The 112594-nt window shown below is 44.8% G+C and overlaps 2 protein-coding genes across 14 annotated transcripts; one reads left to right on the top strand and one right to left on the bottom strand.

Annotated features, from left to right (window-relative positions):
* Window positions 1–358: 358 nt before the first annotated feature.
* SUN1 (Sad1 and UNC84 domain containing 1) lies at window positions 359–80407 on the bottom strand. Of its 12 annotated transcripts, XM_073543104.1 has the most exons (24): window positions 57548–57719; window positions 50503–50599; window positions 44913–45110; window positions 41467–41654; window positions 36670–36693; window positions 36351–36560; window positions 35390–35512; window positions 34092–34175; window positions 32574–32681; window positions 30906–31004; window positions 30438–30531; window positions 29519–29577; window positions 29009–29154; window positions 28558–28791; window positions 20878–20952; window positions 20748–20788; window positions 20315–20447; window positions 19965–20210; window positions 19053–19137; window positions 7419–7534; window positions 4863–5030; window positions 4688–4780; window positions 2527–2651; window positions 359–2297 (listed from the first exon to the last, which is right to left on the bottom strand). In XM_073543104.1, the coding sequence occupies exons 2-23, from the start codon at window positions 50577–50579 to the stop codon at window positions 2541–2543; spliced, it is 2712 nt and encodes a 903-aa protein (XP_073399205.1). In that variant the 5' UTR covers window positions 50580–50599; window positions 57548–57719; the 3' UTR covers window positions 359–2297; window positions 2527–2540. The 12 variants fall into 12 exon arrangements, with proteins under 12 accessions (XP_073399205.1, XP_073399204.1, XP_073399208.1 ...); XM_073543103.1 differs by having other exon boundaries at window positions 359–2651; XM_073543107.1 differs by lacking the exons at window positions 50503–50599; window positions 57548–57719 and adding an exon at window positions 80256–80407 and having other exon boundaries at window positions 359–2651.
* Window positions 57818–100586, top strand: LOC141047800 (uncharacterized). 2 transcript variants are annotated; one of them, XM_073543116.1, is made up of 6 exons: window positions 57818–57959; window positions 81218–81361; window positions 91097–91132; window positions 91226–91366; window positions 95113–95231; window positions 100028–100586. In XM_073543116.1, the coding sequence occupies exons 1-6, from the start codon at window positions 57914–57916 to the stop codon at window positions 100157–100159; spliced, it is 618 nt and encodes a 205-aa protein (XP_073399217.1). In that variant the 5' UTR covers window positions 57818–57913; the 3' UTR covers window positions 100160–100586. The 2 variants fall into 2 exon arrangements, with proteins under 2 accessions (XP_073399217.1, XP_073399218.1); XM_073543117.1 differs by lacking the exon at window positions 81218–81361.
* The last annotated feature ends 12008 nt before the right edge of the window (window positions 100587–112594 follow it).

The following is a 112594-nucleotide window of genomic DNA, read 5'->3' as shown; positions in this document are numbered from 1 at the left end:
ACGAGCGGCACGGGTTAACGTCGTTTGATCAAGCTCAAATTTTGGCTATCTCAATATCTGGAAAGGGGAATCGTTTTGTGGTGTCCAGACAGACAAGATTCCGACATTTTTTCCCCCCCATATGAGATCCGGTCACCCTAGTGCACATAGAAGAAACAATTTCAGAGGTGCTGCATCAACATGTCCATTCCTCAGGTTTTGCAAGGGGGAGAAGCATCTGGAAGCTGCTTCCCCCCCCCCCACGATAAAAGTAAACATGCAAGCACCGCAGATCTGGGCACACGTTTATGAAGGTAGGTGGAACGGATTAATCATGCAGTCCGTCCACCAAGTCGGTGACTGAATAATAGGCTGCAGGTTACAGAAAAGTAGTACACTGTTTATTTACCTTTCCAAATATTACATGCACTCAAAAAGTAAACTCTTTATTTAAAACATTTCAATATTTTATCATCAATATATATAGCAAAGCAAAAACACTGAAAAACAAAAGCGCTCAAAAAGCCTTTACAAAAATACATTGCACAGTCCTATGCGGTATCTTTAAAAATAAATTATTTCTTTTTTTTATTATTTTCTTTTGAAATGTTTTTTTTTTTTTTTTTTTTTTTTTTTTTAAGAAGTCCCTTTAACCCGTCCACCCCAGCAGTAAGGAGCCCAGTAGTGTTATTTCTGTACATCTCATGAGTAGCCTCGTTGCCTGCATTTCTGGATTGTTGTGAGATATATATATATATATATATATATATATATATATATATATATATATATATATATATATATATATATATATATCTCACAACAATCCAGAAATGCAGGCAACGAGGCTATATATAGATAGATATATATATATATATATATATATATATATATATATATATATATATATATATATATATATATATATATATATAAACTCTATTCGAAAAGCCAGTCAGCGTTTTCAAGTTCTTCATCGAGAAGCAAGAACCTCAGCGACAAATATCTGATGTACCTCCAGAGGCGTTCGGATCTTGTATTATAAAAATATATATATATATATATATATATATATATATATATATATATATATATATATATATATATATATATATATACACATATACATATACACATATATATATATAGGCTTCTAGAAACACATAAGTAAAAAAAAAAAAAATAATGACTTTTTGGACATTTTTTTCTCAAAATAATTTAAAAATACACAAATAAAACGATACTGAATATGGAGAAGGAAGATGCCAAAAGAGCAAAAATTGCACATATCTCACGGGGTAGAGGGGTTAAAAGGCTTGTCCAGAAAACCCTATTCCAGCAGCGTCCAAATACTATAAGCAAAAGGATTATGGAGATGGGTCTACCTAAACGGGTTACAACAAATTTACCGATACCTGGCGGGACATGTGGGCTATTGGCAAGTCTTGTCAGTGCATGTGTCACCACCAGCTCCGACAGCCTCCTGATACAAAAGTGGAATTGGACAAATGGATGGCACCGGTCAGTCCCGGCAGGTATCAGACATGACATAACTCACTCATATCGGGTAGGTGGAGGTGGCAGAAGCCTGTAAGGTAAGCCATAAAAATCACACCTCCACAAAAAAAAAAAAATGTTCCCTTTAGTAGAAATTGTAGAATTGTTTTTCAGGCTAGTGTCAGGAGACTGAGAGAAAGCTGCATTTTAAAATCAGTTTTATATCCACAACCCTGCTGGGATCTTATAACCACTCCAGGACTTCACAGATGTGCAACGTACGTCCAGACATTGAAATAGTGGCATCTGCAACCGGCATTAGTGGGGTTTTCAGAGAAGACTATTCCCATTTCTGAGAGAGGTTGTCGATATGTAGTTTTTATCAAGGACAACACAATGAAAGAGGCTAGATGTTTTTTAGCGGGATAGGTTAGTAAAGGAAAATTAAACATACAGGCTCCCCCCGAATTGAAGATCCTAAAGCAAAAATTACAAATTTCAACTAATGGATCATCGAAACGAGCTTTGGTAACTTCCGTTCTTAGTGTCTTCACTTATTGCTCATCTACCAAGGTCTTCAGTAGCCGTTTCATACATGAGGGACGACCGAAGGATTGTCCGTACGTCTTGGGCTGATCCAGGTTACGGTGCGAGAACCTGCCGGCTCTGCTAGAAGTACATGATGCAGGGTGGTCCAGACCGGGGGAGGATCTTCTAGATACCCTCCCACCATTGAGATTCCATAGGAGGATGATAGTTTCCTGCTAACTGGCCTTTCAATCCTGAGTGGTCGGCATGCAGCATTTTTTTTTGCTTTTATCCTCGAGAGAAAAAAAAATAAATTTGAAAAAAAAAACCTCATTCTGGCAACTCCTAAGTGCATCTCACATGGCCCTGGTCGGCCAGACTATAAATGCTCTTGTAGACATGTTCTTTTTGGCCTTGTTGTGGATCCTCGATGGAACGTCTCGCCTACCCTTATGTTTGATATATTCCAGTGTTCCAGGTTTTCAGTATTTACAACATTAAAAGGGTTTGTTTTGTGAATACCTTTATTGGGGGTTTTACTTTGCCGGCGTTCCGTGTGCTCTGAAACGATAGAGACATGTGTAACTGGAGTGACCCCAATTGGAGAGGATCCGAAGCTCCACGATCTGGAAAGAAGCTCTGTTTTCCTGCAAGAAATGAAGGAAAAAAATAAATTCTAGATGGAAAGCAAATACAAAAGTCATCTGCTTTTTTTTATTTATTTATTTATTTTTTTTTAGAAATAGGTTGTGTGTGATATTGCAACTTGGCCCCATCCACGTCAAAGTAGCAGAGTTGCAACACCAGGCATAACCCACTGATAGATTGTGGTGCTATTTCCTGCAGATGTGATTCAAGTTCAGCCATTTTACTATGAAGAAGGCAATGTATGGCAAAGGAGTGTACACAAGAGGCTTACATAACAGACAGGTAGACTAGGCGATTGTTATGTGGCCCCTTGGCGAGAAAAGCGCCCAGCCCTAGATGTCAGTGAACCTGTGCCATACCTCCCCTTCTCCAGGAGGAATTATCATGTTAGAAATAAGCGGCGGTGGGGAATTATTCGAAGGGATATGGGAGAAAACTCCTGTTAAAATTTAGGAGAACCTGGCACCATAATAGGGACCTGTCAGAGATCACAGCCGGGGGAGGGAGGGTGGAGATGTCACACTGAACAACCCCAATGCTACCTATTGGTCACAAACAGCCCCCTACTTCCCCCCCCTATCGTCAGGACAATAACACAACTGACTGATGATTAACGGACGAGGCTACAGGCTTTTTCAACTACTGGGCCGAACTAAAAGCTGCCACCACAAATCGTTTATACAGACCAACTGGACGCCCATTACAGGTAGCATATGGCTTCAGTGATGCGGTTTACAGAACAAGAGGCACAGAGCTATAAAATGTTATATTGAATCCAGATAGATAGGCGGTGTGTATTAAAAAAAATATTCAAGATGATACAAACTGGGGACAAAACAATACTATATATACACAATGACATTAAATAGAGAGTTTTACTAAATAAATTACAGTACTAAATCTGGTCACAGAAATGGCTCAGAGCTTAGCGAAGCACTGCGATTTGACACATGGACAGAACCCACAGCAGAAGTAAGACTTCCACAGACTGACGAGGTCCCAAATTTGGCATTGGCTTTTTATTAACACAAATTACCTCACCTTTAGTTACTCGTAACAGGGTGGGTCATAGGATGTGGCTTCAGTTTCAGAAAATTATGAGATTCCCAATAATTACAATATATTTGCTCCTGAAGATTACCAGCGTGTAGACGGATGTAGACGTCATATTTATCGTGATTTTACCTTTATATAGGGACCAAAGATGACCCAGGTTTGCACAATCTATGAGGCGGTTACTCATTTGGAGGAATTCTAGTGGCCCATTAGCGATGAGTGACAGTGTTATGTCCATCCCTTTATTACAACGTCGGAAATCCGACATTTATGGGTTATAGATTGATACAATCCCAGATATTCCTATCTGGACATCGGAGCCGGACTGGCTACCGTCTGTGCTGTGTGAATGGTCATTGCCTGGGAAAGCACACATCTCCTTTTGATATCCGTTTTCCCAGAAAGACCTTTCCTGTTTAATTGCCTGTACTCCCCAGGGAGTGCTCTGCTTCAAAGGGGGCTTGAATGATTAGCGCTTCCTATCTTCCCTGGAGAGGTCTTATGGATTTTAAATTTTCCTCTATGACAGGACCCATTAAGATCTTATCCAAGTGGGCAATGGAATAGCTGGCAAAAGGAGAAACCCACATTCTGAAACAGGCCATCTCTGATGAGTTGACCCCTTTAATGAGGGTTGTGACCTTTCGTTCTGAGTAGGGGCCCCAGGAACAGCACTCCCACCCATCACCTGCCTCTTTGTCATCTCCTACTAATATTGCAGCTTTGTAAAGTTGTAGGAGTCATGAGCTATAACCCACTGATTAATTAAATGAGTGAAGGAGGAGTCTGAAACGCATCTGCCTTTATGTGATGGATGGTGTTTTAATGGACATGCAATAAACTAATCATTTTTAAGGCTCTTCGTTGCTGGATTTGCTTCTTTATCTACAGATTTATTTCACCCCATATCTACTGTAATACGTACATATCGCTTCTGAACTTGTTGATTGCTAAGCAGGAGAATGAAAAACCATCTTACCGTGACTTGGAATACTTGCAGAGGCTCTCCCTCTTCGTCGTACACAGCCTGCACTAATAGGGCGCCACCTTCTTGATACTCGTTTTCCAAGCCCTTATAGGCAGAGAAACGCATCAGTTTCATCAGAGCGAATACGTGATGTAGTCGTCCGAAACAAGCATCCGCCTTTACTTACATACACAGCAAAGTCTTTCGGAGCACTTGTGATGTTCCCAGTCGGGGACATAGACTTTGGAATATGCTCCAGTGAGAAGGCCGTCGGAAAAATCTCCATTGAAAGTCGCACCACCAAATATCCTTGGGCCCCTTTAAAGGCCCAGCAGTTACCAGGGTACATGTCAGGCTGGAACAGGAAGGCAGAAATCACCATTAGCCAGCTGGCCGCTTTCCTCTAGGCACTTACAGCATATCTACTGCAGCCTATATACCCGTACTGACAAGCAAATCAATGGCTGATACCAGAACGTTATACATGAACAGATTCAATTTTTGGTAAATATTTTACATGATACAAGGCAGTATTATTTTCAGAGATGTCACATGCCGACTAGACGGGCGCGACCTCTCTCAATGTAAGTGTATTGAGTAAGGCCGGACACGACTAGTCGGAATGTGTCCGGGAGTATGCAAAGCGCATCCCAGCACCTGAGTATCCTCACAGCTCATGCAATGTGACTGCAGACTTATACCCTAGAGCCCGACAAACCCTTTAGAAAGGCTCCGACAGTTTTGGTTTCTCCTTTTTTTCATCCATTTTTCAAAAGCCATAACTTTAAATTTCTCCATCGGTAGACATACCATTGCTTGATTTTTGTGTGATAAATTGAAGTTATGAAAGTTTTATCATACAGTGTACGCGAACAATTGGAAGAAAATTTCAAAGCATGATGAGAACGCAAAAAAAAAAAAAATAACTAATTCTGCCATTGTTTATAGGTTTTCACCTTTACAGCGTTCATGTTACTGTAAAAATCATCTGGCAACATGATTCTTTAGATCAGAAAAAAAAAAGTGGCCTGAGTCACTATTTTTCATATAATTTGGGGAGGGTATATAACATCTTGTGATCGTTTTTTATTGGCATTCCTTTTTGGGGAGGTGCAGCAGAAAAAAAAAAAAAAAAAATTTTCCCTATTCGAAAACTTGTACAAAACTCCACGTTACAAGTTTAACTTCCTCTGATCTGGAGAATCATTCTTGCCAAGTCACGTTTACAGCACAACGAATGACATACAGACACATTTCATTCAATATGGGAGTTTTTCTTCCAGGCTTTCAGGTACATTAAAAGGTCAAGTGATTAGTGTTGTTCAAAACTACAGCTGGTCCCACAGAAAACAAGCCCTCAAACCGCTGTATAGAAGAAACCTAAAAATGTCCAGCTCCTTAACGTGATCAGAAAATTACCTATTTAAATCAGGTTTTTGTGTTACATGTATTTAAAAAAAAAAAATGTGGCTTTTTTAGATCCATGTCTCCTGTCCTTTCAGGAAGTTTTCAGCAGGCTCGTTACCATCAGAGGCAGGATTACAGTGACTGATAACACCGCTATACACAGTGGATAACGCAAGATCCCCCAATAACTACAGGTGATGTCACAGCTCCCCTGCTCCCCCTACCTTAATAATAATTATTTCTATAGCGCCGACATATTCCGCAGCACTTTACATTTTAGAGGGGATTTGTACAGACAATAGACATTACAGCATAACAATCACATAGATCATAACAGATACCAAGAGGAATGAGGGCCCTGCTCACAAGCTTACAGTCTATGAGGAAAAAGGGGAGACACGAAAGGTGGGTGGTAACAGTTGCCCTGATTGTATGGACCAGCTATAATGTTAAGTAACAGTACAGACACAGAGGGCTAATAGATGCATAGAGCATGTGGGAACATGATGCGGGGAACCTGGTTATGGTAAAACTTTTGGCTGTGCCACACAGGGATAGATTAGGTTAATGTGTTGAGGCGGTAGGCCAGTCTGAATAAATGCGTTTTCAGGGCACGCTTAAAATTGTGGGGATTGGGGACTAATCGTATTGACCTGGGAAGTGCATTCCAAAGAATTGGCGCAGCACGTGTATAGTCTTGGAGACGGGAGTGGGAGGTTCTGATTATTGAGGATGCTAACCTCAGGTCATCAGCAGAACGGAGGGGCAGGGGTAGGGTGGTATACTGAAACAAGGGAGGAGATGTAGGGTGGTGCTGAGCCATGGAGGGCTTTGTGGGTGAGGATAATAAGTTTGTACTGGATTCTGGAGTGGATGGGTAACCAGTGTAATGACTGGCACAAGGTAGAGGCATCGGTGTAACGATTGGTGAGGAATATGATCCTGGCTGCAGCATTCAAGACAGATTGGAGAGGGGAGAGTTTGGTAAGAGGGAGACCGATTAGAAGAGAGTTACAATAGTCGAGACGAGAATGAATAAGAGAAACAGCCTTCACAACAGCCTTTGCATATGCTCATTAGATGCTTTAATACAAAAGATACGGTCGGGATCTGACCTTTGTGGCTATGTATACAAGTCATTTCCTGAATTGGACAGGAAAAAAAGTCTAAAAACAGTTCCAGTGTCCAGGGTGAAATTTATAAGTTTTACTTTTAATACAAATGTGATATTACTGTAAAAAAATGAGAAAAAAAAAAAAAACAGGTCATTCTGATGATCGCTTCGTCAAAAACAGAGAAGCCATGAAGATGGTAGCAGCCAGAAATGCAGACTCACCTGAATCACCACCCTGGGGGACTGAGACAGGTACCACAATGGGATCCCGAACAAGCTCACAAGCGCCGTCTTGGTCTCATAGGTTTCGGAGCATCTTGTGCCCAGGATACTGCCCCCTAGAGAGCATGGACACACATTAGCTTTATGTTAGATGATACAATGGCCTTACAAGTGATATACACAACTCACAAGGTTTTTTGTTTGCTTTTTACAAAACTCATTTTCTCACACAGACGAAATTCACTAATCAGCAGAAAAATTATCTTTAAAGCCCTGGAATGGTTGTACAGGATTACAAAAATGTGGCTTACTGCATTTAGACACAGCACCACCCCTGTCCACAGGCTGTATGTGGTATTGCAGCTCAGCTTCAATGATGTCAATGGGGGGGATGAGCTGCATCATCACACAACTGGGCAAATATGAAGCGGTTTTTATGTTGTTGTTCATCTTCCAAATCTGAATTGACAGGTCTGTGAAATATGCTCAGACTGCATACACGGGACGGAGCGGTTAGTCTGGCCGGAGCTGTCACATTGAATGTCTAAGAGGCAGTTAGGACCCGTCTGTTGGGCCATGTATTGTGATCAGAGCATGGTTGTACGTCACAAATATGTAAGCGCGACCGAAGTCCTCATTCAGACGACCAATTACTGTGGTCCGTGTGTCGTCAGCTTTTCTCGTAATAAAAATTTCCTCCACCTTCTCACAGTCCGTGGAATCCGAGCGCGGCGTGATCTCTTCATGGATCCATAGACTCGCATTGCCAATACTGATCTGACCCTTGTATCAAAATTGGGTAATTCTCCAAGATTTTCACAGACACGATAACAGTCCCATAGACGATCACAGGTCCGAGTGCGATCCGTGATAAATGCACAAAAAGGATGTCTGAATGAGGCCTTACACAGATTTTGGCTTGCTGCCAATGAATTGAAACATTCAAATAGCAAAGAATTGAGACTTTAAACTTTGCATTCAGAAGCCAAAACCTCATCTAGTGTTCACTAGTGATGAGCGAGCGTGCTGGGATAAGGTGTTACCTGAGCATGCTCAGGTGCTAACAGTGTCTTCGCCGTGCTCGAATACTATGTTCCAGTCCCCGCGGCTGCAGGTCTCTAGGATGCTCAACAGCAACACCACATGCAGGGGTTGTCTTAACATACAGGTAATCCCTGCATGTGCTGTGGCTGTTGAGCAGCCTAGAGACATGCAGCCGCGGGGACTGGAACATAGTATTCAAGCACGTCGAAGATACTCGGTTAGCACACGGGCTAAAAAAAATTGCGTCATTTTCTGAGACCTTTAGCATCTCCATTTTTCGTGATCTGGGGCTGGGTGAGGGTTAATTTTTTAAGTGCCGAGCTGACGTTTATATGGATACCATTTTGGTGCAGATACGATCTTTTGATCGCCCATTAATGCATTTTAATGCAATGCTGCAGAGACCAAAAAAATAATCAGATCGCCTGTGTGTAGCAGAAATAATATTCTGCAGACCCTGGGTTGTCATGCCAACACATCGGCGACCTGCAGTCATGTGACACGGATGCCAATGGGCGGAGTTTGTGATGTGCTTCCAGCGCAAGTATGGTAAATGCCGCTGTCAGACTGACAACGGCATTTACCATGTTAACAGCCGTGGGTGGATCACGATTCCGCCCGCGGCTGTTAGGGGGACATGTCAGCTGCTGAAATCAGCCGATATGTGTTGGGAAAGATGCAGGCTCAGCACCGGAGCCCACATCAAAGGAATAGACCTGTTATGTGCCATACATGTACGGCGCATGTCATGACAGGGTTAAAGAAGGAAGCTATGAGACTCAAGAGACCTGGTCTCAGTCTCTCCAGAAATCTGTATCTTCTGCATTATCTAGGAATGCTGAGCAGAGCATAATTATTTTTTTTTAATTTTCAAATTTAAGATTAAGATTATGCTTTTGTAAGAAACTATTAAACAGTCCAGCAAACTTTAAAATAAGAAAGATGGAAAAAGAACGACCTAATCAAATCAAATAAAAAAAACTAAAAAAAAATGCACATGTCCAGCAGAGCTTACAGCCATCACATTTTTCAGAGAGATGGAAAAACCTAAACAATTGAATCCAAAAAAAAAAAAAAAAAAAAAAATCAAGTACGGTATGTCCTTTCATGGAATGGAAGCCTTTCCCTGAAGTAGTAGATCGTTTTGTTTAGCCATGAGGATGGGGTTTGTAAACGTCCTGATTTGACTGAGAACTAAAAATGCAAAAAAGGCTAACATATGAATACACAAACTTAAAAGGGAACTTGGTAGGGAAGATATCCAGCAACTGATCTGGAGAAGTGTTAAAAACGATTATTTCAAAAAATGATAAATGTTTTGTTTTTTTCTCAAAAAAATTTTTGTATCATATTAGTAAAAATGGCAAATACCTGGGAATGACTGACGCGTTTCGAACTACTTCTTCATAACACGTCAGTCTGGAGCATTCCCAGGGATATGCAATTTTTACTAACATGATACAAAAAAATGAATGAGAGAAAAAAAAAAAAAATTTTTTGAAATAGTTGTTTTTAAACACTTCCTCTCTGGATCTGTTGCTGGACATCTTCCCTACCAAGCTGTCTTCATTTCCTGCTGCCGACACAGGCCTTCATGTCCTTGCACTACCGGAAGACTTCAGTTTATGGGTGAGCTGGATAGACATTTTATCTACATGAATACAAACTTAAAGGGGTATTCCCATCTCCAAGATTCTATCCCAATATGTAGATGTAGTAATAATAATAATAATAACAATAATAATAACAACAACAACAATAAATACCGCCAATTATAAATGTAGTAGTTCTTTTGATTAGCTATGTGGCTTACCCCATATGCAGGGTATTGCAGTAGCTTAGGTATCCATGGTTACGACCACTGTCGTTATAAGAGTGGTCGTAACCATATACAGTCATGGCCAAAAGTTTAGAGAATGACACAAATATTAATTTTTACAAAGTCTACTGCTTCATTTTTTCTAATAGCAATTTGCATATACTCCAGAATGTTATAAAGAGTGATCAGCTTAACAGCAATTACTTGCAAAGTCAATATTTGCCTAGAAAATTAACTTTATCCCCCAAAACACATTTCAACATCATTGCAGCCCTGCCTTAAAAGGACCAGCTAACATCGTTTCAGTGATTGCTCCATTAACACAGGTGTGGGTGTTGATGAGGACAGGGCTGGAGATCAATCTGTCATGATTTTTTGAATCAGATCTTTTTTATTAAACATTCAGGAATCAATACAGAAAGAATATGACATCTTATATAGCTAGTAAAATTTACATTGAGAGCAAATATTATTTAAAGGGTAAAACTCTTCCTGTGTAAGAATAAATAAAAAGAAGAAATCTCAAAACACAGATATTTGCATAAAATTGAGCCTATAAACAACATGGCTCCACAAATAAACAAAAATCAAAATTATACATCAGTGCCTCATTTCAGCGGGAAAACCATCCCCGCCAGCCGCGCCACTCCGCATCATATTTCGCCCCCCCCCCCCCCGCCCCCCACGGATATCAGGTCCAATCCACCCCAGCTCCCTCCCACCGCGCCACTCAAAATCTACTTCGCCACAAAGGGCACTAGACTTTATTTTCACCCCCCAAGCATCCCCTCATCGCAAGCACAACAGCAACTGGTCCAACATCGCATCCCGTACCAGTGCGCCCGAGGGGAGACCCGGTGACTCCATCCATGGCTGCCAAATTTTGTAAAACTTTCTTAATGCATTTCTTTTTAAATAAGCCCCCCTTTCCAATCTGATGACATTATTTAGTTTATTTTTAAGCTCTGACAATGTTGGTGGCATAGGATCCAACCAATGATATGCAAGTATCTTTCTTGCCTGATACAGGATGCGTGCTATTCCCAGGGCCACTGCAGAGTCCGGGTCAACCCCCTCCTCCCACAAATTCAACAAACATAGACGAGGTGACGGTCGTATTGTGATATGGTATACTTGGGCTATGAGTCCCAGGGTCTGCCTCCAGAAATCCCCAATGTGCCCGCACTCCCACATAACATGCATCAAGTGGGCATCATCCTGCCCACACCTAACACATTGTGTATTGGGCCTAAGTCCCATTTTAAATAATAAGCTGGGTGTTTTATATACCCTGTGAATGAGATATATTTGCGAAAGCCGCTGGCACTCAGAAACCGCCATTTTAGGGACCTGTTCTAGAATATCGGACCACTGGTCCTCCGTCAGGGGGCCAACGTCCCGTTCCCACTTATTCTTAGCAGCAGTCAGTGGATATGTCTCCAGATGGGCAGGCAATAATCTTTTATATAATTCAGAGATAAGTCCCCTAGAAGACTCAGATGTAAGTAGCATATGTAGTGTTTGATTATGTGTCACTATCACCGGATTTGTCCTTCTCTGTTTTTCCAATGCATGTCTTAGCTGTAAGTACTGATAAAAGAAGACGTGCGGGAGGTGAAATTCTGTTCTCAATTGTTCAAAACTCTTAAGAGTATTATTTTGCAAAATTTGTGACACCAGATAAATCCCTTTATCTTCCCATCTTCCGAACCCCACCAGCTTTTTGATCTCTTGCAAATCCGGATTTCGCCACAATGGCCACAATTCCGTAGGCCCATTTATCTTCAAAAGAGACTTACCCCTATCCCACACCTTGAAAATCATAGCCAACGTGGGGTATCGTGCCCCATTTATCTGCCGTCTTCCCACCTCCAACCGGCACCCTGGATATTTCCATACCGATCCTTCCCTCACAATATCACCACCATTGTCACACGCCCCGTCTCTACCCCAACCCTTAAGATGTTGCATCTGGGAGGCTATAAAGTATATGAATGGGTTTGGCACCGCCAATCCTCCCTCCTCCTTCCCTCGCTGCAGTATCTCCAAGCGAATCCTAGCCTGTTTTTTCTTCCAAATTAATTCCCGGAATAATGTATTTATTTTTGCAAAAAAGTCCCTACAGATCCACACCGGAGAATTATGTATCAAATATAATAATTGTGGCATCATTACCATTTTGATTAAGTTAGATCTACCAATATTCGACAACGGCAGGCGACACCAAGTATGTACTTTTGCTCTAAATCGCTGCAACAGGGGCTCCAGATTCAGAGCCCGAAAATCCTTCGGGGCAGGACTAACAATTATACCCAGATACTTAAACCTCCGAACTACAGGGACCGGTATCTGCAAATCTGAGAAATCCGCCGGGAGAGGGTCTATCGGCATTAAAGCTGATTTGGACCAATTAATCCGAAGACCAGACCTCAGCCCAAATTCTCGAATGACCTCCATTGCCGGCAAAATCGAGGAATGTACCTTATCTAAATATAGAAGTAAATCATCCGCGTACAATGATATCCTCAACTCCACAGTTCCACATCTGAATCCCATTATTTCTCTGGACTTCCGAATTGCAACTGCCAATGGCTCCACCGCAGTAGCAAATAGCAAGGGCGAGAGCGGGCACCCCTGTCTAGTACCTCTCCCAAGAGGAAAAGACTCAGAGACCCTGCCATTAGCCCCAACCTTCGCCACCGGCGAGCCATACAACAGCCTCACCCAATTTATAAATCTGTGTCCAAAGCCCATTTTCCGAAGTACCGCCCACAAAAAACCCCACTCCAAACTATCGAACGCCTTAGCGGCGTCTAAGGACAAAATTGCTCTTCCCCCCAACTCCCCAGAACTATGTTGAATCCCCAAGTATAGTTTCCTAAGGTTCATAGATGTGGCTCTGCCTGGGATAAATCCCGTCTGATCCTTCTGTATAACAGATGAGATAACTCGGGACATCCTATTGGCGAGTACCTTGGCCAATAATTTAACATCTGTTGATAATAGGGAAATCGGGCGATATGAATCCGGAACCTCTGGATCCTTTCCGGGCTTTAATATTAAAACTATCAAAGCTTCCCTCATAGATGGCGGGAGGACCCTCTGCCTTTCAGCCTCTTCAAATACCTTAAGTAGCTTAGGTAGCAGTAAGGGTGCATAGGTTTTGTAAAACTCGCCAGGCAGGCCATCCATTCCTGGAGCCTTTTCATTTTGCATCTGACCAAGCGCCTCCTCCAACTCCTCCAACAGGATGTCCCGATCCAATGAATCCCTATCGCTATCAGCCAATGCAGGGAGAGAGAGCATCCAGGTACCGCTCAATCTCAGTCTCCGTGAGACTGCAATCTGATGTGTATAGTCGCATATAATACCTCCTTATCTCACTCACTATGTCCGCACTGTCTGTCACAGGACCACCCGAGTCCGTTTTTAGCCTATTGATATATGAAAATCCGTCCTGTGCTCTAATGACCGTGGCCAATAAATGTCCTACTCCCTCCCCCTCTATAAAATATTTTTGTTTGAGGAAATAACGTTTATTTGCTGCCGCCGACATGAGGTTTTCCCTGAGCGACCCCTGTGCCTTCTCCAAAGCTTTTTTAGTTTCCTCTGTCGGGTTGAGTATCACCGCAGCCTCCGCAACAGACACCTCCTGGATCAGACTCTGGGTGTAGCGTCTATTTTGGCTTTTCCGTGTGCATATTTCTCTAATATATAAGCCCCTGACATAGGCTTTCATGGAATCCCAGACTATGTGTGATGATGCAGAGTACTCATTAAGTTGAAAATATTCTAGAATGGCATCATGCAAAGATCCCCCTATAAGCTGGATCCAGAAGGGATTAAGCTTCCAGATAGGTCTAGATAGGGTGAGGGGGTGTCCCCATGAAAGTGTGACATGTAGCGGCGAGTGATCAGATACACTTCTAGGCAGGTAGGCCACCCCTCGTACATATGGGGTCATGAGTGTATTCCCAATGGCCAGGTCTATCCGTGACATAGCGTGGTGGGAGCTAGAGTAGCAGGAAAACTGTCTGGCTGTGGGGTTTTGGACACGCCAAAGATCTACCATACCCAGCTCCACTAACGTTCTAGCAAATGAGGTTGAGGCTGCATCCTCTGATATGTTTCCCGAATGCAACTTATCCAAATAGGGATGCAAATATGTATTAAAATCTCCTATTAGAAGAGTCGGTGCAGGGGGAAAGGAACCCAAAATAGACAAGATTCTTTTTACTGGTTCGACTGAATAGGGCGGGGGGATGTATATGGCAACCAAAATAAATTGTATACCGTATAACGTGCAAAGCAAACATACAAATCTGCCCCCAGGGTCAACCACTGATTTAGTACATGAGAAGGGGATGGACCTGTGCACCAGCACACTGACACCCCGCGCATGGGTCGAGTACGTGGAATGATATTCATGTGAAACCCATCCCTTTCTTAGCCAATGAATATTATCTTTCACCATGTGGGTCTCAGACATACACAGGATAGCCGGGAGAAATTTCTGCATATTAGTAAATATAGCACATCTCTTATTTGCATCCCCGAGCCCCCTAACATTCCACGCTACAATATTAAGTGATATCGCCATAAGAGCAGACTAAAAAATGAGAAATCGGAACATACTCCACTCCCGAGGGAGAGAGGCAATCTCCACCATCCCTCAGTACAATGAATTGGGCGACACGGCTGACGCACATCACATCCCACAGAACAATTAGGGAATACAACAACAAACGAAAAAAACAAAGGAGGGAGAGGGAGCACTGCACACCAGTGCACAGCGCCCCTACCCCCAAACACAAGTGTAACTTGCACATTTCTCTCAAATAGAGAGAATCAGGGCTAGAAAACTCGCCCAGAGTCCATGCAGGGAGAAGGGTCCACAGCTTGTCACTGTAACGAGTGTCCACAGCAATCCGGTCAGCTCCCGCCCTGAATCCGAAATGGAATGAACAGTAGTAATTATACCAGCATAGCGTCCTAGACAAAAAGGAGTAACAACACCTGGTGGCGAAAAAAGGGAGAACTTCAAGTATTCTTCCTCCTCATGGACCTCTCATTAATATCCAGCCAGGACAGCGCCATTCCCGCCGTATCAAAAAAGTGCATTTCTCCATTCACATCAATCCGCAGTCTAGCAGGGTACATCATGGAATATGTCACCTGTAAGTCACGTAGGCGTTTTTTAATCTCAATAAATTGCGCCCTTTTACGCTGCACCTCCAGGGAAAAATCAGGGAAAATGGAGACTTTCCTCCCATTAATAGCAAGTTCCTTAATGTCTCTGGATCTGCGCAGGATAGCATCTCTATCTTTAAAGTGTAGGAGCTTAAGCAAGATGGGACGCGGGGGTGCTCCCGGCGGGGGGGCACGCGTAGGGACCCTGTGTGCTCTCTCAGTAGTAAAGAATGGGGACAAAACATCTTTACCAAAGGTGTCCATTAGCCATTTTTCAAAAAAGCCAAGTGAGTCAGTCCCCTCCGTCCTCTCCGGAACCCCCACCAGTCGCAGATTACTTCTACGGGAGCGGTTCTCTAAATCATCCACCTTGTTCAGCAGTATTGTAATATTTTGCGTGGCTTTTCCCAGCTCCCGTGTTATTGGTGGCAATTTATCCTCCGTCGCACCAACACGCTCCTCCAGTTCCCCCACCCTGGCAGTCACCCCTCGCAGCTCTTGTTTAATACAGGCCATGTCCTTGGTGACAATCTCCATTTGATTACTTAGAGTGGCCAGTGTGGTATTGCAGGAGTTAATTGCTGCGAGGATTTCTCCCAGTGTGGGCTCAGCAGTCACAGACTCCGGCTGCTCCCCATCCCCCACTCCTTCCTCCTCCAGCACAGGCCCCTGTGTCTGCACATGTTGGGCTGAAGGGGGGCCCAGTTTACTCACTGTTCCCTCCCTGGAGAGATGATCCTCCAGCTCCATGCTGCATCCAGCGTCTGCCTCAGTCTGTGCACTGGGCGATCGAGCAGCAGCAGGAGGCACCCTTGCATATCGTTCCAGCCTGCCAGCAGCTCCCATCGCTCCACTACCAGCCGACTTGTTGTTTGCTGGTGCCATCCTGGATGTAGCAGAGGCGCGCCCCGGCGTCTCCTTATCTTTTTTACTGCTGCGGTTCGACATGGCCCAAGGATCCTCCGCTGTCTAAACGCCCAGGGAGATATTGCAGCCCTCCAGGTCAGTGGGACTCGTCAGCAGTGCCGGTAATCAGGATTTATTGTCGGATCCGGGCAGGAGCTCTCTCACTCCACGTCCTCCCTACATGAGGTCCAGGCCACGCCCCAATCTGTCATGATTAAGTAAGAATGACACCACTGGACACTTTAAAAGGAGGCTGGTGCTTGGCATCATTGTTTCTCTTCTGTTAACCATGGTTATCTCTAAAGAAACACTTGCAATCATCATTGCACTGCACAAAAATGGCCTAACAGGGAAGAGTATCGCAGCTAGAAAGATTGCACCTCAGTCAACAATCTATTGCATCATCAAGAACTTCAAGGAGAGAGGTTCCCTTGTTGCCAAAAAGGCTCCAGGGCACCCAAGAAAGACCAGCAAGCGCCAGGACCGTCTCTTAAGTGTTTCAGCTGCGGGATCGGGCTACCAGCAGTGCAGAGCTTGCTCAGGAATGGCAGCAGGCAGGTGTGAGTGCATCTGCACGCACTGTGAGGCGGAGACTCTTGGAGCAAGGCCTGGTCTCAAGGAGGGCAGCAAAGAAGCCACTTCTCTCCAGAAAAAACATCATGGACAGACTGATATTCTGCAAGAGGTACAGGGAGTGGACTGCTGAGGACTGGGGTAAAGTCATTTTCACTGATGAATCCCCTTTTCGATTGTTTGGGACATCTGGCAAACGGCTTATTCGGAGAAGACCAGGTGAGCGCTACCACCAGTCTTGTCTCATGCCAACTGTCAAGCATCCTGAAACCATTCATGTGTGGGGTTGCTTCTCAGCCAAGGGAATGGGCTCTCTCTCAGTCTTGCCTAAAAACACAGCCATGAATAAAGAATGGTACCAGAATGTCCTCCAAGACCAACTTCTCCCAACCGTCCAAGAGCAGTTTGGCGATCAACAATGCCTTTTTCACCATGATGGAGCACCTTGCCATAAAGCAAAGGTGATAATTAAATGGCTCAGGGAACAAAACAGAGATTTTGGGACCATGGCCTGGAAACTCCCCAGATCTTAATCCCATTGAGAACTTGTGGTCAATCATCAAGAGACGGGTGGACAAACAAAAACCTTCAAATTCAGACAAAATAAAAGCATTGATTTTGCAAGAATGGACTGCTATCAGTCAGAATTTGATCCAGAAGTTGATTGAGAGCATGCCAGGGAGAATTGCTGAGGTCCTGAAGAAGAAGGGTCAACACTGCAAATATTGACTTGCGCTTTAACTCATTCTAACTGTCAATATAACCTTTTGTTACTCATAATATGATTGCAATTATATTTCTGTATGTGATAAAACATCTGACAAACACATAAAAACCAGAGGGCAGCAGATCATGTGAAAATATAATATCTGTGTCATTCTCTAAACTTTTGGCCATGACTGTACGAGTGGTAAAAAATACAAACTGCTGGTACTTTAAAAGAGAATATAATCAGAAAATTACCTATTATTTAAATGTGTTCGTGTTACCGTATTTTTCGGACTATAAGACGCACTTTTTTCCCCAAAACAATTTGGGGGAAACCGGGGTTGCGCCTTATAATCGGAATATACCATTACTTACAACTGCGAGGTGGCAGCAGGAGTCGGGCGATTCTTTCTGTGGTCCGATGCCGCAGGGCGATGATCTCACTTCCCATCCCGATGCAGCAGGCTCAGGGGTGGGGGGCTCCGGCGACCTTTTGTAAAAGCCTGGAGCCCACGCACTTCCATTGCCTCGATGCTGTGGCCTCTGGGAGAATGGCCGCTGGAGGCGGCACATGCGCAGATTGAGATCTCAGCAATAACCAAGATCTCAATCTGCCTATGCGGCAGCCATCCTCCCAGAGGCAACAGCATCGAGGCAAAGGAAGTGTTGCGGGCTTCCAGGCTTTCAAAAAAGGTCGCCGGTGCCCCGCACCGTCGAACCTACAGCAGCAGCAGCCACCTTGGGATGGGATTTCCCAGAGACCATCGCATCGCAGCAATGGATGTGTGCAGTTGCTCCGGGCTTTTACAAAAGGTCGCCAGAGCCCCCCGCACCGCTGAACCTGCCACACCAGTCTGGGTCATATCGCCGGACCACCAAACACCCCTTGTGACTCCACTCCACCAGCGCTGCTGATCCCCCCCCAGGGTAAGCAGAATTCAGGACTGTAAGACGGACCCCCATTCGATGCATTCGCTCCCCCCCCCCCCCCCATTTTCCTTCTGAAAATTTGGAGTGCGTCTTATGGTCCGATGCGTCTTATAGTCCGAAAAATATGGTAAATATATTTAACGCTTTTTTTAAAACAATCTTTCATAAAAAAATTATTTTGAAACTTGCAATTTTCATCCTGGCCACTAGGGTATTTTTAGACTAAAGTCCTGTGCCAGAAAGTGCACATGTAGATTAGCCGCAATGGACGGACTCAGACATCATCTTTCCTACTGAAGCATCGAAATGCTGTGTGCAAAGTAATTGTGACGAGACAGGATCAGTTTTGTTTTGTTTTTTTTAACTGATGTTAACACAAAAACTTGATTTAAATCAATAGGCCATTTTCTGCCAACACATTCCCTTTAAAAGCATAAAAAAAAAAAAAAACACAGTAAATATACCTCCAGATTCCAGCGCAAAGTCCACCATGCCGGTGCGGTCTTGTGCGTAAAGCTTCAGAGCATTATTCACAATAACACGCGCTTCCTGTAAACAGAAATCGAGCTGATGTCTAATCTCCACGTTAGAGGAAAGATATCTGTAAGGTGTTATTAACGTGTCCAGATGTCATGCGCTGCCCCCACCACTAGATCTGGAGTAAGGGGCACAAGTAAATGGAGCCTGGAGAACACGAGTACAGTAGGACCTCACACACTTTCTCATGGCGCCGTAGGATGGCTTTTTAACAACTTCGCTTTGCATGTCTGACAACCAGGGGAGAAAAGGGAGAAGCTCGAAATGCTGGTTATCAGTGAGGTCCCATCTATCCAATGGTTAGTAGATGAGCTGAGGCTGGACTAGCCCTTAAAGGGAATCTGTCACCAGGCTTTTGCCACCTAATCTCAGAGCAACATGATGTAGGGACAGAGACCCAGATTCCAGCAATGTATCGATCACTGGGCTGCTTTCTGTAGTTTTGATAAAATCACTTACTAGATGACTAGTAACCAGATGCCGTGTAGCCCAACCACGCCCCCACCATCGATTGCCTATGCACATAGAAAGCTGCCAGAGATCTGCCAATCAGTGGTGTGGGCAGGGTTATGCAGAGCTCAGCAGTCACAGAACTGGTAGATCTGCAGCATAGAAAATGGGGATTTTATCAAAACTGCAGAAAGCAGCCTAGTGATACATCGCTGGAATAAGGGTCTATGCCCCTACATCATGCTGCAGAAAAATAACCTGGTGACAGATTCCCTTTAAATCAAGTGAAAGTTATGGAAATCTACAAGTGCTCCCTATGATTGCGAGTCCTAGCCGCTGGACATAGCCTATGATATATGACTAATCAGCATCTAGTTATGGCCCCATACCTTCTCAGTGATGCCAGCTATCCCTCCTTTCACCGTCTCTTCCACCATTTGTGACGTTGGCACCTTCCCAGTAAGAGAAACATAATTTGTGATGTTCCTCAGAAGACGGAGCTCCAATTCTTGTAGTCTTTTGCTGAAGTCTTCGTTGCTCACGTAATTGGCAGAAAGCCACTGTAATAAGGCCTCTGGCAAGTTTGCTTGGCTACCAAACATCACTTGGACATATTCTCTCACCCTGGCGTCCACCTAACAAGCAATTAAAACTCCAATTACAGGTAAAACCTACACAGGGCCCCCCATATATATGTACAGCATTTGGCCAACACACATACACCAGCAGTGGCCATTACCTTCTGGAGTACGCAGTCTGGCAAGTCACAGCTGGGCCTCTGGTCTTTGAGAAATTCTGCTTTGTATGCCTCAAAATTTTGTTCCAAACTCTCGATCCTGCTTCGTAAGAGATTCAGATCTTGGATTCCTTCACTGCGCGTAAAAAGAACAAAGTCATATGATTCCATCTATGGCCGACACCAGCATCAAAAACAAAAAAACTATCAGACTAGGGCCATATTTTGGAGGTAGTTACACGAAAACTCAACATCTGACCCTACCAGGGGTCAGACATTGACTTTATGGATTAGTGAGGCAGCCCTCTACCCAGAAAAAAAAAAAAACTATTTGCAGTTTTTTATTCCCATGCACACAACCAGTCTCTTTAATGAGAGCCAGTCCTTCAAGCTCCATCTTGGAGCCACCAGGCTAGATATTACCCTAAATGTTTACCTTGCATTTGACTGTGCTTGCTTCCGGTCTTCTGCAACGGCCTGAAAGGTTTAAGAAAAAGCATGAACATAAGTGACAGCCCAAGAAGGGCCATTATTGAGGATGTAGGGTAAGGTCAAGTGTAAAATACCTCTGATAGTTTGGTCAGCAGCGCTTCTAAGTGTAATATTCGGGCTTCATGATTCCTACTGATAGTGTGGTCTTCCTAAGATGAGAAAACTATTGGATTAGTCAAAGAAAGAAATACAATCGGCTGCTGCAAAATAAAATATAAAAACATTAAAGAGAAAAAACAACAGAATAATCTAGTAGGTCACATATGGGGTAATAAAAAGGCACAATCCTTACTTGGCTGCAACAATTACATCCGACACAGGGGCCAAAAAGGCCAGGTAAGGAGAGCAAAATCTCTGACACGGGAGTGGAGGGAGGTTAGAAAGGAGACCCTCTACTGCTCTCACCAATGGATAAGAAACACCAAGGTTACTTACCGGTAGCCGGTTTTTCTGGAGCCCATGACGGCACACATGAGAGAGGGGATCCGCCCAGTCAGGACAGGAACCCTACTGAAGATAAGAGGGCGGTACCTCTCCCTCGCTTCAGTTGGTTTACAGAGCATGAGAGGCCCCCCGGGTTAGTGCACATGGTAAAACTATCACCACATTATATCTAACTAAAAAAACACCCAAACTATAGTGCACACCAAAGGAGTGAAAAGGGGGGGGAATATACAGGTGCCGTCATGGGCTCCGGAAAAACCGGCTACCGGTAAGTAACCTTGGTGTTTTCCCGTCTCCCATGAGAGACTTTTGTAGAATAAGACACCTTAGGGAGGGACCACGGCTTGCAGCACCCTTCTACCAAAGGTTAGGTCAGTAGAGGAAGACAGATCAAGTCGGTAGTGCTTAAAAAAGGTCGAAGGTGAGGACCAAGTAGCGGCTTTACAAATTTGTTCAATTGATACCTCAGCCTTCTCTGCCCGGGAGGTAGCCACGGCTCTGGTGGAGTGAGCCTTGATGCCTTCTGGAACCGGAGCGCCACTTGCGGAGTAGGATAACAATGGCCTCCCTGATCCATCTGGCAATGGTACTCTTAGCTACCCCGTGCCCTTTTCTACTACCCTGAAAGGCTACAAAAAGGGACTGATCGTTCCTCCACTGACTAGTTACTGACATATATTGTAATATGGCTCTTCTTACATCTAATGTATGGAACTTTTGCTCCCCAGGGTTTCTAGGATTGTTACAGAACGATGGCAAGGAGATCTCCTGAGTCCTATGAAACTTTTGGACTACCTTGGGGAGATAGGCCGGGTCTGGTCTTAGAACCACTCGGTCCTCCAATATCTGTGTATATGGAGAACATATAGACAGAGCTTGAAGGTCGCTGACTCTTCGGGCTGATGTTAAGGCTACCAGTATGACAGTTTTAAGTGTAAGTAGCTTTGGTGACAGCTCTAGTAGTGGTTCAAAGGGGTCTTTGGTTAAGGCCTCTAAGACTAGGTTGAGGTCCCAGGGTGGTATCTTTGGGATAATGACCGGCCTTGACCTGCCACAGGACTTTATGAATCGGGACACCCACCTATTGGCTGCTAAGTTGTAGTTATATAGGGCCCCCAAAGCTGAGACTTGAACTTTGAGTGTATTAGTGGCTAACCCCAGTTGTAGCCCCGACTGTAAGAACTCTAGGATAGGTCCCACTGGCGCTACATCTCCCAAGGGTTCCCCCAGGAAGTCTAGGAACTTTTTCCACGTTCTACCGTAGATTTGGGATGTTATAGGTTTCCTACTTTTCAACAGGGTGGAGACTAACCCTGGAGAGAATCCCTGGCGATTCAGTAGCGCCCTCTCAAATTCCAGGCTGCTAGATGGAAGCTCTTCACCTGAGAGTGGACCACTGGTCCCTGGGAAAGCAGGTCTGGAATCTCCGGTAGTATCTATGGATCTGTCACTGACATGAGCCTCAGAAGGGAGAACCAAGGCCTTCTCGGCCAAAACGGAGCTATAAGAATTATTCTCGCTCCTCCCTGATTTTCCTGACCACTACTGGGATCATTGTTATCGGGGGAAATGCATAGGCCAGGATGAACTTCCAGGGTATTTGTAGGGCATCTACTGCGAAGGGGTTTTCCCTTGGGTTTAGTGAGCAGAACTTCCTTCCAGACCTTCCCGTTCTGTGCGGTAGCGAACAGGTCTATTTCTGGTTTGCCCCAGGCCTGAACTATTTGTTGGAAGACTTGGGGGTTTAGGGACCATTCCCCTTGTTTTAGGTGCCTGCGACTCAGGAAGTCTGCCTGTATATTTTCTTCCCCCTTTATGTGCAGTGCTGTGATGGATAACATGTTGTTCTGCTAGCTGGAAGACTAGATCTGATATTTGCATGAGGCCCCGAGATCTCGTTCCCCCCTGGTGATTGATGTAGGCTACTACGGCTTGATTGTCCGTCATGACCCGGGTGTGGCGTCCCCGAAGTAAGGGAAGGAAATGTTTCACAGCTTTTTCCACTGCCCATAGTTCTTTAACATTTGAACCGTGATCCCTTTCTAACGAGGACCAGGTCCCCTGTATTGAGTGGGATCTCAGGTGTGCGCTCCATCCTGTGGCACTCGCGTCTGTTGTAATGATGTCCTCGACTGGTTTTTGCCACGGGACACCGGCTGTTAGATTCTTTTCTATAGTCCACCAGAGCAGAGAATCTCTTACAGCCACTGAGAGACAGTTTGCCTTCTAAATGCCCTTTTAATTGTTTCTGTGCTGACAAAACTTCCCACTGTAGTTGCCTTACGTGGTACTGCGCCCATTGCTACTGCGGGTATGCATGATGTCAGTGAGTCTAAAAGGGACATTGCGTTCCTCAGTGTCATATTTGGTCTTTGTATTGCTGTGCGAGCTAGGCCTCTTATCTTGGTCACTTTGCTCTCTGGTAGGAGGCAGATTGCCCGGAGTCCAATATCAACCCTAGGAAGGATTGCTCTTTTGCTGGGGTTATCCTTGATTTGGGGATGTTTACTATCCATCCTAGTCCTACTAGAATTCCTATCACTTCCTTCACTTGATGTGTGCAGTGGGAATCCGACCTCCCTATTACCAGAAAGTCGTCTAGGTATGGGACGATCACTATGTCCCTGGAACGCAGAAAAGACATTACTTCGGCCATCACTTTGGCCTGTCTACAGCCCCCAGAGTATTCACCAAACGGAAGGGCTGCGTATTGGTAGTGTTTCACCTGCCCCTGGACATGGAGCGCTACTCTCAAATATTTTTGATATTCCCGATGAATTGGGATATGATAGTAGGCATCTTTTAAGTCTACCACTGCCATGAGGCAATGCTGGAACAGGATCTTTGTGGCAGTGTTGATTGACTCCATTTTGAAGGAGCAATTGTCTACCCACTGATTGAGTCTCCTCAGGTTGACAATGGTTCTCCAAGAGCCGTCTGGTTTTTGTATTAAGAAGAGGGGGGAGTAGAACCCCCTTCTTTCTTCTTGCACTGGGACTTCCTGTAGGACTTGTTTTTTCACTAGTCCCAAGACTTCCGTCTCCAGGGCCAGTTGTTGCTCTTGGGCTTTCCTTCTGGGTGTTATTATGAAGGTATGCCTGGGCGGACAGATGAATTTTATTTTTAAGCCGTCCTTGATTATATTTAGGACCCATGTACTGGGGGAGATATTTGCCCAGGCAGAAAGGAAGAGAGAAAGCCTTCCCCCTACCTCCGGCCCAACGTCATTGGGGAGATTTTTTGGAGGAAGTGGAGGGCCCTTTAAACATATAGCCCGATGCTCTTCTTTCTTTAAAGTCCCAGCTTTTTCTATCTCCCGGGGGACGACCCCTGTTAAATCTCCTCCTCCGAAAGGGCTGCTTTTTGGATTCTCCCGGAAATCGGGGAAAGCTCTTCTTCCTATCCCCCGCATGTTCCAAAATCTCTTCTAGTTTTTTCCCAAAGAGGAATTGGCCATCGCATGGAATGGACATAACCTATGCTTCGATGGTAAATCTCCGGGACACCCTTTAAGCCACAGGGCTCGTCTTGCCGCATTTGACAGACTTGCTGCTCTAGCTGTCAACCTTGCAGAGTCTGCAGAGGAATCCGCTAGGAAAGCCGCTGCTCCGTGCACTAGTGTCAAATTAGACACAATTTCGTCCCTAGGAACTCTATCCTTGATCTGGTCCTCTATTTGTTGCAGCCAGACCATGAGGGCACGAGCGGTACAGGTACCAGCTATCGCTGGCTTCAATCCACCTGCTGAAGCTTCCCAGATGTGTTTTAGGAAACCGTCTGCTTTTTTATCAAGCGGGTCTTTCAACACGCCGGAATCCTCTAATGGTAGGGATACCTTTTTTTGAGGATCTGGCTACGGCCCCATCAATTTTAGGGACTTTCTCCCAGGTCTCTGAATCCTTCTGCTCAAAAGGGTACCTCCTTTTTGATGTGGAAGGTAAGCCCCCTGACCTCTCCGTTTTTTTCCATTCCATGTCAATTAGTGCTTTTATTTCATCATTTACAGAGAAGGTACGTTTTCGTTTTTCCTCCAGTCCTCCAAACATTACATCCTCTAATGATTTGGGAGCTTTTTCCTCTTTAAGGCCCATTGTAGCCCTAATAGCTTTGACCAGCTTTTTCATGTCCTCCGCTGGAAAACATGGACGGCCGCCTATATCGCTGTTCGAGGAGGATTCTGAGGACTGGGTAGAGGAAGAGGAGGTGGAGGGGGACAAGGGTCTATCCCGCCCCTTCTGCCTTGGCGAGGTTTCTGAATCGGAGCTCCTTCTACGGTTTCTTTTCTCTTTCTTTTTAAGGGCTGCCTTTAAGGAGCCTTTCACCTCCTGTTGTATTAACTCTTTAAGGCTAGCCACCAAATCAGGGGTCTCCTCCTGTATTGTTTTGTTTATACAGTCAGCGCAGGGGTCTTTCTGCCACTGATCTGCCAGCGGGTTTTTACATAGGGCGCATTCTCTATTTTTGGTTTTGCTGCTGGCCTTCCTCGACCCCTAGTGATCAAACAGAGAAAAAGGAACCCTGTTACCATAAGGGTGACATTCACGAAGATCACTCACCACCGCTGTCAATCAGGGGTACCGATCTCGGAGGCTCCTCAGATGCACTTGTGACGTTCCCCCTGGACGTCTCAGAGTCATGCCGGTCGCGTTTACGACTGCCGCTCCAACCACTCGAGCGACTGCTCCTGGTATGCTGGCGGCTCGGCCTGGCATCTGGCGAGAGCTCTTGCTGCTGCTGATGCTGTTGTCGCTGCTGCTTACGCTGCTGCTCGTCTTGCCCCACTTCCATCCTGAAGCCTTGGGCATGAGTGCGTCTTCTGTGGTCATCCCCCTTATGTAAGGGGGATCCACTGCACTCTCCGCCTCCTCCGGTTACCCCACAGCCCCTCCCCCCCCCCGCCATGCCGCCGGGATCTCCTTTCGCCAGCCGGCGTTGTTCTCTATGGGTGCCGCCATCTTGGATCGTCGGCGCCGTCTCCCGACGTCACGCGAGCACGCCCCTTCCCAGCGTGCCCTGCGCGTGACGTCAGAGGGGCACGACCCGGAAGCGGCCGCCTCCTGACGCTCCTGCGCCGCTTCTGGACCTGGCAGAGGGGGAGAGGGCGGCGCGGCAGCCACGGCAGAGCCCCAGGACCCCAGCCGTGCTGCTTCTGCGCCCGCTCGGACGCTGAGCCCCCTGGGGACCCGCGGACGGCGCTTCCCCCTCCCGACGCGCAGCGCTCAGGAAACCAGCCTGATCTTCAACGCCGGCACGGGAGAGGGGCAGGTACGTGTGACCGCTGTCTTCAGCACAAGGGTCCCTGTCAGGACAGGAAACCCAACTGAAGCGAGGGATAGGTACCGCCCTTTTATCTTCAGTAGGGTTCCTGTCCTGACTGGGCGGATCCCCTCTCTCATGTGTGCCGTCATGGGAGACGGGAAAAAGGGGTTGTCCAAATTTGTCATGAAAGTTTGCTGTCACTATGTAACCACAAACTTCTGAATCCTCACAGTGCACGCAGAATTCTCCGATGCAGGTAACAGCAAATATGCAGCGGCATACTTCCGGCCACATTCCAACTAGACTTGACAAAATGTGGCCGGAAGTATGCTAATCGCATACTTGCAGTCACATGAATGCCCGCCACTAGAGAATCCTGACAGCACATGCTGCGAAGACTCAAGTCTGCAGTCACACAAAGTGACTGCAAACTTTCATGACAAACCTCAGCCCGACACAAATGTAAAATATCAGGAGAAAGTTCCCTTGTGTTCTTTATAAAGCTGACAGATCGCCTTACACCAGTTTTGATAAGTCCAACATATGGTGTTCACACCAGCCAGAGGTCTCCTATCGTGAAACCAACAGCCACATGGGCATATACGAGGCAGATGAGTTCAGGTCAGGTCACCCGAGGACAGTCTGGGCATCACAGTTCATAGTCGGAACGTGAATTGTCAGACATGTTATATTCGACTTAGATGGCTATTGGCTGATTGTTGTTTTGTTTTTTTGTTTTTTTAAGGTTAAATTGAAGGATTCCACAATATAGTATATCAAAGATAGAACATTACAATATAAAGTCAGATTTATTAATCGTGAGATAACCATGATATCACATTTCCAGTAATAAGAAACAAACAAAACATAACATTCTACACAATACATTATACCATTCGTTGCATCTTCTAGTTTACAGTGTCAATTTAAGGATCCGTGAGCTCGTATCAGGTCAGAGTATAAAAGATACACATTCCAAAACTCACACAGATCAAATCTTGCAAGGTCCAGAAGTGATATACATCAGGGATTAGATCTCGAAATCGAAGAAACCATAGCATTAGGAGCCAAGTGTGTCAAAGGGGAATCACACCACCTTTCCCAAATCTTATGAAACGTCTGGGGACATTTTCTGTTTTTATACAGTATGTTCTCGTAAGGTATTATATCATTTACCAATTTCTTCCACTGATTAATTCAAGGGGATTTCCCTCCCATCCATCTCACACCACTGCCTTCCCAGCCATAAATAAAACCTCTCGAAGAAATATTCTATCATAATGAACCCACATCTCTGGCTATTGGCTGATCTTAATTGTCTCCCTTCCGACTCCCACCTTACACTGGTATGTGTGTCCTGAATTGGGAAAGGTACATAAGCTGCTGCCAGCCACCTCTTGTGGGTTATCTCCGGAGTGTGCAAAAAACAAAATGAGCATTTAGAAATAGACAGCCCAAACTTTCTTTGGGGCAAGTCAGGACACCCCTATACACTGCTAGTCTAGAGGGGATCTTCTAACATTATGTGAACTTGTACTGACGAAAAATGAAGACTGACATGAGCATGGCACCCATGAAGGTTGACGTATATACAGTGGTGATCTTTAACTCTTCAGCTTGGTGACCACTGTTTTTTGATTTTTGACTAGAACACTGCAATGGCAGGAGTTTAAAGGGGTTATCCTATTACATTTCTATAGGTGGGATCCTCATTGACCGATCATGAGAACGGGGGTCCCAAGTTTCCCGTGTGAATTGAGAACATGCATCACCACTGCTTCTTTCACTTTCTGCCTCTCCCATACACAGAAGTGAATAGAGCCATCACCCATGTGCACCATCACTCCCTCTATTCACATGGGTGGCACAGTTCCCCCATTCTGGTGATTCAGGGTCCTACTACTGCATCCTCACATTCACATGTATACCAACTCTCTTATGGATGGAAGCTAAATGTTGTTCGTGGGATAATCCCTTAGAACTAAAGTTCTTTTCAAATATGGCTAGACTACGAAGCAAGCTGAAAGGACACAATCCAGGAGAGCACTTACCGTGGTGGGATCCTGTACGTTTGTCTTTATTTTCCCAAGATGCTCATTGACGAGGCCGGCAATCAAAGCAGACATACGACCCTGGTCGTTAATCTGACCCATCTGTTTCTGTATATCCTCTACCAGAAGCTTCAGTTTGTTGTAATCCTCCATCTGATGATTCTGATTGGTAGCCACCGAACCAAATTTCTTCTCCAGCTCTCTCATCCAGATGTCAAACTCACGTCTAGATTCCTGAAACAAATTCAAGTTATTAAAGGGACGTTGTATATTTCACAAAATTTAATTCCCCTTCATAAAGGAGATCTAAGAATTCATGGCGATGCATGCCAGCTTCATGTATTGGGCTAACATTAATGCAGAAAACAGTCTCAGTGTTAGGAGGTGCAAGGAGGAGACTGCTGAGATGGAAGAGCTTCGCATATCCTCGTCATTGGAGATGAAACATTACCTTCCCGTCCGTGCTGGGTGTGTGAATATCCTCCGCTGGCTTCAGGATGGGAATAGAGTCCTCGATGCTTTGTGTTGTGTAGGTACTAGATCTGCTGACTAATGGTAGCATGGCGAGTAACATATCAAATCCCCAGAGCCAGAGACCTAAAGACAGACCAATGATCACATTATCTGAGAAAAACAGGGATGAATCCCAGATAGACAATAGCGCATTGAAGCTAAAAATATAACAAGTGGAACCATGAATTGCTTTAAAAAAGGGAGTCAGTTGCCACAAAAATCAAGTGGAGGCACTCGATGCACCTTCTCGCCTACTTGATTTCCCACCCATCTCTGCCCTTCTCTGACTCCTGTGAAGCCAGAACTGTTGATGAAGGAGAAAGCAGGCCAGAGATGGATGAAAATGAAGTTGATGGGAAGGTGCTCTGAATGTACTTTATGATGGAGCCATTACGTCATGTATCTTATGTGGATCCTAGTGGTCACATTGAAAAACGACTGCACTTACCCAGGAGCAGCAGCAGTGGGATCAGCAGGAGCAGCCCTCTGGAAGCTTTAGGAAGGCATCTAAAATTAAATTCAGTGAATTAAAGAAAAGGACTCCTGGAAAACTGAAAAGGATACTAAAAACAAAAAAAAATAACACTCAAATGTTTATACATTAGAAAGGATTTTTTTTTCTAATTACTGCACAAGCCGATATCAAGTTAGGCGTAATTACACTTTTGTGCTGGGCTATCCCAGTGCCGGTCATTACACTTTTGTGCTATGCTATCCCAGTGCAGGTCATTACACCTTTGTGCTTTGCTATCCTAGTGCCAGTCATTACACTTTTGTGCTATGCTATCCCAGTGCAGGTCATTACACTTTTGTGCTATGCTATCCCAGTGCAGGTCATTACACTTTTGTGCTAGGCTATCCCAATGCAAGTTTATCGGTGTGAAGGTAAACTTTGCTACATCTTTATTCTTCGGACCAATGACTAGATAAACCGCAAAACAGGCAAATGGATTTGTTCACCCAGAACTTGGAAAGATGTCAGTACAAGACTCCTTTTACCACTCAGATGCTATACAGAATCATTCCTCCCACCCGTCACAGCTGGTTTCTGTCCAGATTTCACCCTTCACAGATGAAAATCATCAGATCTTGCGCTCACTCTGGTACAATGAAAAGTAAAACCTGCGTCCCTATAATACCCCCAAAATGAGTTGAAAGGGACACCCCGAGTAAAAATCAAGGAGGCAGTACACCTGTACGTGTGCTGGGGCAAGGACGTACCCTGGAGCCAATAGAGGCAGAAAAAGGTGGTCAGAAGGACCATTTTGAGAAGACGCAACAGCTCGGTGACAATTTATATGAGTAGCGCCCCACATTTAAGCCGTCTTTTCACACCCACGCACATAACAATTTCATAACATACTGACCTAGTTAGCAAAAATACGTTTAGCAAGGAAACCAGGGTGGTGAGTTGGTACCAGCCTGTGCCCAGCCACCAGAACATTCCCGACGCGGCCATGCCTGCAAGGCAGAGATGAAGGATTAGACCCAAACAGCTCGCTATGTAAACAGGAGTTAAAGCCAAGCGCTCGTACAGATGAATACGCTGTGATAAGTTTTACACCTAAGCATGCAATAAAACCTGGAATGAAAAAAATGTGCAGTCCCAATACCAGGTACAGAATAGACAGCTGGCATGCTCTTCTACGCCATGTTACTATATACTATTAGAAGCGATCGATGTGAGGGCGCCATACGAGATGAACACTATTAGACTGAGGACTATGACAATTTATATGTGTAGATTAATCAAATAAAGACAGTATGACCAGAAAACAAAAAAAATAATGAATAAATGCAGAGACCCTCCCAATGCGCAAAATCAAAATAATAACCTGGTGATACAATGGCCAACCAAAGAAACGACAACACCTTCCTGGATACAAACCATCCAGCCGCTGCAGCACTGCGAACCGCTTGCATTAAAAGGTTACCTAAAAGAAAAAAAAAAAAAAAAAAAAAATTATATATATATATATATATATATATATATATATATATATATATATATATATATATATATATAATATACACAGTGCCTACAAGTAGTATTCAACCCCCTGCAGATATATTATACACAGTATATATATATTATATTAAACAGAGGAGACGGGTCAGCATTAAGCTTCCATTGATGGGCGAGCATGCTTTGTACAGGGCTATGAAATAGGTTAGTGCTATAAAAGTGTTATTTAAGGTGTACAAGGAGGAAAAGAAACACGATCTACAAAGGAGGTAAAGAATTAATCGAAATTGAAGACAATTTTGCCAACCTCAACACTTTGTACCAATCCTGTTTGTTAGACAATCCCTCCAGGTGTTGGGGCTCAAGAAGAGCCATGAGACATGCAGCCGCGGGGACTCGACCATATTATTTGAGCACGCCGAAGACACTCGATTACCACCCGAGCATGCTCCGATAACAACTTATCCCAGCACGCTCGCTCATCACTAGTATATCCCTTATATACATTCAGGTCCAACTGTGGAAAAGGGGTCCCCGTACTCGGCTGGTACTCTGACTCCCGTAGAAGTGGATGGAGAGAGCCATGGACAACTTTATTCATTTTCCATCTCACCAGGCTAAGGGTCCGACAGACCATCCTTATTGAGAGGATAGATCCGCATCCCACCAGTATCCACACCTACGGGATATTGACATAAATGTCGGAGATGGAAACCCCACTTTAAGGGCGAAGTCAGGCAGCCATAGAAATCAGATGACCATACTCAGACTGGCTGGCGGCTCTCCCAACCAGAGCGTGACTGCTGTATACAAATACATGAAGTGGTCATGCTGCGGTCAGGAGAGCTGCCGGCCAGTCTGTGCACTGCAGTCCGATTTATATGGCCGTCTGTGTCCTACATCAGATGCCCTCTAGTACTGGAGTACGTCTAAAGCTATTCCATACCAATAGGAAACTTACAAAAGCTGCTGAAATATATTCCAAATGTAGTTTGTCCCGTTACCGTGAGCATTACAGCCTACGGTAAGTGATATGTACGTACATGCAACTACCTAATCAGCTGCTGCTGAGGAACAGAAAAAAGTGCATTTTTCTTAGAAAACCTTCTGTTCATTTTCTGAATATCAGTGCTGCATAATGGGGCACCGCATGATGATGGCGCACCATGTTGGGGCAGGTCTGCTGGCTGGAGGACGGGATGCCTACTCCAATACATTCCTGGCATCACACACACATAACATGTGCCAGCACGCAGAGGACTAGAGATCACGCACCGTAAGGTCATCTCATACACAACACAATGATGAATCTTGCAGAGCCCACTGACGCCCCAGACTCTGCTGGAGCATTATAGAAGAAGGAATACAAGATGCCTTTCCAGGTTGACTTTTTTTTTTTTTTTAGCTAGGTGACAACTAGGACAGCACAGGGCGCAAAGGAACAGAGTTAACAAAAGAAATGTATAGTCCGGATCAGCATGCAGACGAGGACAGTAGATGTTAGTAATGAGGAAATATAACAATGTGCAAAATGGACCTGTGTAAGAAAAGACGTGCCACAAGGACCCCATCACCCTCTTAGCCTGTGAGGACTGCGTGTGGACAGTGGTGCGTGTTTCATATTTCATCCTTTTACAGTCATCACCTGTTGATTATTATAAAAATCAGTTAATTCTGAAAACTCTCAACCCCCTGGAAAGTCAATGAGGTATAGTAATAAATGACATTCCCTTTATTAGGTAATGGTACATCCGAGCAATATACCATCACTTATAGGATGGCTGGGGGAGAGACCTCCGTTCCCCAGCACGGCATGCCCTTTACAGTCTTCTTCGCAGTTTTAATCCTCCACGGGGGCATTTTTGGCCACCCGATGTGTCATGGCTCCTTTCAATTGAATGAGGCGAGCTGCAGTTTCCTCCATAGTCGAGTGCCCAGGACCAGGGTAGCAGCTGTACAGGAACAGCTTTATTCAATTTAAAGGAGCTGTTCCTCATCAGGTCGCCTAGAACGCCGCTGCGCAAAGTTAAAACTGAAGTGGAGCCACTCTACAGCCCCTTCAAGCTTCAGATCGGTGGTGGTCAGTCCCAAAGGTCCGACTCCGAGCGATATGCCATCATGTTCTGAGATAGGAATAACCCTTTAAAATCTAACTCTAAGGTCAAGTGCAACTTCATTTTAAAAGTGGTTTCCAAATGATGGCCTATGCTTAGTATGGGGAGATTAACTCCCGAAGAACATATGATTTAAGGAGCTGCCAAGCTCCAACGTCAGGCACCTTTATTCTCATATTTTTTTAGTAGTGGCTGGGTCTATTATTGTAGCTCAATCCCAAAAATAAAAAAAGATATCTCAATATTTTAAGCCACCTCCATGAAAGTTTAGGAACCCAAGATGCGTCCCTTCCCGATGAGCCCCCGTGTACTCTTTCCATGTCATCTGTAACCAGAGGCAGCAGTCCAACGTGAGAAACTCTACAGACTGCTGCCTATAGCTCGGCTCTTGTACCACCGGGGGTAAGGCACTGGAGGTAAACTGTACTCACACCTGACTTTTGAGGTTGTGTGAGTGGCACAAGAGGAGAGCAACATGCACATGATTTTGAAGGACCATCTGCATAAGCTGTGGAGTTAACCAAAATGGCTAGTAAGTAGTGATGAGAGAACGTCCGTGGATAAGGCGTTATCCATACATGCTCGAGGACTAAGTTTCTTTGGCGGGCTTGAAAAATATGTTCTAGTCCCCGTGGCTGTTCGAAAGCCGCAAAACATGCAGAGATTGCCTATCAAATAGCCGCAAGACATGCAGGTGCAGAGACTCAAATATATATTTTTTGAGAATACCGAAGGCATTGCTAGTCCTCGCGAATGCTCTGATAACACTTTATCCGAGTACGTTCACTCATTGCTACTAGTAAGGAATCCTCTACAGAACAGCGGAATGCTGTCAACCATCTCACGATCACGCACATGCCAAGCCCACCATCGCGTGGATGCCTCCTCTACGGGTCATGTACGTCTTCTGCGCAGCGAGTGGCATGCAGTAGGATACTTACAGAGAGTTTCTCCATTCACATGGAGATGTCCAGCCTCCGACTGATGGCCTTTCACATTCATACTTCCACAGAAATTCGAATGAGCTGGAAAACACACACACACACACGGGGCAACATGAAATATTAAAAAAAAAGTGTCGGCCTCTGGATTTGCATGACACCAAGGAGACGGCAATCTTGGCAATGTTATAAATAATTTGCTTGCTGCTTGCACAGTGGCACTTCGCCGTTTGCTTAATGCCCTCTGCGTAACATGCACTTTGTGATGTGTAGATCCTCGAAAAAAGGAATTTTCCAGGAGTCAAACATTATAGGACGGTCCTTAAAATAATTGACATATCGGCATAAAGGCCACTATAGTGTGTACGGACCTGTGGTGCTCTGGCCATCAATATTATATACATGGACTATCCCTTTAAACAAACAGAACAAAAAGATGGAGATTTGTGTTGATGTTTTTTAGCCCACAGGTTTTCCCCCAAAAAATGTGGCAATTGTAGTAAACTTAGCCGACAGCTTTATCAGCATCACCTAAGAACGTCTTCAGCAAGCAGAAGGTAAACATGTGGAGCTAAAGGGTTATTTCCAAAATCAGAAGATCTCCCCTATCCATAGAGTAATTTACAGATGACTGATCACTGGGGTCTGACTGCTGCCTCCCCCCCCCCCCCCCTAGCAATCCTGGGAACCTGCCTCTGCAGAGTCAAGCCTTGAATGGTGCTCGACGTCTATTCATTGTATATGGGACAGCCGGAGAAAACAGAAGACAACGCTCCACTATTATAGAAGGTCCCACCCACCACGAATGGAGCAGAGTTTGCACCTCTGCTCCATTACACATGAGACTCAGCCGTACCGTTCCCAAGATCCTGCACCCTGTTCTCTGAAAGATCCCATGGATAGGCAAAAACCTCCGATTTTGGGACTAATCCTTCAAAATACACAAGCGCATGAGAAAGTCGCAGAAGTTTCCATTAAAATAAGATTTTGCAGTATCTACATAAACCATACAACAGATCATTAGAGAAGGATCACACCAGAGCGGAGAAGGAAAGTGAACGCAAGATATCCAAGTCTAAGAAGAAACTACAGAAAATGATAGGTAGGGATCACAGCCCAACCTGTGAGATGCGGAGGTGCACAAGCTACAAGGACAGGATCCAGCGATAGTTACCAAGAGCCGGCTAACCTGCAAAGAGGAGAAAGCCACCGCTATCCAAACACCCAAGCCAAGAGTTTGTGAAGCCATATTGTGCAAAAGGAAGGTGGCGGGGGCTTAATCACCATTTTTTTTGTACCTTTTGTCTCAAAACCAAGCTTCATTGTAATCACGTGAAACAGGTTCACGAGCAGTGCCGTCAGGGACGACATGGCCCTTCTGACCAGCACCACTGCCTTGTGCACGTACTGAGATCGTTCTCCTAACAAGAGAAAACAAGTCATTGCCATCAACAGGGGGCCACTATGACCGAACAACTAGCCCAAGGGCTAAAAATAGGGCTCATGCTAGCAGTAAGGCTTCACTTCTAGTACAGCCATCGGATAGCGACAGCTACTCGAATCTTCTAATAAGGCCATGTTCACACGTTCTGTACCTGGTCAGTAATTTACATTCAGCATTTATAAGCCAAAACCAGGAGTGGGTGATAAATACAGAAGTGGTGACGTGTTTCTATATTACTTTCCCTTATTGTTCCCCTCCTGGTTTTGGCTTACAAATACTGAGGTAAAATACTTAATGTGTGATTGTGGCCTAAAGGTGATTTACATACCTACAAGTGCTGAAGAATTAACTTGCATCCTGCAGCACCACATAGGCTATGAGGCAAGATTAGGCCAGTGGGGTCTCACTTCTCCTGCACTAGTCTTGCCTTGGATTTTCTCGCCTCCTCGGGCAGGATTGATAAGCCTGGTTAAGAGGCCCCATACACATCAGCCTCTAGTCAGCTGAGCCCGCCGATATTGACTGGTTCAGCCAACGGTCTAATGTGTATGGAGGAGTTGACCGAATGATGGTCAGGAGTAATGTTGATAACGCATGCCCAAATTAGCATATATTTTATTTTTTATATTTAGCTCTTCATGAAACACAATAGAAGTGCACAGAAAGTGCTCCCACTCTGCAGATATCTGACATGCTTTGCATGTGGCTTCTGTCATGAACAGGCGACCGGATGAGGCAGAGAAAAACAACAAATGATCGCTAAACCGGTGAAAGGAGGACAAACAGAAGTGATGGCCGAAGATGGGAAATCTTACTTGACTTGTGGCTCCGGTCCCGGCTGTACACTTCTGTAGATATTGCGTAGGAGGACGTGGCGGCGGCTGGTACAGGAGAGAACGTGATGAGGACATTACCCCTTTCGGAGAGAATGCTACAGTCAGCGCAGGTGTAGCCATTTAATAGGGTTGTCTGAGTTTCGGCTGTGAGGACGTCTCCATTTGCCTGAGTCACTGTAGTCTCCCCGGCTTAAAAAGGTATAAAAATAAAAAAAAAAAAATAGTAAACAATTTTTTTTGTTTCCATAAACAGATGAATGACAAAGGCTGAGGACATCCAACCTACTGTACTTCTTACCGTTCGGGTCATCGTCATCAAGGCCTATAGGAGAGAAGAGAAAAATTACAAAATTAGAAGCTTTAAAATTATCTTCCCGTCATGTACATTCAGCCAGGTGCTCGGAGACGGGGCGACGGGATATAAACGGTGTATAAAAGGGAACAAAAATTATATTGCAAAGAAGTACCAGATGCATGCTGAACGAGTTGCTAAGCAACCGCGATTAACAGAAAGGGAGCTGTGAAAATCACAGCGGCAGCAGCGCGGTGCCCGCTAACACCGATGCTGCCCTTGTCCTCAGCGTTACGTCTATTCTCTATAGAGGAACAGACACTTTCAGTTACAACATTGTTCTCCTGCGGGAATCATTTACTTTCCTGTAAATCAGTCGTCTGACCTCGATGGGACCCAACAGCCCCAACCCTAGGAAAAATATGAAATCTGACTGGAAAACAAGGTTTCTACATTGGTCATACTGAAGACACGATGCGTTCTGTATGAAGAGGCGAGTAAGCCACTGCCAAACCGGACCAGACACCTCTGGCAGCGGCTCAGCTCTACTCTTAACAGTCCTTATCTGTCGACATCTGCAGCCTCGGTGTCAAGAATCCTCCATACACAGATGGTTGGGAGGTCCAGCACATATCTAATATGTATGTATAGGATGTGTTCACATTACATTTTGGGATGCCAGAGGCTTGGTCGTAGTTTATGTCCAAATCCCTGGAATACGAGAATTGGACGTTAGCAGGTAATTGACTAATGTCACACACTCCCCTTGAGAAAGTGTAACAGCGAAACGCGCGTCGGGGCACTGATGGTTATATGTCGGGTCTCCTCACCTCAATATGGGTAAGCTCTATACTACCTTTATATTAGATATGGACTGATTAAGCTTTTTTTTACCCTGTTTGTATATGTCAGTAGAACTCACCAGTTATTGATCTTTTTATGATGGGAAAATCCCAATAACCATGCTTATATGTCTTTTGGATATTTTTATGGTCATAATTGACTAATGTTGTATATGGAGTCACTAAGTGCTCTGCAAGACATTTTCGTCCGTACCCGCCTATCATCAAAACGCAGTACGCCACGTTTTGGTGCCAGCTTGATATAAGCAGATACGGCCAAAAATAGTGTAAAACCAGTAGCTGCAGGGAACATAACTCATTGCCGTCCATTACTAGTGCAAAATACATTACAAGTGGAAGAAATACAGGCCACTGGAGCTTCTTATAAAATCAGTTATTCTTATTTTGGGATACAAAAGCATTGGGAACGAAACTCCTCCAACTCCGGTACGTGCTGATCATAAGGAGGGAAGCAAAGCTGTCTCTAGAAATGGTGAACGTAACAGAACAACAACATGGGTTACTATATAACCAAGGAAGTTGTAAAGAAGTACTGACCTCTGCCCAATAACACCTCTCATAGTGATCCACAGGAGAGACAGCTAGTGAAAGCAAACAACGTAAATAATTTGGTTGACCGTTGTCTCCCGAGTCCATTCTGGATGGTAAATGCCCGTAAACGATCTTTAATGTATGGCGTCAGATTTTTGGTGAACCAAAATGGAACACACTCTGATTGGGTCACAGTTAACAGTGGGGGTACCACAGGGGTCAGTATTGGGTCCTCTTCTTTTTACCATATCTATTAATGACCTTGTAGGGGGCATACAGAGGAATTACAATACTTGCAGATGATACTACACTCTGCAGGGTAATCAACACAGAGGAGGATAATTTCATATTACAGAAGGATTTCTATAAGCTGGAGGCTTGGGCTGAGAAATGGCAATTGAAAATTCATGTAGATAAGTGCAAGGTCAGGCACTTAGGCAGAGGAAATAAAACACTGAGTAAAAAAAAAGTCACTGAAAAAGACCTGGCTGTATGGGTGGATGACAAACTCCACTTGAGTGATCAGTGCCAGGCAGCTGCTGCCAAGTCAGATAAAATAATGGGATGCATTAAAAGAGGCATAGATGTTTATGATGAGAACATAGTTTTGCCTCTATATAAGTCACCAGTACGACCACATTAGAATACGATTTACAATTTTGGAATACGTAGTATAAGGACATAGCTGACCTGGAGCGGGTGCAGTGAGCGACCAAGGTTATTGAGGGAATGGGAATACCAAGACAGGTTATCAAACTTGGGTTCGGTTTGGAAAAACTAAGGTTTAGGGGTGATCTTATTACAATGTTAAAGTATATGAGGGGACAGTACAGAGATCTTCCTAATGATCTTTTTACATGTAGGCCTGCAACTGGAACAAGGTGGCATCCTCTGCATCTACAGGAAAGAAGGTTTAATCAATCACAAATGCATATTCTTTACTGCAAGGGCAGGGAGACTATGGATACTTTACTGCAAGAGCAGCGAGGCTATGAATTCTTTACTGCAAGAGCAGCGAGGCTATGAATTCTTTACTGCAAGAGCAGCGAGGCTATGAATTCTTTACTGCAAGAGCAGCGAGGCTATGAATTCTTTACTGCAAGAGCAGCGAGGCTATGAATTCTTTACTGCAAGAGCAGCGAGGCTATGAATTCTTTACTGCAAGAGCAGCGAGGCTATGAATTCTTTACTGCAAGAGCAGCGAGGCTATGAATTCTTTACTGCAAGAGCAGCGAGGCTATGAATTCTTTACTGCAAGAGCAGCGAGGCTATGAATTCTTTACTGCAAGAGCAGCGAGGCTATGAATTCTTTACTGCAAGAGCAGCGAGGCTATGAATTCTTTACTGCAAGGGCAGCGAGGCTATGAATTCTTTACTGCAAGGGCAGCGAGGCTATGGATTCTTTACTGCAAGGGCAGCGAGGCTAGGAATTCTTTAATGCAAGAGCAGCGAGGCTATGAATTCTTTACTGCAAGAGCAGCGAGGCTATGAATTCTTTACTGCAAGGGCAGGGAGGCTATGGATTCTTTACTGCAAGAGCAGCGAGGCTATGGATTCTTTACTGCAAGGGCCGCGAAGCTATGGATTCTTTACTGCAAGAGCAGCGAGGCTATGAATTCTTTACTGCAAGGGCAGCGAGGCTATGAATTCTTTACTGCAAGGGCAGCGAGGCTATGAATTCTTTACTGCAAGGGCAGCGAGGCTATGAATTCTTTACTGCAAGGGCAGCGAGGCTATGAATTCTTTACTGCAAGGGCAGCGAGGCTATGAATTCTTTACTGCAAGGGCAGCGAGGCTATGAATTCTTTACTGCAAGGGCAGCGAGGCTATGAATTCTTTACTGCAAGGGCAGCGAGGCTATGAATTCTTTACTGCAAGGGCAGCGAGGCTATGAATTCTTTACTGCAAGGGCAGCGAGGCTATGAATTCTTTACTGCAAGGGCAGCGAGGCTATGAATTCTTTACTGCATGGGCAGCGAGGCTATGAATTCTTTACTGCAAGGGCAGCGAGGCTATGAATTCTTTACTGCAAGGGCAGCGAGGCTATGAATTCTTTACTGCAAGGGCAGGGAGGCTATGAATTCTTTACTGCAAGGGCAGCGAGGTTATGAATTCTTTACTGCAAGGGCAGCGAGGTTATGAATTCTTTACTGTAAGAGTTCCACAGTTTCACTGCTCTGCTACATGATGTTGTAATGGTCGATTCACTACTAAAACGCAAGCAGTGCCTGGATGCCTTTCTTGATATAATATTACAGGTTATGGGCACTAGATTCTGTGATGGGGCGATAATCTAGGGAACTAGTCCTATTGCCCTATGGAGTTGGGAAGTAATTTTCTGATTTACTATGGTCTCCTTCCTCATTTGCAGGTATTGCAGGACCCTAAGCATCCATGGTTACAATCACTAGCAACTAGCAGACTGCCAATATATCAGTGGTCGTAACATGGATAGCTAAGGTCTTGCAATGCCTGAACAGGAGGAAAGAGACATAGCGAAGAGAAACTATACATTTCTAATTGGAGGTATTTGTTAATATTACACCTACAACATATTAGGACAGGATATTGGCGATGGGAATACCCCTTTAAGACCACCTTCAAACTTTAAACTATGAAACCCTACTGTCCAAGGACAAGAATGCCATGTATTTGGTCATGTTTAGGGTTAGCCTCACAAAGATCACCTCTGGCTCCATGGGGATCATGTTTTTTTTGCAAGACGATGTAATATCTCACCATTTCCCTGCAGCGCCCTCTGCAGGAGTTTGTAGCATTACATAGCTACCATTAAAATTCATTTCTGCCCCTCACTTACACTAGGGCTTCAATTAATAATCTTTTTTCGACATTCCTTAGGAAACAAGTGCTCAGGACAAGAAACATCGGAGCGTCTGCAGTCACGGAAATGGCATTTGTCAATCCTATTTTGCTTTAGCTAAATATTTCATACCACCTAATAAGATCATCCGCTTCAGGTTGGAACAAGACTTTGCTTTAGGTCTGTTCTTCAATTTTGTTGCCCTAGGACAGCAAGCCATCTTGGCAAAATTGCAAGCTGCTGAGGGATTCACTTGGGTATACCTTGTGTTTGCCAAGGACTCTTGTAGTGATCAACTTATAAGGATGCAAGAATGGTACCTGGGATTAGAGACGCATATTACCTAATATTAAGAAGAAAATAAATGCTGTCGATCTGGCAGACTCCGCGTGCCCAGGCAAACCTTCAATAGTGTGAACAGGTGCCATATATATCCTGCAGTGGGCACGGATTGGGATATAGGCTTAGACACAGATTTCTCCTCCAAAAAGAACTACTTACGGTATCAAGTTTACTGCAACTGCAAATGTGCAACTTTATTACCCAGGTCAGGACAATTAAAATCCTTTCAGAACAAGATCCACTCACCCCATAGGTGGTCCACTTCAGTCCGCTCCCGAATGGACGACTCGTCTAACACTGTTGACAATGTGGAGGTATCGTGGACGGGCATGCTAAAGCTGCTCTGGAAAGAGGAGTCGGCGACCCCTCTCCTGGATGAGCGACGGCTGCTGGATGAAGACTGCATGCTGCTGTTCTGCTGTCGCCTCACAGACCTAAGGAAGAAAGCACATTGTAACTGCAGAACGTACGGTATGTGTCAGCCATTACATGGCAGGGAAGCTCTGGTTTGGGGGCCACTTTATTTACCATAAGATGTTCTCACAAACAGGGGAACTGATTTCCTAAACTATAGTGCCGGAATTCCAAGCCCACAGTTGAACTGTTTTTTGCACCACATTTATGATTTGCTTTACACCAAAAAATAAAGTCCTCCAACAGTTGAAATGTTTACACCATCTAAGAGACTGAAAAAACTGGAGAAAATAGAGTCTAAGCTAATTTACAAAAATACCAAACTTTATTAATCATAAAAATAATGACACAAATCTCATTAGAGCAACAGAGCAACATATATAATACATTTGTGAGCAGACAAAATATAGAGAGGGTACATGTAATTTAAAGTGACCTAAATACCCTAAAAGGTAGCATACACTGCCATCTCAATTGGCACATGCGGGACAAAAATAATATTTATATACTGCCACTAACAAAACAGTCTCAATAAACTGTATAATCCACAAACGTAGTAGGCGTCACACGCCTACTACGTTTGTGGATTATACAGTTTATTGAGACTGTTTTGTTAGTGGCAGTATATAAATATTATTTTTGTCCCGCATGTGCCAATTGAGATGGCAGTGTATGCTACCTTTTAGGGTATTTAGGTCACTTTAAATTACATGTACCCTCTCTATATTTTGTCTGCTCACAAATGTATTATATATGTTGCTCTGTTGCTCTAATGACAATTGTGTCATTATTTTTATGATTAATAAAGTTTGGTATTTTTGTAAATTAGCTTAGACTCTATTTTCTCCAGTTTTTTCATGATTTATTTATGAGTCGCTGCTGTTATGCAATCTTATTCCCTTTTGTGGATTTGTGGTAATTTTGCCACCATAGTAAATTAATTATGATTTGGAGACTTGTAATATTAACCATCTAAGAGACTGCTGATTGACTACAAGTCAGTCGGTGGTCGTAGTCGACCATAACTAAAAGACTATACGATAAACCTGTGTGCAAAGAATATATCTTTTACTGGCAGCACATCTCCTGTTTACACAAAACAATGTGCTGCTGAGAAGTATGATTTTAGCAAGCTTTAAACGCATATAACCCAACGAAAAAGTCCATTCAGACAGTTAGCTTTTCAAGGAGGGCTTGCTAGCAAAAATCATCTAGTGGAAGCGAACCCTTAGGGTTCGCCTTTAAAATGTCCATGCTCCCGCTAAGGTATTTCTCGGCGAAGCTACTTTATGAAAAAGAAGTCTTTTTGCTAGAGAGCCTTGGCCGTTGTTTTGAGGCTGCATCGCTGCTGGAGTCACTTTTGTATAATTTAGACCGAGTGGAAAGCGGAAACCACCTGAAAAAAGTGTCATGTGCACATACCCCTATGACTAAACACTACAGTAGAGATTTAACCCCCCCAAAAAATAAAAAACACTATAAAATCAAGCATAATGTATAGTCGCACTCTGGGCATTTAATTTGCTATTTACAAGCCAATTGCAAAGTCAGCATAACATAGGTGCATCTTATACTGCCTGAGAGAACAATAATTCCTAGAAACGCTCAGTCCTGATTATCGAACAGTCTAAAGAGACTGCCAATCAATCAACGAACGAGCAAAATTACTGCAGAGAGTGAGGATATTCTATTTGCATAGTGAAATCCTTTTAAAATGATCGCAATAAAAGAGCGGTGAGCCCGTTCAACCCTGGGTTCTTTCCTGCTTGTAAGGGTATGTGCACACACTGAGTATTTTGAGTGCAGAAATTTCTACATCTTTTCTTTAGCAAGAAAATGAAGCCTTCGAAAAAGGTGCGTTTTTATAGTGAATTTAATGGGTGAAAAACGCTGGCAAAAAAAACCCACAGAATTCACATGCTGCAGATTATTTTCTGCACCAAACAAGCAAGTCAAAAATACTCAACGTGTCCATGATGCTTGTGGTTTCTCACTTTGCTGGCGGCAATAAAAGCATTAAATCTGCAACGTGTATAGGGGAACTATTTACAGTACGACGTCCAATTATTACATATGAAGTGGCTGTAATCCCTCTCATCACTCAGCGCATCTTATCAAGGTTATATCTTAGTACTTGGCAGCTATAAATATGTAATCCATCTGGAGCAACGCTGGCACGCACCGCTCAAAGCATCACTCCTGGTGCAACACACACACCAACGCCCCTAAAAACGATGGATTGGTGTATGGCTACCACCCCCAACTCTCCCATACATTGTGTTCTCCATGAGAACTGCTGCCAGACATCTCTGGTGGGGACTTATTTTTTGGAGAAAAAAAAGAAAGGATTGGAGTCAGATATACCGAATCCTGCTGTCCCTCTCGACATCCTCTGATGGGGGCATATACATCATACTGTCAAAATCGGAGGGTTAGGCAGACAGTCTACTGCATTCGAGGGGAAACGTCAGGCCTGCGGACCAATAACGGCCCTTAATCGCCTGTTATCCGGCCCACGGGCCGGTTCCCAGATTGTTTGGGCAGGCAGCTGTATTTTGTCAGTCACCGGCCTTTTAATTTCTTCTTGCTCTGTGAGCATTGAGCACGCCGTGTTCCCTACTGGACGCTGAGGCGCGTGCAATGATAGATTATGTACTGACACCAGTGGCGGCATCAAGATGTACTTTGTGGGTGGAGTTAGTGAGCGATTTGAACGGCCCCCGAAGGACCGCTTAAATATCCAAATGGCCCTTGGCGGAAAAATAGATTCCCCATGCCGGATCTACCGTGTATTGTGAAATATCACATAGCTGGATGAATCTGGCAACTAACACCCTACTCAATCATAGAGATGCATGCTATGCCAATCAGAATGACAAAGGGAGATAAGCGGCTGCCAGCGGTGTTTACTCTCTGGCACGACAGATCGGGCATGTTGAAATCCAAACCACATCAGAGCAAGCTGAGCTGTCCCCGTTTCATTGATCGTTGACGTTTGCTGCCAATATACTTGGCTCATGAGGATTTTCTAGACCCGATCCAACTGTAAAACTGTGAGCGGAGAGATCTGCAATCTATTTGGGCTCATGCCTCCGTATATATGTACACATTCCAGTCCCTGTTCACTGTCAGCAAGCAGAGACCATAACCAAGGTGTAAAGCAAAGTAGGGATCTCTACTGAACTTTTATAGGGTTAAAGCAAAATTCTACAAAAATAAAATAAATTCTAACCCCAAATCTTGGATTTTCCCGTAAGATTTCGGGTCTCACGACTTGCCTGTTAATGGTCCGGTCATTAGAAGCACTTCCAGAATAGGAGACATTGGAGTTGATGCTGCTGTTGAGGAGGTCCTCAGAGAAGCCCGTGGTGGGGTTCGCGAGACGCAGGCTACGCCGCGACATTCTGGGAGAATCAAAAACTGGATCCAATTTATGCAAGTTCTCAAAATCCAGAGCGGCTGAGGAATAGCTGGAGCTAGAAGAGTGAAGCACACGTTACTCCTTATACATGACCGGATGCTTTGCCTACATATACATAGCACTATCATATTCCACAGCACTTTACAGACATTATCATCCCTGTCCCCATTGGGGCTCACAATCTACATTCCATATTAACATTTCTTTGGAGTGTGGGAGGAACCCGGAGGAAACCCAAGCAAACACGGGGAGAACATACAAACTCCTTGCAGATGTTGTCTTTGGTGGGATTTGCTGCCCACTGACCACGTGACTGGACACGTAAAATCTAGATAATGCAACAAGGATTGTAAGAAAAATCGAGCGCTCTGAATTAGAATCTTATGAGGACAAACCACAATACTGGACGACCATGACTTTATATTAGAAAAACATATCAAGATGAGAGATAACATTGCGCCGAGTTTCCAGGAAACAAGACTCCAGCCCGGTTCTCCGAGGCTGTTACCAAATGATAAAATATATGACGATGTCCTACAGAATTCTGTACTAGCAGCGGCTGTGTGCCAGGAGAGAAACATGGCTGCCTTTTCTATTAGACAGCACCACTTTTCCACGGGCCATTTTTGGTGTTGTAGCAGCGCAGACCTATTGATTAGAGGGGGCTGAGCCGATACCCGATAGCACTCATTTCCAGGGGGCTGCCATTACTACAGCCATGTTTTATACAATGAATACAGCCCCTCTAGGAGTTTATGACCATTGTGCACAGGTTGCTGATGGTCAGCAGATGGTAATGAAGTAGGGTGGTGGTCTAATCAGTAATCTGGAGTGTCCATTAGGGTCTTTATGCAATAATAGGCATTTTTCTCATTATTCAGACACCACCAGGAGAATATTCCAAGCACTAACCCGAGCTTGGAGAAGTGCTCCACAGACTAAAAGGAGCTCTGATCTGGCCCAGATCCAGCTGAATGCGTCCATGTCAGTCAACTGTCTCAAAAACCAGAACCTGGTTAGGGAGTAGGTGATCAAATACTTATTTCATGCAATAAAATGCAAATTAATTATTTAAAAATCATACAACGTGATTTTCTGATTTTTATAGTTCGATTCCGTCTCTAAGGGTGTGTGCACACGCTGCGGATTCTGCGCTTTGTCTAAATCCGCAGGTAAATCTGCGGATTTGCCTGCGGTTTGACACCTGTCATGGAGCAGGTGCCAAACCGCTGCGGAATCCGCACAAAGAAGTGACATGCTGCGGATTTAAAACCGCAGCAAATCCGCGCAGAAAATTCTGCACCGTGGGCACTGCGGTTTTTAATTTACATAGACTAAAAGGGTACTGTACACCGCAGCAGAATCCGCAATGTGTGCTCACACCTTCACAGTTAAAGAGTACCTACGATAAAAATTACAGACCTCTCCATTCTTTGTCGGTGGGAAAACTTGCGAAGTCGGCAGTGTGCTAAATATTTATTTTCCCCACTGTATTTGTGCGAATGTAGAGAAATAAAGAGCATTTCGTCCTTTATGGTCACCATAAAAAATCATGACCCAAATTTATACACTATCTCCTAGAAGGAGGTCTAAAACGAATTTGGGTCAGAAAATGTATACTGAAATTACAATGGTGAGATTATCTCTCTATGATATCTATGCAGGGTTGGACTGGCCCACCAGAGGACCGGAGAATCCTCCGGTGGACCCTGGCTTCTCCTTCAGGAGTGTTCATAGTGCAAACCTTGCAGTTGCTATGGGGCTCTTCAGTGGGGGAAAAAAATTTGCCCCTCAGAATCAAATCCTCCGGTGGGGGCCCAATGTTCTTCAGTCTGACACGGTGTGTGTGTGTGTGTGTGTGTGTGTGTGTGTGTGTGTGTGTGTGTATGTATGTATGTGTTTATTCTGGGTTTATTCTGCAACAAATTCACTTATTGAACAGGAGTTACAATAGTTTTCTCTTTTTTCCTATAGCTGTGACCCACAGAACAGAAAATGTAAGCTTGCAGCCATTGCCCAATTGTTTGCTCGTGTCTACAGTTCTGGATCTGCAGCAACACGATAAAATATTTGCAAGCCGAGTCCAAGTGTAGCAGAGCTATCCGAGATCCTGAGAGGCGTCCAGATCTGCTACTGCGCCACTTATAACACTCGAGACTCAGCTGAGACATCTCCAAGAAGAGGCAAGGTGAAAAGACCTCTGTCTGCCTCAGTAAACTGATTATACACATCCTCTTGACAAAACAAGAGTCTTTCACATTTGCCATCGGGCATGTGTCTTCTAGCAACATGTGGCAAATCCAGAGCCCACGCCAGCTGCCAAACAGTGCTGAAGTGTAACAAGCCGGTAGTGTGAAGACGAGCGCGGCCGCCCCCTCCACACGCGTCTGCAGGATTATCACTCAATGGCTGGTGAAGAGTGTCCTCTGAGAACAAATACCCCACATCTGCCATCACTCCAGGGGCTAACACACGCCGGACTGTAGATAGGTAAAAGCGACATCAGCAGTCTACCACAACACTGGATGGGGAAGACCCTTACCCAACTATTCTACGCTATACCCACAAATAACCATTAGTCTATATTCCCAAGGCCAAAGGTGCGGATTTCAGAAAATCCTCGGCACCTGTGACTCTCGATTTGCAATATGGTCAGTGGATCTGCAATGTAATTTCTGGACATCTAAGCACAACCACGACAAGTGGATTCTGGCAGGACAATGGCGCAGCTTCCACCCCTGAAGGCGTGAACATGGCCCAAATGGGTACAGAGTCAGTGATTCAGATCTGTAACGTGTGAATCTACCAGAGGATGGACATCCACCACTTCTTCCTGGTGGATCCACTTCTGATTGCCACTCAAAATAAAACTTCAAAATTTAAGCCCATGTTCACATCCCTTCATACTGGCTGTAACTGTTCAATGACCACAGGTGAAGGACAAACAATCCTAATAGGAACGTTTTTTTTTTTTTTTTTTTTTTTTACAATTAAGGCCAAAACAAAGATAAACATGGTCACCCTTCTTCCAGATCAACTTTAGTCTTTTTAACTTCATGAAATTACGCCTCGTTGTGTCCCAGCCTAAGGGACTGTTAGAACTTGGAGGAATAGTCTGGACACTGCACTACAGGTTCGCAATAGGCTGTAGAGATATAATTTTGGGTCTAGTATTTGCCCTAGCTAATGTCCAGGAGGTGAGTAACCTCGACCGCAGGACATCAGTATAAGTGCGTGTGATCCAAAGAAAAGCAACCGGATTCTGAATCTACTAAACAGGAAATAAAACTCCACGTTCTATCCAAACATCAAATCCAGAATATCCCAGGGGGTAATCTACATAACGGACGGCCAGCAGAGGAAACATCAAGGACCCGACGTCCATGACTGCCGTCATGATAAGCTAGTCCTCAGCTCTTCAGCTATTCTGCTCCATTTATTTGCAGTATATGAACCTCTCACTTCTGGGAGTTTGATATAATCCAGTCAGTTCTCAGAGAAACAGCCAGAACCTGTCTTATATGAATGGAAGCCCAAAAATAGGGGTTAACATTGCTTTAGAGAGGACCTTTAACCTGGTCAAAAGTGGACCGTCTTCATTTTATTCTGAGTGTTCTCCTGATTATTCCATTTTTCCTTTTCTTCTAAATCCACTGTATAATTCTGGGAGGTTTAGACCTTTTTATTTAGCGCCAATTTTTATGGAGGAGTGGCTTACAGGATCCATAAAACTGGAACGCAATTAAAAGGGTCCATATCTCTGGTGTCATATGATGAATTTAAGAAAAACAAAATTATGCGATACTCAGGGAGGGGAATAAAACAAGTGAAAAACTAGATGCTTCTGATCTGGCGACAGATTCTCTTAAAAAGACATTGAGAGAGGAGAAAGAAAGGTAGCATCGGGTCTACTGACGCCTGACAATGATGGACACGTCTCGGATGGTATTCGTCATCTGCCTCACTTACCTTTCAAGATGGAAGCGAGTGGAGTGACGAGGACAGATTTCTTGGCACAACGAGAATTGACAAACGCCAAGTCAATCAGCGCTCATTTAAAGCGAGTCTCCGCAAGAGAAATTTCACCCGTACCAGGTGTTGGACGCAGGGAATCCGTACGGTTCAGCGATCACATGCAGATTTGCCTGCTTTCAATAGACGGCAATGGTTTGGGTGCAATGAGCATGCGCTGCGGCCAAAGCGCTGCCAGCTCCGGATCATGGGCACCCATCCTAAAAGACATGTCCTTGTCACAGCTAGGAGGACCAAGTCTTACTAACAAACTCTACACTCCCTTTATACATCAGTGATAACTTCTGCTGACTTTCCTGTTACATAACAGAATAAAAAAAAAAGTTTATAATCTGTCAAAACAAAGGCAGAAAAACCTTTAAAAATGAGGAAACCTTTCCCCACAAGTACCGCACATAGTAAACTTGTCTGTTCTGTGTTTATGCCCACATACTATCACTGGGTGGGGTTACACGGAGCTTCCAAAGCCAAAATACTCAACATCTGACTCATCCGCTGCGGAGACATTGCCTCTGGAGACGTAAAGCCGCTGCCAGGCTACAGCTTGTACCAACAACGGATTCAGCAGGAAACTGAAAGAAGCTGGCACAACGAGAAACTTACATGGCATCCCGCTCCCCCCAGATTCACATAGTGCATGTGCGCCCCCTAATAACATCTCCTGTAGATGGAAGGGGGTAGCGATCCCCAGGCTGGTCCTTCCCTCTTTGGCAATGAAGAGCGAGGTTTTTGAGGAGTTCACAAACTGCAAACTTTTCCAGTGGAAGTCACTTCAGGAAACTCGTCGTCTTTGGGGGGGGACTTTGGAGTCTTTATTTTCCGGAAGCGATTTTAAATAATTCTAGAAGCATTTTTCCCCTTGAAGTGCTTTAATTGTATAGTGCCGATTTTAGAAGCCTATGGGTAAATGCTAGAAAGCTGACAAAAATGGTGTATTTCTCTACAAAAATGCCACATGTATAACCACCTTTAAAAGTGGCTGTCTACTACTTAGACAAACCATTCTCACTATGTTGCCCCCCTATAGAACAGCAGCAGCTATACACCCCTCCGGTGTAGGCGCCGTTCCAGCAGTGTCGGCACAGGCACACCCGGGGCTCACTTGACGCGATTATGTCCCAAGAGAGCAGGCGCAGCTTCTCCGGAGAGAGCAGGCGCAGCTTCTCCCGAGAGCGTCTATTGAAAGTTGTGACCGCTGCCCTCCAATCTCCCCAACGGCATTGCATTACATGGCAGCAGCTGTTGTCAATGCAAGATCCTCACCTTTTCCAGTGCCTGACCAATTATAGCACGGCTTATGCACATTGTCTGGACTGGCTAATCTGGGGCATCCTCTTTCTAAGCACAGGACAACAGATGTCACTCAGAGTTTAAGATGAAGCACTAACACGCTTGAGGGACGAGCGACGTCTCACCTTAGAGCATAGGTGTACCCAGTGTTCTCGGGAAGACACTGGGGTGGAGCGTACGTGTGAAGATGGGAATAATCCATTCTCAAGGTTTCAGATCATGCTGTAGCAAGTAAAAGGGCATAAGACAAAAAAAATCCTACATTACAGCATTGTATTACACACACCAATAAGCTGCCATACATGTTCCCAGGATGCAGATAAGCGTGCACAGCGGTGATCATGGAAGCGGGAGAATGATGAATGGACCGTCAGGTCTTATAAGTATGGTTATAGTCAGGGTGGGATGACAAACGCATGGGTTGTCAATGGGGAGAGGAAAATAAGCCGCTGCTAAACATTCTTATATACCAAGCCTAATGTTCTCAGGGGAAATATGCTGCTGTCCAGGGAATTGATGCTGCCCTGGTTTGGTGTGCGGTCCCATTATACGTGGCAGCTGGACCAGGACAGTCTTCAATTCTGGGGCTGGCACCATGGGTGTCTCTTGCACGCAGGATGTCGGGCGGAACTGCCAGCTACAGAAGCAAAAAAGTGCCCTGGATGCCATATATGCAAGTCATGGGACCACTCCTAATGTTGACCATTTCACACAATTTTGGGGGGCGCAATTTTTGGCCGACTATATGTCCCCAACTGTTCACTATACATCAGGAAAATAAGGATTGAGTAATTTTGGATTCAACATGCCCGATCTTTTGCTGCGGTGGAAGAATGCCCTCTCCCCGTTGAAAACACATGCAGGCTCAAGCAAATCTGCGGTGGAGTCATGGAGAGAAGCAGCCAGGTGAACAAGTGTGAAGGCCAGTTTGACATGTCCAATATCGATGGACTAGGTAGTCCGGACTGGCAATGGGACGCTCGACCTGAGCTCAACAGCCTTGTATATTCCCATGTGGAACTGATTCAGATGGGACCCGTTGCCGGTCCGGACATCATGACCCGTGCTCACAACATGATTGTTGGATGTGTGAAACCGGCCTATTGGATAGGTGATCATGCTAGAGCAATGATTAAAAAGAGATCGTCATTCATAATAACTTGTCATCAGCTCTCTTGCGGCAGTGTGACCGATGTATGACCAGATAACCTAAAAGCAACAGTGCATGCTCCAAAGAGGCCGACATAAGTAGCAATCAGGAGCACATTCCTCCTCAAAAATACAGGATCTCAGACAAAACAAGATGCAGGACTACAGATTAGAGACAGGAAGGATCCCACGAGAAGATAGCGAGTGCTGCAGTCCAAGGCCTGAAGGGAACACACCCATCCTAACCCAGCCTGAGTCATCAACGCACATGATCCTTCCCCCCAGACTACTGACACTTTCATAAGAAAATATCAAAAACGTGAATATTTCATAGATCAGCGTGAAATCCAGGAAAACGTCCCATGTGTACCCAGAGCGGTCAGACCTACAGACACTATGCAGCACCACAATGAGGAGTCCTGCATCTGCATACAGCATGGAAAATGCACATCTACAATATCCTGGCTCCTCCGGGCCACATCGACTATTAATATTACTTAATTGCCAAGAAGAACACAGTTGCCATTGTCTAAATATACAAGTTATTCAGATGATCTGGAAAGTTGGCGGGGCAGGCCAACCATCCAACTCGTATGCAAGACATGTTCATTAGTGAAGAGCAAACGTGCTGGGTTAGGGTGTTATCTGAGCATGCTCGGGTACTAACAGTGTCTTTGGCGGGCTCAAAAAATGTTCCGAGTCCCCGCGGCTGCATGTTTCGCGGCTGTTCGACAGCCAGGACTTATGCAGGGGTTGTCTGTTTGTTAGGCAATCCCTGCGGCTGTTGAACAACCGCGAGAAAGGCGGCCGCGGAGACTCGAACATAGTATTCGAGAGCACCGCAGACACACTGTTAGCACCGGAGCACGTTCATTAATGTTCATTCTTCCTTTTCTTAGATGTCGTTCTGGCATGATCATGCTGGTCACAATGCAGCCCCATTCACTTGCACTATGCTGCAATGTATTGAGGGCATACAGCGGTCTTTACCCATGTAGCCGGTTTTGACACCTGAAATTTAAAAAAAAACAAAAAAAAAAAAAACCACGCTCAAACCACTGAACACATGAATAAAAAGTCTTTCAAGAGTTCACCCCCCACCCCTCCTTAGTGGACCTGCCTTAATGGATAAAGTGTGAGTCCGTCAGCAATTCCCTGCTTCGCAATATCACAAGGTGGTCAACAAAAGGAACCAGGAATTCTAAACTGGTCTTCAAACAGATAGGGGTCACAAGACCCCACTAGGTGTTCGTTCTACTTCATATGTAGGCCGTTTCTCATGAATTCATACAAAAGCCATGAGGAAAGAAAAAAAAAAAATGACCCGTTGTGCACCCTGAAGCATCAGAGTAATTCTCCCGGTGATGCGCTGCGATGGGGGCACCACATACCAGCACTAACACTAGAGAATGGGCGCCACTGGAAAGCCTTTGTGCATCTGGCTTTACCATCAGTATGGACCCTATGGACTGGGAAGGTGAACACTCGATTTCCCATTCAGATTTGCAGCATGGGAAAAAAATATATATATATATCAGTGTTACTCACACAGCAAAGCAGATGAGATCTTAAATCACATGCTACAAGCAAACTGCAATAAAACTGATCTGCTCTGATGATATTAAAATGGGTTGCATCATATTCATTAATAATTGAAAAAAAAATCTTTGTTTACTTCTTAGTAACAATCCTCTACATTCTCAAGAAGGATTTTTTTTTTTTTTTTTTTTTTTTTTTTAGTACTGTACATAGTTTGCGGCTCAAGGTTATCAGACCGGTCTCTAAGGCCAGGAGCGTGCGTTGTAAGCGCTGCTCCGAAACTGGGCAGATCACTAGATCCAGCCAGCGTTCGGATATCTGCAATCTGCATTTATTTTTTTAAAGACTTTTTGTGATCGGAAAAATGCTCAAAAGACTCTTCCTGATAAATAAGATGTCCACTACTTGGACAACTTCTTCTTATACCCCTCTAAAATACAGCCTATACACACCTTCCGTGCCGGATCCGTTCACACGGTGCAGGCACTCTCTCGCCCCGAGGCTCCCATGTGGTTGTAGTGACACGTGACACCAGCGCCCAGTCAGCACCGGCGTCACCGTCTCCGCCTTCGGACAAATCGAACATGAAGAGGAAGTCAGAGATCAGTTGCAGCCCGGACTTCCTCGTCATGTTCAGTTTGTCCGAAGGCGGAGACCGTGACGCCGGTGCTGACTGGGCGCCGGCATCACGTGTCACAACACCGCATCACTGCCCGGCGAGAGCCAACACCGCAGGAACGGCGCCAACACGGGAGGTATGTATATGCATTATTTTATTGGGACCGAACATTTTGATCAAGAAGGGGTTGTCCTACTACTAGTGGAGAACCCCTTTAATCTCTATTATAAACATCGCTGTCCATACATTCAGGATTTTGAGAGTTTAATAGTTTCAGGTTTCCAAAAACACCCAGTGGTTAAAAGATGAGAGTGGACCATTCTCCAGGCTTTTTCTGCCATTAAAGGGAATCTGTCACAAATTTTTTCACATATAAGCTGCAGCCACCGCCATCAGGGGCTTATCTACAGCATTCTGTAATGCTGTAGATAAGCCCCCGATGTAACCTGAAAGAAGAAAAACAAGTTATATTATACTCACCCCGGGGTCCGGTCTGATGGGTGTCGCGGTCCGGTGCCTCCCATCTTGTAGCAATGACGTCCTCCTCCTTACTTCTGCCGCGGCTCCTGCGCAGGGGTACTATATCTGCCCTGTTGAGGGCAGAACAGAGTATTGCAGTGCGCAGGCGCTGGACCTCGCTGACCTTTCCTGGCGCCTGCGCACTGCAGTACTCTGCTCTGCCCTCAACAGGACAGAGCAGTGCGTCTGCGCAGGAGCTGTGACGGGAAGCAAAGAAGAGGACGTCATCGTTAGAAGATAGGAGGTGCCGGACGGGACCGGACCCCGGGTGAATATAACATAACTCGTTTTTCTTATCTTTCAGGTTACATCGGGGGCTTATCTACAGCATTACAGAATGCATTATAGAATGCTGTAGATAAGCCCCTGATGGCTGTGGCCGCAGCTCATATGAGAAAAAATAAGTGACAGATTCCCTTTAAGTCTCTTCATATTTTATAATAGAAGTCAAATGGAAAGCTTCATTAAAAAAATGCTAGAAGACGCATGGGCATCACTGTTTTATAGGCTTCCTCCCAAAAAAAAAAAAAAAAAAGTTGAAGCTTATGTGCCCATGATCAGTAAACGCTGCAAGTTGGACACTGCGTAGTTGTGCATCATCAAACCCGCAGCGGCCAAATGTTCCAGCACAGTGGATGGGATTTTTAGAAATCCCATGCCCATTATGCGTGCATAGTCGCTCATGGCTCACCCGCGGAGATGGACGCGCGTCGAGTCTTTCCAGACCGCACCATGTCAATTTCTCTAGTGCAGACGTCAGTCTCCGAAACAGAAAACGAACATATGTTGTGTCCAAAGCGCTGCTACGTCCGGATGGTGGGCACATGGCCTAAGGGTTTGTGATGAAAGTCCCTCCATGTGACTGCAGACTGCCAAGTCTTCTCAGCGCACGTCTAGTCAGAATGTGGCTGGTAGTAAGTATATTGCATACCTGCAGCCATATGACCCTGCATGTGATTTCAGACTTTCATAAAATATGGACAGCCCCTCTAAAAATGCTTCATCACAAAAAAAATCCCAGCGTTACCCTAAAGTGGCTTCTGCTTGAAAAACTAGTCACTCTCATGCTGCAGAGACCACGCTGCCTGTGATCGCAGCATCGGAGATTGCACAGTGGCGCCACCATGAACGGTCAAGCATCAGGAGGGCATGGCTCCCCGGCATGCAGGGAAGCAGGGGTCCGCTGTGCTCCTGAAGATGAGCACTCGCCTTTACGCTGGTGCTACAACCAGTGTGAGCATAGCCCAAACGTCATTTTATGTAGCAAGTGTTCACCCTATGCCAATTCACAGTAAAACTTGCAGCTTTTGGTACATATTTGCAGGTAACGCCGCTCTATCTGAACATACCCCACTAGCAGAGATTGATACGATCAACCATTTTCAGTCTGCTGAATCGTTCCATGTGATTTCACAACATAATATACAAGATATCTGGAGTAAACAAACTTTTTAAAAATGGCACCAAATGTTTGTGCAACTCGTAGTTGCACAAACCTTTTGTGACTGATGGCAGTTTTATGGAGGGGACCTACTACAAGATGATGGTGCTCCAGTCCATGACTGGAGTACGCCTCCAACGCTGGAGCACGGTAGCTGACAGATGCGCCAAAGTAGTTAACATTTACAATACAATTTATTTCTAACATAGAATAAAAGTGAATTTGGTGCATCTTCTTCCAACGCTCCCTGGATCAAGGCTGATGAACAAAACAGATGACTCTGCCCCATGGGGTGTGGGATGCAGACAAACTAAGTTTTGTCTACTTCATGGGTAATGGTTGGTCAGATGCATTTAGCTCCCACAAAGAACTCCGGGTTTGCACATTCGAGATATTTGTCGCTCTGCTCAGTGGCCATCGCTGTCACAAACATATGCCAAAAAGACACGTGTGTACGTGCGCCTACATTTGTGTATACATATATTACATACACATATGCAGAATCTGGGCCCCACCAGCTGCCGGAAGCCATTACTATCTGCGGTGACACAGACCGCACGCTTCTCATGGTGAAGGTCACACAGACTCGGTCTGACCATAATTTGTAGCAGCGAGTTTTCTTCTATGGAAGGACGCCATCAATGAATCCTGAGCATTCTGCAGGACTAGACGGTGCGGCCAAGGAGCAGTGAAACAGTTACTACTAGGGGCTGGAGATTACAAAACTAGGCTGACAGCAAGAGCAACTGTTCCCGGCAGGGGGTCCGCTGGGTGAAAACAGCAATCCCCCCCCTACAAGACAATCCCAAGTGCAGTGACATCTGCCGGAGCCCTATAGTGACACATGCTCAGGATACAAGGACCTCATTATACAGCACCACATACAACTGTGCCTGGCAATAGGAGCCGCCTGCTCCTCCGGTGTTAACCCCTGAACACCTCAGACACACCTGTGAGACAGCAGCGGCAGGGTGGCTACTCCGGCAGGTGTGTCTGGGTCACGTGCTGCATTGCATTACTTTTGATTTAAGCTCACGTTTTATTAGAGCGGCATAAAAAATAAAAAATGTAAAAAAAAGTAATCAATGCTCCTGGTTTTAAATGGATAGTTGTGGGATTTGAAAGTTTCAGAAAAAAAAAAAAATTGCACGCAGACTATGCCGGTTACATAAAAGTTTGCGTATCTGGATTTTTCCCCACAGCTAAAGGGAAATGCTGAGGATTTGTGAACAATCGTGCAAAAATGCGCAATATATCGTGACCACAACCAAAAAAAAAAAAAAATTACCTGCATTCCCCGGGGCACGTCACGCATGCTGGGAGCTGCTGTCCCCTTCTGTATGTATAAGGCAGATTGCACAAAAAAATATACACACAAACAAAATCAACGCGACACGAGCATAAGACAGTGCACTTTAAAACTAAGCCCCGGCAGCCTCTGGAAGGAACATATCTTTCTTCTGAGGCGCAGGTTCTCTCTATTAAAAGAAAAAGTAACCCCTTCCTCTAACAAAATGTTACAAATCTGTATCAAGCACACTGCATAGGCAATAAAAGCCTCATTGTATAGAAAAAGGCACTGCCACAATATTGAAAACACTGCCAAAATCACAGGTAAATGCCAACAGGTAAAGTGATTCGGTCCTATGGGCGCTCTGCCGGCATTGTGCCACATCCATGGTTCTACATATAGATCACATACATACCAAGGCTGGCAGCTGACCCCCCTGGATACACGTCACAGCGCCCCGCACAGGTGTGCCCGCCGCTGACACCTGCCCCACACACACAGGCCTCTTTCTGTGGATGCACTGGAGCTTTTACAGAGGAGCAGAAGCGACAATGAGCGCCCGGCCAACTATGTCTACGGGAAGCGGCACAGCAAGCAAGCGCGCAGGCAAACCTAGGTCTCCCGGAGCCCGTGTGTGGCCGGTCCCAGCGCTGCCCCGGCGCGGCTCACACAGCAGCGGGGCCTGCCATCTCCGGCTGCCGGCAGCACGGCAAGTCTGGAGTGCTCAGGGGCTTCAGCTATTCCTGCACTGCTGCAAGATCCCAAAATGGCTGCGCTGCCTCCACAAAGCCTGAAGGATCAGCCTGGAGTGGCCGCCCCCTGCGCCGCTCCGCTGTCACTCTCAGCCCGGGCTTCACTGCCATTGGAGGAGGGGGAAACGGCTCCGCCCACAAGACCAGCTTAACCCCTTCCATGCCCTGCTGAGGAGCAGGCACAGAGCGGTCTCCTCTCCTCCGGGCAGCACAGACCCCTACAGATATGGCAGGGAGGCGAGAGGGCAATATTTACTACACATTCTTTACAGGTAGAATATTATATATTTATCATTTCTAAGTGTTTTGACACATTTTTTTCCATACACCTCTAGAAATAGAACTTTATTCGGGAATTTTCATGCAGCCAAACACATTAAACAAAGATTGTAATACCCAAATTTTGGGCTAGGATTACGGGGTTCGTGCATGCGGAAGCGTGCAGATGGTCAGTACTCGGTTACAGCATAGCGGACGGGAGCTCTAGAAATCCCATGCCACTATGCGTCCAGAGACGGACATGCGGCACGGTTTTCCAGATCGCAGCATGTTAATTTCTCTTGCAGAGACCTTAGTCTCCACAAGAGAAATGTCACCCGCACAATGTACTAGACGCGGTAAATCCGCACGGCTCAGTGACCACATGCGGATTCACCTGCGTTCAATAGACGGTAGCGCTTTGGATGCAGCGAACAAGCGCTGCCAGGTCCGGATCGCAGACAGGCGCTAGACGATCTGTGTCAGACAGCCCACTGACTTATGCTAGAGAATAGGGCTGATTTATTCTTGATCGATTTTATTGTTCCTCCTGAACAGTCGGAGCATGCACGACTTTCTTCAGCATCTCACCCACTGAAGTCTATGGGTGTGTATAATTAAAAAAAAAAAAAATAATGAGTGTTTTTCTACGTCTGTGCCCCATCCGTGTGTCCATTTTTCTACGTCTGTGCGCCGCCCGTGTGTCCATTTTTCTACGTCTGTGCGCCGTCCTTGTGTCCATTTTTCTACGTCTGTGCGCCGTCCTTGTGTCCATTTTTCTACGTCTGTGCGCCGCCCGTGTGTCCATTTTTCTACGTCTGTGCGCCTTCCTTGTGTCCATTTTTCTACGTCTGTGCGCCATCCTTGTGTCCATTTTTCTACGTCTGTGCGCCGTCCTCGTGTCCATTGTTCTACGTCTGTGCGCCGTCCTCGTGTCCATTTTTCTACGTCTGTGCGCCATCCTTGTGTCCATTTTTCTACGTCTGTGCCCCATCCGTGTGTCCATTTTTCTACGTCTGTGCGCCGTCCTTGTGTCCATTTTTCTACGTCTGTGCGCCGTCCTTGTGTCCATTTTTCTACGTCTGTGCGCCGCCCGTGTGTCCATTGTTCTACATCTGTGCGCCATCCTCGTGTCCATTTTTCTACGTCTGTGCGCCATCCTTGTGTCCATTTTTCTACGTCTGTGCGCCATCCGTGTGTCCATTTTTCTACGTCTGTGCGCCGCCCGTGTGTCCATTTTTCTACGTCTGTGCGCCATCCTTGTGTCCATTTTTCTACGTCTGTGCGCCATCCTTGTGTCCATTTTTCTACGTCTGTGCGCCGCCCGTGTGTCCATTTTTCTACGTCTGTGCGCCATCCTTGTGTCCATTTTTCTACGCGCCATCCTTGTGTCCATTTTTCTACGCCTGTGCCCCATCCGTGTGTCCATTTTTCTACGTCTGTGCGCCGTCCTTGTGTCCATTTTTCTACGCGCCATCCTTGTGTCCATTTTTCTACGTCTGTGCGCCATCCTTGTGTCCATTGTTCTACGTCTGTGCGCCATCCTCGTGTCCATTTTTCTACGTCTGTGCGCCATCCTTGTGTCCATTTTTCTACGTCTGTGCCCCATCCGTGTGTCCATTTTTCTACGTCTGTGCGCCGTCCTTGTGTCCATTTTTCTACGTCTGTGCGCCGTCCTTGTGTCCATTTTTCTACGTCTGTGCGCCGCCCGTGTGTCCATTGTTCTACGTCTGTGCGCCATCCTCGTGTCCATTTTTCTACGTCTGTGCGCCATCCTTGTGTCCATTTTTCTACGTCTGTGCGCCATCCTTGTGTCCATTTTTCTACGTCTGTGCACCGTCCTTGTGTCCATTTTTCTACGTCTGCGCCGTCCTTGTGTCCATTTTTCTACATCTGTGCGCCGCCCGTGTGTCCATTGTTCTACGTCTGTGCGCCGTCCTTGTGTCCATTTTTCTACGTCTGTGCGCCGCCCGTGTGTCCATTTTTCTACGTCTGTGCGCCATCCTTGTGTCCATTTTTCTACGCGCCATCCTTGTGTCCATTTTTCTACGCCTGTGCCCCATCCGTGTGTCCATTTTTCTACGTCTGTGCGCCGTCCTTGTGTCCATTTTTCTACGCGCCATCCTTGTGTCCATTTTTCTACGTCTGTGCGCCGCCCGTGTGTCCATTTTTCTACGTCTGTGCGCCATCCTTGTGTCCATTTTTCTACGCGCCATCCTTATGTCCATTTTTCTACGTCTGTGCGCCATCCTTGTGTCCATTTTTCTACGTCTGTGCGCCATCCTGGTCCATTTTTCTACGTCTGTGCACCGTCCTTGTGTCCATTTTTCTACGTCTGTGCGCCGTCCTTGTGTCCATTTTTCTACATCTGTGCGCCGCCCGTGTGTCCATTGTTCTACGTCTGTGCACCGTCCTTGTGTCCATTTTTCTACGTCTGTGCGCCATCCTTGTGTCCATTTTTCTACGCGCCATCCTTGTGTCCATTTTTCTACGTCTGTGCCCCATCCGTGTGTCCATTGTTCTACGTCTGTGCCCCATCCGTGTGTCCATTGTTCTACGTCTGTGCCCCATCCGTGTGTCCATTGTTCTACATCTGTGCGCCGTCCTTGTGTCCATTTTTCTACGTCTGTGCCCCGCCCGTGTGTCCATTTTTCTACGTCTGTGCGCCGCCCGTGTGTCCATTTTTCTACGTCTGTGCGCCGCCCGTGTGTCCATTTTTCTACGTCTGTGCGCCGCCCGTGTGTCCATTTTTCTACGTCTGTGCGCCGCCCGTGTGTCCATTTTTCTACGTCTGTGCGCCATCCTTGTGTACATTTTTCTACATCTGTGCGCCATCCTTGTGTACATTTTTCTACGTCTGAGCGCCATCCTTGTGTCCATTTTTCTACGCGCCATCCTTGTGTCCATTTTTCTACGTCTGTGCCCCATCCGTGTGTCCATTGTTCTACGTCTGTGCCCCATCTGTGTGTCCATTGTTCTACATCTGTGCGCCGTCCTTGTGTCCATTTTTCTACGTCTGTGCCCCACCCGTGTGTCCGTTTTTCTACGTCTGTGCGCCGCCCGTGTGTCCATTTTTCTACGTCTGTGCGCCGCCCGTGTGTCCATTTTTCTACGTCTGTGCGCCGCCCGTGTGTCCATTTTTCTACGTCTGTGCGCCGCCCGTGTGTCCATTTTTCTACGTCTGTGCGCCGCCCGTGTGTCCATTTTTCTACGTCTGTGCGCCGCCCGTGTGTCCATTTTTCTACGTCTGTGCGCCGCCCGTGTGTCCATTTTTCTACGTCTGTGCGCCGCCCGTGTGTCCATTTTTCTACGTCTGTGCGCCATCCTTGTGTACATTTTTCTACGTCTGAGCGCCATCCTTGTGTCCATTTTTCTACGTCTGTGCGCCGTCCTTGTGTCCATTTTTCTACGTCTGTGCGCTGCCCGTGTGTCTATTTTTCTACGTCTGTGCGCCATCCGTGTGTCCATTGTTCTACGTCTGTGCGCCTCCCGTGTGTCCATTTTTCTACGTCTGTGCGCCGTCCTTGTGTCCATTTTTCTACGTCTGTGCGCCATCCGTGTGTCCATTGTTCTACGTCTGTGCGCCGCCCGTGTGTCCATTTTTCTACGTCTGTGCGCCGTCCTTGTGTCCATTTTTCTACGTCTGTGCGCCGCCCGTGTGTCCATTTTTCTACATCTGTGCGCCGCCCGTGTGTCCATTTTTCTACGTCTGTGCGCCGCCCGTGTGTCTATTTTTCTACGTCTGTGCGCCATCCTTGTTTCCATTTTTCTACATCTGTGCGCCATCCTTGTGTCCATTTTTCTACATCTGTGCGCCATCCTTGTGTCCATTTTTCTACGTCTGAGCGCCTCCCGTGTGTCCATTTTTCTATATCTGTGCGCCTCCCGTGTGTCCATTTTTCTATGTGTGCGCCGTCCGTGTGTGATCCGTTTTCATACAACTACTTTAATAAATGTAAAGGATTAAATACAATTTGCTATCTTTATAATAGAAATTATCCATAAAACATTAGATGCCACTGATGTTCCCTGTGGGATCCAATTTTTTTTTTAGCGCACCCGTACATTTGAATGTGCGAGTCTCATCCGAGACTGATGAAAGTCGTGCTTTCTGCAATTTTTTTTCCTCACGGATAGCTCAGCACGCGTCCTACGCTCGTCCACGTGAGCCCTTACTAGAATGGCAGAATTATAAATCAGTGAATGTAAAAAAAAAAAAAAAAAGCAGCGACAACACTTTGCAGTCAGTGAAAGAAGTTTTACATTTATTCAGCGAGGTGGAATATTTTTGTATCCATTTTATATATAACAAAAATAATTCCAAGAAAACGTGTTCATCTACAAAAAAAATCCATGTGGACATGTAGTACGCCTCGAGTGTATGTTCACATTGTTTTTGATTAATGTTTTGCACCAAAAACAGTGTAAGGGTGTGTGCACACGCTGCAGATTGTCCTGCGGATTTTTCCGCTCGGATTTGCCAAAAACCGCAGGTCAAAAGACCTGCGGTTTATCTGCAGTTTTTCTGCGTTTTGACACCTGTCATGGAGCAGGTGCCAAACCGCAGCGGAATCCGCACAAAGAATTGACATGCTGCGGTTTTGAAACCTCAGCAAATCCGCGCGGAAAAATTCACAGCATGTGCACTGCAGTTTTCATTGATTTTAATGGTACTGTACACCACAGCAGTTTCTGCTGGGGATCCGCAGGACCAAAACCGCTGTGGATACGCAGCAGAATCCGCAGCGTGTGCACACACCCTAAAGTTTTTGGTGAACACACAAGTAAGCTTTCTATTGATTTTAAAAATTGAAAAATGTGGCTACAGTGGACTGCACTTTCTTTTCTGCATGGAAAGAAAGTGTAATATTAATTCTTGCAGAAAATGCATCAGATCCGTCCATTAAATTAACAGGAGAAGGCCCCAAACACCAACTACAACAAAACTAAGGTAAAAGCAAATGTGTAGTCAGCGCATGCACATACCACACTTTGGCACCATTTTATTGAAGACGCTATGTGAATCCGCAGGCTCAGTGTTTTCAACAAAATGGCGCCGGATATTGCATGATGGGCACATGTTGACTCTGGCATTATTTTATTGAAGAATTGTATTACAACATCAACATAGCAGTGCACACGCACCGTCCGTCACCATTGTCCCCATGGCCAGCGCAGTGCTATGTTGACGTTGGAGTACATTACTTTGATAAAACGGCGCCGCAGTCGGAGCATGCACATAGCGCGATCTCCGATGCCATTTTATTGACGACATTGTATAAATGTACCAATAAAAATGATCGCCACCCGTGCGTAGAACAGGTTCAATAGCTAGTTAAAAAAAATAAATAAAAAGAGTGGTATCATTCAAAACAGATGAGAAGACAAAATGGGAAGTGGCGACATCTGTACCAGCAGACAGTCAACGAACTCCTCCGTATATTCAGAGCATAAGGAAAGAACCTGAAAGAGGACAATATGCAGACTCCATGCCGATAAGAGTCAGGCTAGGAAGCTTAGAGACTTGAGTGAGGCAAGTAAGATGAGAAAGCTTGGGCTAGGGGAAAATGTGTGTAGATGGGTAGGTAGCTGGCTTAGTGATAGAAAACAAAGAGTGGTTATTAATGGTGCATACTCAGATTGGGCCAGGGTTACTAGTGGGGGACCACAGGGTTCTGTATTGGGCCCTCTACTATTTAATATATTTATTAATGATCTAGTGGATGGCTTACACTGTAAAATATCAGTATTTGCAGATGATACAAAACTATGTAAGGTAGTTAACACAAATGAGGACAGTTTGCAACTACAGACAGATTTGAGTAAATTGGAGAATTGGGCTGAAAAATGGCAAATGAGGTTAAACACAGATAAGTGTAAGGTTATGCACATGGGAAGGAGAAACAGATGCTACAATTACTTACTAAATGGGAAACTGCTGGGGAATCAGACATGGAAAAAGACTTAGGCATCTTAGTCAATAAGAAGCTAAATTGGAGTGCCCAGTGTCAGGCAGCTGCCACCAAAGCAAATAGGGTCATGGGATGCATTAGAAGAGGTCTGGGGACACGAGATGAAAACATAATTCTCCCTCTGTACAAATCACTCGTCAGACCACACTTGGAGGATTGTGTGCAATTTTGGACGCCGGTGCTCAAGAAAGACATTACTGAACTTGAAAGGGTTCAAAGGCGGGCTACTAAAATGATAAATGGAGTTGGTTCACTACAATACCCAGAAAGGTTATCAAAATTAGGTCTATTTACTCTAGAAAAGAGAAGACTTAGGGGAGACTTAATATATATGTACAAGTATATCAGAGGGCAATACAGAGATCTCTCCAATGAACTGTTTGTACCAACGACTGACAAAAACAAGGGGGCATTCTCTTCGTTTGGAGGAAAGACAATTTCTGCACCAGCATAGAAGAGGGTTCTTCACGGTAAGAGCAGTGAGACTCTGGAATTCTCTTCCTGAGAAAGTGGTGATGGCCAACTCAATTTAAGAAAGGAATGGATGCTTTTCTTGTAACAGTATAGAAGGTTACGAATAACAGAATATTATAGGTAGATGGTTGACCCAGCTTAGGGGAAGGAATTTTTTTCCCTATGGAGAAAATTGGCTTCTACTCTGTGGGTTTTTTGCCTTCCCCAGGATCAACAATGCAGAACAGCTGCACTAAAAATAGGCTGAACTAGATGGACATAAGGTCTTCCTTCAGCCTTCAAAACTATGTTACCTACACTAATATTCAGAAAAAGAATCAAGAAAAAAGGTTTCTTACTGTCTGATAAATTTAAGGTTCCAAGTGAGGAAACATAGAAGAAAATACACGCATGAAGGGAAATACGGAGCTGGACTATGCTCCACATGAGCGTGGAGGTCTTTCAAGAGGCGCCAAAAGCCCAGGGATAACACACATGCTGAGAAGTCAGCCCTCACAGACAGCCCCTATCAGAGGTGGCAAGTGACCGAGTGCCCACAGGGAGCCGCACAGGATCTAAGATATACTGGTTTGGTGGAAAGCTGTGTGGCAACAGATATGGTCGCCATTACGGCTCCCACCGGGGTTCACTCTAAACTTTCCTGGCGTTCTCTGACTCTACTGCATTGGAGAGCCGTAAAGACACATTATTGTATAATAGGCAGCTATGTCAATCAGGAGACGGGGAAAGCTGGATGACGTTGTGTGGTGTGGGTAACATTGTACAGAGCCTGTTACCCCTCTAACGGCTCCGCTGTTCACCATAAAATAAAAAACCTGGATACATAAAAGGGACCCATCACTGGATTCACTCTGCCCGAACCACAGGTACCATGAATCTGAGCCCAACTACATCAGGTGGTATTTACTATGAAACACTGTGGCTTACTGAATACTGAACGGATCTAATGGCAGGTACAGTTCTTCTGATTGCATGCGATTGTTGCAGCTATCACTATTCTGTCGGAGCATACATCAGTGGATAGAAGTACCGCACTGATGGAATACAAAAGGCGGCTGATTGTATAGGTCAAATTACCGCGAGGGGACAGCACTGCGATTGGTAGGTTGAGCTGGTAAGATAGAAAATAATAACCGAATACTTGGCTAAGGCACAATGAGCGGTTTACAAAGTGCTCTCCAGGAGTGGACAGTCCCTCTAATGGACTCTGATCACTGTAACGTGCATATGGTAGAGTACGATAAAGCAGAAGATACTGGCGCAAAAATAATGCCAAGAACAACCCAAAAATCAGTAGCCTATTGGACCCCTGTCGTTCTCATGTACAGTTGTGGCCAAAAGTATGGACACCCCTGCAATTCTGTCAGATAACACTCAGTTTCTTCCTGAAAATGAGTACAAACACAAATTCTTGAGAAAAGAAAGAAGACCAAAGAACTGTCTGAGGACTTGAGAAACCAAATTGTGAGGAAGCATGAGCAATCTCAAGGCTACAAGTCCATCTCCAAAGACCTGAATGTTCCTGTGTCTACCGTGCGCAGTGTCATCAAGAAGTTTAAAGCCCATGGCACTGTGGCTAACCTCCCTAGATGTGGACGGAAAAGAAAAATTGACAAGAGATTTTAAAGCAAGATTGTGCGGATGTTGGATAAAGAACCTCGACTATCATCCAAACAAGTTCAAGCTGCCCTGCAGTGCGAGGGTACAACAGTGTCAACCAGTACTATCCGTCGGCGTCTGAATGAAAAGGGATGCATGGTAGGAGACCCAGGAAGACCCCACGTCTTACCCCGAGACATAAAAAAGCCAGGCTGGAGTTTGCCAAAACTTACCTGAAAAAGCCTAAAACGTTTTGGAAGAATATTCTCTGGTCAGAGGAGGCAAAAGTAGAGCTTTTTGGGCAAAGGCATCAACATAGAGTTTACAGGAGAAAAAAAAGAGGCATTCAAAGAAAAAAAACACGGTCCATACAGTCAAACATGGTGGAGGTTCCCTGATGCTTTGGGGTTGCTTTGCTGCCTCTGGCACTGGACTGCTTGACCGTGTGCATGGCATTATGAAGTCTGAAGACTACCAACAAATTTTGCAGCATAATGTAAGGCCCAGTGTGAGAAAGCTGGGTCTCCCTCAGAGGTCATGGGTCTTCCAGCAGGACAATGACCCAAAACACACTTCAAAAAGCACTAGAAAATGGTTTGAGAGAAAGCACTGGAGACTTCTAAGGTGGCCAGCAATGAGTCCAGACCTGAATCCCATAGAACACCTCTGGAGAGATCTAAAAATGGCAGTTTGGAGAAGGCACCCTTCAAATATCAGGGACCTGGAGCAGTTTGCCAAAGAAGAATGGTCTAAAATTCCAGCAGAGCATTGTAAGAAACTCATTGATGGTTACCGGAAGCGGTTGGTCGCAGTTATCTTGGCTAAAGGTTGTGCAACCAAGTATTAGGCTGAGGGTGCCAACACTTTTGTCTGGCCCATTTTTGGAGTTTTGTGTGAAATGACCAATGTTTTGTTTCATTCTCTTTTGTGTTTTTTCATTTAAGACAAATTAAATGAATACCAAAGAATTTGTGTTTGCAATCATTTTCAGGAAGAAACTGAGTATTGTCTGACAGAATTGCAGGGGTGTCAATACTTTTGGCCACAACTGTATCACTGTTCCCACACTGGTCTCCAGCTCTCTTCCGGATGGGGCATCAAGTGAGTTCGGCAGCCACCTGAAGCCCCCATACTGGAAAAGGAAGCCAGAGTATGAGGTGACGGCGAGGGTCTGACAGTAGTTCTTAGATTTTGCTTTGCACTACCCTGGAGCCATTAACCCTTGCTATAAAGTGGCGGACATCCCCTTTAACAGTGCCATCATTCATTTCCACTGCTCCTTTCAAATACATCAAATAAATTACACAAAAACAAAATGTTTATGATTCCTGGACTATTTTTAGGTAAGAAAATGTCATTTCCATGTAAATGTCCAGAAATGCAAAAAAAATAAATAAAAGGAAAAGTGGAAAAGGACAAATGCCACTAATGTAAGAGGAGGGCTTTATTATTTAGCGTTTTCTGTGGTTCCCATGGTGCTGTAATGACAGCAGCAGCCATCGCAGCGATTTACAATGCCGCACTTTGGAATATTTTTCTATTCAATGCACTGAATATCTCGCTCTGTACTGGAAGCGAAGCCCCCCATGGGGGTCGTACGCAAGGAATAGCAGCAATGTGAATAATGGGGAAGCCAAGAGCAATGTGAGTTTGCAAGCGAAGGTTAGAAAAGCCAAGATGAGATTTCTACGAGGGTTGTACGGCTTGCACGATCCTTTTTTTTTCCCCAGTTTGTGCAGAGCCAATGTTGGGGAAGCCATAAGTAAATGGTACCGCCATGGTCAGACGTGGCAGAAATGATGCCGATTCCAAAGCAATACATATGGATTTATGAGGGGACTTCACATTTGCTCAGCAATGGCTGAAAGGGGTTATCCTGGAACATGTAAGGTACGCATACTAGAGAGGAGGGGAGCAGAGCACGGTTAAAAGAAAAAAAAAAATTAGCGTTAGTGATACTACATTCCCTGAAATCTAAGAATAGGTCATTACTGTTAATATCCCAGATAACCCTTTAACGGGAATCTGTCAGCAGGAATCATGATTTCACCACCCAGACCCTCTATGTGTCACTCCAGCTCTATACCCACCTCTGCCTTCTGCTTGCCTGACGTCACACAGAACAGAAGAAGCCAGTCAAGCAGGAGGCGGGGAATAGAGCTGCAGTGGCTTCAGATCTACAAATAGCTCATCAGCCTCATATGCATATCAACACAAATGCTGATTTTTCAGTATCAGGGGAACGGACTGGCCATGTAGCGGTATAGCTGGACTTATGGACTACATGCACATATAAATATTATGTGGTATGAAATCCTGCTGACAGATGCCCTTTAAATTCCACTCACAAGAGCAGTACTGTTCCTCAGCTGCGGACAGTCCCTAACTAATCCGCTGTGTGAGCGCACTCTGTCCGTAGATCTGGCATGACTAATTAGGTATCATAAGATATTCCAGCTATTAGCTAAAGTGGACAGACACTACAAGAGCAGCTCCTGCTCAGGAGAACTCAACAACCATATAATATATGGCCTCCCATTAATTTCTCCTATAGTTGACACACTGGACAATTTTTTTTTTTAGCTTAAAAGGGAAATTTTCATCTCATTTGACACATTTACAGGATACAAGAAATTATTTGGATCCCAGTAAATAAAAACCAGGCTACATCGCGCTCTGATCGGGGGAAAGGAGAGCTCCATGCAAACATGCTTGCTCTGGGAATACCCTTTAAAAATGGCATATGTCATCCGATCCGATTCAAAAAACTGTCTGGTGGAAAGTATGCAAAACAGAGGACTGATGCCTCTTAAAAGGAACCTGTCAAATCTTCAAACGCTACTAACCTGCAGATATACGGTTATCGTATTACAATGCTGTCCGGCCGATGTAATGAAAGTGCAGCTACTGGGAGGAAAGGAACTTTATTTCTCCTGGGAGCTGCCAGCTTTCAGTCATAGAGGCGTGACAGCGTGGCTACAGTCACCGCTCACTAAACTATGAGCGTTGGCTATAAAGATACCCCAGAACTGTGAAAGCTAGCTCTGCATAGATGCCAATCAAAGTGGCAGGACCTGTGGACAGCCACTGTTCACTGTGAACTGAGCGGTGACTGTTGCAGCTCAGTGCACAACTATGACTGAAAGCCGGCGGCTCCCAAGAGACAAACTTAATTTTCTCCGGTAGCCGTCAGTAAGGCGGCAGGACAGCAATTGAAACGCAATTATCCTATAGGTGAAACCTAAAAATCAGAAGTTTAATAGCATTAGGAGGCATGTTAGGTTGGCTTTAAATACAAAGTAACAGCCCAATTTCATTTCCTGCTGGTCCACGCTCCAGCACCATTCTGCAACTTACACTTCTTTAAAAAGGTTTTTTCAATCGTAAAGTGATGTTACATTACTAGAGCATGCCCTCATTGTATAACTGTGGGGTCTGACCCATGGGATCCCCACCAAAACACAACTGTTAGCAGATACCCTTTAGTATCACTGCTGGGCTTCCAGTCGGGATCTTAACCCCTTTACCACCAAGGGTGGTTTGCACGTTCATGACCGGGACAATTTTTACAATTCTGACCACTGTCCCTTTATGAGGTAATAACTTTGAAACGCTTCCATGGATCCCGGTGATTCTGACATTGTTTTCTCATGACATATTGTACTTAATGTTAGTTGTAAAATTTCATTCATACAACTATTTTTACGGACCACATCACATTTGAAGCCACTTTGAGGGGTCTAAATGATAGAAAATACCCAAAAGTGACACCATTCTAAAAACTGCACCCCTCAAGGTGCGCAAAACCACATTCAAGAAGTTTATTAACCCTTCAGGTGCGTCACAGGAATTTTTTGAATATTTAAAAAAAAAAAAAAAAAATGAACATTTAACTTTTTTTCACAAAAAAAATATTTCAGGTTCAATTTTTTTTTATTTTACCAAGGGTAAAAAGAGAAATTGGACTGGAAAAGTTATTGTGCAATTTATCCTGAGTACGCTGATACCTGATATGTGGGGGGGAACCACTGTTTCGGCGCATGGCAGAGCTCAGAAGGGAAGGAGCGTCGTTTGACTTTTTCAATGCAAAATTGGCTGGAATTCTGATCGGACGCCATGTCACGTTTGGAGAGCCCCTGATGTACCTAAACAGTGGAAACCCCCCACAAGTGACCCCATTTTGAAACTAGACCCCACAAGGAACTTATCTAGATATGTGGTGAGACCTTTGAAACCACAATGACTTCACAGAAGTTAATAACGTACAGCGGTACAATTAAAAAATCATATTTTTTCCACAAAAATGATCTTTTCACCTCCAATTTTTTATTTCCCCAAGGGTAACAGGACCCTAAAAGTTATTGTGCAATTTGTCCTGAGTACGCTGATACCCCATATGTGGGTGTAAACGACTATTTGGGCGCATGGCAGAGCTCAGAAGGGAAGCAGCACCATTTGACTTTTTTGGCTGGAATTGCAATCGGACACCATGTCGCGTCTGGAGAGCCCCTGATGTACCTAAACAGTGGAAACCCCCCACAAGTGACCCCATTTTGGAAACTAGACCCCCCAAGGAACTTATCTAGATGTGTGGTGAGCACTCTGAAATCCCCCAGTGCTTCACAGAAGTTTATAATGCCCGGGCATGAAAATAAAAAAAAATCGTATTTTTTCCCCAAACATGATCATTTAGTCCCCATTTTTTTTTATTTTCCCAAGGGTACCAGGAGAAAATGGACCCCAAAAGTTGTTGTCCAATTTGTCCTGAGTACATTGATACCCCATATGTGGGAAAAAACTACTGTATGGGCACACGTCTGGGCTCGGAAGGGGGTAGCGACGTTTTGGAATGCAGACTTTGACGGAATGGTCTGCGGGTGTCATGTTGCCTTTGGAGAGCCCCTGATGTACCTAAACAGTGGAAACCCCCCATAAATGACCCCATTTTGCTAATGACCCCCTAAGGAACTTATCTAGATGTGTGACGAGCACTTTGAACCCCCAAGTGCTTCACAGAAGTTTATAACGCCCGGGCGTGAAAATAAAAAAATCATTTTTTCCCCCCCAAAAATGATATTTTTGCCCCCATTTTTTTATTTTCCTAAGGGCAACAGGAGAAATAGGACCCCAAAAGTTGTTTTGCAATTTTTCCTGAGTAGGCTGACACCCCATATGTGGGGGTAAAACACTGTTTGGGCGCATGGCAGAGCTTGGAAGGGAAGGAGCACCATTTGACTTTTTCAACACAGAATTGGCTGGAATTGAGATCAGACACCATGTTGCATTTGGAGAGCACCTGATGTGCCCAAACAGTGGAAACCCCCAATTATAACTCCAACCCTAACCCCAACACACCCCTAACCCTAATCTCAGCCCTAACCCTAGTCCTAACGGGAAAATGGAAATACATTTTTTTAATTTTATTATTTTTTCCCTAACTAAGGGGGTGATAACGGGGGGTTTGATTTACTATTTATGGAGGTTTTTATATTTGGCGGCTGTCACACGCTAAAAGATGCTTTTCATTGTAAAAATAGTTTTTGCATCACCACATATTGAGAGCTATAATTTTTCCGTATTTTGACCCACTGAGTCATGTGAGGTCTTATTTTTTGCGGGACGAGTTGACGTTTTTATTGGTATCATGTTCGGGCACGTGACATTTTTTTGATCGCTTTTTATTCTGATTTTTGGGACGCAGAATGAACAAAAACCAGCGTTTCATGAATTTCTTTTGGGGGGTGCGTTTACACCGTTCCGCGTGCGGTAAAATAGGATAAAGCGCTTTTATTCTTCGGGTCAGTACGGTTACAGCGATACCTCATTTAGGTCGTTTTTTTATGTTTTGGCGCTTTTATGCAATAAAAACAACTTTATATAAAAAAATTATTTTTGCATCGCTTTATTCTGCGAGCTATAACTTTTTTATTTTTTCTCTGATGATGCTGTGTGGCACCTAGTTTTTTGCGGGACAAGATGACGTTTTCAGCGGTACCATGGATATTTATATGCGTCTTTTTGATCACGCGTTATTGCACTTTTTGTTCGGCGGTATGATAAAAAATTTAAGGGGTTCGCTAAAGGGGTTAACTAATGGGACAGTTTTATAGGGCGGGTCGTTATGGACGCGGCGATACCAAATATGTGAACTTTTATTTTTTTTTTTATTTCCAAAAAATGAATTAGGAAATTTTTTTTAATTTAGCGATTTTTTTTAAATTATTTTTACACTTTTATTTATTTTTTTTTTTTTTAAACTTTATTAGGTTGTCCCAGGGGGGACAGATCAGCAATCTGTCACAGGCAATGTGCAGGTTTCCTCCTTGCCTGCGCTTTGCCTGTGAAGACTCAGACGTCAAGGTTAGATTTCAGAAAGGCAGATTTTAAGGGATTCAGAAAGAGAATTGGAGGGATCCAATGGCTGAATATCCTTAAAGACAAAAATGTCCAGGAAGGATGGGAAATCTTGAAAAATGAAATTCTCAAAGCACAGTTGTTAACAATTCCGAAAAGAGGGAAGAATAGGAAGCATTTAAGGAAACCAGGATGGATGAACACAGAACTTAAGCACATGCTAAAAAGGAAGAAAAAAATGTTTATAAAATGGAAAGAGGGAGGCATATCTAAAGAAGAATATAATGCTGTCTGCAGAACCTGCAGGGCACAAATCAGATTAGCTAAAGCTGAAAATGAGCTGAGGCTTGCAAGAGATGTCAAAAGCAATAATAAAGGATTTTGGGGATATGTCAAAACTAAAAGAAAAGTCAAAGATGCTATAGGATTTTTACAGGATGAAAATGATGAAATGGTAAGACAGGATGTTGAGAAGGCTGAACTTTTAAATTCCTATTTTGCATCTGTTTTCTCTCAGAAAGGAAATGCAACATCAACTGTTATTCACTGTCCTATTAAGGGAATAGAAGAATCCAGGATATCTATAAACAGAAAGATAGTGAGGAAACACTTAGCTAACCTAAATGAATTCAAGTCTCCAGGTCCAGATGAATTACACCCCAGAGTACTGAAGGAGATAGCAGAAGAAATTTTTGAACCCCTCTCCATAATCTTTGAAAATTCTTGGAGAACAGGAGAAGTGCCAGAAGACTGGAGAAGAGCAAATGTTGTTCCTATCTTCAAAAAGGGGAAGAAGGTGGACCCAGGAAACTATAGGCCGGTGAGTCTGACTTCTATACCAGGAAAGATCTTTGAACAAATTATTAAACAACATGTATGTCAATACCTGGATAAGAATGAAGTGATTAAACAGAGTCAGCATGGGTTTGTAACTAATAAGTCATGTCAGACTAACTTAATTTCCTTCTATGACGGTATCACTGATTGGGTGGATCAAGGAAATGCTGTAGATATAGTATATCTTGACTTCAGCAAAGCATTTGACAAAGTCTCTCATACAATCCTTATTGAAAAAATGACTAAGTATGGAATGGACAAGGCAACTGTTAGGCGGATTCATAACTGGCTTAGTGATCGGACCCAAAGAGTGGTCGTAAATGGCTGCACATCCAGTTGGAAGAATGTCTCAAGTGGGGTACCACAGGGCTCTGTCCTGGGCCCTGTATTCATCAACATCTTTATCAATGATTTAGATGAAGGAATTGAGGGTAAACTGATTAAATTTGCTGATGACACAAAGCTAGGAGGGATAGCTAATACTAGAGAAGAGAGAGAGAGGATTCAAAAAGATATAAATAAACTGGAGAAGTGGGCAGCAACTAACAGAATGGTTTTTAACAGGGAGAAATGCAAAGTACTACATCTGGGCAATAAAAATGAAAAAAGCATATAGAATGGGAGGAATAGGGCAAAGTGACAGCACATATGAAAAAGACTTGGGTATACTAATAGATCACAGACTGAATATGAGTCAACAGTGTGATGCAGCAGCAAAAAAGGCAAATGCAATTCTAGGATGTATTAACAGAAGCATACAGTCTAGATCACGTGACGTCATTATTTCCCTCTACTCCTCTTTGGTCAGACCTCATCTGGAATATTGTGTCCAGTTTTGGGCACCACATTTTAAAAAAGACATCAACAAACTGGAGCAAGTTCAGAAAAGAGCGACCAGAATGGTAACCGGTCTGCAAACCCTGTCTTATGAGGAAAGGTTGCAGGATTTGGGAATGTTTAGTTTGCAAAAGAGAAGACTAAGGCTGAGTGCACACGTGGCGTTTTTTTTGCGTTTCCGCGGCAGTTTTAACCGCGCGATTTTGCCGCGAAAATGCGAAAAATAAGCATCCCATGCATTCCTATGGGATTCCGAAATGCCGTGCTAATGCTGCGGTTTTTACCGCGGCGGAACCGCTTCGCGGTAAAAAACGCAGTATGCTCATTATTTTGCGGAATCGCGGCGATCCCGCACCCATAGGAATGCATTGTTCCGCTTCCTTCCCGCTTGTGGCTGTGCACACCATGCGGAAAGTAAGCAGAACAATTGCGGATGGTACCCACGGTCCGGAGGAGAGGAGACTGTCCTCCGGGCTTTGGGTACCATATCCCTGTAAAAAATAGAATTTAAAATAAAAAAATATTGTTATTCTCACCCTCCGACGTCCCGCGCAGCCTTCCCGCCTCTCTCCACGCTCCCGTTCCCAGTAGTCCTTTGCGAAAATGCCCGCGATGGCGTCCGATCTCGCGGGATCGCAAAGTCTCGCGGTAATTCGCGCGACGTCATCGCGAATTACCGCGAGACGTCGCGATCCCGCGAGAACTGACGTCATCACGGGCATTTTCGCAAAGGACTACTGGGAACGCCTGCGCTGGACGTCGGAAGGTAAGAATAACAATATTTTTTATTTTTTTTTTTACATTCTATCTTTTACTACTGATGCCGCATAGGCAGCCTCAGTAGTAAAAAGTTGGTCACACTCGTCAAACACTATGTGTGACGAGTGTGACCAACCTGTCAATCAGTTCTCCAAGCGATGCTACAGATCGCTTGGAGAACGCTAGCATTTTGCAAGCTAATTACGCTTGCAAAATGCTAGTTTTTCCGCGGGAAAATCGCGGGAATTTAAAATGCGATTTTTCCCGCGGACTGGAATTCCGGAATTCTCGCGGTAATTTCCGCGAGAGTTCCGGTACGTGTGCACTTAGCCTGAGAGGAGACTTAATAGCTGTCTACAAATATCTAAAGGGCTGTCACATTGTAGAAGGATCAACTTTATTCTCATTTGCACAAGGAAAGACTAGAAGCAATGGGATGAACTGAATGGGAGGAGACACAGATTAGATATTAGAAAAAACTTTTTGACAGTTAGAGTGATCAATGAGTGGAACAGGCTGCCACGAGAAGTGGTGAGTTCTCCTTCAATGGAAGTCTTCAAACAGAGGCTGGACAGACATCTGACTGGGATGATTTAGCGAATCCTGCTTTGAGCAGGGGGTTGGACCAGATGGCCCAGGAGGTCCCTTCCAACTCTACGATTCTATGATTCTAGGAAGCCAGCTTTCTGCAGGCCCCCGTCGCCATCTTGGATCCGGGGACCTGCAGGGAAAGAGCCCCCCGCAGCAGCGCTGCACATTGCGCTGCTGTGGGGGGCTCAGGGAAGCACGGAGGGAGCCCCCTCCCTGCCGATGCTTCCCTTTAACCCCCGGTACACTGCGATCATGTTTGTTCGCGGTGTGCAAGGGGTTAACGTGTCGGGGGCGGTCCGTGACCGCCCCTGACACATAGTGCCGGGTGTCAGCTGTGATAATCAGCTGACACCAGGCCGCCATCAGCGGCGCTCACCACGTGGGCGCCGCTGATCGCGCTAGACGTACTATCCCATCCATGGGCATAGGGGCCCGGGTCCCATGGACGGGATAGTACGTCTGATGTCAGAAAGGGGTTAAACCTCCTCTGGCAGCAGGAATGGACAATGTATCACCTATACAGCAAGAGACTGCACTCATCACATGAATGGACTTTGATGTATGGATCAAAGTACTGGACAAACACTAATCAGGCTAATGGAATCGGACACCACTCCCTGCAGGGCAAAGTGTCAGAAAGTGCCACCGTGAAGGAAAAAAGGGGAAATCAGAACTACAAGTGCTGTGTCCTCTTCATATACACATATATATAGGAAATACACATTTTACTACATTACTTAAGAAATGATGTTTGAATCCCTACCTCCACCAAAAATAAATACATTTTTGTTTCCATGGGGGAGTGTACCTAACTTCTATGTGACAAATCAGGTGTACTTGAAGCAGCATGGCAACGCCTCCTGAAGAGGCAGTGCGAAACGCACGTCAGGGCAGAGGGATGCCCGGGCTATCCACGTGTACATCACTGGCAATGTATACCCGATTATCGCTGCATCATGTACACCTGATTTGCCAGTAACTGCTATTCCATCCATCCGCTTCACAGCAGCCACATGTTAATGGTGACCAACGCTTTGTATATTGTTGCCCCCTGTTGACTATACAGGTTATGTATTGTATACAGCCCATGTTAGCACAGGATTAATGTCTCAGTGACAGCTATTGATTACTTTGTTTTTACTAATTGCTGCTTTACATAGTCACATGTTCTTCTGACACTATCAGTCCAGTGTTTACGTTTTTTTTTTTTTTGCACTTTATATCCTTTTACTCAGGATATTTATTCATATACATCCTTTATAATTTGACCCATGCTATTTTAACAGCTCGTGCTCTGTGGTATTCCATGGTATTATTGTCCCTTTTTTAGTGACTTAGCCTCTTTCTTATCATTGTTTTATATGATCATATCAATAAAAATTATTTTTTAAGAAGTACCTTTTGGCCACCACAGCGTTTTACTTTGTGGGTTACCAGTTCTGTGAAATATATATATATATATATATATATATATATATATATATATATATATATATATATATATACACACACACACACACACACACACACATCTAATATATAAAGCTCAAGTGTGTGTATGTCTGGGATTGGCATCCGCATCGTCGCAGCTACAGCCACACGTCTGGACCCCGAGAGCGTCCTAAGCTATGTTGTGAGGCGAAATTTTAGCCCCGCGCGTTCCAATTCCCCAAACAATTTTGCCCCTATCTACATAATGGGGAAAAAGTGTGTGTATCAAGCCCCGCCCCTCATTATGATGTCATAATGGTTGCCATGGTGACACTGATGTCATCATAGGTTGCAAGCCCCGCCGCTCATTATGATGTTATAATGGTTGACTATGGGATGGAGGATGTGTGATGGGTGTATGGGCTCGGGACTATGGGATGGAGGATATGTATGACGGGTAAATGGGCACGGGACTATGGGATGGCGAATATGTATGATGGGTATATGGGCACAGGACTATGGGATGGAGGATATGTATGATGGGTATATGGGCTCGGGACTATGGGATGGAGGATATGTATGATGGGTATATGGGCTCGGGACTATGGGATGGAGGATATGTATGACGGGTAAATGGGCACAGGACTATGGGATGGCGAATATGTATGATGGGTATATGGGCACAGGACTATGGGATGGAGGATATGTATGATGGGTATATATGGTAATGGGACTATGGGATGAAGGATGTATGATGGGTATATGGGCACTCGACTACGGCATGGAGGATGTGTGATGGGTATATGGGCATGGGATGGAGGATAATTATAATTTGCTATAACCACAGTTATTATGCCCGGGCAGCGCAGGGCTCTTCAGCTAGTGTATATATATATATATATATATATATATATATACACACACACACACACACACACACACACACACACACACACATATACACTGTGTTCCAAATTATTATGCAAAAAATATTTCCTCATATTTTCTCTAAATTACCTATCTGAATTGCAGTCATTGTTAATTTCCAGTCATCTAATATTCTAGTATAATTGCAATGTTTTTGAACAAACTGCCTATGAAAACAGTATATTTTTAAAAATAAACACTCAAAATGCATGTTCCAAATTATTATGCACAGCAGAGTTTAACCTTTTTATTTTGAACAAAAAAATGGTCAATTGTGAAATTATAAGCATTATCAGCATATTACAAAATGAAATCAAACAGTTTTCAAGTCAAAACTTTCTTCTAGGTGATGTTACATTTGCACATAGGACCCCTTGTTGGAAAGAAGCTTCTGAACTCTCTCGTCCATTGAATTTGTCAGTTTTTGGATGGTTTGTGCTTCAATTGTTTGGCATGTGGACAGAATACCCTCCCAGAGCTGTTGCTTAGATGTGAACTGCCTCCCGCCATCATAGACACTCCTTTTGATGATGCTCCAGAGGTTCTCAATGGGGTTGAGGTCAGGGGAAGATGGTGGCCACACCATAAGTTTGTCCTCTTTTATGCCCATAGCAGCCAGAGATGCAGATGTGTTATTTGCAGCATGAGACGGTGCATTATCATGCATGAAAATGATCTTGCTGCGGAAAGCACGGTTCTTCCTCTTGAACCATGGCAGGAAGTGCTGTTTTAGTAACTCCATAGATTATGGAGTTCATCTTTACCCCTTCAGGGATCCTAAAGGGGCCGACAATCTCTTTCCCCATGATTCCAGCCAAAACATTACTCCACCTCCTCCTTGTTGGCGCCTTAGCCGTGTTTTCATGGGGTGTCCATCAACCAGCCTTCCACCACTCCATCCATCTGGACCATCGAGCGTTGCACAGCACTCATCGGTGAACAAAACAGTTTGGAAGTTAGTCTTCATGTATCGTTTGGCCCACTGGAGCCGTTTCTGCTTGTGTGCAGTGGATAGAGGTGGTTGACAGGATGGCTTACGCACGGCTGCAAACTTCTGAAGGACCCTGCATCTTGTTGTTCGGGGGACGTTGGAGGCACCAGCAGCTTCAAAAACTTGTCTGCTGCTATGACAAGGCATTTTTGCAGCTGATCTTTTAACCTGACGCAATTGCCTGTTGGAAAGAGTCCTCAATTTTTCCTTATCAGCACGCACACGTGTGTGCTGGGAATCAGCTACATACTTCTTGATTGTGCGATGATCACGATGAAGTGTCTTGGCAATGTTGATTGTAGTCATGCCTTGACCGAAATACTCCACAGTTTGTTGCTTCTCAGCAGCCGACACATCCTTTTTCTTTCCCATTTTGGCAAAAAATGTAGGCTGCTTAATAATGTGGAACAGCCTTCTTAAGTAGTCTTGCCTTTATTTGGACACTAATTTGCACAGGTATCTGCAATTGCTTTCAGTGATATAAAGAGCCCTGACACACATCACCATCAATGAGTGTAAATGACAAACAAAAAAATTCTAACCGTATCACTCCTAAACTCTTTTTGCATAATAATTTGGAACACAGTTATATATCTCTATCTCTCTCTATACACACACACACACGTAAAAAAAACGTAGCCAACAGAAAAAAAGATTGCTTTTTTAAGTTGCTGCACCTTCCCCCCTCCCCAAAAGTTGCAATGCAAAGTGATCAAAAAAAGTCACGCGTACCCCAAAATGACACCCATAAAGAGAACAGCGCGGCATGCAAAAGTCAAGCCGTTGTACAGCAGAACATCATTACTAATAACACACTGATTTCAGAAAACGTCAACGCACAAACCAGAAATTATCTTTTTTTTTTTTTTTTTTTTTTTGTAAAGTTTCGCCTTTTGGGGTTTTTTTCTAAACCACTGTAAAAAAAAAATAAAATAATAATAATTATAAGTTTGATATTGCCGTAACAGTTAGAAGCCAGAGAAAGTTCTGGCGTGTCGGCGGAGTAAAACGCCGACTGTCTGCCGGGACGTCTCACACGCTCGTTTTGCTGCAGATTTCCCCCCTCTCCTCAGTACAGGGGACACTGACACTTCAGAATTAAATCTGCAAGGGAAAAAACAAAATAATAATAAGCGGCGTGTGCACGAGACTCAGGGGCCTCCGTCACTTTGCTGGGAGCAGGAAATCATTCAGGCTTCCAACAAAACTGCACAGAAAAAAAATGCCACGTGTGAACGGTTACTTTTTTTTTTCTCCAACAGTTCAATTTTTTTTTTTTCTTAAGAATGGCTGATGTGACCCAAAAGTACCAGTCGCCCGGGGAGGAAAAAAAAAACATTTCTGCTCGAAAAGGAGCAGAAAAAAAACTAAATAAAAGTCTGCAGCACAGCTCAGGAGCACTAAGTGTCTGTCAGTAACCCAGCAGCCAGATATCTCCACACATACATACATAGAGCTGCCGCCTGTCCCGGGCTACTCTCGCCGCAGCTCCACTCCTACGTCTCCATCACCGGTACTGAGCACGTGACACCACTCACCGTTACTCCTAGCGCGCTCACCCCCCTTCCTACTCCTTCACACGCTATCGCTTTCTCTGACGTCAGCACGCTGGGCGGGGCTTTCAGACGTGCGAGCCGCAGGGGCTGCGCTTTGCGGCGATCGCGATGACGTCACCACGTCCGCAAGGAAGGTGACTTCCGCCCGCTTCATGTGCTGGAGGAAGAGTCACTTCCGGTTGCAGCTTTTTCAGAGGCTCTGGTGAAGGAAGCTCTGTCCTCCCTGCATGTTTCCATAGCAGCAGTTTCCAGCCTCTTTAGTTTTACCCCTTTGTTTGACAAAATGACTAATAAAGCAAAAAACAAGTGACAACAACATAGTATCACTATGAATGCGTCCATCGCTGATAAGCTTCCCCCCCAAAATGTGGGCGGCTGGCAAATCTCAGTGGCACCAAACGTGACCTGGAAAAGGGGATTGATGCCGCCAATCCGTATTCTCCACAAGGGGTGTAAAATAAAATTAGGAAAACATGAATTTTTATACTGCGCAAACCTTTTGCGACAGTTTTACCTCAGATTTGTGGAGCCGTCTGATTCATGAATCAGCCCCTACACTTGTTGCACCGACCCCAATTATATAGTCGACGGCGGTTTTGCAGCACAGAGAGTCGTGAAAAACGAGAAAGCATCCTCCTTACCAATCATGGCTGTGACCCAAGCAGATGTCCACTGGTCCTGATTGTTTTACTGTGGCACATAGGTGTTTTTCTAAAATCCTGACATAATTTAATAGTGTAACTGTGATCAGGGTCCACACTCATCCGACACTTGTATTTTATTGTGTCATTCCTTATGTCAGTCCCATTCCTGAGACATTGTCCTAGAAGTATTGGTGGTTACCATTGTTGTGAGTGTTCGTTAGCAGGTGGTGGTGGTGGTGGTGGTTGTTTCCTTGTCACTTCTACAATCAGGGCTCTCGGACTAACCGGTCTTGTTTTCAGTCCTCCCACCCAGCTCAGCACTCCAGCTTCCATCTCCAGATCGTACAACGACACCATCAATGGAGAAGACTCTGTTACTCTTTGTGTCTCTCGTCCTGGTGGTTGTTGGGGCAGAAGACAAGCTTCCTTCACATGTTGACCGCAGTAAGTTTTCTGACTACGTGGATAGGGAAAACTCTTTATGATGTAGCCATAAAAATATTTACAAGGGATTTTCAATACTGAGAAAGACATAAAAGCTTTCACTGATGACCTTAAAAAAGCCAACAGTGTCCAGAGGGATCACAACATGGTCTAGGACACCATTCACACTTCAGCTTTGTCCTTCAATCAACCATCATTGTCGGCTTGCCATCATTGCCACTATATTTACAGTTAAGGGGTAATTAAAGTGCCACAAATGCCTTCTTCATATTTCAGGACAATAATGGCTCATACACAGACGCTGGGTGGATTCTTTATTATGACGCCCTACAGGCTGAGTCAGATTCCTCATTGGCAGAGATATTTTTCACTACATGATTTCCCCTGTTTTCTCTTACCGAGTTCAAAGACATAATAAGTCATTGGCATAAATGCCATAACCATGGTGCCGAGCACGGTTATGCCATGGTTTTGCACTAGTGCATTTAGTTTGTTTCGACGCAGCTGCATGATTTGCGGCTGCTAGACAGCCTGAATACATGTGGGGGTTGCCTGTTTGTTAGGGAATCCCCACATGTATTCTGGCTGTCTAGCAGCCGCAAATCATGCAGCTGCGTCGACACAAACTAAATTTCAAGAGCACGCCAAAATACTCGGAGGACACCCGAGCAACGAGTATACTCGCTCATCACTATTTTGCACCCTTGTCACCATTACCACATTGAGATTGTCTCTAAAATGTAAGAACAGGGGTCCCCAAATGCATCGCTTGCTAGCCACATGTGGCTCACAGACTCCTGATGTGTGGCTTGTGGTGGTCTGCTCAACTGTATTGTTGCCCACAGAATGGAGGCTCCCTGGGCATTAATAATTGGTAATCGGTACTCATGGGGCATTATTACCTTTTTTAGGGGTACTTGGGAATAGTTAATTGTTTAAGGTGTATTATTGTTTCGTAAGGAAGGACTCGGGGGGAATTATCAGTACTTTATAAGGGGCAACATTACTTACTAAGGGGGGCATTTAAAGGGCATTATTATTTTTAAGGAGGCATTTAAGGTGCATTATTACATTATAAGGGTCCCTCAGTCCACTACGACTTTTTATGGGGACACTCGGGGAATTCCTTCTTATAGGTGTGTATTATTTTATTTAAGGGACCACCAGGGCATTATGTAATGCTGGTGGGTGTTGACCACTGCACCATCTGTCAGGCTTACCCTGGAGGGGAGTGACTCGGTGTCTACCAGGTCTTCACTAGAGCCTCTGGTGGTGAGGATAGGCTGGGCAGCTGATAGACACCAGGAACCACTACTGGGTAGTCCTCAGGACTGCAGCAGCTGACCGGAGGGTCAGAGGTGCAGGGACGATATATAGGAGGGCGAAGACAAAGATGTGGTCAGGCAATCTGGAGTCAGGGCAGCGCAGGATCAGAATGTGTAGCCAAGGTAAGGAGCGGAGAGGTCAGTTAGGACGGATATACAAGCCGGGTCAATAACAGCAGAAACAAAAACACATGCTCACAAATAGGACACTAGCAGGCAAATTGACTAGGTTGGAACCAACATTCGGACCAGGAGGGATGGGAGCGGAAGAGCTGCCTAATATGAAGCCTGCTAGCAGCACAGGATTGGCTGGGGACCTTGATCTCTGCAGGACACAACAGCAGGGTTAAATTCCTGCAGAGGCCACCTCTCCCCCCACAGCCAAAGGGAAACTCATTCAGATGCAGCAGTGCTGAGGAGTGCTGCAAGATGGAAAATTCAGTGAGTTTACACATGTACCTTTTTAGGGCAGACTGCAGAGGAAACATCATATATGTTAAGGGTAAAGACATTTTCAGCAGGCTTGTTCCTGGAGGATTTAATATTACTAGCACACTGTGGACTTGTTAGGGACGGCGGAAAGCACTAAATATAAATAATAGGAAGTGCGTTCGCTGCCCGAGGTAAACCGTGCAGTAGGTGTAACAACCGCTGCTGAGTAATGGCAGACTCACTATATGGCGGTATACTGCGCTCGGTTTAAACGTCACCCGAGGTGCGCAGAGCGGACTCTGTTAACCTCACAGAGGCGCTTTAGTACAAATAAAGCATAAACACCGAGTCTGTTAGCGTCACAGGTCTCAGCTGGCATGCACACACGGTATATGGACACAGGACACGGCCTAAGGCAGAGGTCGGTGTCCGACTTGACCTACCGTGTGCGGCGTCACTACTGCGGACCCCAGTAAGTGCTGCTAACTGCAGCGCGGCGGTAACTACTGCCGCTGTACGACAGTAACGTGAGGCAACACACTATCGGACGCTAGTGTAGCGGTGCGGTATGCACTGTGGCGTATGGCTTGCCACTGACTGGCGCTGACTATAACTCTAATTCCCTATCCACATGCGTAATATCAGAGGGAAGGGGTTTCATAATGAGTCAGTCACCAGAATCATACATCCATCACCATTCACACATAGCAAGTATAGTATATACTAGCGCATGGGCGAGCGGCCATTCGAGCCTTTTACAGCCATGCGCTTCCGGGACCTTCCAGACCTCTGAGATGGGCCAATCCGATCAGGACAAGGACCTGAGCATGTGACCCCCGATCTCCACTGGGAGATCGTCTCGTGGGCATGCCCAGTAGCGCGGCGAGAGGTCTTAGCCTCTGGAGTGGTTTCCTGCAAAGCAGGTTGCGCTACCACTGCTGGTTCAGAGGTGGCAGCAACATCCAGAACCAGAGAGCTGGTTTGAGCAGGGCGCCTGGATCACCGAGACTGCTGTGCAGGTCCCTGAGCGGTCGGAAAGGGATGGGAGACCGCTGGATGTATGGCTATGGATTCCCGCTGTGCAGCTGCAGGAATCCAACGCCCAACAGGACTGGCGGCCACAAAGTCTCAAACATTCTTGGATTCATGTCTCCATCACAGGATTCTCCTCCTCCTAGTTGAAGCCAAGATCTTATCTGGAGGGACTTTTCCTACAAGAACAGGAGCTGTTTCAACAAGCTTAGCCTGGACTTGGGCAAGACAGTTGGTAGAACACGACGATCTTCATTCTAGCACCCGACTGGTGGACCAGTCAATAACAGGCTGTGTGGACGAAACATGGAAGGCAGAGCTAGGCAGCACATAAAAAGAGATTTTTTCTGACTACTTGGTACCAATTTGCAGGGTGACAGGTAGTGTGACATAAAAACTAGGCTCCACCAGAGATTGTCTGTGAATGGAGGCAACAACCAGGGGATGAACAAGCTGTTGCATAGGAAGCTGAAGCAGATGACCAGCTCAGGATGGATGAGGTTGGTAACAAATCCAGAGTCTAAATGGGCTGTCCCGGGGAGAGTACTCTTTCCCCAAATCAAGGTGAGGGGTCAAAAGTTTTGAATTTCTATCTTTCCAATCTAGGAGCTGGAGGTCTGCGGGTCTCACTGGGCACTGACGAACATAATGTCCCTTACTTCCACAGAACAGAAAAAATATATAAAGTGGTCTCAGTGAGAGAAACAAAATAGGAATCTTGTGGGTATGATACCTTTTAATGGCTAAAAATTATAGTGAATGATGTTACAAAGCAAGCTATTGGGACTGCTTACGTCCCTTCATCAGGCTGATATAACAAATATTTGAAGAAACCTTATTTATATACAGTATAAAGCACAGGCATGGTGTGATACATGGACATTTCAATAAACAAACACTGAGCTTGAAGAGAGAATCCTTAACTAATGCTTTATGCTGTATATAAATAAGGTTTCTTCAAATATTTTGTTAAAATAGCCTGATGAAGGGACGTAAGCAGTCCCGAAAGCTTGCTTTGTAACATCATTCACTATAATTTGTTAGCCATTAAAAGGTATCACAACCACAAGATTCCTATTTTGTTTCTCTCACTGAGACCACTTTATATATTTTTTTCTACTGGCTAACACGGTACTAGACCATTTTTTTCATTTTACTTCCACAGTACATGCATACATTGTCATGATACTTTCACTGTGCTCTTGTACAGAGAGTTTGGCTCACTCTACCTGCATCGGTACTGAAAACTTAGAACCGATCTGAGAGGTTCCCCGAAAAAAAGAAGACTCTTGAGTCTGTTCTAAAGCCTGCTCATGAAAACAGGGATCAATTTTAGTAGCAAGGTGTATAAGGGCATCCAGACAAGATGGTAGCTCTCTTCCTGCCAACTCTTCCTTGATACGACCAGACAGGCTCTGCCAGAAGGTTGCCAGCAGGGCTATTTCATTCCAGGCCAGCTCTGCCGCCAAGGTGCGGAAGTGTAAGGCGATCTGAGCCACTGTATCCATGCCCTGTCTTAGAATCCCGCAGGGACGAGGCAGAAGAGGTGCATCCAGGTTCCTTCAATACTGCCCGGAACATCTTGAAGAATCTCCCAACATCACAAGTCTCGATACCGCCATACTCCCAAATGGGGTTGGCCCAAGCAAGGGCTCGTCCGAACAGCTGAGAGACTATGAACGCAATGTTGATCTGGTCCGAAGGAAAAAGATGAGTGTGGAGAGTGAAGTGGATATGACACTGGTTTATGAAGTTAAGGATCTCCTTGGGATTTTCATCAAAGCGGGACGGAAGTGGAAGCTGAAGCTTATTTGCTCCACCAGAGACTGGAAATCCAGGCGGCTCCCCTGGAGACTGTGTTGATGCTGAAGAAGGCGGACCTATCCCGGTTGAAGTGTGGGACAAGGAGGACATAGAAGTGGACAAACTTTTCAGCTGAGTTGCCATCATTCTAATTGCCTGTATCAGCTGATCTTGACGCTCCCGTTAAGAACGTGCCACCTTGCACAAGACTTGTACTAGAGCCTGGGTCCTGATTTATCAGTGGGGTCCATGGCCCAAACGTAATGTGATGCTAGTAGTTGTGGACCCACTGTGCCACAGGCCAGACTTACCATGGAGTGGCATGATTAGGTGTCTACCTGGTCTTCACTAGAGCCTCTGGTGGTGACGAAAGGCTGGGCAGCTGGTAGCCACCAGGTACCACTCATGGCAGTCCCTGGGACCGCAGCAGCTAACTGGAGGGTCAGAGGTACAGGTTCGAGAGGGTGAAGACAAAGACATGGTCAGAGGGCCTGAGGGGGCATGCGAGTTACTGCTGTAACACATTATTGCTTTATTAGTGGGCACATGGAGCATTTTTACTTTGTAGGTTAAAATTTCCCTAGTGCCACCTTACAAAGTGGCAGAAAGGGGACTTTCACAATTTATTATTATACAATGGGACTTGCAACTCTATGTAGATTGCATGAATGTTTGCATGAAGTGAAACTTGCAGAGAAAAATTATAATTGAAAGATTGATAGCTGTTCTGTGTTTTGAAGACAAACCTGGATCTGGCAGACAAATACTGATGAAATCCTGATCAAAAATACTGATGTGTGAATAAAGCCTTATAGATGAATGGTGCTCTAAGGGCTCATACTCACTTGCGAGAGACTCGCACGATTCTAGTGCGAGTCTCTCGCATGAAAACCTGGCACAGCCGCCGGCACTGGGACCGGAGCGTGCGGCTGCATAGAAATACATGTAGCAGGCACGCTCCGGTCCGAGTGTTCCAGCGGCTGTGCCAGGTTTTCATGCGAGAGACTCGCACTAGAATCGTGCGAGTCTCTCGCAAGTGAGTATGAGCCCTAAAGGAAAGAACAGGTGGGGACCCCTGGGTTAGAGGGAGATTTTAAGCATCCATTTTAGCTATGATTAGATTTACAAGAGAATTCGTGGCAGAAATTTGAGGCGCCATCCCAGTTTTCCTGTCTGCAATCCAGCTCTAATCCTCTTTGGTAGGTGCAACTAATCAGGCTTTATTTAGCACAAGTTTTCCCAACTGGTCTATTTAGAATTGTGATTCTTGTGTTTTGACCTGACTTTCTCCCGAACCATTCTTTTGGATTGACCCCTGGATGACACTTGTGGCAGCCACAGAGACTTAAAACATTTTTCGAGCATGCCGAAGACACTCGGTTAGCACCCGATCATACTGGGATAACACCTTATCCCGTGGTTACATTTAGTCATCAGTGATACTGAACTGATATATATCGATGACCAGATCCCGCAAATGTGAACCATCCTCTACAAACCAAAATGTTTTTCAGCGGCCAAATGAAAAGGTTTGTAAGCAAAGAGGGATTTGTGGGTTAGGTAAAGGATTCATTGCTTAGGGTAGTGGTTACATCTTGTGTTACAGATGTATCTCAGGTTTCTAAGCACATAATAACTAGTCCCGTCACCCAATTTCTTACTAGTTTTGGTGTCGGATTGTAAGCTCATTACTCTTTATTATGCAGGACCTGGCAATCACATCTAGTTCTTTGTATCATAATCAAAATTTCCTTTATAGCCAAGACTTCAGAATAGGCATGGCCGCCCAACCAGTCCAACGAGGTATTATGATGTACACACCGCCTCGGGTATTAATTCAGGGAATGTAGATACCTGCAACTAAAGGGAGTGTTAATTCCAGTATTTCTACAACTTTCTGTTTCTAGTATGTAGACAGAAAAAATAAATACCGTAATAATCATTTACTTTGAAGATTTCAGTATTGTGGATCTAGCAGAAGCTTTAAGAGACTGTCAGCTTCCCCGGGCTTCCCAGTGTAGACAAGTGGATGTAAGGTGACTGACGTGACCAGTAAATAGACACATTTTAGTGACTGTCTTCAGGACATAACAGCAAAACACTGTGTTTCTGCCAAAATTAACTCATGAATGTTTTGTTGTCAGAATAAGAATGGTAAAATTTGGTCATAAGATCACATGAGAACTAAAAGCGGTCAGGTGTCAGTATTACCTACTGACGCGTTTTACATTCTAAGATGAGAGCTTCATACAGTGTCTAAAACGCATTAGTGAATCATGTTTTTACATTCTCATACAGGTGTCAGTAATACCACTAACGTGTTTTACGTTCTAAGACCAGGGCTGTATGCAGTGTCTAAAATGTGTCAGTGGATTATGTTTGTACATTCATACAGGTGTCAGTATTACTACTGGCGCGTTTCACGTTCTAAAATCAGGGTTGTGTACAGTGTTTAAAACGCGTCAGCGGGATCGCTTTACATTCACATACAGGTGACAGAATTACCACTAATGCATTTTATGTTCTAAGATCAGGGCTGTGCACAGTGTCTAAAACGCGTCAGTGGAACGGCTTTACATTCACATACAGGTGACAGACTTACCACTGATGCGTTTTACATTCTAAGATCAGGGCTGTGTACAGTGTCTAAAACGTGTCAGTGGAACGGCTTTACATTCACATACAGATGACAGACTTACCACTAACGCGTTTTACATTCTAAGATCAGGGCTGTGTACAGTGTCTAAAACGCGTCAGTGGAATCGCTTTACATTCACATACAGGTGACAGAATTACCAGATACGTTTTACATTCTAAGATCAGGGCTGTGCACAGTGTCTAAAACGCGTCAGTGGGTTATGTTTTTACAGTCACATAAAGCTCAAGTGTCCTCCTATAAGGTTGCAGAGTGCGTGCTCAGTCACTGCTCCATACTATGACCTCCTCTAATAGTTATGATCTATCCTGTGCTATTGGTTGGAAACCCTCTGTAATGTGTTCTTTTCACCATGTTGTCCTCTACAGTTAGGAATACCAGGCGCACATCTACAGCACAAGCGTGCCCAGTGTCTTGAACAGCTGGATGTCCTCAGTAATCTCGATGGACTGACTGCTATTGAGAGAAGCGATAGCCGTCAGGACAGCTGCTTGTTTGTGTTTTGTAAGCCACAGATAGATAAATTATTGTGAATATACCAAAAGGGTTATTTATTCTATTTAAAAAAAAATAATAATAATTGTCCCAACCAAATTGGATTAGCAAAAAAGTATAGTATAGTGACTTTTCTCAATGCCCTCGTCACTGCTCCATCTCTGATATGTGACCAGGAGTCAGACTGGTGTCTTTCATGGCAACTTTGTCTCATTTGATAGATAAATTGTCATATGCCCAAACATTGCCCGAAAGTGCCAAAAACTAGGCGCCTCCTTTCTGTGAAACTTGCTGTCACTGCCTGTTGTCAGGTATAATCCATGTCTATTAGCAGAGACAACGAGACGGATTGCAGGAAGTGCTCCTGCTCTCCTGCTCGTCAAACTGCATACAAGCATAACAAAGAAGTGGCCTTTCAGTTCTGATCATGCAAGCCATTGGACAATAGCAGGTGAAGTGCATGATGGGAAGTGATGGAAAGTTCCAGCACCTATAGTGCTGGCAGAATAAAGATAACAAGGAACCATCCTTTGAAAAATAGTGCATGGTGAGTTGCAGAGCATGAAAATCAAGAGTTCTTGCTCATATTAAACTGGTATGTGCACCAAAAGTAGTTTGTAACTTGTTTTAGGAAGCTAAAGCATCAAGGTCATGTTTCTCTACAGGTTTTATATGAAAGGACAAGTAGTCTTGAAACCTTAGCCAACATGCCAATGCAGTAGCTGTCTGGAATGATAACACAGATCCGCTTAATTGATCCCGTACCTTCCAGATTATGTTCATTCCATGGGCAGCCCGGTGGCTCAGTGGGTAACACTTGCTTTGCTGCGCTGAAGTCCTGGGTACAAATCCACCACGGACAACATCTGCAAGGAGTTTGTATCTTCCCAGCCATGTTTGCATGGATTTCCTTCCGGTTTTCGTATACCTATACCCTTACTGGTGTATGGGGGTCCGGGCCCCAGGGGCAGGAGGATCCTGCCGGTGCAGACTATATGAAGGACTGCACAATGGCATGACTCCGGGGCCACTATTCTTGCAGAGCGTTGTCCTATCCACTTGCACAGACAATTGGCCGGACAGGGATGTACCTTACATGCTTTAGCAATATACACTTTTGCGTCTTAAGTCGGCCATACACGTTTGACTGGCTGCAATCGCGGACCAGCTCTACCTTAGGCCTCATTCAGACATCCAGTTTTTGCGTATGTGTGTTATCCGTGTTTTTCACAGTACTCGTATCTGTGATTGTCAGTGGGGCCATTCACCTGTCCATTTTTTTTTCCTCAGACCAAGTGATCCACAAAAAATATCAGAGGCGTCCAAATTTGATCCAAGGGTCGGATCAAAACAGGAAATTCAAGTCAAATGGTACATGAAACCAATCGGAGCGCACTCAGTTGTCATCCGAGTGCCCTCCGATTTTTCAATCAAACTCGAAATGGAGGCGATTTATTTTTTTTGTTTCTCTACGTATAAGAAAGTTGGATGACATTTGGATCACAGTCTGATAATAATCAGTTTTACACGGAGACGCTCGTTGTGCCGACTGCTCCTGTATTTTGTCATAGAGAGCGCCGCCAGACATCTCTGGCAGCAGCTTATTTTTTGGGAAAACTAAAGATTTGGCAGTTTGAATTTGGACATTTCAGATCCTTATCTCCCTCGAAAATAAGCTGTCCGTGGCTCCTGTACACAGAGTATTGGCTGAAGCCATAGATATCGGCGGGCTCGGCCAACATTCATTGAATGCACGAGGGGCTTTAGGCTCAATAAAATATTAAAAACACATTTTATTTTAGCCGGAAGTGTTCGTGCGCCCTATATGAAGAGATATAAGCAATGTAACATTGCTGTTTTTCTGAATAAATACAGTAATAGTATAGGATTTTCTTTCATCGTTCACGGTTCTTGGCCAATGAGTCATTCTCGAGCGCCGGAGATGTGAACAGCAAAATTTTCACCGTGTTTTGTTTATATTTTTGTTTTCAGGAATCTACTGTGAAACCTGTTTAGCGACTGTGCAAGGTACGTACTCTCACCACCCGACTCACGTACCGCCATTTATGGCTGGGCGCTAATCACATTGTGTTTTATGGGCTTCCTGGCCATGTCTTTCAGAGATGAAGAAAGCAGTCAAGGTGCACGCTGCAGAGCTTAGTAGGACAAAGATCAGAGGCAAAATGCTGGAGGTGTGCAAGAGTCTCACGTTTGAAGAAAAGCATTTAGCCGAGGCCAAGACTTTCTGTAAACATTTGCTAGGTAGGAGTTCATTACGAACAGGAGAAGTGCATTGAAGCAGTATGAACCGCAGAGGCCACAGAAGAAACCACAAGTAACCAATTTTATGAATCCATATGAATGTAGACACAAGGCAAATATAGTAATTGTCACTGGGTGTATTAAAGAAAAACCTAAAACAACTACTGATTTAGCACTAGTGCTCCACAGTTCATTCTTTTTTTTTTCCAGTTAAAGGGGCCCTAAGCTCCAAATTTGCCGACCTATGTGCTATGAGGATTCTCTGGTGCCAGGAGCAGGCGGTCTTCGACAGCAAGTTTGTGAATTGCATAACTCCGGCCACATTCCAACTAGACTGTATCCAGTCTCACACAATACACTTACATTGAGCGAGGTCAGATACAGTCTAATCGGCATGTGACCACAATTATGCAAATCACTCTCTCAGCAATAGCAAAGCTGAATCCTCAGTGTGCAGGGCGACCGATGTGAGGGTTTACAAGGCTGCAGTCACATGGAGTGACTGCAGACTTGCCACTTAGGACCAAACAACCCCGTGGAGAGACAGGATGAATGCTGGTAAATGACATTGCCAGTTTTGCCCACCTAATATAGTAATTTAATTTAAATGAAAAAAAATTCCTTTTAACATATTTTTGGAATAAAAAACATTTTTCAGTCGGATTTTATTAAATATCATAGACTGTTTGGCTTCTACAGCCTTTATGTATCACAGTACATAGCAGACTGCAGAATAGGTTATGAATGAATCTGTCAGTAAGCTCACATGACTATAGGGTCTGTAACCTGAGCTTCTAGACTAATATACGACCAAGTGAAAGTTGAATTTTGATTATAATCTCAGGAGATCATTCAATAGAAGCTAGAGAAGCAGAGGTATAACTAGGGTTTGTGTTCGGCGTGGAGAGGGGGGAAATATTTCTGAGTGGGCCCTTAAGTGGCTGGTACTATGGGCACACTGACTGGTACTGAGGAAAAGAAAGAATAGAGAGCGCAAAAAAAGAAAACAGAGAGAAAGAGAGAACAGAGAGAGAGAAAGAGGGGAAAGAAAACAGAGAGAACAGAGAGAAAGCAAGGAAGAACAGAGAGGGAAAGAACAGAGAGAAAGAATCAAAGATAAAAAGAGAACAGAGAGAAATAGGGGAAAGATAGAAAAAAAGAGAACAGAGAGAAATAGGGGAAAGATAGAAAAAAAGAGAACAGAGAGAAATAGGGGAAAGATAGAAAAAAAGAGAACAGAGAGAAATAGGGGAAAGAGAGAAAAAAAGAGAACAGAGAGAAATAGGGGAAAGAGAACAGAGAGAAATAGGGGAAAGAGAACAGAGAGAAAGAGGGGAAAGAGAACAGAGAGAAAGAGGGGAAAGAGAACAGAGAGAAAGAGGGGAAAGAAAAAGGAAAGAACAGAGAGAAAGAGGGGAAAGAAAAAGGAAAGAACAGAGAGAGAGAGAAAGAACAGAGAGAGAGAGAGAAAGAACAGAGAGAGAGAGAAAGAACAGAGAGAGAGAGAAAGAACAGAGAGAGAGAAAGAACAGAGAGAGAGAGAGAACAGAGAGAGAGAGAGAAAGAACAGAGAGAGAGAGAAAGAACAGAGAGAGAGAGAGAAAGAACAGAGAGAGAGAGAGAAAGAACAGAGAGAGAGAGAGAAAGAACAGAGAGAGAGAGAGAAAGAACAGAGAGAGAGAGAGAAAGAACAGAGAGAGAGAGAGAAAGAACAGAGAGAGAGAGAGAAAGAACAGAGAGAGAGAGAAAGAACAGAGAGAGAGAGAAAGAACAGAGAGAGAGAGAGAAAGAACAGAGAGAGAGAGAAAGAACAGAGAGAAAGAGAAAGAACAGAGAGAAAGATTAGAGGGAAAGAAAGAACAGAGAGAGATTCTATAAAGATACTATAGCAGCCGGGCTCCCATTGTAATGCCCACCTGAGCCTCCCAATGCAGGACATATGATTCGCTCACATGGCCGGCATCCCCAATTCCAAGGCGATCCCACTGTCCGCGCTGTCGGAGGACACAGTGATGGATCTGAAGCATTCCCTGAAGTGCCTCCATGGTTCCGTCACAATCTCATGAAATTACCTCATTTCCAGTCAGTTTCCAGCACATCACTTCCGGTGGACCGTCATGTGCGAGTTTTAAAGTGCTCCTCAGGGCTCCGCCATGTACTCCTGTGTCCGCGGGAAAAGTAAGCTCCCGGCCGGGACAGACTCTCAAAATTGGGACTGTCCTGCTGGATCCGGGACGGTTGGGAGGTATGAATGCTCCCCACCATACACCTTGTACACACACGGCTCCGCACACCTCATACACGCATATCTCTGCTCTGTACACCTCGTACACACGCGGCTCCGCCCCGGACACCTCGTACACACGCGGCTCTGCTACATCCACCCTGTAAACCCCTCCTGACCCCACACATAAACTTTACCTCATCCAGTGTGAAGTACAGTATTCAGTTGTACAGGACATCTTGTTCTCCAGACCTCCATTTTTGTGCTTGCGACGCCATTGTGTTGTTTACAAGTTAAATTTTGTAACTTAACTAGGTGAAAGTTCACGGCTGTAATGAAACCAGACTGTCCCAGTCCGAGCAATATATGAGATATGAAACCCTGAAGAATGTGCTATTGTTCTATTCTCTACGTCACGTAGCTAGGGACATGTTCCGATTTTCTTGCAATACTATTGGCTTATAAAGCGAAGTATTACCATGATGCTATTGGTAGTTGAGAACTTTGCATAATTAAGCAAAAGATTATAAAAGTGACTAAAATAAAGGGGACTAGTGATCTGCCTTGATCCTCCCGTACAGAGACCCCCGTCTCCGTGTGGTCATTCCCAGTTGCTAGCAACGCCCTATGAACTAATTTGGAAATCACTGGATCAACCGTGAAGGGTTAATTTAGCCCTCCCTCAATAGCACCCTCAACACCAGCACCATGACAACAGCACAGAAGAGTCGTGCATACACGGAGGCCCCTGATCATGTGACCCCTGACTCCTCCCCTCCTGTGACCTCATCACAGGTCCTGTGCACACAGAGCAGCATAGCGACGTGATTGCAGGATGTGAGGGGCTGCGGTGGGTCTCTCTGGGAGGGCGAGGATGGGGTCAGTGTATGGGGGGCGTGGCGGCTCAGTGCAGTGCCGGAAAAAGACTCCCGGGCAAGACACAGGTGGGGGGGGTCAAAAACGGGACTGTCCCGCGAGAATCGGGACAGTTGGGAGCTATGAGAGTAGGACCCATGTTGGAAGCTTTTTTTTTTCAAAAGAGGCATTGTGGAAGTTAAGAGTTCTGGTCCAGGGATTGCGGACTGCCGCTGAACTAGTATCATGGAAACTCATCTTTACTGTCATCAAAGAGGATTTCCACCCAAAATGTAATGTTGGATAATATATCCATTGATTATTCTGAAGTACCATAACTAAAGTTCAGTCTTCATCATTTATTTACTTACCGAGATGTTGGCATTTTTCTGCTTTGTTGCAAAAGTGAAAACAAGAAGTTCAGCCATATTGGTTGTCACTATTGAGTTTTGTAAAACTGATACCCGGTCAGTATGTTTTATAAATCATTAAGTGTCAGTTTAAAAAAAAAATATATATATACAAATTAAAGTTTCTTTGTCAAAAGATATAAAAGATTTAGAACTCTAAAATTAGCTGTAATTGACATCCCCTATTTTTGCTATATCCCCCAATACATATTTTCCCTTCTCATCACTAAGCCTCTCTTATGGTGTGCCTACAACAGATGTCTATGAGGATAAATTTGAAAAAACTTTCCTAAAAGAAAAGGAAGCCGCATTTGAAGCCAATTTATGTTACCTTCATACCAGAGCATGCATCGGGGTGAAAAGAAACTCCTTTCAGGCAAGTGAAACCTCGCTGACTACAGACATTGATATTCAATAATTCTCTGTTGTCATCAGCCCTTAGAGAGTGTGTCAACACAAAATGACTGTTCAAACCAAGCACAGGCTCTTGGTTCACCATCGGGATTGCCGAACAGTTCAGTGCACCTTCCGACCTATTTGGTTTCCATAACTCCTCTCTCCTCTGTTTCCTTGCAATGAAGCAAGAGGAGGGTGGAGATCATTGCAAAATAAGTGGGTTGGAAGATGCACTGAATGATTCCAGCAGGCCAAGGGTGTACTAAGAATATGTGCTTGGTTTGAACAGTCATTTTTTTTTTTTTTTGCCAACAGGTTCCCTTTTATTCCATAAGCCAGTCAGAGATGTTAAGGACCATGACTCACTTTTAGATATAATCTACAAAAAATCATAAATAACTTTGCATTAACCTTGTTCTATTTATCTTCTGCTAGTTGTAAATGTGGTCATATCTTCTATTCTCATCTAGGACTGTAATCAGGTTTTGTGGTCTGTCTTGCAGAATGACTTCCAACACCTAGTGTTATATACGTATAATGTGATCTAAAATGCTTTTAGAAAAAAATTTAAATCAAACTTTTGTCTTCTGCAACTTCCATGCATTATTACAGTACACTGCAAGCAGCTTAATGCTGTTCAGTGTCAATCCTGACAGATGGATCCCTGCTAGGTCAGTCGCCCATTTCTCTTTTTCCTCTTCAGTATGCCCATCTAAACTCAAATCTAATAAAATTAACCAAACTCACATTAGAAGTTATATTACCATTCAGGAGAGGTGAGGGTCTATCACAAGGAGCTGTCAGGAGTGCCACTGAATGGAATCGAGCAGCTTGCAGTGTAATGTAATACATGCAAGCTGCAAAACAAATTATCAGTAGAGAGATGGGGAATCCAGTAGGGAAGAGTTCCTAAAACAGTAAATATTGAGTAAATGCATATGACTATACAGTGGGGACATGTATGCTATGCAACACACTGCGGAATAGGTTTTAATAATTTCAGTACAGTTCAGTACTATGCCATATAAGTGCTGAGTCACGTTGGAAGTGAACGCCTCTATAAAAATCAGAGACAAGATGGCTGAACCTGCATATTTCAGCAGGATTGGTTGACTGTTATGAATGAGTCACCGAAGGAGGAAAAAACAAAAATACAAGCTAAGTCCAGAAAACCGGAGAGGTTGGTAGCTATCGGATTGCAGACCCCTGATCCTATCCACAACAACTAACAGTAGCCGTGGGGGGTTCCTACGATGCCCTAGACCCCTCGATCACAGCCGGAGAACTAAATAGGCCTAAAGAAAGAAAGGGGAAATCTAAACTGCCCCAGAGCAGACCCCAAAGCAATAGGCAGCCCCCAACATATGACGGTGAAGCAAGATGAAAACAACACAGATAGAAAGATAGGTTGAGCAAACGATGGGGCCCAAGCTAACTAAAAAGGACAGGACAGAAAAGCTGCTGTCTGCAATCCATAAAAAACCCTACCAAAAAATGTCCCAACCGTCTGATAGGAAAAACAGGCCCTGAAGTCGCTAGGACTTCAAAATGACTATATCAGCACTCAGGTAAATTCTGAAGACAGAGCAAAGAGACAAACTGATCAGAGACAAAAATGGAACTCAGCACACGACCGACCGGGGATGGTTGAACTCCAAAAAACAAGGTATACAAAACAAAACTAATAAGTTCAATAGCAGAGCAAAAACTTATCTTTGGGAAGCAGGAATCAGACTGGTCTCCAAGAATCCAGCAGAGAAATCACCAGCGACTCAGAAGGGCATTGGCTGCCTTATATCCAGTCAGAAGTTCCTGTTACCCAGTCATCATCTACCAGATCAGGTGTTTGGTAATCAGCCTCACTAACTTCCTTCACCAGAAGTGGGAGTTCATCAGACATCGACGGTGAAGGGGAAAATGAACTCACAACAGTTGACCATATTATATGTATTTGGGGTCTCCTACTTCACTTGTCAATTGATGTTGAATGTTAGAAGTATTGAGATGTTTCATTTTTAACATCTGATCCTTTTGTTCTTGGGGAAAATGCACCGCTCTAGAGGCATCAGGCAGCAATTACTTAAATTTTCCAATTGAAAACAAATGAACTCCCTAATTAAGGAGTGTAATGCGGATGAAAACATGTCAAGGGGTTGCACAACCTCATTCACTAAATAAGACAAGAGCATGATGGTGGTTGATTGTTCACAGGCACGATACGTAGGGACCCTTACTATCTGATGCCATGATACGAGTTTTGCTAAATTGATAAAGTCTGCCTGCACAATGTCGATGGATCCCAAGCAGCTACCAGTATAATTAAAAGGGGTTTTCAGGACTCAAAAGGGGATAACCTCTCCCATATTAAATAACGCCCTTTTTGGAGATCACATTTCAGGAACCTTTTATAACTAGAAGATACATTGGTATAACATGTGCATAATGTGCACAAGACATGCATTGTGTTACGATAATTTATTTTTTCTTTTTAGCTTTTAATTGCATGTGAGATGGGTCAGGAAAGATGTTTCGATTTCTAATGACTCTACCTGGTTGCAAAAGTGAATGTACCGCTGACAAAGATAATTTTTAGGCCATTGCAGAAGATGAAATCAACGCCAAATAAGCAAATTATCTAAGATCGCCCTCTCGTTGCTCATTTTTACATTGGACAATGATTGGGAACCTTCGTTTCATCAAACTCTCCATTACGTGCTAGTATCACATAGAAAACGCCTTATAGTTAGTATGACAGAAGGGCTAATTAGCAGCAATCACTATCAGTAATCTGTAAAGACAACAGAAAGTGATAGGATTAGCGATCTTTACTGACCGTGACGTCTCTATGTAATCCCATCTTTCTCAGCTTTCAGTTCTAGTTTGCTTAAAATATTTGACTAAAACCTAATGAGTGGAATTATCTTCACTGTCATGGCAGCATGGGAGATGCTGATCACTATCATGCGTCTCACCCCCATAAATATCTTAAGGCCCCCATACACGTGGATAGCTGAACTCGCCAATCTAGACAGGTTCGGCCAACAGTCTATTCTGTATGGGGGTCCCGACCGATGACGTCTAAGGAGATGAGAAACTGGCAAGACTGTTTTGAACTGCTGATCCTTTTGTTCTCTGATGGATAAAAGGCACAGCCAGAGGTGTCAACAGAGCGAGTGCTCGTGTGCATGGGAGAGTAGTGCAGAATAGCTGCCACCAGAACGATCCGATGTACCATTGTTTACTCGACATCTGTCTAAAGTGTATTGAGGGCTTTAGATGGGGCAAAGGAGGAACCAGGTCTGACAGATTAAACCTGCCCATTGAAAGCTATATAAATTAAATGCACAGCCCTAAAAAGGGTGATCCAGGCCCCTAAAAAGTACCAAAACCTGAAGCAACACCAAATGAGTGCGCTAGAACACATGTTGAAATCAGTGTAATGAAGGTGCGTATCTGTGAGGTAGGCGGTCCGAGGTGTCTCCCCGGCGGCTACATTTTGCCGCCCACCGGACTGGGAGATGGCCGTTTTCTGAGTTGGCTGTAAAACTGATGGCTGGCTCAGAAAAGGTGCAGCGCGCCAGCTCACAGTGGTCAACTGTACTGGCATCTTCCAAATGCTAGTACAATTGAAGCTCTGACTGCTGGGTCAGGGCGGCGTCAGCAGAGTAATCAGGTCATATGATCACGCTGCTGATGTCACTTGGCGCTGCTGCAGAGGCGCATACCACCGTGGTAAGGGGGATAGGGAGAAGAAATTATATTTGAGGACATAGTTTGGGGGAGGGGTGAGGGAGATGAAGTAAGATTTCAGGACACAGTTTAGGGAGGGAGAGAAGAAATAAGATTTGAGGACAGTTTGGAGAACGAGGGAGGGATGGGTGCAGACACAATATGGTGAGTGGAGGGGGATGGGTGTGGACATATTATGAGGAGCAAGAGGAAGAATGTAAGCGAACAGTATAGTGAGAGTGATGGGATGGGTGCAGTCACAGTATGGGGAATCGAGGGGTGATGTGTGAGGAGACAGTATGAAAAGTGAGGGGGTAAATGGTAGACAGCCGCGAGACAGGCAGCAGCAGTGACTCGAACATATTTTTCGAGCACGTCGAAGACACTCAGCACACGAGCATGCTCAGATATCGCCTTAAACGAGCACATTCGCTCAACACTAGTACCTACGCATTACACTATCAACATATGCTTCAGCTTGTTTCTTTGGCATCCCTTAATACATGTAAAACATGTGTCCTAATCTGGATGGTGTTATTCAGCGCCTTACACTTACACATAGTAAGAAGAGAGACAAATGCGCCAAATTAACTGCAATATATAGAATTCCTCCAGGAATCAAATGGAGTAGAGGTGCGCTAAATACTGCAAAGTTTTGGAAAAGTCACATTTAATGAATCAGTCTAAAACATCTGGAAAAGCCAGACTGATGTAAAAATCAGAAAGCAAGCTAAACGTCATAAACCACAAAGTCACTAATTTAGTACTGGTGGAAATGCAATGATAAATTGGACCCTATTAGCATATTTTGTGTAAATATCCCTTTAAGGAACCCTTTACTATATTATTTTACCCATTGCTACCCCAAATGTTCCAATCAGGGGCAGTTTTTTTTTTTTTTTACAGTTTGTAGTTTATAGAAGTGCAGGAAGATGTCATATTACAACTTTTGGGGTTGACGAGATGGGGTCTCGTTTTCTGCTCGCTTGCTGGCAACCTCTATATAAAATGGGAAAACCTAATTATAAACTGTTTTTGTCATTTCAGGGACAGATACAGAAATACGAAGATGGGATAATTGAGGAGTTTATCACAAATCATGGAGACAAAGTCCGCCATGCCAAGCCAATGGCCGCAGAGGGTAGCGAAAATCTCAAAAACACAAGGGATGAACTCTAAGAATATAAAAAACCTTATGGTCTATTGCCTTACAACACGTTGTAAAAAGAAAAAAAAAGGACCATATGACCCATATCGACCGATCACAGTTCAGCTTTCATTTCTAACCCCTTCCTGACTATACACCGCTACTTTTTAAGCAAAAGTCTGGTGAAAAACTGACATTTAAGAGCTCAGCTCCGATCGCTGCTGTTTGTTACATGCAGATGCTGGCTGATTAACAACTCTACTGGTTATGGTGCAGGCTCAGCTGCTGAGCCCACGCCAAAAACCTGCACCTGGCGTGTGACGTACATACACATCACTTGAGGAAGGTGTTAAAGGGCCAATATGGACCCCTAGGATTGCTAACCCCTACATTTGGCAAATGAGATGCAGTTTTCCTCCTCTGTGAAGTAGCTATTTGTATAAATTTGTAAAAACTATATCTTATCTAGTATATGACTCAAATTGTTGTCATCTCCCATTGACTATAATATTAGAATAATAGAGTGTAATAATAGCTGGTAGACCAATCCATGGAAAGTAGCAGGGGTATGACGAGCGATTTATACAGACCGAATAGGGTGATGAAGGCGGACCTCTCCTGTGCCTTCTTGGACATAGGAATCTGCCAGTAACACTGACTCAAGTCAATGGTTGTCAAGTAACGGGCGCTAGCTAAGTGATCCAGCTGCTCATCAATACGTGGCATTGCGTAGGCATCAGATGGCATCTGGTGGCTGTGATGGCATTTAGCCTCCTGTAGTTCACACAGAGTTGGGTTGTCCAATCCTTTTTCGGGACCAGGACTACAGACGAGGCTAACGCATTTTTGGATAACCCCCAGGCATAGACTCGGTCTACCTGGTGGAAGGCTAGCTGCATGTTCCCTGGTACACAAGTGAAGATGGTCAGGTAGGGCCAGAATACTTCTCACAGATGAGACGTCTAGTCCATGGAAAGTTGCACGTTAAATTTTGCATCCTCAAATCGACCCGCTTTCCCAGGCTGAGGTGTTGTGAGTTCATTTTCCCCTTCATTAATGAGGCCCGAGGAACTCCCTCTTCTGGTAAAGAAAGGTAGTGAGCCTGATTGTCGAACACCTGAGGCTGATAATGATGACTGGCTGAGTGGAGTTACGGACTGGATATAAGGCTGCCGACGCCCTTCTGCCCTGCGGGTGATTTCTCTGTGGGATCCTTGGAGACCAGTCTGAATTCCTGCTCCTCCAAAGCTAAGATTGCTGCTCGGCCTTTTGCTTTTGTGCTTTGACTTTGTTTTTGCTTTGTTTTTCTGGATTTCTGCCATTCCCTGCTGGGGTGTGCTGAATTGATTTAGCTCTGTCTTCTGAAAATACCTGAGTGCTGATTCAGTTTTTGAAGCCTAGCTGCTTCAGGGCCTTTTTCATATCAGCTGGTTGGCTTATGTCTTTGATAGGGTTTTGGCAGATTGCAGACAGCAGCCTTCCTGTCCTTTCCTATCTAGGTAGTTTTGGGGCCCCGTCTTTGCTCAGTCTATCTTTCTGTCTGTGTTAGTATTTTCATCTTGCCTCACCGTCATTATATGTTGGGGGCTGCCTATTGCTTTGGGGTCTGCTCTGGGGCAGTTTAGATTTCCCCTTTCTTTCTTTAGGCCTATGTATTTCTCTGGCTGTGATCGAGGGGTCTAGGGCATCGTAGGAACCCCCCACGGCTACTGCTAGTTGTGTTGATAGGTTCAGGGGTCTGCAATCTGATAGTTGCCAACTTCTCTGGTTTTCTGGACTTAGCTTGTATTTCTGCTTTTGCCTCCTACGGTGACTCATTCATAACAGAATCACCCGCCTTACCGCAGATTCTAGGGTACTCAATAGCAGGAAAGAATTGTAAAAAAAAAAAAAAAAAAAGTGTGTATATTTTTTCCTCTATATCTCTGAGGCCGTAGGGGGAATTTTTTTTTTCTCTCAATGGAGATAAAGCAATTGTCTGATCGTGTGGAGCAGCTCGCTGCGGAAGTGCGGGGAATTTCCACCTACCTTGCTCATTCACATGCTGCTGAACAAAAAGATTCCTACACCTGATGTATTTTTTGGGGATCGGTCTAAATTTTTGAATTTCAAAAATAATTGTAAATTATTTTTTGCCTTGAAGCCTAACTCGTCAGGGAGCTCCGCGCAGCAGGTTAAAATTGTCATCTCTTTGCTGCGTGGTGATCCCCAGGATTGGGCGTTTTCTTTGAAACCAGATGATCCTATTCTGGCTAATGTGAACGCATTCTTTCAAGCTTTGTGGTTGTTGTTTTACGAACCTAATGCCATTGATCAGGCTGAAAAGACCCTGCTGGCATTGAGCCAGGGTCGTGATTCTGCAGAATTGTACTGTCAAAAATTCCGAAAGTGGGCAGTACTTACTACCTGGAATGATAATGCCTTGGCTGCTCTCTTTCGGAAGGGTTTGTCAGAAGCCGTAAAAGATACTATGGTGGGATTTCCTGTTCCCTCTGGTCTTGACGATTCTATGTCATTAGCCATTCAGGTTGATTGGCGTTTGCGTGAACGCAAAGCTGCACGAGAGGTGTTGCCACCTGTTGAACAAATGTCTGAACCTATGCAATGTGATAGAGTTTTTTCCAGAGACCAGCGTCAGGAGTTCAGAAGGCGTAATAAGTTGTGTTTTTTCTGTGGAGATGCCTCGCATATTATTTCTGTCTGTCCCAAACGAGAGAAACACGTTTTCTGTTGGGGGTGTTCAACCTAAGTTTCTTCTGGCTATTACTCTGATCTGCTGCTCCCTGTCCACATTTTCCGCCAAGGCTTTTGTGGATTCGGGAGCAGCCCTAAACCTAATGGACTTGGATTTTGCTAAACGTTGTGGATTTCCGATGACACCTCTGCAGACGCCTATCCCTTTGAGGGGAACTGATGCTACTCCTTTGGCTAAAAATAAACCCCAGTTTTGGACCCAGGTGGTAATGCGGGTCGCCCTAGACCATCAAGAAAATTGCAGATTTCTGGTGTTGCATAATCTGCATGATACTATTGTTCTGGGGTTTCCCTGGTTACAGATTCATAATCCAGTTTTGGATTGGAAATCTGTGTCTGTGGTGAGTTGGGGTTGTCGGTGTGCCTTTAGTGAGGCTCCGGTGTTTTCCACCTCTCCTCAGTCGCATGATGTTCCTGATTATTTGGCGGACTTTTATGATGTATTTAGTGAGAATGAGTAGGCGTCTCTGCCTCCTCTTAGGAGTTATGACTGTGCAATTGAACTGAGCCCGGGGTGTAAATTTCCCAAGGGTTGGCTCTTCAATTTATCTGTACCCGAGCACGAGGCTATGCAATCCTATATTAAGGAGGCACTGGAGAAGGGTCATATTAGACCATCCTCGTCACCCTTAGGTGCCGGGTTTTTTTTGTAGCCAAAAAGGATGGATCATTAAGACCTTGTATTGATTATCATGCCCTCAACAAAATTACTATTAAATATCAGTATCCGTTACCCCTGATTTCTGATCTATTCTCCAGAGTTGAAGGTGCTTGCTGGTTTACCAAGCTTGACCTCAGGGGGGCATATAATCTTATTCGCATTAAGCATGGGGATGAATGGAAGACGGCGTTTAATACTCCGGAGGGACATTTTGAGTACCTGGTGATGCCTTTTGGGCTCACTAATGCCCCTTCTGTCTTCCAGTGCTTCATGAACGATATTTTCCAAGATATTGTCGATAAATTTTTGATTATCTATCCGGATGATATTTTGATCTTCTCCAAGGATTGGGATTCTCATGTGGAACATATTCGGACTGTGTTCCGGATCTTGAGGGAGAATTCCCTGTATGTCAAGGGATCTAAATGCCTTTTTGGAGTACAGAGGATTTCTTTTTTGGGATTTAGTTTGTCCCCGTCAACTATTGAAATGGACCCGGCCAAGGTACAGGCCATTCACGATTGGGTTCAGCCCACTTCTTTGAAGGCCCTCCAGAAGTTTTTGGGGTTTGCTAATTTTTATTGGAAATTTATAGCAAAATTTTCTAGTATTGCCAAGCCATTGACTGATTTGACTAAAAAGGGTGCTGATGTGTTAAATTGGTCTCCGGAGGCTGTTTCTTCCTTTCAGGAGCTGAAGCGAAGATTCACCTCCGCCCCGGTTTTGCGGCAACCTGATGTCTCACTTCCATTCCAGGTAGAGGTGGATGCTTCTGAGATTGGTGCAGGAGCTGTTTTGTCCCAAAAGGATCCTGTAACATCTAAAATGAATCCCTGTGCTTTCTTTTCCCGAAAGTTCTCTCCATCTGAACGTAACTATGATGTGGGGAATAGGGAACTGTTGGCCATGAAATGGGCATTTGAGGAGTGGAGACATTGGTTGGAGGGAGCCAAGCATCAAGTCGTGGTCCTCACTGACCACAAGAATTTGATTTACCTAGAGTCGGCTAAGCGCTTGAACCCTAGACAGGCTAGGTGGGCCTTGTTTTTTACGTTTTGATTTTGTGGTTTCTTTTCTTCCTGGAACAAAGAATGTCAAGGCAGACGCCCTCTCTAGGAGCTTCCTTGCTGATTCTCCTGTGGTGACCAAGCCTGCTACCATCTTAGGTGAAGGGGGAGTTCTTTCTGCCATCTCGCCCGATTTGAGACGTGCTCTGGAAGAGTTCCAGGAGGACAAACCTGAGCGTTGTCCCAGTGGAAAGTTGTATGTTCCTGACCAGTGGAAGAAGAGAGTGATGTCTGAAGTTCATTGCTCTGCTTTGGCTGGTCATCCAGGTATTTTTGGTACTAGAGATCTGGTGAGTCGGTTTTTTTGGTGGCCCTCCTTGTCTCGTGATGTCAGGAATTTTGTGCAGTCCTGTGGGACGTGCTCCCAGTCTAAATCGTGTTCTCGCTCTAGTGGGTTGTTGATGCCTTTGCCTGTCCCTAAGAGGCCATGGACCCATATTTCAATGGATTTCATCTCTGATATGCCTGTCTCTCAGAGGATGACTGTTATTTGGGTGATTTGTGATAGGTTCTCTAAGATGGTTCATCTTGTACCACTCCCTAAGTTGCCGTCTTCCTCTGAGTTGGTGCCCCTGTTTTTACAACAGGTGGTTCGTTTGCATGGGATTCCGGAGAACATTGTATCTGACAGAGGAGTCCAGTTTGTGTCTAGATTTTGGAGAACTTTCTGTTCCAGGCTGGGAATTCAGTTGTCCTTCTCCTCTGCTTTTCACCCTCAGACCAATGGGCAGACAGAGAACAAACCAGACCTTGGAGTCATATTTGAGATGTTTTATTTCTGCTGATCAGGATGATTGGGTTTCATTTTTGCCCTTGGCCGAATTTGCTTTGAATAATAGAGCTAGTTCTGCCACTTTGATGTCACCTTTTTTTTGTAACTTTGAGTTTCATCCTCGATTTTCTTCAGGGCAGGTGGAGCCCTCTGCCTGCCCAGGTGTTGACACTGTGGTGGAGAGAATGCACCAGATCTGGGACCAAGTGGTGGATAAGTTATCTCTCTCCCAGGAGAAGGCCTAGCGGTTTTCCAACCAACATAGGACCATTGGTCCCCAGTTTAAGGTTGGTGATAGTGATGGGCGAGTCCTAAATTACTCGGAATCGCTTGACTCTAGCGAGTCCGAGCCCAGGACTCGCTACTCGTTGCGAGTCTAGCGAGTCCAATGTTAATGAATGGGGAAGCGAGTCTTAGCGAGTAATGTGCGATTTACAAATCGCAGATGTGTCTCGGAAAGCGCTTGCATTGGCGATTTGTAAACCCCACTCGCAACAGTTTGTTGCTGCTGTGTCCGAGTCCAAACTCGCATTTGTTTGTCTTATTTAGCGCCGATGAGGCGAGGGAAGCGATTTTCTCTAGCACACACCATGCTTTGAGCAAACAGGAAATAATCCGAGTCGAGTTGACATACGCACACACACACAGAGCAATCATGGCCCGTGTCACTGTCAACACGCTGCAGTTGATTGATCTGGTGGAGGCTCGGCCCCTGCTTTGGCTCCCCACTGACCCTGCCTATGGGCATAACATCCAGCGGACTACAGCCTGGAGGGAGATCGCTCAAGTGATGTTCCCTGCACTGCTACGGCCACGACCTCGTCCCTTTGCAACCTCTTTTTTGGGAAATTGTGGTTTTTGTGACATTGTTGACAAATGCAGTCACCGAGATGGAGTTAGGTGGTGCTGTAGGCGTCACTTGCTGGCGGGGTAAGTGTGTGTGCTGACACCTAGCAGTGAAGCTGCACACTAGTCCCTGCACTGTGCACTGCACTGTAAGGCTTGATCCTCCCTGCCTGCCTGCCTACAGTCTACACAGTACTCCTCTGTCCTCCTGGTAGCTCTCAGAAGAGCTGTTTGGGTTTAATATAAGGAATCTTGAAGTTTCCCTACACTAACTGACAATCCCTATGATCTGCTCAAGCATCTACCTCACCCTGCTCTATCTCAGATCTCTCAGGAATGTAGAGGAAATGGCGGTGGAAAAGGCTTATATACAGGCTCGCCTCTCATACATGACAAAGGCATCACGATGGACAGAAGCCAATCATAGCCCTGCCACAACCAACATTACTGAATATGATTGGCTAACATGCTTGTCCATCTAAAAAAGTTTTCTGACCTAACACGCTAGGCTGTCTCGGAAGCTTTGTAGGAACATAACAGATACTATATTTGCGAGTCCCGAATCCAGTATACAGGACTCGGGATTCGTAGACTCGCTCAGACTCGCTCACAATCGCTGTGTGTTGACATAGGCTGTCTTGGAAACTTGTAGGAACATAACAGATTCTGTATAAGCGAGTCCCGAATCCAGTATACAGGACTCGGAATCGTAGACTCGCTGTTGACAGCAATGTGATATAGCGAGTCTAGCGAGTGAGAAAAAAAAACTCTGACAAAACTAGGATTGCCATTGACTTGCATTGGACTCGTTACTGTGCGAGTAATCACTGGGAGACTCGCCGAGTAACGAGTCCAGCGAGTCCCTTACTATTCGCCGAGTAACGAGTCCTAGCGAGTAGACTCGCCCATCCCTAGTTGGTGATATGGTGTGGTTATCATCAAAAAATATTGCTATGAAGGTGGCTTCTCCTAAGTTTAAGCCTAGATTTATTGGACCTTACAAGATTGTGGAGATTATTAATCCGGTCTCTTTTCGTTTGGCTCTTCCTGTCACATTTAAAATCCATAATGTGTTCCATAAATCTTTGTTGAAGAGGTTTGTTGAACCTGTTGTTCCGGGGGTGGCACCTCCAGACCCTGTATTGGTTGAAGGTAACATGGAGTATGAGGTAGAGAAAGTACTGGATTCCCGTCTGGCTAGACGGAGACTCCAGTATTTGGTTAAGTGGAAGGGTTATGGTCAGGAGGATAATTCCTGGGTCTCTGCCTCTGATATTCATGCCAAACGATTGGTGCGTGCCTTTCATCGGGCTCACCCTGATCGCCCGGGTGGCGTAGATGAGGGTTCGGTGACCCCTCCTCAAGGGGGAGGTACTGTTGTGAGTTCATTTTCCCCTTCATTACTGAGGCCCGAGGAACTCCCTCTTCTGGTAAAGAAAGGTAGTGAGCCTGATTGTCAAACACCTGAGGCTGATAATGATGACTGGCTGAGTGGAGTTACGGACTGGATATAAGGCTGCCGACGCCCTTCTGCCCTGCGGGTGATTTCTCTGTGGGATCCTTGGAGACCAGTCTGAATTCCTGCTCCTCCAAAGCTAAGTTTGCTGCTCGGCCTTTTGCTTTTGTGCTTTGACTTTGTTTTTGCTTTGTTTTTCTGGATTTCTGCCATTCCCTGCTGGGGTGTGCTGAATTCATTTAGCTCTGTCTTCTGAAAATACCCGAGTGCTGATTCAGTTTTTGAAGCCTAGCTGCTTCAGGGCCTTTTTCATATCAGCTGGTTGGCTTATGTCTTTGATAGGGTTTTGGCAGATTGCAGACAGCAGCCTTCCTGTCCTTTCCTATTTAGGTAGTTTTGGGGCCCCGTCTTTGCTCAGTCTATCTTTCTGTCTGTGTTAGTATTTTCATCTTGCCTCACCGTCATTATATGTTGGGGGCTGCCTATTGCTTTGGGGTCTGCTCTGGGGCAGTTTAGATTTCCCCTTTTCTTCTTTAGGCCTATGTATTTCTCCGGCTGTGATCGAGGGGTCTAGGGCATCGTAGGAACCCCCCACGGCTACTGCTAGTTGTGTTGATAGGTTCAGGGGTCTGCAATCTGATAGTTGCCAACTTCTCTGGTTTTCTGGACTTAGCTTGTATTTCTGCTTTTGCCTCCTACGGTGACTCATTCATAACACTGAGGCCAGCAAATCCACCAGGACTTCCAATTCGCCTTCGTCGGGAAGGCTACACACAGGAAAGGCACAGGCTTCCCAGTCCTGATTAGCTTTCATCATGTTGGCATGGAAGATTTTCAGCCTTTTCCTGGTGTGGTCAATGGTGTCCAAGTAATTCACAGAAATTGAGTCGCTGATGCACAAGGTATAGAAGTTCTGAGGCCACTTGAAGCTTGTTTTGGGTCATTGTGACTATGACACACACTTCGTATACCTGCTCCCAGGTTTTCTAGTCGTACCATATCTTCTGGCTGGCCTAGGCCAGCATCATATTCTCATGCACCAGCTGCTCCATGACTGCATTTTGTTATGGAGTCGTATGACATACTTAATGTTGAACACTTCGGGGGTGTTGAGTTCCCCTTCCCAGGATTCCCTTACCAGATCAAGAGGCCCTAGGACTAGTCTGCCATACAGGACCTTGACGGTTGAAGGGGGAGAACCCCATTGAGGCCTGTCGTACCTGTTAGCAAACAGCAGGTGTAGGAGGTACTGCTCCCAGTCACGTCCATGGGACTCATCCAGTATCTTAAGCATTTGCTTAAGGCTACCATTGAATCGTTCACACAAACTATTGGTCTATGGGTGATACAAACTTTATCAGGTCTGCATTAAACAAGACATTAACTGAGTCCCCTGATATGTAAGAATCTCTGTTGGAAATAATAATCGAGAGTATATGGCAAAAAGGGCATCTGCCACCTTATCGGTCCTGAGGACAGAGCCACTGCGTTCACGTACCATAGTCTGCCAGAGTAAGGATGAAATGTTTTCCAGAGGTGCTGGAGATGTCCACAGCAATCCTCTGGAAAGGCTCCTCTATCACCATCAAAGGAATCATGGAAGTTTGGGGTAGGTCCCCAACTTCCCCACTCTGACAAGTGATACAGAAGCGACAGTAGTTGGCAACATCCATTTTTGGCCAATAAGAGTTGTTGGGACAGCTGGGACCCAAGTGTCCAGCTTGTGGGATCTCATGGGAACGGCCAGTTGTCTTTCCCTCAGCCACTCTCCTGTTGGGGGTTACAGGGATCTGTGACAAAGGCAGGCAAGGGCCATAAATCTGTCACCTACCCCATTCTTCTGAAAGTTGAGGAATGGAATGGGGTCTGTGATCTATGACCAACTTTAATTACCTGTTTTTGCAGAGGTGGGTGTAAAGGGTACTTCACATATTGCGCGATAGTTAGCGAGATCGCTGAAACGTCACAGGTTTTGTGACGCGCCAGCGATCTCGCTACGTGTGACACATAGCGGCGACCGGCCCCCCCACTGCGATATCGCTGATCGTGCTCGAATGTCCTAGGCCATTTTTTTGATTGTTGGTGTCCCGCTGGCCAGCATGCATCACTGTGTTTGATGCCATAACGATGCGCAATCTCGTTGGCGACTCAGAACTCCGGGACGCAGGCGTGAGTCGTCAGAATCGCTGCTGTGTGACAAGGTCCCAACGACCGCCGAGGTCGTTATACGGATCGCCGCATCGTTACTGCGTCGTTGAGTAGATCGGCCTATTTGACAGCTTACTAGCGATCATATAGCGATGCACCAGCGATCCTTACCAGGTCGTATCGTTGTCGGGATCGCTGGAGCGTCGCTATGTGTAACGGGACCCTTAGAGTGTCTCAGCCGCCGCAGTTAAGGGTTATCTGGAGGTCATGGAGCTTAATATTCCTCCACTTAATCCATGCTCCAATGTGAATATGAGAACTATATAGATTTTACAATTATATTTATAAGGCCTGTTTCACACATCAGTTTTTCACAGGGCTGTGGAGTCGGTAAGCCAAACCTGCGTCTCCGACTCCTCAATTTCCCTTACACCGAGTCCAACTCCGACTCCCACATATATTGCTTATATTTAAGTGAAAAATTTATTGTAGTACAATGTGAACATCAGACATTTAATCATTTCTATGATCCAATAATCAAGATATTTAGATAGAACACAATATCTATTTATTGGAATATAACTTTAGAACACAAAAAAACTGTAATAAATGGTAAATATGTAATACACTGTATACATGTACATATATACGGTACAGACCAAAGTTTGGACACACCTTCTCATTCAAAGAGTTTTCTTTATTTTCATGACTATGAAAATTGTAGATTCACTCTGAAGGCATCAAAACTATGAATTAACACATGTGGAATTATATAATTAAAGTGTGAAACAACTGAAAATATGTCTTATATTCTAGGTTCTTCAAAGTAGCCACCTTTTGCTTTGATTACTGCTTTGCACACTCTTGATGAGCTTCAAGAGGTAGTCACCAGAAATGGTCTTCCAACAGTCTTGAAGGAGTTCCCAGAGATGCTTAGCACTTGTTGGCCCTTTTGCCTTCACTCTGCGGTCCAGCTCACCCCAAACCATCTCGATTGGGTTCAGGTCTGGTGACTGTGTAGGCCAGGTCATCTGGCGTAGCACCCCATCACTCTCCTTCTTGGTCAAATAGCCCTTACACCGCCTGGAGGTGTGTTTGAGGTCATTATCCTGTTGAAAAATAAATGATGGTCCAACTAAACACAAACTGGATGGAATAGCATGCCGCTGCAAGATGCTGTGGTAGCCATGCTGGTTCAGTATGCCTTCAATTTTGAATAAATCCCCAACAGTGTCACCAGCAAAGCACCCCCACACCATCACACCACCTCCTCCATGCTTCACGGTGGGAACCAGGCATGTAGAGTCCATCCGTTCACCTTTTCTGCGTCGCACAAAGACATGGTGGTTGGAACCAAAGATCTCAAATTTAGACTCATCAGACCAAAGCACAGATTTCCACTGGTCTAATGTCCATTCCTTATGTTCTTTAGCCCAAACAAGTCTCTTCTGCTTGTTGCTTGTCCTTAGCAGTGGTTTCCTAGCAGCTATTTTACCATGAAGGCCTGCTGCACAAAGTCTCCTCTTAACAGTTGTTGTAGAGATGTGTCTGCTGCTAGAACTCTGTGTGGCATTGACCTGGTCTCTAATCTGAGCTGCTGTTAACCTGCGAGTTCTGAGGCTGGTGACTCGGATGAACTTATCCTCCGCAGCAGAGTTGACTCTTGGTCTTCCTTTCCTGGGGCGGTCCTCATGTGAGCCAGTTTCTTTGTAGCGCTTGATGGTTTTTGCCAATGCACTTGGGGACACTTTCAAAGTTTTCCCAATTTTTCGGACTGACTGACCTTCATTTCTTAAAGTAATGATGGCCACTCGTTTTTCTTTACTTAGCCGCTTTTTTCTTGTTAGAATTTGTATTATAACAGTCTATTCAGTAGGACTATCAGCTGTGTATCCACCAGACTTCTGCACAACACAACTGATGGTCCCAACCCCATTTATAAGGCAAAAAATCCCGCTTATTAAACCTGACAGGGAACACCTGTGAAGTGAAAACCATTTCCGGTGACTACCTCTTGAAGCTCATCAAGAGAATGCCAAGAGTGTGCAAAGCAGTAATTAAAGCAAAGGGTGGCTACTTTGAAGAACCTAGAATATAAGACATATTTTCAGCTGTTTCACACTTTTTTGTTAATTATATAATTCCACATGTGTTAATTCATAGTTTTGATGCCTTCAGAGTGAATCTACAATTTTCATTATCATGAAAATAAAGAAAAGGCTTTGATTGAGGTGTGTCCAAACTTTTGGTCTGTACTGTGTGTATATATACACACACACAAACACACACACTATGACTTATCTCGGCTAAGATAAAGCCTAGATCCTCAGGCTACATTCACACTATGGGCGTAGCCAGGATCAAACCTGGGGGGGGGGGGGGGGGCAGAACCTCATACTGTTCTGCAGAATTTCATACTGCACACCTCAGCTGCTGCAGAACCTCATACTTCGCACCCCTACACTTGAAAATAAAGCCTGCACCTTAAGAAGATGTGATGATGAATGCAGTCTATTTATTCCAACTATCAATTGATGTTGATGTGTTACTGAAGATGAGCAATGCCTGTCCTGGGCGTCCTTTTGGGCAGCTATGAGGTGTACCTGACTGGTGCTAAAAAAAAAAAAGGAGTGTTAGTCTGTGTGCTATCCGGCTTTCATTCTTTTTGGTACAGATACGATATGGATAGACAGATATGGATAAATGGATAGATAGAGCAGATTTCTAATCTGCTTTTGCTATTGAAAACATTATCTATGAGCT

The sequence above is a fragment of the Dendrobates tinctorius genome, unplaced genomic scaffold (genome assembly GCF_039654945.1).
Source record: "Dendrobates tinctorius isolate UK_male_01 unplaced genomic scaffold, ASM3965494v1 ptg000129l, whole genome shotgun sequence".
In the NCBI taxonomy this organism is placed as follows: domain Eukaryota; kingdom Metazoa; phylum Chordata; class Amphibia; order Anura; family Dendrobatidae; genus Dendrobates; species Dendrobates tinctorius.
Note: the sequence above shows the minus strand (reverse complement) of the source record. Positions and strands in the feature narration are given on the sequence as shown.

Bases quoted from the DNA above. Each gene is read 5' to 3' on its own strand.
- SUN1 (XM_073543103.1), bottom strand. From the start codon at position 50,579: ATGGATTATTCCCATCTTCACACGTACGCTCCACCCCAGTGTCTTCCC. The intron at 41,655-44,912 runs GCAAGTCGTGAG...TTTCTTCCTTAG, and splicing joins AATGACCGGACCATTAACAG to GTCTGTGAGGCGACAGCAGA. The intron at 36,561-36,669 runs GTAAGAAGTACA...TACCTTTTTAAG, and splicing joins TGATGACGATGACCCGAACG to CCGGGGAGACTACAGTGACT.
- LOC141047800 (XM_073543116.1), top strand. From the start codon at position 57,914: ATGGCAGGGAGGCGAGAGGGCAATATTTACTACACATTCTTTACAG. The intron at 81,362-91,096 runs GTAAGTTTTCTG...TTTTGTTTTCAG, and splicing joins TCCTTCACATGTTGACCGCA to GAATCTACTGTGAAACCTGT. The intron at 91,133-91,225 runs GTACGTACTCTC...CATGTCTTTCAG, and splicing joins CTGTTTAGCGACTGTGCAAG to AGATGAAGAAAGCAGTCAAG.